The sequence below is a fragment of the Nothobranchius furzeri genome, chromosome 12, assembly GCF_043380555.1.
Source record: "Nothobranchius furzeri strain GRZ-AD chromosome 12, NfurGRZ-RIMD1, whole genome shotgun sequence".
Taxonomy (NCBI): domain Eukaryota; kingdom Metazoa; phylum Chordata; class Actinopteri; order Cyprinodontiformes; family Nothobranchiidae; genus Nothobranchius; species Nothobranchius furzeri.
Window position 1 is genome coordinate 23,810,044 of NC_091752.1, and position 139,504 is coordinate 23,949,547.

The 139,504-nt window shown below is 41.2% G+C and overlaps 13 protein-coding genes and 1 pseudogene across 22 annotated transcripts; 7 read left to right on the top strand and 7 right to left on the bottom strand.

Moving 5' to 3' along the window:
• Positions 1-5,866: 5,866 nt before the first annotated feature.
• Positions 5,867-11,994, bottom strand: LOC107375606 (sphingomyelin synthase-related protein 1). 4 transcript variants are annotated; one of them, XM_054750003.2, is made up of 7 exons: positions 11,717-11,852; positions 10,372-10,469; positions 8,985-9,611; positions 8,795-8,890; positions 8,598-8,715; positions 8,359-8,509; positions 5,867-7,067 (listed from the first exon to the last, which is right to left on the bottom strand). In XM_054750003.2, the coding sequence occupies exons 3-7, from the start codon at positions 9,602-9,604 to the stop codon at positions 6,763-6,765; spliced, it is 1,290 nt and encodes a 429-aa protein (XP_054605978.2). In that variant the 5' UTR covers positions 9,605-9,611; positions 10,372-10,469; positions 11,717-11,852; the 3' UTR covers positions 5,867-6,762. The 4 variants fall into 4 exon arrangements, with proteins under 4 accessions (XP_054605978.2, XP_054605977.2, XP_015799688.3 ...); XM_054750002.2 differs by lacking the exon at positions 11,717-11,852 and adding an exon at positions 11,320-11,710; XM_015944202.3 differs by lacking the exon at positions 10,372-10,469 and having other exon boundaries at positions 11,717-11,994.
• A 352-nt stretch (positions 11,995-12,346) lies between these two features.
• LOC129166750 (uncharacterized) lies at positions 12,347-14,554 on the top strand. Its single transcript, XM_054750004.2, has 3 exons — positions 12,347-13,526; positions 13,954-14,181; positions 14,252-14,554. The coding sequence occupies exons 1-3, from the start codon at positions 13,443-13,445 to the stop codon at positions 14,552-14,554; spliced, it is 615 nt and encodes a 204-aa protein (XP_054605979.1). The 5' UTR covers positions 12,347-13,442.
• A 5,404-nt stretch (positions 14,555-19,958) lies between these two features.
• Positions 19,959-20,861, top strand: LOC129166949 (dual specificity protein phosphatase 13A-like; annotated as a pseudogene).
• Positions 20,862-24,107: 3,246 nt separating this feature from the next.
• Positions 24,108-25,708, top strand: LOC107375605 (dual specificity protein phosphatase 13A). Its single transcript, XM_015944201.3, has 3 exons — positions 24,108-24,431; positions 24,652-24,869; positions 24,952-25,708. The coding sequence occupies exons 1-3, from the start codon at positions 24,307-24,309 to the stop codon at positions 25,161-25,163; spliced, it is 555 nt and encodes a 184-aa protein (XP_015799687.1). The 5' UTR covers positions 24,108-24,306; the 3' UTR covers positions 25,164-25,708.
• A 2,146-nt stretch (positions 25,709-27,854) lies between these two features.
• LOC107375604 (dual specificity phosphatase 29) lies at positions 27,855-31,157 on the bottom strand. The gene is made up of 3 exons (XM_015944199.3): positions 30,768-31,157; positions 30,462-30,685; positions 27,855-28,078 (listed from the first exon to the last, which is right to left on the bottom strand). Exons 1-3 carry the CDS (start codon positions 30,929-30,931, stop codon positions 27,855-27,857), a joined length of 612 nt encoding a protein of 203 aa, XP_015799685.3. The 5' UTR covers positions 30,932-31,157.
• A 1,211-nt stretch (positions 31,158-32,368) lies between these two features.
• LOC107375603 (dual specificity protein phosphatase 13B) lies at positions 32,369-33,537 on the bottom strand. The gene is made up of 4 exons (XM_015944198.3): positions 33,487-33,537; positions 33,234-33,379; positions 32,922-33,163; positions 32,369-32,817 (listed from the first exon to the last, which is right to left on the bottom strand). The coding sequence occupies exons 2-4, from the start codon at positions 33,356-33,358 to the stop codon at positions 32,597-32,599; spliced, it is 588 nt and encodes a 195-aa protein (XP_015799684.3). The 5' UTR covers positions 33,359-33,379; positions 33,487-33,537; the 3' UTR covers positions 32,369-32,596.
• A 2,691-nt stretch (positions 33,538-36,228) lies between these two features.
• adka (adenosine kinase a) lies at positions 36,229-43,281 on the bottom strand. Of its 2 annotated transcripts, none has more exons than XM_015944196.3 (11): positions 43,117-43,281; positions 41,269-41,343; positions 40,784-40,837; positions 38,006-38,084; positions 37,740-37,912; positions 37,555-37,663; positions 37,164-37,334; positions 37,050-37,085; positions 36,841-36,955; positions 36,669-36,755; positions 36,229-36,581 (listed from the first exon to the last, which is right to left on the bottom strand). In XM_015944196.3, exons 1-11 carry the CDS (start codon positions 43,212-43,214, stop codon positions 36,457-36,459), a joined length of 1,122 nt encoding a protein of 373 aa, XP_015799682.1. In that variant the 5' UTR covers positions 43,215-43,281; the 3' UTR covers positions 36,229-36,456. The 2 variants fall into 2 exon arrangements, with proteins under 2 accessions (XP_015799682.1, XP_015799683.1); XM_015944197.3 differs by lacking the exon at positions 43,117-43,281 and adding an exon at positions 42,380-42,646.
• A 650-nt stretch (positions 43,282-43,931) lies between these two features.
• ap3m1 (adaptor related protein complex 3 subunit mu 1) lies at positions 43,932-51,371 on the top strand. The gene is made up of 9 exons (XM_015944195.3): positions 43,932-44,060; positions 44,337-44,628; positions 45,213-45,384; positions 45,866-46,003; positions 46,091-46,176; positions 46,277-46,410; positions 47,573-47,780; positions 47,876-48,020; positions 50,651-51,371. The coding sequence occupies exons 2-9, from the start codon at positions 44,356-44,358 to the stop codon at positions 50,749-50,751; spliced, it is 1,257 nt and encodes a 418-aa protein (XP_015799681.3). The 5' UTR covers positions 43,932-44,060; positions 44,337-44,355; the 3' UTR covers positions 50,752-51,371.
• A 6,424-nt stretch (positions 51,372-57,795) lies between these two features.
• Positions 57,796-97,600, bottom strand: LOC107375598 (vinculin). 6 transcript variants are annotated; one of them, XM_015944188.3, is made up of 23 exons: positions 97,259-97,600; positions 87,689-87,759; positions 86,724-86,874; positions 85,950-86,058; positions 85,278-85,400; positions 83,526-83,686; positions 74,460-74,550; positions 74,238-74,385; positions 74,009-74,162; positions 73,234-73,409; positions 72,037-72,227; positions 71,772-71,798; positions 71,024-71,223; positions 70,734-70,862; positions 70,480-70,629; positions 70,285-70,393; positions 69,889-70,191; positions 69,689-69,813; positions 67,314-67,499; positions 64,933-65,109; positions 63,978-64,181; positions 59,673-59,777; positions 57,796-57,993 (listed from the first exon to the last, which is right to left on the bottom strand). In XM_015944188.3, the coding sequence occupies exons 1-23, from the start codon at positions 97,427-97,429 to the stop codon at positions 57,847-57,849; spliced, it is 3,408 nt and encodes a 1,135-aa protein (XP_015799674.3). In that variant the 5' UTR covers positions 97,430-97,600; the 3' UTR covers positions 57,796-57,846. The 6 variants fall into 6 exon arrangements, with proteins under 6 accessions (XP_015799674.3, XP_054605972.2, XP_054605973.2 ...); XM_054749997.2 differs by having other exon boundaries at positions 74,238-74,400; XM_054749998.2 differs by lacking the exon at positions 71,772-71,798 and having other exon boundaries at positions 74,238-74,400.
• Positions 80,336-81,824, bottom strand: LOC107375599 (piggyBac transposable element-derived protein 2-like). The gene is made up of 2 exons (XM_015944194.3): positions 81,525-81,824; positions 80,336-81,217 (listed from the first exon to the last, which is right to left on the bottom strand). Exons 1-2 carry the CDS (start codon positions 81,600-81,602, stop codon positions 80,567-80,569), a joined length of 729 nt encoding a protein of 242 aa, XP_015799680.2. The 5' UTR covers positions 81,603-81,824; the 3' UTR covers positions 80,336-80,566.
• Positions 97,601-100,825: 3,225 nt separating the features above from the next.
• Positions 100,826-105,004, bottom strand: plaua (plasminogen activator, urokinase a). The gene is made up of 11 exons (XM_015944185.3): positions 104,890-105,004; positions 104,265-104,358; positions 104,154-104,187; positions 103,928-104,069; positions 103,765-103,847; positions 103,623-103,679; positions 103,370-103,544; positions 103,137-103,282; positions 102,920-103,060; positions 101,667-101,815; positions 100,826-101,544 (listed from the first exon to the last, which is right to left on the bottom strand). The coding sequence occupies exons 2-11, from the start codon at positions 104,313-104,315 to the stop codon at positions 101,350-101,352; spliced, it is 1,173 nt and encodes a 390-aa protein (XP_015799671.3). The 5' UTR covers positions 104,316-104,358; positions 104,890-105,004; the 3' UTR covers positions 100,826-101,349.
• Positions 105,005-109,792: 4,788 nt separating this feature from the next.
• Positions 109,793-119,760, top strand: LOC107375593 (inhibitor of nuclear factor kappa-B kinase subunit alpha). Its single transcript, XM_054749995.2, has 22 exons — positions 109,793-110,019; positions 110,487-110,596; positions 110,670-110,764; positions 110,853-110,970; positions 111,042-111,111; positions 111,207-111,295; positions 111,395-111,484; positions 111,573-111,697; positions 112,946-113,053; positions 113,204-113,339; positions 113,456-113,656; positions 113,884-113,986; positions 115,142-115,265; positions 115,344-115,495; positions 115,580-115,641; positions 115,715-115,824; positions 116,053-116,102; positions 116,231-116,339; positions 116,423-116,570; positions 118,427-118,476; positions 118,597-118,696; positions 118,892-119,760. The coding sequence occupies exons 2-22, from the start codon at positions 110,492-110,494 to the stop codon at positions 118,943-118,945; spliced, it is 2,199 nt and encodes a 732-aa protein (XP_054605970.1). The 5' UTR covers positions 109,793-110,019; positions 110,487-110,491; the 3' UTR covers positions 118,946-119,760.
• Positions 119,761-119,950: 190 nt separating this feature from the next.
• On the top strand, positions 119,951-129,985 carry erlin1 (ER lipid raft associated 1). The gene is made up of 12 exons (XM_054749996.2): positions 119,951-120,027; positions 120,862-120,990; positions 122,738-122,819; positions 125,488-125,534; positions 125,623-125,684; positions 125,770-125,895; positions 125,997-126,070; positions 127,636-127,694; positions 127,789-127,880; positions 127,953-128,042; positions 128,128-128,207; positions 129,591-129,985. The coding sequence occupies exons 2-12, from the start codon at positions 120,872-120,874 to the stop codon at positions 129,768-129,770; spliced, it is 1,011 nt and encodes a 336-aa protein (XP_054605971.1). The 5' UTR covers positions 119,951-120,027; positions 120,862-120,871; the 3' UTR covers positions 129,771-129,985.
• A 2,259-nt stretch (positions 129,986-132,244) lies between these two features.
• Positions 132,245-135,063, top strand: LOC107375594 (zinc finger and SCAN domain-containing protein 20). The gene is made up of 4 exons (XM_015944182.3): positions 132,245-132,817; positions 132,951-133,355; positions 134,530-134,616; positions 134,714-135,063. Exons 1-4 carry the CDS (start codon positions 132,454-132,456, stop codon positions 134,914-134,916), a joined length of 1,059 nt encoding a protein of 352 aa, XP_015799668.1. The 5' UTR covers positions 132,245-132,453; the 3' UTR covers positions 134,917-135,063.
• The last annotated feature ends 4,441 nt before the right edge of the window (positions 135,064-139,504 follow it).

Sequence of the window (139,504 nt, forward strand, 5' to 3'; positions counted from 1 at the left end):
AGGTCCATCACAGAAAACCACTGTGATCCAGCGAGAGCAGAAAAGGACTCCTCCAAGTTAGGCAGGGCATATGCGTCGCGAATGGTTTGCAGATTAAGCTTTCTATAGTCTATACATAGACGTACCTCACCATTCTTTTTCCGAACTACCACTATTGGTGAGGCAAATGGAGACTCCGACTCTCTTATTATACCGGTTTCCAAGAGGGCTTCCAAATGTTTTCTCACGGCTTCATAATCATGTGGATGGATCGGCCGAGATTTCTGTTTGAATGGGGTCTCGTCTTTTAAGTTGATGTGATGTCTTATCTGTTGTGTATGACCAAAATCAAGATCGTGGTGCGAAAACACATCGGAGTAAGTGTTAAGTTTGTTGGTGATCCTCCCTTTCCATTCTTCGGACAAGGGCGAAGTACCGAAGTCAAAACTGAGAGGAGGGTTTGAAGGTGAAGTCTGTTGCTGCGAACTACACGCCGCAAGTACTTTCTGATCACTTTTGTCAGGTTCTGGATATGGCATAACACGATCGGCTTTAACTAACTCAGCGATCACACAGTTAGTGGGTAATGTGATGTCATGGTTAGTTTCGTTTCTTAGTACAACAGGTACTTTGTATGGACCATGTGAAGGTAAGGAAATGAGGCAACAGTCTACAATTATACCCCCTGGTAGAGAACCATTGGTGGGTTGTTCAATGAGTGCATAAGGCTCATGCTTGTTTTGGCTGGGTTGCATAAACCCTTCTAGTAACAGTTTTTTATTTGCAGGGAGAACTTCTTGGGTTCTCCCTCGAAGCTTCACCACACCAACTCGTCCATCTTTGCTTTGTTTTTTTCTGACTGCTAAGGCTTTTAGCACGTGTTGGTACCCATAAGAGAGTGCCTTGGAATCAGGTAAGTTATTGGCAGACAATTGCTCATACAAAGGATCGAGTGTGTTTGTGCCAATGAGTAGTGGTGTATCAGAGTTTGAGCTTATATCCGGAACCACTAACGCAAGGGTAGGTAACTCAAGTCCAGACTGATCGAGCTCTTTTGGAAATGTGACACTTATCTCTATGTATCCTAAATAAGGAACTGCTTGACCGTTTGCGCCCTCGACTTCTAACAGATTACTGATGGGTTTAATTGAGAGGTCAGGTAAGTGTTCTTGGTAAAAAGAATTGGCAATGGTGGTTACCTGGGACCCTGAATCCAGTAAACAATTACATTCAACACTGTTAACTGAGACTGTAGCTGTGCATCGCCCACCCACTAATCTTTTGGGAAGTTTTGGCACTGAATGAGCATGAACTGGCTTGCAAAAAAGTCTCTCTGTCCTTTCCTTAGAGGGACTTGGTTCTACTTTAGCACCTATCTGTCCCACGATAGGAGCTTCTACCGGTTTAAAGGAGGAGACTGAGCAATTGGCTTTGACATCTCCCACTCGCGCTGCTTCTGTCTAAGAGCAAGTCTTTTAGTTGCAACTAGTGCTGGATTTGGCTCGTTGCTACAGCTAGAAGCTATGTGCCCATCTTCTCCGCACTTAAAACAGTATCCAGGCTTTGGTCTGGGCACCACTGCTGTTATCTGCTGAATCTGTTTGGGCTCATCTGGAATTTTAGTCCCCACACGGGGTTTTGACTCTTTTTGAGTTTTCTTTGCCTTTTTATCTGTGTTGTTAACCTTAAGCTGTGCAATTTGGCTCCTGAGCTCAGCGATTTGTTTGCGTAAGTCATCACAGTTATCATCTATTTCCAGTTCACAAGTGTTTTTACTCTGAGAGCATGTTGTTTGCACATTTGAATACACTCTAGTTCGTTGTGCCCCTAAGTGTTGTTTCATGCGTGCTGCTTTAGTAGCCTGTTTGTCTTCTTCAGTGCGCAGTTTGAGGAGAAGTGCTGTAAAATGAGGCGGGTTGTCTTTCTTTTGTTCGAGTTGCAGGTTTGAAATCAGCGAGCTGTCCCAACAGCCTCTGCAAAACTGCTTGAGCAGCTGCTGGTCGGCGTCACTGGAGGAAATTCCATTCCTCTGAATAACTAGGTTTAACAAGGTGTATAACCTCTGAAAGTAATCGGAAGGTTTTTCACCACTGTCCTGGTTTGTGTTTAAGAAGCGAGCAAAGAGCTCGTCGCCGTCTTCGACAGCTGCGTAAGCTGAATCGAGATGTTCAAGGTACGTTTCCGGGTCGGATTTTGGACTAAGAGCTTTAACGATGCTCGCTGCTGGGGCTGACAGACTCTCCACGATTCTTCGTACAATTTGGGACTTGGTGAGTGAAGGATCATTTATGCATAACACTACACTACTACGCCAAGTATCATAGTCAGTTTCAAAAGAAGGGTGTGGAACTCGCCCTGAGAACGGTTTTAGTCTGTATTGTGAAGTAGGCGGAGGGATAACCTCACTGCTTTTAACAATGTGTTCCACAATAACTCGCTGAACCTCAGGTGTGTTTAAAAGATTTGGTGGAATGCAAGGGTTTTGTTTTCCAGTCTCTGTAGGTGGACAATTGTCCTTTGAGTTGTTCATATAGTTAACTTCTGGTGTTAAAGGCAGGGAATATGTAACTTGGTCACTATGGAGCATTGGCTCTGGTTCAGTGACTGGTTCAGATGCATGGGTATCCCTTCCTAAAGATTCCCCAATTTTTGCCAGTTCCTCCATTAGAAGGTCTTTAAATGATTGATTGCTACGCGCAGCTATGTCCCTGAGCTCTGACAGATAGGCATCAGTGGCAGATGTGCTAGTTTCTAGACTGTACGCGCTGGCTAGGTCTTGAATATGGAAGAAAACATCTGGGTTCCTAGTACAAGGTTTGTCATAGGGTAAACATTGTTTCTTTAATTCCTTAACAGTGGCTTCATGTTGAAACTCCACAATAATCTGATCACAGTTTGGTAACTTAATGCGCCTGTTAACTGGTCCGAATCCTTCCATAAACCCAAAGACTTCGTTATCAAGGTCTGTATCAGTTAACCCACTGATTAAAACAGCATTTGAAACTTTGACCTTTTCTGTTTTCACAACTTCCATTTTAAAACACTCAAAAGTACCAATAATGCCAAAATGGCAAACCACTGTGACCTCCAGGCACTCTTATGATGTCAGTCAATGGTTAGCTAAGGTAACAACTCTACAATTCTCCTGGCTGGCTCTCCAAGTTTTATGTAACCGGATTACAGGATACAATAAGATAATTAAAAGAAAAAATAAACAAATGGGCCAATAATTAGGTTCGGGGAGAATTGGAGGTTGTTTAAGAATGACTGGAGTCACGGGTATAGCCTGAAACGGTTTATATACTAAATTTTAATAATAATGGGAAATATAACACATAAAGATAACACACAAAAACAGATGAAAACAATCGACAATAGTAAAATGCTCGGTATGAGATTTGATCATATGAGTCACAAGTCAGCCGGCGTCAAGTCAAATCCCCACGCTTGGGGTGAAAGTCAGAGTCCGGTGGTGCGATTTTTTCCTACCGCACCGTTGAGATTGTTCACAGAAGAGAGCAGTCTGCTCTTCAGTTACTTGAGATGTCCTGGTTCGTTCAGTGGTTAAGGCTCGCCATCTCCCTCGTCAGGAAGAAATCCAGTTCTCGTTCCAAGTGAGTGATCATAGGAGTCGGGATCAAACCCAAGGAAAAAAAAAACCCCAGCCAACGCGCTCCAACGGTTCCCTCCTACAGAGGATTGGTTCACTCTGTCGTCTCCACACAAATCGCGTTGGTTCCAAGTTCCTAGCTCTTATTAGAAGGAGTCAAGTCCGCCTCTCCCTCTATCTATGCGGCACCCAAATCAGGGTTCTTCACGGCCTCGACCGTTGTTTTTTTCTCTCTCTCTCTCTCTCTCTAACCGCTCAGTCTTTGCTTTCTGTATCTGCGTGCTGCACAGCCGTTTGTCTCTCCTCTCGCTCAGCTGCGTCGCACGGTTTTATTTCGCGGAGGCGGGACTTATTTCTCTCAGCCAATGAAATTTCAGATTCCCACCTGGACCAATAGTATACAGCTTTCCTCTTCTGTTTCTGTTAGTGATGTTCAAGATTCTTGTTTTAACCGATGTTTAATATTAAACTCGTTATTTTAGTTATTCACCCTTCCAATAATTCATTATGAAATTATCTATTAGTTAATTAGATATCTATTAATTAGTATTGTTAATTTCCTTAATTTATATTTTATATTTTATCTAAATTGAGGATGGATCATATTAGTAAGCCAATTAGTTAATACCTCATTAAGGTTCTAGCTTCTGGGTTACAAACTTCTACAACCTATAAGCTAGATTATCATTAAATAAATGTTTGTTTATTGCTACTTATAATAATTATATCATGAAATGTTTCATTAATCTGTGCTCAATGATTGAAGTTTGAAGTGAATGTAATGTTATGATTACAGTGATTGAAATATGTTTCAGTATGTTTACATGACAAGGTCATCACCATTTGCACTCACACAAAGACAAACTAAGGTTAAGTTAAACACTTGACACATAAATAGTCCCTTACCCCAGATCAGAGCCTCCGGTATCAAAGAAGGTGTGTGTTTCTGAGATTCTTGGTAATATTCCTCAACTTGTCAACCTCTAGTTGGCTACACAAATCATAACATGAGAACATTAAAACCAGATTACTCTGGTGATTCCTCAGTTCTAGAGAAAGCTTCAGACCAGCCATCTGAAGCAAAACCCTCTTTAACCAAAAAAAAAAATCAAAACTTTTGACAAGTCGTCAAAATATATTTGCACCTGCAAAGCTGATAAAGCAAACAGTTCCTGCAGAACAAGCTGATATTGTTTAGACTCCTTCAGAGTCCCAGACGCGCGGTTCCATCCATCTGTCGTGACCAGAGACATCTCTGGACTGGAGAAGTTGGTGGTCAATCTACTGGACCTTCGGTGCCAGAGGTCATCCGACCTCTCTGACCTTCGAATCCACCAAGAGGGTCTCCAGAACGGGTGAAGTAGACACACAGATAGCGTCTGATGTGCTTTTGATAATAATCAGCTTCATAGCTTCTTTTACATCCAGAACTCAGCTCTCCTAGATCCGGAAGTTCAGACTAACATCGCATTCACACGTAGGTTTCAGACATCACATCTGGTTCCATCCATCACAGTAAATGCTTAGTTAACTTGTCATGTTTTAATTGTTGCTAAAATAAATTCTTACTTTTATAAACCCGACTGTTTTCTGAATCAAAACGAAGTGTTTACAATCCCCTAATAAAGAATCCTAGAATCTTCTGATTAAACACCGTAAAGACCAAGCAGGGTTGATATTCTATATTTAGAGTATCACAGCTTATTGGTCATAAGTAGAGGTAATATATATTGAGCTCTTAAAGTACTCAATTTACCAAACCCTACATTCCTACTATAGACCATCGCAAATGTCTTAAAAATGTGTGAAGGACCTGTTTAAATAAATTCAACAATACATTTATTAGTCCCTATATTCGTTTAAAATATGCATAAGATGTAATTTAAAATAAATTAATGTTAAAATTAAAAGTTACGTTTTAACTTTAACCCTCCCACTGTCTTTATGGGTGACCCCGCGAGGAAAGTTGGCCATTGAGCAGGATTGATGGTTTATCCATTGAGGTCTATGTGGCAGGGGTGAGGTGGTGCTCACTCCTCACCCCTGCCACATGGACCCAAGGGATAAACCATCAATCCTGCTCAATGGTCAACTTTCCTCGCGGGGTCACACCCATTAGGACAGTGGGAGGGTTAAGGGTTATTTGCCTGATCAGACACTAAAATTGTGATTTTAAAATTTTTGTTGTGTTTACAGTGTATTTATACAGACATGAACGTAATTCAAATCAAATACCTAGGTTTACATATAAACTCAGTAAAACAAATATAACCAGTCTACAAAAAGAACAACTTTATTAAAAATTCATGTTAACAATTACACCAAATACATAACCTCAAAGACTTGTGTGAGAAAATTCACCACTGGTGGTTAATATGAAGGTGAACAGCCCTGCAGATCTTTAATGATAATAATGTGTCAGATATTTATTTTTAAGGCGCAGAACAGGTGTATGGATTAAGCTGGATTTGCATTTTCAAGGCACAACTCTTTTGATGGAGTGGTTCACTTGGAATAAAGGCAACATGCTCCTCTTGTCTATTTAGACACATCAAAAATGTTTCAATTTGTAAACTTCCTAGCTGAAAAACCCGCAAAACCGACTAATAATAAGGCCAAAAATTAACGAATCATGTAAAAAATATATCATCTTGATCATCCATCATCCAAAGTAAACAATAAGTTTGTTCAAAAGAAGTAAACAAAATAATTTCCGATATGTTTTAAAAAATAGCTTGAATTAAAAACAAAGATGAATTGTTTGCTAAGCTTTTCGTGAAGCAGTAGCTGGATGGCTGGCTGCTGGAGTAAGAGAGAGAGAGAAAAAAAGAAAAAATCTGTAAACTGCAACCTCAAAAATCTCATCTGCGACACTTAAAAAAAAGAGACTGTAAATGGTTTTAAAATCAAAACCAAGAATTATATAATTACACAAATAAAGGCATAACCAACAAGAAAACATCTTATTCCTTTCTAGGAAACTTAAAACAACACTTATCTTTATTTTTTCTTTGGTAGAGTGCACATATATTAAAAGAGCTGTGGCATTATCAAACTGCTAATTTTAACCAGAAGGCAAACAAATAAAGACCCTTTACTTGATACAGATGAAGACAAATGCATTTAATAAGTTTAAAACATTTTTATGTTTGACTATTGCAGCCGTGTCTTTGTCATCCTATTAGGGTTTTCATGAAGGCGGGTTTGTTGAAAGGCCAGTGGTACTGGTTAGGGACAGGTCCGTTCACATTGCACTCAAAGAAGGAGAACATGGGGAACCAGATGCGGGCCCTGCGGCTGTGCTGGTAGGCACGAGTGTTGGCTAAAGTGTGGTAGTAGAGGAAGAGGCGGGTGGTGATGTAGAAGGCGATGAAGACGTCGATGGAGTAGTGCTCATGCGCTGCCAGGATGAAAAATATCCCAAAGAGGTTCAGCACCCAGGAGATGGTGTGAATCAGATTCCAGTTTCGAGGCGTGTCTGCCAAAGTAGGAAATTTTAAAAATAAATATTAAAGAACAAGTTTTTCTTTACTGCACATTTAAAGACAACTCATTTTGCAGTGGTCTCTAAAATAAATGAAGGTCTTGTGATATCTGTGGGACTAGAACTGAGCTGAAGACGGTCTTGTTTTGTGATATTTGAACAAATTGCCTCTGATTAGCTAACAGCAACGCGACTCTACTACCGACTCCGTTTGCTCTGCAACGTTGATGTATTATCTCCACAAATAACACAAGCCTGAAGGATTCTGCTTTGTTGTGGAGTTGCTAATGCTAACGGTTAGCTTCTACTAGCCAAGATATGCGCTGCTTTTCCCGCCACGATGGGTGAGTCCGTGAATGCTAATGTCTGACGAGGTACTGACTGGCTTTTCAAATTTGAACGTTTTTCTGTCTATTTTCTATCAGTGGCTAATGCAGGAGATAAGGCTTTGGGTTTTTCACGTTTTTTAAATCATTTTGACAGACCATATTTTTAAAAAATAACAAGTTATAAACAGTTTCTCACTTAACTTGGTGTTTAACTTTTATTAATTATCTCAATGTGGAGTTTACCTTAAATGTATTTAAATTTACAAGCTTTATGATTTGAATTTACTTTTTTTCCACTTTAAAATGATCAGCAAGTAAATATTTAGTTCATATTTTTGACTTACATTGGCTAAAACGTGCAGGAACCATTTTGAAAAACACAGAGGCTGTGTAAATAATTTAAACCACATACTTTAGTCAAACATTTGCATTATTTATAAATGCAAATCTAATGAAAATCTAGTGTTTTCAATGACTTCTTTCAAAATGTTCAAGACCAAGTTTCTGGGAAATGGAATAATATGCAAAACAAAAATGATTACGTATAAATGTTTATTGAATTTGGATCATCAACAAGTTTCTGAATAATTCTTGATATTTATTTTTTGGGGCTATATAGACAGAAATGCTAAAGTTAAGAAAATGTTACCAATTTTTAAACATTTTTATTTCCATAGACTTACATTTCTGCTAGAAATGCTTTAAAAAGGTAGAATATGTTAATATTTAGCATATTTTATTTATGCGATGATTATCTATTCTGAAAGATTAAAAAATATTTGATACATGGAGGGTGGAGCATTGTAGTAGGTGCCAATAAAGGCTAGCAATAGAAGATCATCCATCATTTTCACTTCTGGGATTCCTCAGATTTGTTCTTGAACCCTTAAATTATAGTTCTTTTAAAAAAGTCTGAATCGGCCCACATTTAGGGGAATAAAATAATTATTTCTCACATTCAGTCACAAAGAAGTTGAGCATCGTGATGACGACAGTGTGTCCACTGAACATGTAGTCCCCACAGGTTTGGACTCCTGTCAGCGTCATTCCAAAGCCACTCCATATCGTCAAAGCTCTCTGTATTTTCCCCCAGGAGTCCGCATAAGTCTGTAGGTACCCCCCCCCCAAAAAAAAACAACCTTAAAATAACTCAGTCATGTAGTGGTGGCAGCTAAAAGAGATATGCCCTTCCTACCTTGCTGGCACATTTCAGGTGCTGCCCAGGCACGGAGAGTGAGGTAGCAAACATGGTGCAGCAGCGAAGCAAAAACACTGTTCCCATCAACGAACACAGCCTTCTGAAGAGGATGGACCTGAATCACAGACGAAATGAGTAAACATGTTAGCTCTACTGCATTTGCTGCAAAAACGACTAAGGTGTAGCGAGACTACCTGTGTTTGTGAAGAAGCAGGATCAACAAAAACATGTAACATAGGATAAGGCCACAAGCCTCAGCCATTGCGAAAGCCCAAGGGATTCTGGGTACGCTATAAAAGAAGATAAAGACAACGTGTCGATTAGATATAGCAGCAGGAGAGTGACTCCTTTACTGATCATTTTAGAAGTTAAGCTGCTTGCCACCTGTCTAAGAATATATCAGGAAGCGGTGGGTATGTCCTCATGTCTGGGACACGTTCGTGGACGATGACCATAACAAAAGAGGTGAATCCAAACACAAGAAACACGTATAATGAGCTGATGATGGTCTTCCACACCTCCGGATCTAAGCGGCCAGCCAAAGGCTGATGACACTTCCCATTGGAGTGGGTTTGACACAACGACGCTCCAGGAACACATCCAGATCCATGATTGATCCGCAGCCGCGGCTCCGTCCCATTGCAATCACTTCTGTTGTATCGACTCTTGTCGGCTCTGTCGAAAGTCCACTCAGATCTTGATCTGCACGGCGAGAGTCCAGCAGGACGAGGGTCAGAAAGCCAGAGGCCTAGCTCCTCCAGCTGGGATTGGTTTTGGTTTTGGAGTCGGTGGAGGGCTACGGTCAGCCTTTTGATATCTCCCAGAATAGTGATGCTCAGCGGGGGGCAGCGTAGGTCAGCCTCAGTCAGAGCCAGCAGGCTGAGGCCATCAAGGCGGTGCTGTGTGCACATTTGCTCCACGTACTCCCCAAAACCCTCATGCCGCAGCCACCGAGCCACCTGATCACAGCTCCAGGAGCTCACACTGTCATCTGACTGTGCCATCCACCTGCTGCACACAACAGCACAGACAATATTAACTTGTGAAAGTTTAAACCACAAACATGTCACTAAATTTATAAAAGGAATCTATTCTGAGGAAAAACTTGGACTCTAAACCTATACACTGACTTTGCATTCAATTCTTTGCAAGCCAAAAACCAAAAGGACTTTTCTGCATGACTTCTCTCACTCAACTTGAACTAAACGGATCAGTTTTTAAAACAAACCCCCTGATTTGCATCGAGCACCCAAATTTCACCCTTTTTTAAATGATGAAAGAATTGATCAGTCCATTTGCAGTGGTCTCTAGTAGAAATGAATGCCATGTAAGTCGTGCTTGGGGGTGAAAAAACACTGGTGAACAATTTCTAGGATCTAGAAATGAGCCACATCAGAGCTGATTGATTATAAACAGAAATAAGATTTTTAAATGGGTTTTCAGGGTTCCACACCTTTAAAGAATAAATAAAGTGAGTGAAGATGTGGCAGAGTAGCTAATACTTAAGTTTACATCCTGTATACACACACAACACTGAGTCAAACAAAAACAAACTACTGGCCTCTACTTTCTGTAGGTGCTGCGTCATATTTGTGTGAAAATATGTTTCTGAAAAAGTTCGTTGAACTTCCAGAATTCACAGAAAAAGAACAGCTTTAAATCAACATTTCTCCTGCAAACAGACCCGATATCCTTGAATCACTTTTTCAATGAGGGTTTACCCCCACCCCACCCCATCATTTTTGCCCTTTGACCTTCCTGATAAGCTGACCTCGATATTGCTGAGCCTGAACTCCTCACTGCTCCAAAGGTCTGCGCACTCCAACAACATGACTGTAACACTGCTGACTTCTCCAGATTAGCAATGGCCTGAATTTGAAAAAAAAAAAAAACTTTTTTATCTTGAAGGTTCAATTAATTGGCAATTATCCAAAAACACATTTTTCTTAAACTAAATAATGTTATTTCATTTGTGTTGTGAATGAGCCATTCAAATGTCTTTATTGTTCAGGGAATGAAATTATGACCAACATTTATTTACAGCTGAGAAGTAAGCAGTAATTTTCAAAACGGATGTATTTTTTTTCTTTTTGGGAGGGGGCACTTTGTAATGTCATTTTTTAAACATCCTCATGTTTGACAAATGAAAGACCTGAAAAAAAGCTGCAAAAGTTAAAATATCTGAACTTAAAAGGGTCATTTGAAACTTTAAACCTAAAATACTGACAGACTGAATATCTTTATTGAAATTAAAAACCTGATTTAGGTTGAATCTGTTATTACGTTTTATAAAATGGCTTGAATTTCCATTATAGCGTTTTTTCTTTATAAATCACTTAATTTTATCTATAGTGTTTTTTTCTTTATAAATTACTTTATTTTAATTTGTGATTTTCTTTATAAATGACTTAATTTTATTTATAGTGTTTTTTTTATTTATAAATTACTTTCTATTAATTATAGCAGTTTTTAAAAAAAAATTCATTTTACTGCACTGATTTATTTTATACCTGGATCAACCAACGGAGTAAACAAAAGTATTACATGTTAGAATATGTTTTATTATTTACTCATTTGACAGCTCCACATGCTTATAAAAACACCCTTGTATCACTGATGCAAATGATACGAAAGCTGATCCAGTAAAAAATCCTCACAGTCTGCCACGCAGGTTGAGCAATAAGAAACATTTACATATTTCAACTATAAACTAACTCACCAGCTCAGCCGCTCCTCTCTTCCCATCAGAGAAACCAGTTATTTTTGTTTTAGCCTCTAGATTCGACTGGCTTCCTCACTGGCCGAGGCTTATTAGAGTGCCATGTCAGCTCTTCTGACCAGTGAGTCACACAGCTGAGAGACAGAAGGCTCGACTACGTTTACATGCAGCCAATATCCGGGTTATGATCGGGTTAAGGTCGGTATTCGGGTTTCTGAGTTGATCAGAATAACCCGTTTACAGCATAAATAGAAAGTTACCCCTAACTTGCAAAACCCGATTTAAATGCGGACGTTGGGGTAGCGTCAGGACGTATGGACTACGTCAAGACGCAATATGCGTCATATTTCGCTGTCTCTGTACTTTCGGCCGTCAACAAAAGACATAATGTTCATACTTTTCACCAGACCGATGAAGACAGGTTTCCTCGTCACTCCAAAAGTGTGGTGCTGTGCCGCGACTCGCCATGTTGCTCCCAACCTGTTGTTTACTTCCGGTGTTCTGGCGCATACAAGACGTCTCGCTACTCAAAAGACCGAGATTGCTTGCGAACAGAGCATGCGCAGAACACACACACTTTGATGGGGATATCCCGTGTGTGAGACAAAGGGCGTATAGAATCCCCACTGTTCTCAGGAACTGGATCTCATCTTCCCCTTCTCCGCCCTCAGCCATGCCTGTCAAGGAGCCTCCTCAGACTCTGGAAGCACTCTCTACCCCCTCACTCATCCACCCCTCTTCCTCGATGCACCCAGCAGTGCGGATGAGGGAGCGGACCGAGCTGCCGGTGATGAGAAAATAGCGCTTCTTTTTCAAAATGTTCGCAGACTGACACAAAATGACGCATGCTGGTGGAAAGGAACGCAAAAGTAGGGATGAGTTAATTCTGCAAACAGAATTCTTTAGTTTTGAGAAGCATGGATTTCTTTTAGTTCAGGGCTTAAGATTTCATTTTCTTCTGAATTTAATTTTTGCCGCTTGAGATTTTAATTAAATCCAATTTATAAAAACCTACTGCCATATATCAATAAAAACCCCACCATTCTGATTGCATTAATGTAACCCATCAGTAGATTTAGAATCACGTCCAACAAGCTCCTGAATCATTAGTTTTCATACAAAATTACGTACAAATAAATGATCAACCAGGTGATTCTGCGTTTTGTTTTAAATTTATATGTGCCTGACACCTAGTGGCCACGGGAAGAATCTAAGGCAACTTTGCACACAAATGGTATATCGTTTTGGCAAGCCGTTGGTGAATATATTAGTTATCCTCAAGGGCCATATTATGGTAGTAGTTTGTGATGTCACTGCAAAAGTTGACCATTAGATTCCACGCTAGTTAGAAAGCAAAATCACCTATGAAGAAGTCTGCCAACAAATGACACTTTTGTTCAAATATTAAAGGCACAATTCGTAAAATGACACCGTCAGGGTGAGGAGGAGGAGATTTTTAAATTCGAACGGCTGTTGCTCACTCCCCCGCCCTTCCTGAAAGAGCCGAAAGCCACACCTCATGTGCACGCGCAGGAAAAGCAGAGTCAACACCAGAGCAGCATGGGAGGCGAGAAACGACCGCGATCAGCGAAATTTGTCGCTGTCGCTTTTATTACCTGTCACCATGTCACACGGGAGGCGATCCGCGGCAGCGGCCAGCGGCAAAGCCGTCTACGCGTTCTGTTCCATTGCGAAATTGAAACTTCCGTTGTTTTGTTTGGCTGTGTCAGGTTGGAGGGAATTAAGGTTATTTAGTGGTTCAGAGTTAAAAAACGTGGTAGATATGATGTTTCACAAGGTGCTGCTAGAGTTATGTGAAATCTTACTTCTGATTTTACTATATAAAAAATAATAATAACAACTCAACTTCTCCATGTTTGCTTGGAGATGTGCGGAGCATCCTGTCCGCTCATTGGTCAGTGAATGAAACCTCCGTTGATTGGTCCTCGTCCGAGCTACAGCGATGAAAAGTTGAAAATGTTTCAACTTTCTGGGATCGCGTCGCTGGGTCGTACGTGCACGACACGTGCACGAGTGCAAACTTTCACACGCACGTTTTTCGCGTTTTGCTTAGTAGGAGAGAGACCCGCGATTATCGCTTTGTCGCGCATGTCTCATTGAAAATGAATGGAGGAGAGGCGATGTCGCCTCCCGTGTGTCGAGCCCATAATAGAGCTGAGCTAGTGTTAGCAATGGAGTTATCTGAGGTAAGAAAGTTGTTTTTAACCAGCACATTAAACACTTACTGTTTACAAAAGGCATTTTATAAAGAATATCTACAAATATATTTATACTTTAAAATACCAGTAACAGTTGACAATGTATATTGTAAATAAAATTAATCCTATCAAATTGTTAGCATTTATTACGAGTAATTAGCTTATTTTTAATTGCTTTGCCATTCAAGATGGGATGAATATATCAAAGCATATAAATAATTTATGTGGAAATCATGAATAAACACTGCATTCTGTGTAGTCCTCCTATAATCATGGTTGTTTTCATAGGGTTTCTGTTTATTGTTGGTTTAGCACAAATTTTGATTAGATGTAAACCTGATCTGTGTCAAAATTGATTAATATGCATGAGTACTTTTTATATTAGTATAATTTTTTTTATTCTAATACAATTTAGAGTTCAGTGATTGAGGAATCCTCTGAGGAAGAGTTTGAACCTCCCATTGCATCCTCAAGACGTGGTGCAAAAAGGAGATGCCCACCATCATCTCAAAGCCGTGGTGCATCCAGAGGCAGCGGTGCATCCAGAGGCCGAAGAAGTGCGAGACACTCAGCTGTGGACCTTGGAGATGAAGATCTCTCTCGAGTTCGGAATCTTCGTTCCGAGCGAATAGACTTTGAACGTGTAAGCATAAAAAAATTACACTAAATTATCCTAAAAACTGTTGCTGTAGCTTCTCTTTCCACTTTTGTAGCAACACATACAGAACCTGAACCCTCAGCAGGCTATTGACATCCTTACCATGGTGCTGGACAGAGACCCTGGTGTTCTCTTTGATGTACTTGCCCTCTCTGGTCCACCTGCCACAACACCTCCAACATCCAATCAACCTTCATGGTGTGTATGCTCCCACTGCAGGGATATGCCAACTGATTTGGAAAAGAAATGCTGCCAACAGCCTCCCCAGACATGTATTTCAACTGTACCACACATGGAGGAGTTTATTCCGCAAAATGGTGTTCTTCGCCTGGCCAGAACATTGTGGAATGAGTTTTGAGCGGTTTATGATGACCCGGACCCTGGTGAGGACAACAGACAGTTCCGCCATGCAGCTTACAGACAATTTGTAGCATGGCAGCATGGAAAACTTGGTGGAGGGCGCAGAGTAGTAATCCTAAGCTGTTGTCTGGAGGATAAGGGAAAAATTCCCTGACCCCAATGGAAACTACACTGGTTTTATTCCAAGACGATTGTAAATAAATGTATATATTTGATATTTTACATAAGTTTGTTTTTTATATATTTTTGTTTGATGCTCTAATAAAGTGTTCTAAAGCATAACTCTGTGTTATTTGTAAAAATACCATAAATTTTAAAACTCCTGCACAACAACAAAAGCTTATGTCTACCTCCAGCATTTTACATACATTTTTAAATTATTAGTCCTTATTTCCCCAAAATACATCTTTATTTAAAAATAAATAAATAAATAAAACAGAGGAAACAAAAATAAAGAAGGTTTTGGGTTTTCTCTTGCCTCCCCCAACACCTATGTCTGTGGCAAAGTTTTACCTGTAAATAAAAAATAAACTCAATTAGCAATAGACTATTGTGTGGAAGATGTAAGGCAGATAATGTTTTATTTTACCATCACCGCAAGTCCGTAGGTGTTGTAGAAGTTCCTCTGTTGATGGTGCAGGGGCTCTGGACAGCAAACCGTAACGCCTTGGATCCTCAAGCCTTAGCTTGTAGCGTCGAGGAAGACCTTTCTTGCTTGTCAAACGTTGGTTGACGATCATGGTTTGGATCTCTGGGATGTAGGAGTAGTCTTTTGCCACCTTCTCAGAATACAGCCTCCAGCATCTAGATTTTTTGTTGAATATTTTATGGTATCTGAAATGACACATGCCATAACTTGTAGTAGAGCCCTGCACTGTGTGTGACCTGCACTGAAGCCCTAGGCCCTCGGGTCGGCCCAGCTCTTCATCATCATCATCATCTGCCACAGAGGAAACCAGCGAAAGCTTCTCTGAGGGCTTCTCCGTGGTACTGAGGCCTCTGAAGGCGTTGGATGGAGGAGTAAATGATGACGATTTTAGTACTTCCTGTTGAGGTGCGAGGCTGAAAGCAGGTAAGTCTGCTGGCACTGACACCTAACAGGAAAGAAAAGACTTGTTAGTGCTGAAAATCTTAAAAGTGAAGCTTATTAGATATGTTAATTATATCAAAGTATTTTCAAAGCTGGAAATCTCAATATTGGGGTTGAGCATCGATTGGAACCGGTTCAAACTGTTTGTTTTTCCTGGAATCGTTCAAAGTTTTTTTTTCCGATTCCTGGTTTTGATTCCTAGAACGCCGACCAGAAGAGGAATCCGCAGCCGATCTCCGTGAAAAATAAATGTGATCTGCAAATTGTTATCAATGCTTTTCAGAGCTGATCACACCTGTCTGTGTACCCCCCACCCGGCGTGCAGCGGTCAAATATAAACAAACAAATTTTTAAAAATACCACAAACAGAAAAAATACATATCATCATCCCTTTTTTCCTTCTTCTCTGTCTGAAAAGGAGTAGGCTGAAGTGGAAACTTATATGTCCCTACCCCTTTATACAAGTAATTTTTACTTGTATAGTAAATCTAACACAAAACCTACATTAAAACAAACAAAATGGTACAAGTCACCAAAAACGCAATGAAAAAAAAACAGCCATAACTCGATGTGGAGCAAAAAGCCACTAGTTGTGATCAGTTTGTTTGGGTGCGGCTCACTGATTTGTTGCTAAGACTTGTAGTAATTTGGTGTGTGGTGTGAATCCACTTTGTGATAATTAGTGTTGTGGTGACAACAGTTTAGTTTGGTGTGGGTTGCCAGTTGCTACTTGGTGTTTGTGTTGTAGTGACTTTGGTTTGGTAATCCTTTAGTTTGTGACTGTTGTGCTCCATTTTGTGTAGGCCGCGTTACTGGGTCTTTGCAGCAGTTCTGTGTAGCCACCAGTTCACTTTTGTGTTAGTTATTACTAAGTTTTTTTTTTTTTTTTTTTTTTTTTTTGTGTGTAGCAACTTTGGAGTGATGATTCTTTGGTCTGTGGCTGTTGTATTTTGTATAGGGTACACATTACTGTTGAGTGTGTTGTGGCAGTTTATCTTTAAATTTTTTTTGTGTTGGTCCGGTAGTCTAGTTTTCGTGGCTTTATTTCTGCAAGGGTTAATTTTCCTGTTGGTTTAGGGTAGAGGGAGGCCACCAGATCCTACAGCCCTATGTGGGCTGGTCTAGGTGGTCTCTCCTTTTGTTCATTTTGGCCGGTCCATCACTTTTCTTTTGGAATTTTGGGTTGGGTGTTTGTATGTGGGCTGGCTTTTTTTCCCCCTCTGTTTTTGCAGGTTCTACAGGAGGATGATGACTGGACAGGAGCTGAAGATTGTGAGTTCCCGGAAGAACTCTTTTGAGAGGGGGAGTGTTACAACCATGGACGTCACTAGGATTGAGATATAGGGGGGGCTTAGCCCCAGGAGCTTGACCTTGAACATTTTTTTCACACCCTGCAAAAACTTTGTCAATTAATTCATTATCTGAAGAACATTTAACAAAACCTATTTTTTTTATCACTTTCTTTTCCTTTCCTACCTTTGTGCATTTTCTCTCCTCTTTTTATAAAAAACACTTAATCAGTTCATTAGTGGGGTCTATGTTGAAGAAAGATTTTATATAAGTCCATTAAAAATTAGATATTTTATATTTCCAAATAAAGCTATTCATTTCAGTCTACTGCACTTAACATGGGGAAATGTTGCAGTCATTTGTTTAATTTGTTTAATTACAACTTGCTTGATTATAAATGTTACTGAAATATGACAAAGAACAAATGAATAATTGTCAAACTTTTATTCTGCCAAATGAGTGTGCAGTTGACAGTTTTAATATATGAATAACACTGCTATGATATGGAATAAAGGAGTATGTAATTAACAATTACAAGACAAAATAAATGTATATATAAAAATTAGGGCTGGGACTTGATTAAAAATTTTAATCTAATTAATTAGAGGCTTTGTAATTAATTAATCTAAATTAATTGCATTTTAATCGTTCAGGAAAATGTGCTCTCAAAGCAAAACTTAATTAAAATTATGAGACAGAGAATTAAACATTAGACATAGTTATTACTGTAAAACTAAAGCTTTTAATTAAAAAATCTATTTTAATTAATCAAATGTCACTGTGTGATATGAAACAAGACCCAAATCAACTAAAATGTATAATTACAAATAGAAAACGCCTGCAAAGGGTTCCTGATCCTTTAAATAGTCTCTCTGTCTAGTTGAATTACTGAAATAAATTTGACTTTGCACCAGATTCTAATTTTTCCAGATTTACTTGTTTGTATAATTGGGAGTTTTTATTAGCATTTCTACTCATAATGTAGTAAAAACACATAAATAATAACCCTTCAAAATGACAGTAGAACAGGCACAAATATGATCTAGGAGAGGGGTGTCAAACTCATTTTAGCTCAGGGGCCACATTGAGGGAAATCTAAGTTGGCTGGACCGGTAAATTAAAAACAACTTCAGATTATTTTCTTTGTTTTAATACAATCAATATAAAACAAAGTTGGAGCCTGAGCACAATGTATCCAAAATAGTACAAGTACAACACCTGAAGTGTACTTGAAAATTTGAAAAATAAATAAAAATAAAAAACATTCCTTAGCGATTCAAAGAGCTTACAGATCACATGGCTAGATCAGTTTCATGCAGCACTTAAAGTATATTTGACTCATTTTACTTTACATCTTTATAGCTTTCACCAGCACATCAATATCAGAAGTCACATCCTGAGTGGCGGCCAACTTCAGGATATGATTCAAGTTCTTGTGTGAGCCTTGAGCGCAGCTTTGTTTTAGTTATACTCATTACAGAGAAAACTTGCTCACAAAGATAAGTTTACTTTCACTCTACATTGTAAAGTAGGAAAATAAAGTTTACACAACCATCTCGCGGGCCAGATCCGGCCCACGGGCCACATATTTGACACCCCTGGCTAGGACTTAAATGTGCTAACTTTTAACACCAGAGCAGGCATGACATATTCTGAGAATGATCAGGAACACTAACTGGTTCCAGTTGGATGACTGGAGGATGATGGGAAGATAAAAGATCATGGCGAGGAAATAATGATCTGACGAACAGGTGAGCGGACCTTCCTTACATGGGAAGTCCTTATGTCACATTAATACGGGGATACTGTAGACCCGCAGATTCACACCTGCAGCAGCGAATCTGGTGTGATCTCCAGCCTGACCACAACTTTCTCGTTGCCCCTGATACACGTAAGCATCCGCCCCTTAGCTGATGACAGCTTCAACACACCTGCTGCTTAATGATAGTAATGCATGCGATGATGTTTAGACAGAGACTCGTCTCAGAAACGTATAACTCCCCGACAGAATTGTTTAGAAAATCATCAGAAAAGTTTTAGAGTGTTTCTGTTTTAACTTAAACTTCTGTTTTCAACTTTAACTTTCACGTTGTCTGTGATTGTTTACAGAGTAGTGAGAACACGGAGCGTTCTCCCAGCGGCAGCCAGGTGCCTCTCGTTTGTCTTACTTTCGTAAACTACTGTTAGGGCACAGAATTATTCTGTCTGGTGTCTAAACATGTTTTAAAAAGAAACATATGACAAAAGTGGCACCTGCTCAGTAAAACCACCAACAGGGTGAAAAATATCAAAATATTGTAGGCAGAGACGGGCTATCTCCAGCAGTCAATGGGCAATCAGGTGGGGTACACCCTGGACAGAGAGCCAGTCCATCGCAGGGCAACACAGAGACACACAGGACAAATAAACACACACACACACACACACACACACACACACACACACACACACACACACACACACACACACATCTAAGGACAATTTAGACAGACCAATTAACCTGACAGTCATGTTTTCGGACTGTGGGAGGAAGCCGGAGAACCCGGAGAGAACCCACGCGTGCACAGGGAGAACATGCATGCAGAAAGATCCCAGGCCGGTAAGCAAACCCAGGACCTTCTCGCTGCAAGGCAACAGCTCTAACCACTGCCCCACTGCGCAGCCTAGATTTCTGATTTATTATAGAAAATTGCTTGATATTGCTTGCAACGCTGTAAGTTCATTTGATAAATATGGCTATGAACCAATATTTATGGTTATGACTCACTTTTCAATTACAAAGGGGTGGGTTTTGAAATGATTCTTACTCCATTTTCACTTGTGTACACTTAGCAATGTGAGAGTATGTGATTGGATTTATTAATGTAATTTGTTAAATTGAGTAAAATAAACTAATTGAAGTGAAGGAAAAAATTATTTTCTTTGTATAAATTTTAAACAGGCCAAATATGTGTGATTTAGTTTGGATTTATATCAAAGAAAGATAAATTAGCCGTCAAACTACTCATGTAACTGTAAACACATGTCCATGGTGCACCACCTGTCTGTGACTATCAAAGCAAAGAGGAAGTGTCAAAGCGTCAGACAGCAGGGTATTTGACCTGCACGATAAGTACAGAGTGGTACGAATACTTCAAACGTAGAAATGACAGGCAGAAGGACCTCACTCTGCAACAGTTACAGAAGACTTAAAGCAGACAAATGACACAAATACAAAAGAGGATACAAGGTGTCAGGTGAGAGCCCATCTCTGCAGGAGCTTGAGGAGGTCATGCATTCAGCTCCACGTTCATGTCGCCATGGGGATGAGGTTTGGCCAAACTTTTTTCTGTGAGACATGTGAGCATCTTGTCCTGTAGTTTGTTTAAAATTTGTGAACCTTTGACTTCCATTAGTGTTTTTCATTTTGCATTTTATTTATCAGGTTTATGTCTCACGACAAATTTGGACTCTGGCAGCTGGGTGTCACTCATGTCAGCTGGGTGTCACTCATGTGCTTAATGCCTCTCATGGTAAACTCTGCTGTAAAGGCAGCGATGACTTCTATGGAACCACCGTGAAATATTACGGAGTCCCGTCCAACGATCTGCAAACTTTTGAACTTTCACCTTTTTTCTTTCCTGCTGCAGAGTTTATTCACCAGGCTTTAACATCAGGAGGTACAGGTTTAAGAAATTACTCAGTTGGATTAAAAAGAATGTAGTTGAATTGTTTTCTTTTGCAGGAAGGGTTTTTGTGCACTGTGCTGTGGGCGTGAGCCGCTCAGCCGCACTGGTTCTGGCCGACTTGATGATTCATCATCACCTCAGTCTTCTCTCCTCCATACGCGATTTCTTCAACAGCTTTTAGAGCTAGACCAAAAACTGTGTGTGTGTGTGTGTGTGTGTGTGTGTGTGTGTGTGTGTGTGTGTGTGTGTGTGTATACATACAGAGAAGGATGCGTAAGTTTGGGCAGCCTTGTTAATCTTCATGATTTTCCTGTATAAATCGTCGGTTACGAGAAAAACTTTTAATCAAATATATCCTTTAGGAGACACACAGTGATATTTGATAAGTGAATCAACATTTATAGGATTTGCAGAATATGTGCAATAATTGTTTAAACAAAATTAGGTTGTTGCATAAATTTGTCAAGGTAAACTCATTACACAACCTTACATGTCCGAATCATAAAATAACCTCTTTAAGTACTCTTTCTCATAATTGGTCAAGGATCACTGAACTTACAAACAACTTTGATATATACTGTATATATGTATGTATGTATGTATGTATGAATAGATAGATAGATGATAGATAGATAGATAGATAGATAGATAGATAGATAGATAGATAGATAGATGATAGATAGATAGATAGATAGATGATAGATAGATAGATAGATAGATAGATAGATAGATAGATAGATAGATAGATAGATAGATAGATAGATAGATAGATAGATGATAGATAGATAGATAGATAGATAGATAGATAGATAGATAGATAGATAGATGATAGATAGATAGATGATAGATAGATAGATGATAGATAGATAGATAGATAGATGGATAGATAGATAGATAGATAGATAGATAGATAGATAGATAGATAGATAGATAGATAGATAGATAGATGATAGATAGATGATAGATAGATAGATAGATAGATAGATAGATAGATGATAGATAGATAGATAGATAGATAGATAGATAGATAGATAGATAGATAGATAGATAGATAGATAGATAGATAGATAGATAGATGATAGATAGATAGATAGATAGATAGATAGATAGATAGATAGATAGATAGATAGATAGATAGATAGATAGATAGATAGATAGATAGATAGATAGATAGATAGATAGATAGATAGATAGATAGATAGATAGATAGATAGATAGATAGATAGATAGATAGATAGATAGATAGATAGATAGATAGATAGATAGATAGATAGATAGATAGATAGATAGATAGATAGATAGATAGATAGATAGATAGATAGATAGATAGATAGATAGATAGATAGATGATAGATAGATGATAGATAGATAGATAGATAGATAGATAGATAGATAGATAGATAGATAGATAGATAGATAGATAGATAGATAGATAGATGATAGATAGATAGATGATAGATAGATGATAGATAGATAGATAGATAGATAGATAGATAGATAGATGATAGATAGATAGATAGATAGATAGATAGATAGATAGATAGATGATAGATAGATAGATAGATAGATAGATAGATAGATAGATAGATAGATAGATAGATAGATGATAGATAGATAGATAGATAGATAGATAGATAGATAGATAGATAGATAGATGATAGATAGATAGATAGATAGATGATAGATAGATAGATAGATGATAGATAGATAGATAGATAGATAGATAGATAGATGATAGATAGATAGATAGATAGATAGATAGATAGATAGATAGATAGATAGATAGATAGATAGATGATAGATAGATAGATAGATAGATAGATAGATAGATAGATAGATAGATAGATAGATAGATAGATAGATAGATAGATAGATAGATAGATAGATAGATAGATAGATAGATAGATAGATAGATAGATAGATAGATAGATAGATAGATAGATAGATGATAGATAGATAGATAGATAGATGATAGATAGATAGATGATAGATAGATGATAGATAGATAGATAGATAGATAGATGATAGATAGATAGATGATAGATAGATGATAGATAGATAGATAGATAGATAGATGATAGATAGATAGATAGATAGATAGATAGATAGATAGATAGATAGATAGATAGATAGATAGATGATAGATAGATAGATAGATAGATAGATAGATAGATAGATAGATAGATAGATGATAGATAGATAGATAGATAGATAGATAGATAGATAGATAGATAGATGATAGATAGATAGATAGATAGATAGATAGATAGATAGATAGATAGATGATAGATAGATAGATGATAGATAGATAGATAGATAGATGATAGATAGATAGATAGATAGATAGATAGATAGATAGAGATAGATAGATAGATAGATAGATAGATAGATAGATAGATAGATAGATAGATAGATAGATAGATAGATAGATAGATAGATAGATAGATAGATAGATAGATAGATAGATAGATAGATAGATAGATAGATGATAGATAGATAGATAGATAGATAGATAGATAGATAGATAGATAGATAGATAGATAGATAGATAGATAGATAGATAGATGATAGATAGATGATAGATAGATAGATAGATAGATAGATGATAGATAGATAGATAGATAGATAGATAGATAGATAGATAGATAGATGATAGATAGATGATAGATAGATAGATAGATAGATAGATAGATAGATAGATAGATAGATAGATAGATAGATAGATAATCATTGACATTTTAATTTACCTTTTCATAATCACTTAATACATTTGATTTTATATGTTTTTTTAAATACAGGAAGTGAACTTGATTCTTTAATTTACCTGTAAAGGACATTCCATAATCTTACACCATATACAGAAATATTACATTCCTTCATTTAGGTTCTGAATTTAGATTTTTTAAAGGCATCAATTCTGTTTAACATGTATCCACTCACTCTCTTGTGAAACATTTTCTGAATATTAGTTGGTAAAGTACTTGTTTCTGCCCTGTACATTATTTGCAATATTTTCCACTCTACCAGGTCAGGAAATTTCAGTATTTTATATCTAATGAATAATAGATTAGAGTGATCTCTGTAGTTACTCTATAGTTCTTAAGGTTTTGGAATCAATTAAATGACAAAAGTTCCTAAATTAATGCACCTGTCTAACAATATTGCACACTTTCTGTAAATCCTATAAACTTTGTTTCACTTCTCAAATATCACTGTGTGTGCCACCTATATGATGTAATATTTTATTGTAACAACCAACAATTTATACAGGAATATCAGGAAGATCAAACCTTTGCGTCCCACCGTACGCATAAGCGTTCTATTTGTATCGTTTGTAAACTAAAGTGTTGAGCAGTTTTCAGCCCCCTCTCTTGTTGCTCTTGTGATTAGAGAGAGAGAGAAAGAGAGAGAGAGGGAGACAGACAGACAGACAGACAGACAGAGAGAGAGAGAGAGAGAGAGAGAGAGAGAGAGAGAGAGAGAGAGAGAGAGAGAGAGAGATGGATAAACAGACCAATCAATCCAACAGCAACATTAGATAATCTGCATCCAGTCAAAAGGAAAAAACTGAACACACGCCAGGCTAATTTTGGAGTTGGACGCTTGAAAAACAGCCACCTGCTCGTGCCGCTCACTGCTGGCTGAAGATCCAGTGAAGAGTGTGACTGTAAGACTATAAGTTACACTCTGAGAACAGGGAAGATGTCAGGAAGCAGCCAGCAACAAAACCTGGTGCTCATTAAGGAGCTGGAGGTCATCTTGGATTCTTGTGTGCTGGAGCTCACACCTGTGGATGAAGTTTGGCCCAACTTGTTCATAGGAAATGTGTGAGTGCCTTTTGTTGTTATAGTCAGAAACAACTCGTCATAGTGGAAGTTTTTAAGGAGCATTGTAAAATGCAGAATGTGAAATAACCTTATTAGCACCTGTACTAGTCTTTTCTTTTACAATAATTGCAGACACATATTTTCTAATCACAGTAATTCATCAGCTTCCTGTAGGATTTATCCAGCCATTGACCTGTGTTCTCTCGTGCCTTTTGTTTAGGGCTGTGGCACAGAACAGAAAGACATTATGTAAGCTGGGCATCACTCATATCCTGAACGCAGCACACTCCAAGCAGGGCAGCATCGGCGACCAGAGCTTTTATGGAAACGCGTGTGTTTACTCTGGCATCGCAGCAGAAGACTCAGACCACTTTGACCTCAGCCAACACTTCCAACCTGCTGCAGACTTCATACACAAAGGCCTGAAGAGCAAAGATGGTAAAATAAAGCTGACTGTAAAAGTCTGCAGCTTTATCCAAATGTAATTTTCATAATTTCCATTTTCCGTCCTCCTCCTCAGGAAAGGTGCTTGTGCATTGCATCATGGGAGTGAGTCGATCTGCCACTTTGGTTCTGGTTTACCTGATGATGAAGAAGTGTCTCTCGCTGAAAGATGCTTTGAGGCACGTTGTACAAAAACGAGCCATTTATCCCAACAGGAACTTCTTATCGCTCCTCCTGAAGCTGGACGAACAGCTGACACAGAGACGGAGGTTGTGTCCTCTTCTCTGACTGCCGTCTTCTGCTTCCATTGGTTTCCACATCTTTGTGCGTCACACTTTGATCACTAATAAGTAACAGAGACTGTAAATAGTTTGATTGTGAATTGTTTTTTTATTGCTAAAGGTGTGTGGCTGAAATAATTCACATAATTTTACTCATGTTGTTTCTTTTCACCCCTAGATCTAGCTTTGCTTTTGTGAGATTTTCAAGCCCTTTACTGTAACACACTCCAAATAATTAGCAGACCAACATGTAGAGGATGACTGAGACAGCCATCTTAAAAAAATAAAATAAAATAAAAGCAATAAAAATAAATCACTTAAAAAAACTTAAACATTTAAAATGCAAATTTTTGTGTGCACACAAAATGATCTATATGATTATTCAGTGAAATTTACTCTACTAAATAAACCCTGGACCAAGAGTTAAGATTTTATAAATTTTATTTAAAATTTTCTGCTTGTTTTTAGATGAAATAAACATGTGAATTTTGTTTTTAATAGTGAGTCTGACGACCAAGAATTTAAAATAAAACCGATTCTTTGTTTAGTGTTTTTGGCGTTTTTTTTTTAATAAATAAAAAAACTCAATTTTTTTTTAAATTTATTTACAATTTCTGTTCAGGAAATCATAATCCAGTTCCTGACCTGTTTTCACTTTGGCTGTGGTCTGATAGTTACGCCTTAACTCTGACTCTCATCATCTAGATATTATAAAAGACCCCTAAACTCAAGGGATGAGCCAGAGTTTTTTTCTTTTTGCTGAATCAGTACAAAGTATCAAAACTTAGAGTTTTACACACAAGTCAGTATAATAACACCAACAGGTGACTTCTAAAGAAGTTACCCGAATGCTTGACGTGCATCAGTGTGTCATGATCCGCCCCGACCTCCCTGACTGTGGCCCTGTCCACACGTAGCCGGGGATCTGCCAAAACGTAGATATTTTTCTACGTTTTGGCCTGTCATCCACACGAAAACGTTTTTTCACACGAAAACGGATCTTTTTAAAAACTCTGGCCAAAGTGAAGATCTGTGTTTTCTCCGTTTTGGGTGTCTGCGTGTGGACGGACAAAACCGGAGTTTTAAGGTCCGCAACGTCACTTTCCGCGACAAAAAATGCTGACATCACGTGTGCGACCTGTGTTTACACTAGCCGGCATCATGGATGCCCTCAGAGCTGCGCTCTGTCACTACCCGATCCATCAATTGTCCAAGCGCTTTTTGCTTGTTTGTTTTTGCAAGCGGAATTACTGCTCCTTGCGGAAGACCACAGACGAAGGACGAGGTTAAGAACGGGAGAAGTACTGCCGCCTACAGGTCTGGCATGTCCTTAACAACGTATTTATCCGGGTACGTGTGGACAGAGTTTGTTTTTAAAACGCGGTGGTGTGGATGCAAGTTTTTGGAGGGGCGGATATTCGTTTTCAAAAAACCCCGGCAACGTGTGGACTAGGCCTGTGTCTCTCCTGCCTTGATTAACCTTATTGTTCTCACCTGTCCCTCATTACTCTGCCCATGTGTTCCTGATTTCCCTGTGTATTTATACCTCCCTCCTTGTTGCTGTCTTCGTCGTATCATTGTTGTTTGTTCATGCGCGTTTTGTCCCGTCGCTCCCGTTCCACCATTAAACCATTTTTATTTTTTCATCCATGCCTGCTCTTCTGCCTCCTGAACCCACCACCACACATGGTCTGCCATCTCCACCTTCACATCATGACACAGTGGATCATCTGAATGATGAATGATGAATTCAGAATTCAAAAATGAATTTTGCATTACTTAGGTACAAAATAAAGTGAATAAGTTACAAAGTCTTAAGAAAAAAACTTTGAACATCTCTCAGAAAACACGTAAAACTGTTATTCAAGACTTATTTGAGAGATTACAAAAGTGTTTGACTTTTTCTAAGTTTTATCAATACAAACTTTATTCATTAGCCTTTCTTAGAACTTGATGTTACACTTCATGAGGTTTTGCCAAAATGTACAAATATATACAAGCTGTGTTTTCTCATTTCACGCTTTTCTCCACAGAGCTGTTTAAAACTTTGACTGTATGTGCACAATTTTGATGGGCGGTAGCCGAAGGCAGGGAGGTTGGCGGTTTGATTCTTGGCTGCAGAAGCTTGTTCTCGGTACGTGGAATGTCACCTCTCTGGTATGGTGGGGAAATAGCCTGAGTTGGTGTGTGAGGTCATTGAGGTGGTGAAAAAGTTTCTCAGTGGCAAGGCTCTGCTCTGAGTTACTTATGGTTCTGGATGTTGTAGGGCTGTGTTGGTCGATGCAGATGGGGCAGTTCTACTGGATTGGAAGACTGGGGTGGTGGTCCCCGTATTTGAAAAGGGGGACTGCAGGGTGTGTTCCAACTACAGGGGGATCACACTGAACCTCCCTGGTATTCAGGGGTTCTAGAGAGGAGGGTCTGTCGAATTGTTGGAACTTTGATTCAGGTTGAGCAATGTATTTTTTGACATGGCTGTGGATCACAGCATCAGTTCTACACCATTGGGGGGGGGGGGGGGGGGGGGGGTCCTGGAGTTTGCACGACCAATCTACATATGTTTTTGTGGATTTGGAGAAGGTGCTCGACTTCACTCCTTGGGGTGCCCCGTGGAGCGTACCGCAACCCGACCCAGATAAGCTTATGAAAATGTATGCATATATGTGCACAACAGGGTAACCGTATGGCTTTATCTGAGTTATTGGTCATTTGTCTTTTGTTTCCCTCTATAAATTTCCTCATGCAATGAAATGTCCAGTGCTCTGAGTTGCCTTAGGAAGCCATGATTAGGCAGGATGCAGCGACGCTGCCTCACATGCTCAATAGCATCCACTACCGTTAAACCGTGTTTCGTCATCAGATATGCCAAGACCAGAGTTGCTGACCTGCTGCGACCCATCACACAGTGCACCAGCACCTTACCTGCAACAACAAAACAACTATTTAGATCATAGAATAGACTGGTATTTTCTTCAGAATACATATTATCTTAAAGAAAACAAGTAATGACTTTTTTAGAGTTATATTAGTTCAATGATCGATAAAATTAGGTTCTTTTCAGAAAATTCCTCTTCCATAAAGTTATTTCAGCGGTTTTATTTTTGTCACTTGTAGTACCTCCCAGACTGAGCAGTTTCAGGTTTCTGTCACTTAAAAAAATACAAGTAGGAGTTGACCACTCCCACCCTTCCCCCATGCTGCTATAGGCTGAGAAGCTCAGATATTTGGGAAGAGCTCTGAGTAGAGCCGCTGCTCCTCCAGCAACACCTCTCTCTTGTGTGTATAGAGTGCTCTTCTGGCACTTCGCTCTCTTATCTTTTTTTTCCCCAAGGCTCTTTGTCCTGTCTGCCCACAGAGAGCTTCTCTGGATCTCTTCTGAAAAACTTTTTTTTACTAACTATGGATCTGATAAACTGGTCATTCAATGCGATCGATAAGACTTTTTCTACAATGAGAACGGAGCAGGGGGCTCCCACATGTCCACAGGGGACACACCCAGTGGGATATATTTTGGATTCCTGGAAGGAGTGGAAGATCATATGCCTCTGCCAGCTGTCCATTGAGGACATCGAAGATGTGTGGATATTTGGTCTGATGATCACTGGATTTCTCCTGATTGGAGTGGGAGGATATCTAGTTTTCTGGAAATTTTGGAGGACGGGAGCGATTGGAGGGCGACCCGCACCCGCAGAAAGCACCGTCCGTGTGGAGACTTCTCAGACTGGGACGTTACTCGAGGTGAATCGTAAGCTGGACAATGTTATAGCTGCGATACCGGTATTAGTGCGCAAAATGGATGTCATCTCGGAGAGAGTCGCTGGACGGTAAGGACAAGTTTAAGCTTAAAACCCAAAATCGGCTTCACTGAAGGACTGGAAATGATCAGTTTAAAGACTGAAGGCAGAGAGGAAAATGATCTCAGCCTGACCCAAACAAATTCTTGTTATCTGAATCTGACGCCCTGGAAGCCTTGAGCTGCAAGCAACTAAAACCCCCACAAAGGAATGCAGACAGATGCTGTGAAAACCCGACCCCCCCCCCCCCCCCCTTCAGATTGGTGGACTTCAGCCTGGCGAGGTCATCAGCTGGAGGAGTCAATGTGCTCCTCGCTTCTCCCACGATCTCCCTCCCAACAGGGACCAAACAGGATCCCAGCTCCCCCCTGCCTTCCTATTGGAGTCTCAAGTTATGTTGTGTTGTCAGAAGTCTGTTGCATATCTGTTTGAGGTGTTTTTTTGCAGAGCAAAGCTGCCCTCCCGGTGGAGGATTACTCTGAAGTGCCTTTTTTTTTCCCTCCACCTGAACCAATCCTCACGTAACCCTCTCATCTCTATTATGGTAGCGCGATTCAGGTTGCGAATGACCACAGTCACCAATTCTTGTCATGTGTCTTGCCCATGTATGTCTGATCTCTGAATTGTGTGTGTACTGAGACTCTAATTTCCCTCTGGGATTAATAAAGTATTGATTGATTGATTGATTGATTGATTGATTGATTGAAAGGTGATTCTATTCTAATTTTTCCATTTGTGACATCACAAAAGGAGACTTTTGGAGGCAGCTTGTTTTAGGCTCGTAATTCCTTAAACTAAACAGAAAGAGGATGAAAAGGTTGTTTTTCGCGTTTGGAGTGTGTATAGAGGCAGCAGCTACCCAAATTGCAGTACAAAAGGATGCAAAAGGTACATTTTACAGAATTTGTCACTGATGTTTAGACCTCAGTATCCTAGCTGTCAAATCTCCCGTTTTGGCAGGGAAACTCCTGTATGTTACCCGTTTGCTACGTCTTCCCATATTTGTAATTTCAAGCAAACTTCCAGCATTATGTTCATGACATGGAGACTGCAAATTCCCTCCCCCCACCCCATGCATTTGCAGATGCTTTTATATCCAGACGTTACCCGATCTGTTCCATGTCTGTCTCTAGATATCACTCGTTTAATTTTTTTGAGGAGGGAATGGCGATGCTGTTGATGAATTTAAAGGAAGTGAAATCCTGACTACCGGTAATCACAGGAATACAGTGTCTGTCTCTGACTATTAAAAGGCATGTCTCTGTCACTCTCTGCGAGCCTGCTGCAGAGCCCTTGCGTTGACGCATCAGGGCGTTGCATGTCTCCATGTGCTCACAGACAGAGAAGTATAAATCAAGCTTAACATAATTTAATATGTGGTCAGCTGGCTTGACAACACAGTGTAGGGGAGGGGAAACAATTCACTTTTAGGGCAGTAATTTGAAACGGACACTATGGGATGTTAAAGCAAGGCAAAACTAGTGCAGTTAAAAACACAAACTATAACTCACTCTGTGGGTGGCTGAGGGCCTCGTGGATGAATTCTGCTGCAGGGAAGAAGTACTGTGAGATGAGGAATGTGGGTTTGTCATCAGCCTCTACACCGTAGTACTGGTTGTTCATGCGGCTGTAGTAATTAGCACCAGTGAACACATTATTCCACTTTCCCTCTGCTGCATTTAGGACGTGAGTGATGCCCAGATCCTTCAGCTCGGTGAGCTCCAGAGCTGTTTTCCTGTTTCCATAAATATGAAGATGTCTGCACAAACATATTCCATTGATGTTGGAGGATCTCTGGATTGTATGATTTCACTCACTCGTCACCAATGTAGATACGTGGCCACACCTGATTGACGTGTGCATATTGAGCTGTGGTACCGGTCCAGAAGAGCTGCTCCAGGTCCAATGTTCCTGGAGTGATGTAATCACTTTCTGGGTCCACCTTCACTGCTGTGTATGGATTCATGCTTCTGAACTTCATCAGATAGGAGGACACGGTTCACTTTTGTCATTCAGAAAATTCACACTCCACACTGCTAAAGGCATAGCTCTCATATGCACAAGGAAGCTGCTGAAGTTCAGAAGTTGTTTCATGTAAATGTGTGAGATATGTGAAGGTCAGATTCTGCAGCTCAGATTTTGGGTATGACCTTTGACCTGTGCTGTAGGTGGAGAAACCAAAGATGCTCATGGACCTGAAGGAGGCATCCTGCCATTTGTCACAGTCTATGATCCGCCTATATCACTGAAAAATTAACATAAAAAATCATTTAAAATATTGATGCAGTACTTGAAATATCACGATATCTGAATGTGTCAACATTCTTATTAAAAATATTTAATTTATTTAATGATTTAATAAGGTAAGGCAACTTTATCAATTTACTGTGAAAAACATGACAAAATGATGCTTGAATAAACTCACAAAAAGATAGATTCACTATTTTGGTGAGTTTTTGTTAAATTTGTCACCAATATATTTATGAAGTTGTTAATTTGTAGAAGTTAAGGATTCAACTTAAAGAGAACATCAACAAAAAAAAAGTACTCACCTAATTCAGATTTGTTTCCCGGCAAGAAGGGAACCTCGTTTCAGTCAGTGAACAGTGTGTGTGTGTGTGTGTGTGTGTGTGTGTGTGTCTTTGTACACAGAAAGCATAAAGACTGTACCATGGATCTGAAATGGTCTCACTGGTGATATTTTTAGGTAGGTGAGCTGGATAATATGACAGACGCATGGGCGCACGCACACACACACACACACACACACACACACACACACACACACACACACACACACACACACACACACACACACACACACACACACACACACACACACACACACACACACACACACACACACACTTTCTCATTGCCTTTTCAAGATAAATGCACATTAATCATGGTGAATTTCAAATTTTTGTCATGAAACAAGAGGTTTGTGATTCAGTTGTTTATTGTAGAAACTGGTGATCTGCTTCTCAAGATTCAAGATCATTTTTGTCATTGCACAGCCGTACAATGAAATTGACTGTGTGCTCATTAAAGCCAGCTCACGTAATCAGGTAGTAAAATGTCAGTAAAATAAAATAACAAGGCTAAAATAGATGTCACGCTCCATCCAGCAGATAAGAGCTCTGTTTTAACCATCATTTAACCACTATGCTGATGTTCGGTTTGCTCTGTTGATGAAGGCTCCGATCCAGCTGTCTGAGCTGCTCCAGAAATCCAGAGTTTGGTCCAATGTCTCGGCTCAGACGCACAGTGATGATGGCCTCCACGCCACTTTGATGTGGGCGTAAAAGCGCTGACCGGTGTTGACCTGCTGCAGCGTTCAGTATGTGAGTTACACCCAGAAATGACAGGGTTGCTTTATCTCGTGCAACAGACCTTAACACACAACCACAATGGTTTTTACTACACACGCGTCATCGCACTTCGTGGTGCCACTGCTTTACTCGCTCACTCATCTCCAATGTAGAGATTGGGCCAGACTTGATTAACAGGTGCAAGAAGCTTCCTGTTCATCCAGAGAATTTCCCTCAGCTCTGTCAGAGATGGCGTGTCCTCATTTCCACTGTAGCAGTCCAGACACTTGTGTGTGCTGGTGCATGTTTGGGTTCACACAAAAGTCTTGTGTCTGTTACAGTGACTGGGCCAGTCTCTTTCTTCTCCTCTCCTTCTCGAGGCTCATGTCGAGACTACGGAGCTGTTGCAAGAAGCCCGGGTTGGGACAGATGTCTCTGTGCTGCCTGACGGCAGCCGCCGCCTCCTGCAGCCTCAAACACTCGACGATCATCAGGAAGGCCAGCACTAAGGTGGCAGAGCGGCTCACACCCATCAGACAGTGCACAAACACCCGCCCTGGGACAGAAATGCAGCAACGTAAACACCCAGTAAAACAGTCCCATGGGGTTTCTGCACAACGGTATCACGGAAGTACTCTATAATATGAGGTGCTAACTTGCCTCCCATGCCCAGAGCTGCTCTGATGTACCGTGCTGTTGGATAGAAGAAAGGACTTAGGATGAAATCTATTGCATCATCAGCCTCCACCCCATAATAATCCACAGACATGTCTCTGTAGAAACGAGGGCCCGTGTTGACGTAAAAACGGGCTCCAGGGCCGGGGTTGAGGGGCCCATGAGCGGCATTTACAATGTGAGTAATGCCCAAACTGTGGAGAATGCCCTTATCACGAGCCGCCACCCTGAAACATGATCACTTGTTAAAGTTCTGCAGGACTTATGCATGTGCATGCTTGTTATGTGTGCACCTACTCGTTGCCAATGAACAGGTTTGGCCAGACTTGATTTACATGTCCAGTTGGTTGTCTGTTTGCAAGCAGGAAGTCCTGCAGGTCTGAGACAGAGGGAGGTTCATACGGAGGATCTCTAAGAGACATACTGATCCAAAAAAGAAGATTCTGTACAAATATATAACAAAACTATTAGACGTCACAATAAATCACAATTAAACCAGAAAGCCTGAGATGATACAAACCGAATCCACATGGTAAATCATACAACTCACCTCTTCTCCACAATCTGGTACTTCATCAACACAAAGATGTCTGCAGCCTGGTTCCTTTTATAACTCTGTAATCAAACACTCACTGGTAACACGCATGTGCATGCGCACACACACACACATCAGTTATCAGCAGCTGGGACACTTTTAAACACGTTTGAACTACATGCCTGAGATTCTGTGTGGCAAAGGTCCAGTGAACTTTAACATGAGCTTTTTCTTGTAATAACAGTTTATGCAACACGCCAGTGCTCTGAAAACACGTGTGCTCGAAGCTGTGCGTCACACATTTCAAGATGACTTGTATCTAAAGTTGTAACAGTTCATTGGTCAATACAAAACTTATTTACGGAGTTCTTGGCACAAAATCCCTCACGTGAAACAATTTCAATAGTTTTATTATTGAAAATGTCAGTATCTTCCACAATGAGCTGTTTCAAAACAAGCTGGAGCGGGCCATGCCCACCCATCCCACACCCAGGCTGCTATAGGCTGAGAAGCTCCAATATCAGGGAAGGCCTCGAAGAAGAGCCGCCGTTCCTCCAGCTGCAGCTCTCTTGTACACGAGAGGTGGCTTTATTCTAAAGCCCTTTTAACAAGACGCACTGTGCCAGCAAATCCGCATAATATTACCGCAACAGTGTGTTATAAACGTGGCGTTCAGCCTCGCTTGGTACTCATACTGCAGTAATTGTCTTGTCTTAAAAACGACGAGTATGCCTTGGCGCAACAGATGTGTGATCAGTGTCACGACCACACAGGGAGTCACTGTCGAGCTCTGGCTGGCCACTATATCAAAAATGAAAGTAAAAATGGGCCGTAAATTTAATTTCGCTTGCGTAAACAGAATCAGCTGAGATGATAATCTGCAGAGATGCTCCACGAGTCGTTCTCCGTTTGAGCTGCAGCTCAGATCACCAGAGACTGTGGGGGAAAGACACCTTAAGGTGCGGCTCGTTAAAAAAACGTATTGAGCACAGCTTCAATCGCTATACAAAGCCAGGGATGTCCAAGTTAAACAAGTCCAGGGTGTTTCAGAGACCGCCCCCAATATCCTCTTTATGCCGCCATTACCTAATCTTTTGTAAAAAGGACACGATTGCACCACATCACTGTCATGGTCTGACCACTTATACACGACCTAAAGCTCCCTGATGCTGATTCAGCATTTGCAGCCAATTGACCACCTTGTTTTGTAAAACGGCTTAATTTACCTATTTGTGACATCACAAACTGGGACTTTTTGAAACAGCTTGTTTTAGCCACATAATCCCTAAAAGCAATCACTGACAGAAAACAATTATCTGGAGTGTTTATGGAGGCAGTAGAGACCCACACGATACCACAGCGTTTTTGGTCATTTATTTAGCCGTTCGAAAAATAGCACAAATATAATTTTATTCAACATGTTTATTAATTTTGGAGTCTAATACTTAAGTTTTTGTTCTATGGTTCTTCAATATGAAAGAAAACAAAAAAAAATGAATAATCAGATTCAGTTTTACTTTGTTCCAGTTTTCCACCATGAAGGAAACTTTGAGGTCACGTAAGGCTTTTTGGTGCCTCTGGGCATACAAAGAAAAAGCCAATCAGATGTAGAAACAGATTTTTCAACACAAGCAGGTTAATCTTCAGTAAACCTCCTGAAACTTGTATGTGTTCACTGAAATTCTGACTCATGGTTGTTAGATTCAAGCATTCACAGTTGCACAAATCACACCGCAAACTCATGTAAGTAGATTCAAATGTTTGGCCCCAAAAATCTGAGTCATCCTGCTTCTTTTTCTAAATTTCTTTATGCCTTTGGGTTGGACTAGAGGCTGAACCTCTGACAACACATTTTACTAAAAGACATTTATATCCATCACAAATTCAGGGGTGAAAAATAAACAGTGATCTAATAATCATTTTAAAAATGTCATTGATGCATCTTACTGGTTCCCCTGCAAAAAATACTTGAGATCTACACTGTAAAGCAGGCTCAAGTAAAATTTTTTTTGGCTTTATAAGTTAATCAAAACAACACCAACACGGATCATAATGTTTATTAACAAGTCAGTGAGTTGAACCAGGCTTTTGGGCTATGAAGGTTTGCATTTATGATCTGGATCAGCAAATTTAGTTCCATTTTAGTTGCAAAACTGCCTATTTAAATAATTTATGAGATGGATATGATTGAGTCTTGTCCAATGTAGTTATGTAGATTTAGTCAGAAAAATGTTCCCGTTTCTCACTTAATATGTTTGATCTTCTGCTGGGAACGTCGCTGATGTCAACGCCTCTCAGAAAAGATGAAACAGAGCAGTTTCCAGAGAACACAGATAGGGCGTTCAGCTCAACGGATCCGAAACTGTTGTTTTTGCAGAAAAGAAAAGGCACGTTGCTCACCAGGACGAACTTCTAAATACTGTTAAGAGTGAAACGAGCATCAAGCCGCATCAGGAAGATTTGACACACATTTATAAAAAAAAAGTGTGCATTAAAATGAAAATGTATTTGGTTTCTTCATAAAAAATAAAAATAAAAACACTGAAATGTAAAATCACTGCTGCACGTTTCAGGGTTAAATCCTGAAATCGTCCTTCGCAGTCGTGCTTCATCCTTTAGTCACTTTCTGTGCCTCTAAGAGGCAGAAAGACTCAGACGTCCACACAAACGCTTACAGCTGAGTGTCATGTGATCAGAGCAGCCTGGCGGCATCTGGGAATAAACACAGATAGAAATAAAAACAAAAAAAAAATGTATTCATAAAAAACTAAATCAAAACTGGCTGGGCTGTGTGATCCTCTAGTGACCCCTTGAGGACAAAACAAACTCCCTATGGGTGTGAAAATGTGCTCCTGCTTTAAAAATACGTACAATGGGTGGTTGATTCAATAAAATAAGGTAAATTTAAAAAAATATATCTGGACTAAAATAGTGGAGGCAGTGTGAGTTTGAGGTTTCTGGCTGAAGAAAGTTTTCCCAGACGCTTCACTTAAAGTCAGGTTTCTCTGGGAAGGTGCAGCCTGCTCGTCTGATGATGACGTTGGCGGAGTAGTGTGCTGCCTTCACGCACTGATCCAAAGGTTTTTCTTGGACAAGCCCAGACAGGAAGCCTACAGGTACACACACACACACAAAACTCAATTACACAAACTTCAACAGATGACACAAACCCAAGAGAAAAATCTGGAAAGTCTTGCCTCCAACAAAAGCGTCGCCTGCACCATTAGTGTCAACAATGTCCTTTGGGTCGATCTTCAGCACAGGGAAAGTCTCAATCTTATCACCTGAGTAGAAAAGAGCAAAAACGACACGATAAAAACAGAACAGATCAATAAAAAACACAGAAACATGAATTAAAAGCAGTCTTACTTGAACCCATGACTGTATCATCCTTCCCCTGAGTAAACACCACGATCCTCTGCCTCTTTTTGTTGACTTTGGGTAAAGCCTGGGCTTTTTTTGCAATTTCCTGAATATCCTCCGTCTAACGCAACAACAAAATAACAAAAAGACACTTCAACGCTGATGCACAGAACACAGGAAAACTGCAGCTCTATGCACGTGAAAGACCTGCTCACCTCAAAGTCCTGCTCTTTAGCAAAAGCAGTAGCTTCCTGAATTTAAAGAAAACATGCAAACCATCAGCATTTCTGTCGCATGTGTGGAGGTCACTGGGACGAAACGTGGCTTACCGTCTCATTGCCAAAGAGCACGTCAATGTAGGGCATGACCTGCATGAGGCTGTCCTTGAAGAACTGACAGATGAAGGGTGCAGAAAGGTTCATGCAGAACAATTTGTTATTTTCAGAAGCGTGCTTGGCCACTTTTAGGATGGACTCTACAGAGACGGTCAGGAAAAAACCCTGGAAGGACAAAAATGACTGTCAGGACAGGGAACCCATGTAGAAATACATCTAACCTCCTTTAGACACATTCGTTCACTCATTACTGACGTGCTAATCAGTAATCCAGTTGGGGGTGAATAACCGATGAGCTGGGTTGTCCGGTGACTTAATGTTAAAATTTGTAGAAGAGTCAACAAATCAGGGTTTGGATGAGTCTGAATCAACGGTGAGGACTTACAGCGATATAGTAGACTCGAGCTTTTTCCACCAACTTCCAATTTTCCTCCAGATCTAAATGCTTTTCCTTCTTATAACAGTTAGCAGCAGCTAGGTTCGCTACCAGAGACCTGAAGGGCGTAAAGCACACGATCAGAGATACGATCAGAACTGATAGATGTACTGAATGACTGCTGCTTCTTTTACCGGTTGTCTCCTGTGATGCACGCAGCGCACGTCCCGGTGGGTTCCTCGTCCTGTTCGTAGTAGTGAGCATCAACGTGGGTCTCCTTGGCCTTCTGCTTGAGGATTTCTCCAAACTTATCTTTGCCGATGCAGCCGAAGAACGTTCCCACGTTATGAGGTTCCTGGATCATCCACTAGAAACCATCACAGCATCTTAAATGAGCAGCTCAGTAAATTCCTCTAACAAAGTAAAACACTGGTGGTTGATCTACGTTGCAGAAGCTGACCTGAGCGATCTTAATAGAGTTCTGAGTGGCTCCTCCGGCGTGGTACTCGACTTTAAACTTCTTTACAAGCTCGTCAAACCTGCACAAAGACCCAATCCTCAGATTATATTAATATAAAACAGAAGTTCTTAAACACAACCTGCTGTAATAAATGTGAAAACCTGTTGCTATAATAATGAAACTAAATAATTCCATCATCCACATTTCCCTGTTTTAACTACAAACACACGGATTCTGGATTTGAGAATGATACAGATTTCAGATCCAGGTCTGAATAATACCAAATTACTAGGGGTAAGCCTTTAATCCCAGACCAGTCCTTGGTTTTAACGTCAAGGTTTGTCTCATTTTCGGTACAGTGAGTGGAAAAAGTGAGAAGTAGTTTGTGTGTGTGTGTGTGTGTAAATGGATACAGCTTTGCTAATATTTAAAATAAAACTTTACTTGCAGGAAATTCTATGACAAAATATTCTCAGACAACCTAAAAATATCTCAGATCTACACTGCCCAGTCCCCCAAAAAGTCCCAAATTGGATTTAACTAAGCAAATAGGTACGAGCCTCCCATTGGATAATTACTGCATGGGGGGGGGGGGGGGGGGGGGATTATTTTTCACCTGGCAACAAGTGATTTAACCCCAGCTGGTGCAATGAGTTACTTCTCATTTCTCAAACAACCATGTGGAAAGTGGTTGTGGAAAAGATGTTAGTATGTTTGATAAGGGTCAGATCATTGGCATGCATCAAGCAGAGAAAACGTCTGAGGAGATCCTAGAAACGATTAAACTGGGTCAAGAACTGTCCAACACATTATTAAAAACCAGCTTGATGAGTCCAGATGGACCCTGTTCCAGAGTGATGGTGCATCAGGATACGAAGAGATGCCGATGAAGTGATGCACCCATCATGCCTAGTGCCTAATGTACAAGCCTGTGGGGGCAGTGTTATGATCTGGGGTTGCTGCAGTTGATCAGGTCTAGGTTCAGCAACAGAATGTGCTCCAAGAATGAGGTCAGCTGACTACCTGAATATACTGAATGACCAAGTTATTCCACCTTCCCTGATGGTACGGGCTTGTTCCAAGATGACAATGCCAGAATTGATCAGGCTCAGATAGTGAAAGAGTGGTTCCGGAAGCATAAGACATCATTTTCACACATGGATTGGCCGACACAGAATCCAGACCTTAACCCCATTGAAAATGTTTGGGATGTGCTGGAGAAGGCTTTGAACAGTGGTCAGACTCTACCATCATCAACGCAAGATGCATTAATGCAACACTGGATGGAAACACATCTTGTGACATTGCAGCTTACTGAAGCATCGTCTGGTGCATCGACCAGGTAAACCGGGTCTTTCGAAGGATGCCGCCCCTGAATGTGGACGCAGCAGCTGGTGTTGCTGGCTGAAGACTAAAATGTGCTGCAGTTACAAGTCCTTGTGGGAACTCGGTACGCGTCGGTGCCAAACCGAATGTTCCGTACCAAACCAATCCAAATACATGTCCCGTCACACCCCTACACATGACTGACTTTCTGAATATCTATGTGTGCTATAAAAACACAAACATGCATTTAAGAAGATTTTTTATAGCGTCATTTGACAGCAAACATTAATTTAGGTTGTATATTTTTTATATCCAGGAAGTGTCGAGTTTGGATCCCTTCTCCCTCTGGACTGTAAACACAAAACAGTCTCTCAGAGTAGCAAGTGGCAAGCTGAAACTTCACTGATGTGAAGAAGTGATTCCTTTCATATCTATCCTGCACTTTAAATAATGCCTTGAACGTGGAAAAGCATTTTTGGCTGCAACTCTGACCCTACTCGGTCTACTCAGAAAAGTTTAATGGGCAGCGATGGTTGGATTCTATCTTCAGGAGCTCTCAAAAACTGAGCCGGACTGTGACAGTGAATTCAGACTACTTGTTAAACCACAGCCAGTACCAGAGTACGTTTTCAGACAGGTTACTTCTTCAAACCGGCAGCATCCCAACATTAAAACCACCAATAGGAGCGCCAGGGCGCTGAGTAGAACCAAAACGCTAACCGCTAACTGAGCAGTCATGAAGTTTGGTGGGTGAGCGTCGGAGACGGACTGGGACAATAAACATTCAGACAGAGATAAGGTAGCTCCTTATCTCTGTCTGAATGGTGTGTGTGTGTGTGTGTGTGTGTGTCCATGCAAGTGTGTGTTAGCAACTTGTTAACAGCTTCTCTGACAAAGAATTGGGGGTTTGCTGGAGATCTGGGATTACATCATGAAATGGATGAAATTCCCACGGTGGAGGCGGGATTTCCTCAAATCCAAGCTTCTTCTTTCCGGGTTAATGAAGTGTCTCAAAAAAATAACGTAAATTTCAGAACAGATGGCATCTCCACAGAGCCAACGGTGACATTTTAATCATATCTGGGCTTGCTCTGAAAGCGTAACAGCAGACTAAACTCGTTTGAATGCAGAAACAACTGACTTTCTTATCTCCTGCTGTTAAATGTTTGCTCTTGTCTGAGTGGGACTGGGGAGGCTAAGTGTCCCGTTCTGTTATTGGACAAGACCGTCTCCCTGTGCTGCGTCGCCATTGGCTGTCCATGCAGGAGCAGAGGTCAACGGTGGCATTCTCTTGCGTGTGCCTGTCTCGACCGGCCCTCTCCAGAACAAAGAAGCACAAGCTCGGTGTGAATTCAGATGTGTTTTTTTCCTGGCTGTGAATACATCGTCTGAAGGTTACACGTGTCACGTCTCTGACTCTACAAGGAGCGCTGCGCTGTGGGAGATACTAACAGTGCTTTGTGCTTGTCCTCAGCCAGGATCTGGTCGTTGGGCTTCAGGGAATACCTGGGTATTATTAAAGAACAAAACAGGCGACATTAGGTTCATTATTAAAAACAGCAGCAATATGTAAAAACAAAAGCACACACCCTAAACGCTAACCCACTAATCAGATCATTGTTTCCTTAACTACAGTTTCAGCTATAACCCAGGAAACCCTATCTTGTGGACAGACCAGTCAGAACATGAAACGTATGTGTTCGTATTCCTGCTGAGGGGTGGAAAAAAGGATTATCCTCTCTTTTTTGTTGCTGACAATTAAGTTTCAAGCTACATAACAACAACAGATCTGCAAAAACCAGGAATATTAGGCTTCATTTTGACCTCAGGATCGTCTTTCCTCCTTTAAATCTCCCGGTGGCTGGTGCGAGCTCAGTGATAAATGTTTCCACATCTGATTGGATTCTTTTTTTTTTGTTTGTTCATTACAAACTTACTTATCCAGGAAGTCTTTATCTACAACAGCAGAGATGTCCAATAAGGGGTTTCCCATCCCAAAGAGAGAATTAGCACTGAAACAAAAGCAGATAATTACATCAACACATTTTTCTGATTTTATTTCACATACCAAAAAGAAATAAACCCTAAATGCGTTTGAAATGGACTGAAAGCGCTTACTGGTTTGTAAGATCACACCGTTTTCATGTGACTTCTATTACAGCGACTTAAGACTTTAAACCCAGATAGAAATGCAGAAAGAGAGCAAGCACAGCAGATGGTTACACCAATGTAACATTCATGACTCATCAACAAACAGTTAAAAACAAAGGTGACGAAAGTAAAAACGAAGGAGACGAAAGCCTTTCGTGGTGAGAATCTGGGCATCCAGGCGTGCAGTTATGTTATGACAGAGTGAGGCAACACGAGGACAGCAGAGCACCACGTGTGAGAGCGTTTCTGCTTTATGAGCACAAAGCCAACCGCAGGGTTGGACCGTTTTTGAGAGACATTTTTGATCTTGTGATGCCAACAAACAAGCAGCAAAAAGCCTCCATAGCACGACGAGACAAAGGGCGACAACTAAAAGCCAAGTCTGTGTTTTGTGTCATCACACAACGTTCCCTCTCAAAGCTATCTGGAACATCAGTAACCCATTACAGACGAAGAGTGGACAGCCTGTTCTGAGGACACACAACTAGGAAGCTGCATTAAACCCACATCTAGATTTGACTGATAAAGAATTCAGACGTGCCTTGTGTTGTTTTCACCCCTAAATAATTTGTGTTTGTGAGAAAACCCCAGATGGAAGAGACTAAGAGAGCCTTTGCACAAAACTCCAAACATATGTGCTGCCATGTTTCCCACAAAGCCTCTTATTTTATTTAAATAACAAAGGACGACCTGTTTTGAGAAAGCAATGAATGGACTATTTTTTAAAATGCACATATCCTGCAGAGGTTACACCCTCATCATTATCTCACTCAGCACATAACATCTGCCAGAATGCAGTCAGATGATTAATGAGCTTGTGCAGCCAATTACACAAACCCAGGACCCCCTGACTGCCTTCAGATCCTCCATCCAGGCTGAATGTCAGCGAGCTCTTACCTGGCAGCAGACATCCTGTTCCTTCTCTCTGTGCTAGACGATGACAGACCTGTTGAGCAACCTAAAACCAGCTCTGAAAAGGGCTTAACATTCAGAAAAAAAACCAACAATTTCTGCAAAGCGTGCAAGGAGGTCGATGCTTCTACTACAACCACAGCGCCCCCTACTGGAGACGGCGATAAGAGGCATCTGCAGGAGGACGGGCCACAGCGGTCTGCCTCTGTCTGCTGATTGGCTTGCTTATGCCGACTCCATCGGTTCAATCGCTCTGTTTGTTTGGAGCTTTGCTACAACCATGAGAAGCAGGTTTATGTGACGCAATCTGCCCTATGATCTGATTTCCACAAGGTGAAGGGAAAAAAAAACAATACTAAAAAATGCAGACCACGTGACTTAATTCATTGTTTTTGAGGCTGGTGCGGGATGTCTCTGCGTGCTCGCTGATTAATTCCAGCATGCTTGGATGTTAAATCTGAACTCAGATCAGATATCAGCACACCTACCTGAACGCCCTCTGCTGCAGTGCTAGATTACTAGATTTTTGCACTTGGTTTTAATTCTAAGCGTTCAGGGCTAGGAAGATCAACACACTTTTCATACGCACAACTGTTTCATGAAACTTTAAATTAACAAATCACTGTAATCATCAGACCTGCGAACTGATATGCACTCATTTGAGCAAGAGTCCAGTGTTACCGCTACAATTATTAGCATTTTTATAAAGAGTTTTCCGTCACCTCAGTTTGGCAGGAGACTTTTTGGTCGGAGACTCTCTCTTCTCATCTTCTGAAGCAGAAAGTTTAGGTTTCTTTGCTTTGGGTTCATCAGAAGCCATGGCTAACCGGACTATGCACGTTGAGCTCACCTTATGAAAATGCGGTCATGCTATCAACAAAACCCGGTCTTGGTTCCCTGAGTATTGACTCGCAGGCAGCTAGTTTGAAATTGCGCATTTTTATGCCTTGGGGTTATACTGATAACAGGGACTTAGCAACGTGAACTTGGTAAATTTATGATATATAATTTGAGGAATATTTAAAAAGTAAATTACAAGGAATAAAGTTACTTAAAATTTGAGTTTTAGAACAAGTACTTAGAATGCAATAGGTTCATGCTTCCCAAAAATATATTATGTTACGGAAAATGTAAAAAAGTAACACGATACAAATTATTCATCAGTGACTATGATTTAGGATAGTAAAAATCAAGTTTAGAGTTTCAAACAGACTTTAACAAGTAACTAATTTTGATAGTCTATTTGTAACGTGTTCTGTAATTACACAGTTTAATGATGAGTGTTACAAGAGATAAGATATTATTTATGATCATTTAAAAAATCTTGATCAAAGGGTGCTGAAGGACACCTGCAAGACAATCTTTTGGGCAACAAAACCCAAATGTCTATTCGCATCATGGAATTGTAGCTGCCTGCAAATGTTGCCTGTTTAAAAATATGAAAGTTTTGCTTTTAATCAATGGGTCTAACTAACACTGTATTTTAAACAGCCAAATATGTGTTTTCTAATAAAAATTAACGTATCAATGTATTTTTATCACGCTTTGAAGGCTTTTATTTATGTCGTTGTTGGGTTTACGTGGGCAAAGATCTGCTGGCGTCGTCGCAGTAACTCAGACCGATCTGTCACATAGACACTAACAATCTGGCAACTGGAGTTAGCAGGTAAAACTTGTAAAAGTTTCTTTTTATTCGTTTTTTAAAAGCTTTCAAAGAATGGCAAGACTTTAATTAGCGTAAATTTAGATAATGAGTTGGATGTTTTCACTGTTGGATTAATGACCAATGTAATGGTCAGTAATGTAGTTGTTTTAAAGTTTACCAGGACTTTACAAAAACCTTTTCAGTTGTTTTTTTACATCGCTTTAAGACGGTAATATATAAAGCAGGGGCTGTTTTTCACCCATTTCTTCTTTTTCTCGTTACAAACAACAACAACAGCTCCATTGTTACAGCTGAGATGATCCACAGCCTCTTCCTCATTAACCACACTGGAGACATCTTCCTGGAGAAACACTGGAAGAGTGTCATCAGCAGGAGTGTGTGCGATTACTTCTTCGAGGCCAAGGAGAAGGCAGAAGATCCAGAGAATGTGCCCCCTGTCCTATACACCCCACACCACTATCTCGTTTCTATCTATAGGGGCAAACTCTTCTTCCTCTCTGTAATCCAGACGGAAGTCTCCCCTCTCTTTGTCATTGAGTTCCTGCACAGAGTTGCTGATATATTCCAGGTGGGGTTTTTAAACTGAGGCCTGTACATTATAGGTGATTAGTTGTGGGATTTTCACTTATAAAGAAGTGTCACTTCTCTCCCCTTCAGGCACGAGTAGGGACTTTTCAATCTTCACCTTTTAGTAAAATCCCCCTTTTATGAACAGATTTGAAAAACAAATCATCGTTCATCTAATTGATCATAACTTGCAAGTATTTAATAATAAATATGACACATTCAATATGCACAAGCTGAGCAAAACAACAAATTTTTGCTTTTTTTGGGGTCACACGCTTAGGAAAATAAAAAATAAATTCCTGTACATTATTATAGTGTATAGTAGAGTATAAAATGCACAAAGATGCTTTTCTTTTGTAAAACCTTAATCCAGTGTTGCACTTTGATTGTTACATTGGACTAAATATTGGCTAGTTTTCCTAGTACACCATAATTATTCTGAATTGTAGTGCATAGTATTCAAGGTTTAGCATGCGTAACTCATGCAAAATGTCAACAGTTTTCTAAGAAAACTGATAAATGTGCGTTTTTTACTTTACCCAATCTTGTTTTGGCTTTTGTAAAAAATTACTTTTTTGCTCACAGGATTACTTTGGAGAATGTTCAGAAGCTGTGATAAAGGATAACGTAGTTATTGTTTACGCGCTGCTGGAGGAGATGCTGGACAACGGGTTTCCATTGGCAACAGAGTCCAACGTCCTGAAGGAGATGATAAGACCTCCCACCATTCTGCGGTCGGTTGTCAATACGCTCACAGGTAAACAGAGTTCTGCTGAGTGTTTGGGAACGTTTTATTTCTAAACCAAGCAAGTAAAGTTAGTGATGCTCCGATATAAAATTTTTGGGCCAATACCGATATCCGATTATATCACTGTTATGGCCGATACCGATATACTGGCATTGATGCTCCTAAAATCAGCAGATTTTGTATAGAATAAAAATTATTAAAGCTGAATTTCCATTATGTACGCACACCACACACATTTACACTTGTGAGATGATTACAACCACACATGACTAAACAAATACACACCACCCACATCACCCTCTGAAACAGATAAACGAATGGAAACAAGATGGAAAAATATTGCTTGTTAATACTGGCCCATTTTTATTTATCGAACCGATACGTAAAAAAATAAGACTAACATCGGCCGATACCAATTTAGATGCCGATATATTGTGCATCCCTAAGTAAAATCTTTGTTGTTGACTATGTTTTTTTGTGCGTTTTCTAGGAGGTAGTAATGTTGGAGATACGCTACCAGCGGGTCAGTTGTCTAACATTCCATGGAGGCGAGCTGGTGTAAAATACACTAATAATGAGGCCTATTTTGATGTGATAGAGGAAATTGATGCGATTGTGGACAAATCAGGTGCAAATGTATTTGATTACTATATAACAGTTCAGCTATTCTAATTTTCTTTATGGTGATCTAATTGAAATCAGTTTTTTTTTCCAGGTACAACAGTGTTTGCTGAGATCCAGGGTGTGATTGAAGCCTGTGTGAGGCTCACTGGGATGCCTGATCTCACTCTGTCTTTTATGGTGTGTTTTGTTAACTCAGTTTAGAAATCAGATATAATTTTTTGTTATTTAAGCATAAATTTCATTCAATTTTTTTGTTGTTGTTGATTTATATTAATAGAATCCTCGTCTTCTGGATGATGTGAGCTTCCATCCATGCGTGCGGTTCAAGCGCTGGGAGTCAGAGCGGGTTCTGTCTTTCATCCCACCAGACGGAAACTTCAGACTCATGTCGTATCATGTCAGCTCTCAAAAGTAAGCATGAGCATCGTTTTACTGTTTCATTTTACAGTTGTTGAGATTAGTTTACTCAAAAATAATCTGAATGTTGGATTTGGTAATTATTTTAAACATCTCCACTATTTTCTGTGTAAAGTAATATCTACATGAGGGGTTATATTTGCTGCTGTGACTCATTAAACACAATATTGTGACTTTGGTGCATAAAGGATTAATTTTACAGTCCTCAGCAGGCCTTTTGGTTATAAGACTGTACGTTTATTATTAATATTTTATTTATTTATAACGTATTATTATTTAATGTACACAAGTGGGGTCAAGTGAAACATTTTATTTAGAATTTGAATTTATATTGTGCGTTGTTGTGTCAGTGTTGAATGAAAGTTTTCATGGTTTTGTAATTGATTTATTGCATCATAACCATAAGTGCTATTGTTCTAATTATTGACATCATTTCTTTCAGTGTTTAGTTTTTTTCTGCCTTGGTTTTCTCATTTTCTGTTTTGGGTCTCAGCCAAGAATTTTCATTTTGGTGCATCCTTATTTTGAACACATTTTGACAAAAACAAAGTCATTTTCAACTTAATTACTTTTTGATTTTGATTGAGAAAAAGAGGTTTTCCAGTAGGGCTGCACACTACATCACAAATGTTTCGTCATCACAATATCAGCATGCGCATGAACAATGAATGGTCGGCTCAAATGTTTGCGACACAAAATGCATTTTGTCAATCAAACAGAAGCATGACAGTTATGACAATTCAAAAAGAGGCATTCACCCATTTAGCCAATCGGGTGGGTTCTTAGGTTAGATGCCCGCCATGTGGATGGCTAAAAAACACCTTAGTGAGCTTAATTCTGCCCTTTCTGCCCATTCTGCTTTTCCCAGCATCCCAGTGATTGCCTTTTCTTGTTCATTTCATTTTCCCTTTCCTCACATCTTTTGATCAAAATATTTCTCTTCCCATTTTTTATGTAAAAATCTTTTAGTTTTATATTTTTTGTTCTTGACTTAAGGATTTTTTTATTCATTGCATAAGTCATATTGTCATCACGTTATTAATCACTGTTGTCACAAGTTTCCTGATATCGTGCAGCCATATTTTCCGGTTGATTTTATTTCTCCAGGTCTTCTAGCCTTCACTGAGACTGTCTCTGTGTCTGTTCCTCATCCCAGTCTCGTAGCCATTCCAGTTTATGTGAAGCAGAACATCAGTTTCTTAGAGACAGGGGCTTGTGGTCGTCTGGACATCACAATCGGACCCAAACAGACCATGGGGAAGATGGTGGAGGGCTTGAAAGTCACTATCCACATGCCTAAAATGGTCCTCAGTGTCAATCTCACAGCCACTCAGGGAACCCACACGTATGACCTGACTGCAAAGGTAACCAAGCCAAGACCAGACTGTCCTTAGCAAGAAAACGTAGTGCTTTGTGTGTTTAGTTGTATTGTTCTCAATCTCACTACATGTTTTGGTAGGTGCTGGTTTGGGATGTTGGAAAACTCAACCCCCAGAAGCTCCCAAACCTGCGAGGTAGTCTGAGTATGCAGTCAGGAGCCCCAAAACCTGAGGACAACCCCTCAATCAACATGGATCTGAAGATACAGCAGCTGGCCATATCAGGTAACCCTCAAAGAACAGCTTTTATTACAATGAAGCTGGTCAACAAGTTTATATGTGTCATTTTTTTGTCTCAAAAAGGTGATAAATGCCTGCAGCACACAAATTAGATGGACAATCTGATGAGCAAAGAGGAGTTTAGTTGGTTGGAGAGTGAAACAAGCTCCTTCCGTTATTTATGCTTGTCAAATAAGCAAATGTGGAGGGTTGTATGTGGAAAAAAGTCAAACTTACATGATTGAAAAAACTTTGATTGCATAATTTCATTGAGCTCCATTGGCTACCGCTAGCAGCATGCATCAAATTCAAATAGCTAGCACTAGCATACAAAGTCCAGGATGGTACAGCTCCCATCTAACTGAATTCGCTTACGTCTCGGCCCGGCCACTCCCGTCATTGAAGGATCGTCGGCTTGCAGTGCCTACACCACGCTCAGGACAATCCAGACTATTTTCATGTGTTGTTCCACAGATATGGAATGACTTACCAAGCACTACTAGAACAGGGGCTTCCTTGTTGATTTTCAAGAAACTCCTGAAGACCCAACTCTTGAGAGAGCATCTTCTAAACTAGGATCCTCCCAGCACCCGTCCCCCCACTCTACTGGACACTCCACGTTCGCTTCCCTCCATAATTCACTATGCTGCTTCACTGCCACCTAGGATTGACTGAATAGTGTTATTTGTTAGCCTCAAGGGCAACCTGCTGGCTTGATTATCACCTGTAAGTTGTGTTGGACAAAAGCGTCTGCTAAACACATGAGCGCATAAACACACACATAATTTTCTCAAAATGTAGTTTAAAATGACAATTTATTAAGATTTCAAATGAGCAAAATGTATTTAATCTCATTATTATTGTTTTTGTTATGAATAGTAAGGTCAGCTCTGCCGAGGAAATGTACCGTCGAGTAGGGATGGACGATATATCCCATATTAACATATCGGTATCGGTCCGATAACTAAAATTGGGTCTATATTAACAATCAATATTTTTTTCCATCTTGTTTCCATAATGTAAATTCAGCTTTGTTTTCATTCTATATAAAATCTGCTGATTGTAGAAGCATTAATGCCAGTATATCGGTATCAGCAAAAATCTGTTATCGGCCATAACAGATATATTAATATCGGTATCAGCCCAATCACTTCATATCATTGAATTGCTACTGTCAAGTTATTTTCTTTCTGCCTGAACTCAAACAAGCATGACGCCCAACAGAGAAGGCTGTACAACTCCACTAATTTCACATTTTATTTTCCTTCTCCAGCATGAGTTATACCGTTGTTAACCTTCAACAGTGAAAAAGTAATTATATATAATAATTACAAATTATTCTAAGCAGAAGTTTGTGGTACAATCTTGCTACACGATGGCAGATTTATAATGAGCAAAGTGATAATACTGATCATGTAACAACTTAAAATAAAGGAAAGGAAGTTTAAGACTTTATGTTATGTTATGACTAGCTTTCATGGGAACAACATCTTCTGGCACGAAGCTGCAGGTGGCAGATGTTATGGTTTCTCCCAGACTCGCTGGCGTTCAGGTCTTAATCTGTGGGTGAAAGTTCTCAGCGACCCAGCTCTTGACCCAGCCGAGTCAAATGACCTTTGGCACAGAAAACCCATATTTCCTCAGGTTACATACCGTTGTTAACCTTCAACAGTGAAAAAGTAATTATATATAATAATTACAAATTATTCTAAGCAGAAGTTTGTGGTACAATCTTGCTACACGATGGCGGAAACATGGTCCAATGTTAGAGGAGCAATGGTTCCATCTACTAGATAACCAGACTGTGTTGGGAGCCATCCAGCGAGACAGCTATGGCAGTCAGACCTTCTTCGCTAACAGAGTTGGAGATACTCAGAAGAGCGGAACAGTGGAGAACTGGTGGTGGATTCCAGGTGCCCTAAACATCGCTGACACCTGGCAAACACTGCTGCACCGGTACTTGTAATTTGATATCAGCTGGTGTTCTAACAGAGGACCGTACACATCGGAGCAGCATACATGCAGTTGATGCGCATGCATCTAAACCTCTGCTAAGTTCTGAGGAGGCGCCAGTTCAGCATACAGATGGCAAAGTACGAGGAAAACATTTGCCGACTGTGTTCATGTTTCACCATCCACAAAAATGAAGTGATGAATGTGTTTCACAAATTTGTATTTTACCACCTTATATTTCTGAAATTTTTTTTAGAAAATAAAGCTTTAAAATATATTAAATTGACAGCTCAGGGTGTAATACAGTACTGTACAAAACTGTATAATGATCTAACGGCTAAAATGGCCCATCAGGGTATCACACAGCTTAAATATGTATGATGATATGACAGCATATGCCTGTCTGACAGACTTGTGCTGTCAAATTGGCATATGCTGTATTACGCGTATGCCAATCTGACATTGTATGGTGATTGGACAGAAGAACCCAGAAGTTATTTTTTGTACCCCTAAGAAACTATGACCGCTCTATACTGCCCTTGTGTGTGCAAATAAAATCAATACAATACGGCCAAATGAAATTTTGACATATAACACATATGACTAAGTGCTTTTTTACTTTTTAGTGTTTTCTTTGTGTGTGTATCTCACCATTATTAACTACCTTTCTCTCACTATTGCAGGTCTTAAAGTGAGTCGTCTGGACATGCACGGAGAAAAGTACAAACCTTTTAAAGGGGTCAAATACTTGACCAAAGCTGGGAAGTTCCAAGTGCGGACCTGAGTTTTGGTGACCGGTGATCTAATGTGCCGCACAGAACGTTATCACACAGCCAAGCTGGTTCTCCAAATATTCCTTATGAGTTATCTGTCACGTTATTATTAACAAACGCCTCTGCATTCTAACTGCTATTTGTTGTAACGGATGACTGAATAATTCTGTTAAGGGAAGCCTTAAAATGTGATCTTGCTGAAGTTCAGCTTGGTATGGATCACTTATTATTTGTTCCTAATAAAATTTATTTTGAATGTTTAATAAGAGGAATTTTTTGCTTTAAAAACAGAAACTCTTGCACAAAATCACTGTTTGACGTGGCCTTGTAAGAGCAGTTAAATGCTCACACACATACCACAGCACAAGCTGCATGTTTACTAGACAGGACAAAAGTATATTTTAAGGCCATATCATAATGAAGGGATGAGGTATAGCTACAAGTTAGGGAATCATGTTGATCTGTTGGCAACAGCAGGTTTTTTAGATCCTCACTTATCCTCAAATTCAACAACTTTACTCAGCACAGCTTTCTCACAATCAGATGTAAAAAAATAAGTAAGATAATTAAAGCTTTTGTATGAAGTTGAATCCGTATCTCTGTTATATGTCTTATAAAAGCTATAAAATCATGTGTGTTGTCTTATTTTTGTCCAAAACATCAAATTTCTGTATTTATTCAGATTATTTCTGTAGGGTTCCTCCTTCAGCAAGCTGACCTTGTTCCCTAAATCTTTTATTTCCAGGGGAGGGCTGAACCTGACACTTAACATTGGTATTTGCAGGGGCCGGTCATGAAATTAGCATATCATGACAAAGTTGATTAATATTAGTAATTCCATCAAAAAAAGTGAAACTTGTATATTAGATTAATACATCACACACAGACTAATATATTTCAAATGCTTATTTAATGTTGATGATTATCACTGACAATTAATGAAAATTTAAATTCAGTATCTCAGATTGCAACATCAGTTAAGACCAATGCAAAAAAAGGAATTTGAGAAATGTTGGCCAGCTGAAAGTATGAAGATGAAAAGTATGAGCATGTACAGCACTCAATATTTATTTGGGGCTCCTTTGGCCTGGATCACTGCAGCAGTGCAGCATGGCATGGAGTTGATCAGTCTGTGGCACTGCTCTGGTGTTATGAGAGCCTGTGTTGCTCTGACAGTGGCCTTCAGCTTTTCTGAATTGTTTTGGTCTGGCATGTTGCATCTTCTGATTCACAATACCACATAGATTTTCTATGGAGTTAAGCTCAGGCGAGTTTGCTGGCCAATTGAGAACAGGGATACCATGGTCCTTCAACTAGGTACTGGTAGCTTTGGCGCTGTGTGCAGGTGCCAAGTCCTGTTGGAAAATGAAATCTGCATCTCTATAAAGTTGGTCAGCAGCAGGAAGCATGGAGTACTCTGAAACTTCCTGGTTGATGGCTGCGTTCACCGTGGACCTCAGAAAACACAATGGACCAACATCAGCAGATGACCCCAAACCATCACTAACTGTGGAAACTTTACACTGGACCTCAAGCAATGTGGATTCTGTGTCTCTCCTCTATTCCTCCAGACTCTGGGACTGCGGCTTCCAAAGGAAATGCAAAATTTACTTTCATCAGAGACCATAACTTTGGACCATTCAGCAGCAGTCCAGTCCTCTTTGTTTTTAGCCTAGACAAGACGCTTCTGATGCTTTCTCTTGTTCAAGAGTAGATGCAACAGCTGAAACCCATGTCTTGCATATGAGGATGGTGCTTCTTGAAGCACTGACTCCAGCTGCAGTCCACTTTTTTTTAATCTCCCCCACATTTTTGGATGGGATTTTTTTCCCAATCCTCTCCAGGGTGTGGTTATCTCTATTGCTTGTACACATTTTCTACCATATCTTGTCCTTCCCTTCTACTCTCTATTAATAAGCTTGGACACAGAACTCTGTGAACAGCCAGCCTCTTTAGCAATGACCTTTTGTGTCTTGCCCTTCTTGTGCAAGGTGTCAATGAACATCTTTTGGACCACTGTTAAGTCAGACTGTGATTAATAAATTTTCTAAAGCATTAGCCTGCCAAGCCATCTTACATATATACATACAGTTGTAGGGTTTGAGAATTTGAGTGCTTGAAGAGCTCAATATATATTACCTCTCCCAACAAGCTGTGATACTCTATATAAATATAGAATATCGGTCTTTACTTTAATCAGAAGATTCTCGGATTCTTTGTTTATTAAGGGATTGTAAACACTTCGTTTTGATTCAGAAAAGAGTCGGGTTTATAAAAGTAAGAATTTATTTTCACAAACAAAACATGACAGGTTAACTAACATTTACTGTGATGGATGGAACTAGATGTGATATATGAAACCTATGTGTGAAGGTGATGTTATCAGAACGTCCGTATCTAGGAGAGCTGAGTTCTGGATGTAAAAGAACTTGTTTTGCGTTAAGCTATGAAGTTGATTATTATCAAAAGGCATTGCTTCACCCGTTCTCGGAGACCCTCTTCATGGATCCGAAGGTCAGAGAGGTCGGATGACTTCGGGCACCCAAGGTCCAGTAGATTGACATAGCACTGACTTCTCCAGTCCAGAGATGTCTCGGGTCACGACAGATGGATGGAACCGCACGTCTGGGACTCTTAAGGAGTCTAAACAATATCAGCTTGTTCTTCAGGAACTGTTTGCTGTATCAGCTTCGCAGGTGCAAAAAAATTTTTACGACGTGTCAAAAGCTTTGATGGTTAAAGAGGTTTGGCTTCAGATGGCCGGTCTGAAGCTTTTCTCAAGAACTGATGAATCACCCAAGTGATCCAGTCTAAATGATCTCATGTTATGATTTGTGTAGCCAACCAGAGGTTGACAAGTTGAGGAATATTACAAGGCAACTCAGAAACATGCCTTCTTTGATCCAGATTCTCTGATCTGGGGTAAAGGACTATCTACATGTCATGAGTTTAACTTAACTTTACTTTGTCCTTCTGTGAGTGCAAATGGTGATGACCTTGTCATGTAAACATGCTGAAACATATTTCAATCACTGTTATCATAACATAACATTCATTTCAAACTTCAATCATTGAGCACAGATTCATTATATTATAATTATTATAAGTGGCAATAAACAAATGCTTATTTAATGATTATTTAACTTATCAGTTTTAAAAGTTCATTTAATTTAAGAAATCATTCTTTGATTTAGCAACTAATCCGAGCTGTGAGTTTTCCTTATTCGGAGGCATGAAGAGTCCTGTAGGACGATAAGCAAAGCTTGGACCTTGAGGAGAGAACATCATTGTTGACAATACGTATCTGTGTTCAGAGCAGCAGAGAGGCTCTGAGCTCCAGCTGATGGGATGAAGGCAGGCTGATTTAAAGGGGACAGTCTCGTGTCTCCTTTTTGACCAGATGTTGAATGGTCAAACTGTACCTAAAAACTGACCATTGCTGGATGTTACACTATATAATCTGGCCAGGGGCCATTGAAATAATTGTTGTGGAGGGGCAGACTCTAGGTTGTCTTTCAAACTGTCTGAACATAATTGGACAGTACTAGGACCAATCAGAGCAACGAACAACCATGTGGCGTATTCATCTCTACAGAAAACAGACCACGGAGCAGTCTGTCATACACCGTAGATGAAGAGTAAGTAGAAAAACATTATTTTTTTTAAATAAATTAGTTAAGTACCTTCATCTGCTCATGTCTCCAAGAAAAGCCTAAGTCTAAATCCTCCAAAGTGAATACCAAAGCCGTTTCAAACGAGCACCGTTCCTGAGTTGTTTCCATCTTGGTCTTGGTCAGTTTATTTATTTGTTTGATTAACTTTGTGCAATAGGAAAGAATTATCCAGCAAAATATAAACAAAACAGTCTTAATGTCTCAGTCATATTGGAAGGAAGGTTACACTGTAACAGATTTTCTTCTCAGCTCGCTGGGCTATAGCCAGCTTTTTACCTTTTAAAAGGGCAGAAGAGGGATGTAGTCTTTGTTTACAACAGGGGGCCGAAGTCACGCCCATCTACTTCCGGACCATGGGACCCCGGAAGAACGAAAAAAATGAGTGCAAGTCAATGAAACTAAAAACACCATTTTCTAATTCCGCTTGTTTTGCGCCATGGATTTCACATATGATGTCCGTGAATTTTAAAGACACATTCTGATACCAAGACAGTGCTTCTTTTCGAACGGGGGGAAACACTATTTTAGGTTTTGTGTGGAAATAAGTCCAGGACTACAAATGCGCTTCACCAAAGTGACATCATCGAACCAGGCATGGAGAAAAACAGAGGGCAATGGCTGTAAGATCAGAAATCTTCAAATCCTTCCTTCAGGAGGAAAGATCCACCATGAATCTGGCCATGTGGTAAGTAGCAGCTAAGCTAGGGAGAGAGATGATGTGGTGACATCATATGTGCGAGGTGTCGATGTCTGGTTTGTAGTCGTGCTAATTACAAACTTTTACAGGCTGATAAATCTCAAAGTACGTGACAGGCGTGGTCAAAACACTCATCATTAGTTTTCATAAATTGCAGTACAACATATGTGCAATCCAGGGCATGAAGCTAAGCGGATTATTTCATTTTTTCATTCTTCCAAGGACCCATGAGCCGACCACAAAGGGAGGAGACATATGGGCCATTCCCATCTGTACCGGGTCGGCCCGGGCCGGGTAGCCCCAGTCGGCCCCAGCCTGGCCCGGTTGATTCCACACATCCTTGTCTTAAGCCCATGTGGGCTGATTCTACCCACCAATCAGAGGCTTGCTCTAATGGAAGGTGTGAATTTGCTGTCAGCAGTGGGTGTGTTGGCCCTGGTCGGCCTGAAGCAGACCCCCTCGAGAAGAGGGCTGAGAATGAGCCTTGGTTGGCCCGGAAAAATACCAGGCCACCCAGATATGTAAACAACCTACGCTACCCGGCCCGGGCCGACCCGGTACAGATGGGAATGGCCCATTAGATTCCCTATATGTGAGCCCGCGGGGTTGCCAAGTATGCACTTTTTGTAATTTGGCACCAGCTGGCAAAAAGCAGCAGCGTTTTGGAAAGAATGGTTACAGGAGTGACCCAGAAGTTTTTTCTTGTACCCTCAAGAATCCATGACATCCTTTTTGTTTCACTGAATTGAGTAAAGAAGGCTAGAGGTTGACATTGAGCTAACAATGCTAACAATGAATTGGAAAAAAATTGCAATTAAAATGTCTCAGTATTATAGAGAATACTCAACTTACTGTTTATGACTCCTCTTTGAAATGCTGCGAATCTAGTGCTGTTATTAATGCAACATTTTAGCATGTGGACAAGGTGGAAACGTCTAGATATCGACCATTAAAAAGGGCTTTAAAAAATCGGCAGTGTATGTCTGCCATCGGCTGATCATGACTTTTACTTATCAGTAACAGAAAAACCCAAATCGGTCGATCTCATCTGAGCAGTTAAAAATATACCTTTTGAGTTGTGAGCAGCTACCTCAAATAATAAAGCATATTTTTGTGTATTTGATACCAGTAGCCATATTTTTCTTTAGAAAGTGAGTTAAGAGGCCGACCCCAGTTTTTATCATAGTCTTTATTCTTTCAAGGCACAGCAGATGTGTTGGCAGGGCTAGAGACTATCAGAGAACATTCAGCGTGTAGTTAAACACGAAGCACGTACAGCTCTACAACCCGTCACTCCCAGTGAAGAGGCTGTGACCACTACATGCTCAGTAAACCCCCACATCCCACCCCACTTTCCTCCAAAATAAAAGCAACTTCCTGTGCTGTTAGTCAAAGCTTCATCCCTACATTTAACAGGGATTGCTCACTAATACCGTGTTAAGTAAAGAGACTACACACACACATACTCACCCAAGGTAATAAGAAAACAACAACAAAAAACAAACAAACAAAGGAATGAAAATATGCATTAGAAATATGTGACATCAGTGGCTTTAATTCTAAACACTCATAATAAAATCTTTGTTTGTTTAAACCTGAAAAACTATATATAAGTTCTTGATGTCACATAGAAATGTTCTTCTCAAACCACCGGGGTCTTAAAAAATTGCATCAGAGTGTTCAGGCTGGGTCTGCTGAGGAGAAAACATCTGGATGTTGATATAAATGTCTGAAAAAATCACAAACAGTTTAACTGTTACAGAACACAGGTTAAATAAAAATAAAGTTCACTCCTGTTTTTGCAAGAAAAAACTCAAACAGTATTACAAGGTCTCAGAAACTGTTCTACATTGTTGCTTACAATAACCTGATTTTTTTTAGTTAAGTAAACCAAATAAGATTTACAGTGAAGTAAAATAAATCCTTTGGCATCATTCACTGATAGAATAAAAAAAAATTAAAGTAAAGAAGTCAAAACACATTAAGCTAAGTTTGACTGACAGACCAGCACATTCTTTTATCCTTTAAGTTATACTTTTTCAGCAGTCAATGAGACGTTTTGAAAGCTTTTAATCCAGAAAATCTTTTTGTCACCCGAGTAAAACATCATAAATCTGCATCTAATTTATAGATCTGTGCTTGGTTCACACTGAATGTAAACAAGAGGATAATAGAGGTCTTCTGCTCACAAATGACTCTACGCTCTAGTGTCAAACTGAACAAATTAAGTTGAATATTGTCCGTAAAACCAATGATTTTTTTGTATATATATATATATATATATATATATATATATATATATATAAAAATATACATATACATATATATATATATATATATATATATATATATATATATATATATATATGATTAAGAAACTACTGAAAAAAACATTGCAAAGTAAATATCTTCTGAGAGTTAAATATCGCAGATTTAGAAAATAGAAAAAAAATCATGCAAAAATATATATTATAGACCTAGCATTTAGATAAATTCTTGTAACACAACATACCAAAAATATATAATAGAAACGGTCTCAGATCAGCATGTGCGAAGCTGAAGTTACGCCTATAAATCAAACCTGCTGATTTCTGCTGTTTTACACTCAAACAACAGCAGAGAATGGCTCCACATCCTCTCATTTCTCTTTAACTCTATAAGGACGCTCAAAGCTCTTCAGTCGAGGTTTGAGTAACTGATACCAGGAAGTTGACAGGATCAGCGGGTTGGGTTGTTCATTGGTACCACGGGGTCTTCCTCACCCAGCGGAGGGTGAATCCTGCATCCGTGCGAATCTTGATGGATGCTGCTTCTGCTTCTCTGACAGTCTCCTTCACTGACTGCATCAAATTTTGGGCATTGTGAACCAACATCTCTGTGGCCTAGTCAGGAAATCAGATGGAGGAGAAACAGCATAAACAGAGGTTAGATATCTAATTAGGAAAATCTAAATAGTGCTCATTTTTAGGTTTGTGACGGAGGTTTAGTATTAACGTTTTTTTTTTTTTTGTCTCATAATACATATTCTTTATTTTTGCTTTGGTTGTCACACACACACAAATCTAAAAAAGTAGCAGAGTAAAAATACTTAAAGGTGTGGTTGAATGAAAAACCTTTTTTGTTCTGATTATAATCGGTCATTCTAAGTTTTTCATGCAGGCTGAACAGGAAAATAATCTCCTACATTAGCTTCTGATAGAAAATCTAGGAATTGAAAATTCTCAGAGATCTACATCACACTGCAAATTAGCATTCGTGGACTCACAGATCTTGACTCACAGTGAGGAGGGCCGTTGCTGTTTTGGTGTCTCGGCCAGTTTAAGCTAACCGTTAGCATTAGTAACACCACTTCTCAACGGAAACTCCTCCGGTATCTTTTTTAACCCCTGAGGACAACTTACAAGGCATTCATTCCTAAATCTGCTGATATATTGGTTAAACAAGTCAATTACTCCTTTGAATTTGACTATCTGAAAAGGGATTTATCTTCTCTGTTTTGGAGCTGATTGGGAGTGATTAGCATAGCATTTAATAGTATTTGTCGTCGTCGTCTTCCTCCGCTTATCCGGGTCCGGGTCGCGGGGGCAGCACCCCAACTAGGGAGCTCAAGACCGTCCTCTCCCAGGCCATCTCCACCAGTTCCTCCGGCAGGACTCCAAGGCGTTCCCGGACCAGATTGGAGATGTAACCTCTCCCACGTGTCCTGGGTCGACCCGGGGGCCTCCTGCCGGCAGGACATGCCCAAAATACCTCCCCAGGGAGGCGTCCAGGAGGCATCCTGACCAGATGCCCAAACCACCTCAACTGACTCCTCTCGATCCAGAGGAGCAGCGGTTCTACCCCGAGTCCCTCCCGAATGTCCGAGCTCCTCACCCTATCTCTAAGGCTGAGCCCGGCCACCCTACGGAGGAAACTCATTTCGGCCGCTTGTATTCACGATCTCATTCTTTCGGTCATTACCCAAAGCTCATGACCATAGGTGAGGATTGGGACGTAGATCGACCGGTAAATCGAGAGCCTGGCCTTCTGGCTCAGCTCCCTCTTCACCACGACAGATCGGCTCAACGTCCGCATCACTGCAGATGCTGAACCAATCTGCCTGTCGATCTCCCGATCCATCCTACCCTCACTCATGAACAAGACCCCGAGTTACTTAAACTCCTCCACTTGAGGAGTATTCTACATTGGCAATCTGTTTTAGCCTGTTGTATCATTAGCATGGGTGTGCTTCAATCACAAATGATGGATTCCTGCCGGTTATAGGTCTTTCCCTGCTTTAACATGGCTGTTTTGATTAAAACGAGTGATTAGCAGCTCTAGCAGAACCTGATGAAGGCTGAGGAGGTACTTCAGCAGTTAGAATCAGGTGTGTCTAAGCAGGAACAAAACTGGCAGCCTCATACTCCTTCTCCTCCTCTTGTTGATGATGCTATGCTATGGACCCCAGCCTTAAAATCCTAAATTTTGAAAATCCTAAACTCTATTTGTACACTCAATAGACAGATGCTCCAGTAGAGAAAATAAGTTTGATTGTCTATTTCTAAAAGTTATGTGTGTTTACCTGCTCTGACTCCTCTTCACTGATGTTTGTTCTTCCCAACATGGTGGCTTTGACAGTAGAAAGGATCTTTAGCTGAGTGCTGATGGTGGGAATTCGTTCACAGACCTGCAGAAAAAGGACACAAAACAACAACCCAGTTGTTACAGTAGGCATATGCTTGATATTGCAATAAAGCTGTGGTCTCTGGTGTGCTTTGTGAGTCAATTTTTGTGGCAAAAACTCAGGTGCTCCTTTTCAGGAAGTAGAAGTCAGTCAGAGGAGTTGGGGGCAGAAAACAGCAGGATCTGGAGTCTAAGGGGCTCGACACACAGGAGGCGACAAACGACCGCGATCAGCGAAATTCGTCGCTGTCGCTTTTATTACCTGACACATGGAAGGCGACCAGCGGCAGCGGCAAAGCCGTCGCGATCTGTTCCATGGCGAAATTGAAACTTCCGTTGTTTTGTTTGGCTGGGTCAGGTTGGAGGGAATTAAGGTTATTTAAGCGGTTCAGAGTTAAAAAAGCGGCAGACATCATGTTTCACAAGGTACTGCTAGAGTTATGTATAATCTTACTTCTGATTTTACTATATAAAACATAATAATAATCAACTTCTCCTTCATGTTTGGATGCTCCGTACATCTCCGAGCAAACATGGAAAAGTTGATACTTGCTGTGACGGATTTCCCAGAATTATAGGCTACAATATTTCTACCAAAGAATATAGAGGTATTCACAAAAAGGCCGTGACATGAGAAATTGTTGGTGGCAGAATTAACATATCATGTCCCTCATTAAATGATGGTATTCTCCGTTTCTTTCTCTGGTTTGGACGAACCCATTCTTGTTTTTTTTTTTTTTTACATATATAGTAAAATCAGAAGTAAGATTTCACATAAATCAGGCAGCACCTTGTGAAACATCATATCTACCCCTTTTTTTAACTCTGAACTGCTTAAATAACCTTAACTCTTTGATGCATAATGGTCGCTACAGTGGACAGGTACTCAAAATTGTTATTTATTTGTTTTTGCTATTAAGCACAGCTGTTGAAGACTTTATTGCATTTGAGCCCCTCCATTTGGACTTCAGTTAGCCAAGCCAACATATTTCATGTTCAGAATGCACGCTGCCCACTGAAGTGGACATGTAATAAATTATTTGTACATTATAAAATTTTACAAAAAATATTTGTTGAAATTTGTTTCATTCACACCTAAAGATGAATGAAAAAAATTGTTAAAAAAAATCATGGTTGAAGATTTCATAATTCATGCATCAAAGGGTTAATTCTCCAACCTGACACAGCCAATCAAAACAACGGAAGATTCGATTTCGCCATGGAACAGAACGCGCCGATGGCTTTGCCGCTGGCCGCTGCTGCGGGTCACATCCCGTGTGTCAGGCAATAAAAGTGACAGCGACAAATTTCGCTGATCTCGGTCGTTTGTCGCCTCCCGTGTGTTGAGCCCAAAACATTTTAATGAGGAATGGGCTCGACACACGGGAGGCGACATCGCCTCTCCTCCATTCATTTTCAATGAGACATGCGCGACAAAGCGATTATAGCGAGTCTCCCTCCTACTAAGCGAAATGCGAAAAACGTTATTTAAGTGGTTCAGAGTTTAAAAAAGCGGTAGATATGATGTTTCACAAGGTGCTGCTAGAGTTATGTGAAATCTTACTTCTGATTTTACTGTATAAAACATAATAATAATCGACTTCTCCTCCATGTTTGCTCAGAGATGTAAGGAGCATCCTGTCCGCTCATTGGTCAGTGAATGAAACCTCCGTTGATTGGTCCTGGTCCGAGCGACAGCGATGAAAAGTAAAAAATATTTCAACTTTCTGGGATTGTGTCGCTGGGTCGCCTGTGCACGACACATGCACGAGCGCAAAATTTGACATGCACGTTTTTCACGTTTCGCTTAGTAGGAGGGAGACCCGCGATTATCGCTTTGTCACGCATGTCTCATTGAAAATGAATGGAGAGGCGATGTTGCCTCCCGTGTGTCGAGCCTGTCATGGTCTGCGTCTGCGTCTCCCCTCATATGTATCCTTGTGTTCTCCATCCCTCTCTAAGTTCTCCTTTTGTGTCGCATAGCGCCCTCATGTGTCCTTTGTCTGCATCTCATTATTGTGTCTCTTTGTGTTCTTCATGTGTCTCCTGGTTGCAGCCTCCAGATCATTCCTCCCAGGTCCTGTGTTCATTCAGTCATCCCCAGCCCCTCCAGGTGTTCCTTCACGTTCTGTGTCCTTGCAGCTCCAGCCTGTTTGTCCCCAGCTCCCTCCTGGTTTTCTTCGTGTCTCTTAGTCTCCCCACCTTAGTTTCTATAGGTCTTTTATTTCAGTTGTGTGTGTGTGTGTGTGTGTGTGTGTGTGTGTGTGTGTGTGTGTGTGTGTGTGTGTGTGTGTGTGTGTGTGTCCTTCCCCAGCTCGGTGAGTGTGTGTGTGTGTGTCCTTCCCCAGCTCGGTGTATGTGTGTGTGTCCTTCCCCAGTCTGGTCTGGTGTCCTCTCCTGCTCCTTTCTGCTCCTCCTCTCAATTATTGGTTTCACCTGTGCCCGTTCCCGACACACCTGCTTCTCGTCTCCTATCACTCCAGCCCCAGTGTATAAAACCCAGTCCTTGTTGTGTCGGTCCATTGTGGTATTCTGTCAGTCTTCTTGTGTCTCTAGTATTTTGGATCTCAGTCTTCTCGTGTCTCTAGTGTTTTGGATCTCTAGTTCAGTAATTGGACATTTTTGGATTTTTGGCTCCCAGCCTTTGGATTTATTTTATTTTCTTGGTTCATCCAAAATAAAGGATATTTCTTTTCTTCACTCCTGCCTCGTGTCATCCTGGGTATCTGCATTTTGGGTCCTAACCTCCTCCTTGCTCGCACCGTGACAGAGCCCCTTATTCATTAAAGTGTTATACCTCCTAGAAAAGCGGATTTAATGCGCTTTTGCCTGCAGTGTGAACGTAGAGCTTTAGTGTTGCTTTAATATTCATGATATGTGTACATCTGATTGGCTAACAGCAAGGACTCTTCTGCTGCCTTTGTTCACTCTTCTTTGGGTAAAAAAATGCAATGTTATCTCCAGAAATAACACAGAACCATATAAGTTCAGTTGTTTTGTGTAGTCGGCAATGCTAACAGTTAGTGTCTACTAGCCGAGAAGCTCTGGTGTCTCCTGGCTGCTAAATAAACAGAGCCTTTACTGGTCGTGAGCCAAGGTGGGTGACTCCATTAATGATAATTTTACAGTGTTACATATAGCAGTCTGGCTTCTTCTGACCTGAACCTTTCCCAGTCTGTTTTCTTTTGATAACTAATGCATAAAACAGGGTTTAAAGGAAGACTAGGCAGTTTTGGCTTTCTTTTAGCACCCCCTAGTGTCCGTTTAGTAGAACCAAAAGCAAAACCTAACTTCTCACCATTTCTTTTTAACACCTTAATCTAACTACTGAAATGTCTTCTTAGTCTCCATCGGTGTCTACAGGTGTGGTTCATCCCTACATTAAACAAAACAGTTGTGTTTTTGATCGAAACATGCAGGAAACATGCAGGAAGCCGACTGCAGCGCCAGATATGTCAGCTCATTTTTTTTGTAAGTTCAACAGACTGGACTGGCACTCTGAAGTTGCAAATGCGGTATTCTGGCCACAGAGGGCGGTGTGGGTCTGAGTGACATTTTATTAACCCTGTAAATGTCACGATCTGCCCCTGCCCGCCTGACTGTGTTCCTCTCCTGCCATGATTGCCCTTATTGTTCTCACCTGTCCCTCGTTTACCTGCCCATGTGTCCCTAATTAGCCCTCTGTACTTAAACCACCTGTTTTGCCCCTGTCCTTTGTCAGTTCATTGTTGCTGTTTGCTGGTGTTCCTGTTCATCCCATCCTGCCATTAAACCATTTTTACTTTACTGAAGCCTGCATTTTTTCCTCCTGCTCAGCTCAACCACACATGGTCCATCATCTCCACCTCCTACACCGTGACAGTAAATGGTGATTTTAGCACACGCTGGCTCAAGAAAATGAAAAATGAAAAAGTTGCCCATCTTCAAAGACCAGTTTCACATTCGGCATGCATGTGAAACTCAGCGTGACCAATCATATTTCAAAAAGAACAAGTATTACATGGTTTCTCAGTAAACCTTACATTTATTACCCATTTATGCCTTGTTCTATTCTGAGTCCAACTTTCCTCCTTTTTAACAGGAAGTCAGCAGAAAAGTTTCAAGCTGTGGAATGTGATATTTCTGACCCTCTTTAAAAAAAAATGAAAATTATAACCTTTTGGTATTAAAAGCACCCATAAAAGGGAAAAGCTTAAGAATTTACCTGCAGCAGGTTCGTTCTGATTCGTCTGTCAGTGCACTGCTTGGCCACTTCTTTAGCCAATCTCGTTACCTCATCTGAGGCCTTGGCGATGTCCTTTGCACACTGAATCAGCGCTCGTTTGTTCCCGCTTCCACCGCGCACCAGTCGAGACATTTCTGCCATCAGCAGAGCCATTCGCTTGGCCGCTGCTATGATGTCGTTACCCTAAGCAGAGAGATCATGAAGGTGAGGCAGTGAGAGCTGAGAACAAAATGAAAACTTTCTACACAAATCATGTTTTGTGCATTTTTGATTATACATTTGTAAACATTTATAGAAAGCTGGTGCTTTCAGGTGATAAATTGTATTTAAAATACTGGAAAAAGTGTGTTTAGCAGCCTGCTGCATGCAGTATCACAAGTTCTCACGTTCTTCCACTTATGAAGATATAATTCAGCAGTCAACAGCACAGTTAGCAGGAGATTAGTTGATGCACACTTGAGCTGAAGCAAGCGATCACAGGTGGTTAGAAGCTGCACCACCCAGGGGTCTTTAGGGAAACTGCCATCCTCCGGTTTTATAGGTTGGTGAGAAAAATCGGAGAACGTTGGCGCTCCCGTGGAAACGTTTCTTAATTAGGATAATAAAAAAGAGACTTGTGAAGCTATTGCCAGTTTGTGGTGCCACAATTCGTGTGTCAATTATCTCTTCAGTGAAAGTGCCGCTGAAACTGGGTGGTGAATTCCATAGTAGCAGTGGATGCAGAGCTCAATTTTCACAGAACTGCCGTCACTTCTGACAGAACCTCAGTTTCTTGTTCAGCACGGGCATGATGCATTCGTCTATTTGCATGCGAGGAAGTGCTAAATGTGTGTTTATGTAGGGTCAAACAGCAATGTTTGATTCTCCCAGATCTGCAACAATAACACTGTGACTCCATGTGTGCATACGCTCATGTGCATGTACGTGCACAGACCTTGCTTGACCACTTGCGGGCCTCCTGGTGGAGAGACTGGGCAGCCGCCAGAATGGGCTGATTGACAGGCTGGTTGGATGGCATCATCAGCAATTCTGGCTCATAGTCATCCTCGCCATCAGTAAACTCATCTTCATCATCTACCTCCCTCTCCTCTACTGCCTCCTCATCCTCAGGCTGGGCCGGGCAGGGGTAAGATGGGGACAGGGGGTTGTTGGAGGAGCAGGTATTGATTGGAGAAAGAGGACAAAAAAGGGGTGGAGGGTAAAGGAGGAAGAACGGGGAAGAAAAGGAGGAAGAGGGGTAGGGAGAAAGCCAGGGATGGCAGGTAAACAGGAAGCATGGGGAAAGGGGGCATTTATTACAGTATGAGAGTCACTGAATGGAAGAACATAGGACAGGAGATTTACAGGAAGGAGGAGAAGCAAAAATAAGTGTGAAGGAATAGGGATAGAGGATAGGGAGGTGAAACTGCCCACAAGCGGACAAACAGCTTTGATGAGCAAACAAAATAAAGGAGTAGGTTTGGGAAGGCAGTTGCATGATGTGCCTGAGGCGATGGCTGCTTTGACACATAGTGATGAACAAGCAAAATGAGGCCCAACTCCAGTTGGAGCCGTGAGCCGGTATTTCTCTGCTGGAGTTTGGACTGTCATGCCTCGGTTCCATTGAGTGGGCTGGGACGGGTTGAAGCAAATAATTGTGGGCTGGTACTGGTCAGCGATTTCAGGTGAGTGATTCAATCACCAGTTGGACTCTCACCTGGGAGGCGGAGTTTAACCTAAATGCATGCTGTTGAATCATACCAGTGTGGTGAAGAATGTTTGTAGTTCTGAAGCCGATCAAACCTTGCTACCACTTGATGGCATCTTCTCACATTCGTGTACAAATAATCATACAAACAACAACATTCTGGTGCTGTTTTTGCTTGCTGCAAGCAGTAACATTTTCCTGTTTAATCAATGTGCCGTGTTGTGTGACGCTGGCCGCTCCACCATTGTCATATCGCTCAGTTGTCCTATGGGCCAACAACTGAAGGGGGCCTGTGAATTGCGTGGATCGGTTGAATGGTACGGCCCGCTTTTACAGATCATTTATAGTAGCGCCCCAACCCGCTCTGACCCATTCCAACACCAGTCCCCATCAATGGAACCGAGGCAATATTATTCCTGTTATTGTTTTTAAAGACAAGTATACAACAAAAAAATTTAAATAACTGTAAGAAATAAACGACAAATGGGTTTTAGTCCTGGATAATCACCGACTTCCAGTAATGAGCTGGTTCTGCTCATCCGAACACCTGATCCTCTGCAAATTCAGTGGACCTGCTCTGAACTTAATTGTTGTGTTGAAAGTTGTGTTGTCTTGCATCGATGTGTGTGTGAGCCCAAAACAAACTTGAACTTGGACAGATGACAGTTTCCAGTTTTCCTCTGTGGAATCAAGTCACTGATGTCCACTTATCAGGATGTAAATTCTGATTTTCTGAGTACGAAGCACAAATCTTAATGCTGCTTTCCGGAGTTTTCCTCTTTCAGAAATAATGTATGATTTGTCAGAAATCCGTAAAAGTGATTATCTTATCATGTACTGTGATATAAGCAATACGTCTTTTTTTTTTTTTTGCTAAGCACGCCCCCTGCCCGGCAGAGCTCCGTGCAGTAGGAAACTGAGCGCTGACCAGAACTAAGCAATAGTGTTGGACTACCGCTCAGACGCTTCAAATTTAAGGAATACCTCGACTGATGCAGCACTGATGAACTTTTCAAGGACAAGAAAGTCTATAAAAATATAAATATATAAAAACACTGCATGACATGAGAATAATACTCATAAAACAATGTGTTTTAGCTCTGTTTGTCGGCTACAGAAGCACATTTATAAACAGAAACGTGAAGTTGCCATCTTAAAAAACAGCGGTTTTGTGTGATACGCTTGTCAGCCACTAGATGGTGACATTGGATAAGAAAAATTCTCCAGAAGAAGCTTTAAAGCTAACCGAAAAATAAAGTAATGTCATGCAAGGACGTAATTGGGGGGACATGTCCCCCCCACTTTTTCCAAAGTCAAGTTTTGACCCCTGCACTTTTTGCCATCCAAAAGCAACATTACGCTATATTAAATTGACACTGGTTGAGTTCTAGGACCAAGCAGAAAACAACTGTTTGTGTTGAAGCCTGTTTCCAATTAGAGCATACTGTAAAAATACCCCCCCCCCCTTCCCCTCCCGTGTCCCCCCACTTCTAAAGTGAAAATTACGTCCATGATGTCATGTGATTACAAACATAGAACAGTGCACTTTTTTTTTATTAATCTTGTAATATTACAAAATGTTTGTTTAAAAAGAGATTGTACTTGTGTGTGTGTTTGTTTTAACTGACCTTGCTCGACCACTTGCTTGCTTCGTCATGCAGCTGCCTGGCTGCTACCATCATGGGCTCGCTTAGCACCTCGCTGGCTTTCTGCTCCGGGAACTCCTCATCCTTTTCTTCTGGTGGTGGGGGCCGCGGAGGGGGCACCTCGCCCTCTGGTAAGGGAGGTTTTGGTGGTGCCTGTTCATCGTTAACCTGCAAGTTTAAAACACACAAAGCATCTGAAGCAGTGGCTGATTTAGCAATTTGGGGGCCCAAGGCAAACACAGACGTGGGGCCCCCTTACACAACATTTTTGACAATCTTATCTTTAACTGGATTTGCGAAATTCTCCCCTCTTCTGACATGAGTTATTTTCACTTTTTATTAGTCCTCCTCTTTTTTCCTGTCTTTCTCTTCCTTTGAGTGCCTTCTTCTCCCTGTCAGTGCTCCTGTGCTTTTGCCTTTCTTTTTTTTCTTCTATTTTCCATTTTGGTCTATATTGTCTTTCCTTTTCTGCTTCCTTTTGATGTTTACATAGAAAAACGATGTCACTTTTGGAAGTGAAGATAAAAGCTTTTTTAAAGCAAGCTGCTTCTTTCTCTTGTTGGAGCCACTAGGATAACTCCATTTCATGCTTAATGTTTTGACTACCGCTTTGAGGTATTTACGAACGCTCCCGCCTCTCTTCTTCTTTTTCTGCTTTCTCTTCATATTCTTATTTGTGGTCTTATGGCACTTGGCAAACATTAATTTGGTGCTTCCCACCAACTGGATTGGAGTGGAATGACTACCAATCACCTTCTGTTCGTGCATCGGCATCTGAAAGGAATAGTCCATTGTGGGACTAATAGAGGGGTGCCAGCGGTAAGTGCTAGGGCCCCCCCCCCCAACATAAGGGGGCCCCAGGCAGCTGCCGACCTATGCCTAATGGTAAAACCGCCACTAATCTGAAGTAGATAAACTCATTGTTTTACTTGATTTATTTCAAATCCAACAGCTTAGTCAACCCATCTTCAGTTTGATGTTAACAGATATTTACATTTTAACCCTCTGGAGGCGGGCGTTGCAGATTTGCAACGTTAAAACCTACCTACCTGGTTACTCCACATATGTATTTCATGAGCATTTTTTAACTCAGAAGTACCCCTGAAAGACTTAGTTGTTCGTCCTTTTATCAAAACTTATTTTGAGCCTGAGAGGGTTAATTAGGAGTGACGATTTAATGCATTATTACGATTAACTGATTAGAAGAAATAGTGCATTCAAGCAAAGCAGAACGTTTGCCATTGCATCATTTTCTGGTGCACCGATTACATGAATGCACAAAACAGAGCTATACTCACCTAAAGGAGAATTTAAAGAAAGCATATTGCTTGGACGGATACAGTGTTTGAGAAAACACCTCAGCCTCTTCTCCTAACTCATAAAAATAAAAAACCTCCTGAAAACCACAAACTGCTGACTGTCTGCTGACAATCTGCATGGAGTCTGTGACATGGACATTTTTTTCAATGATCCATCAGAGATGTCTCTGATCTCTGCTGAGCGCAGCAGGCAACGTTTTCTGTATTGATCTCCTCACCGCAGGCTTTATAGATGCTGTTCAAATGCAAGGTGAGCTAAATTCCTATTGTTAGAAAATCTCATAAATTTTTGTTATTGAATTATTTCAACAGATTATTGTTGCACTTAAAATATGAATAATACTTAAATATCAGAGGTCACTGCAAAACCCACTGTTAAATACTGTAGATACAAATCCGAAGCGCCTGCTTTGTCCAGCGTGGTTCAAAAATCTTTCATGTGAGACAATCCCATGTCCCATGTCTGCCTGTTTGGAAGGCACTGCTCAAAGGTTTTCATGAACAATGTATTTGTTTTGTTATTATTATTATTATTATTATTATTATTATTTAAAGGTAATTCCATTATCAAAATTTACTCAAAATAGCACTTAAACTTTAGATCTTTCCCATATATAAAAATAAATATATATATATATATATATATATATATATATATATATATATATATATATATTAGTTATTTTATTTTATTTTTTAACTGTTTGACTTGAAATATAAATTAAAAGCTTTTTTTTTCAGAAATTAAAAGAGCTTAAATTTACAATAATAATGTCCATGTCTATTGTTTGATTCCGTGTCTTACTAAGATTATTAAAACAAAAACAAAATTCATTTATGGGCGATTTTTCTTGAATATTTAAAATGTGATTAATTGTGATTAATTAAATACAAAGCCTATGATTAATCAGATAAATATTTTTAATCGAGTCCCACCTCTAAATTTAATTGAAAACGCTGGGGATTTTGAGCTTCTAATGCTCATCTAACCAGATTTATCTGAAATGTGTAGGTGTAATTCGTATTAAGTGTGCTTACGTGGAGTTGGTCCAAGTCAGGCGGAGGAGGAGGGAAGTCTGGTTCCTGAGGTTGAAAGGCTTCTCTAACTTTTCCCACGGCAGCCAGGATCCTCAAACACGAGTCAAGATAAGCTTTCTGTAGAGCTGTAGGCAAAACAGTTAATAATACCACAAGATAAGGTACAACATAAAGGTTAATCATTACAGTAACCTGTATACCTTTATCCTGGATGTTCCCAGCCACTGCCTTGGCATCCATCACCATGGGTGAGATGGTGTGAGAGAGGATGTCTGAGGCATGCTTCACTGTGTCTCTGAACCGGGGGTCTTCGGAGTTCTCAACTTCCTTCTTAGCCACCAACAGGACCCGGTTAGCTCGCCTTGCTATGCTTGTTGCCCCAGCAACTAGCATTTGGGGCTGAACATTTGCCATGGCAACTCGACACTTATCAATGTCCTTCTTTATAGCCTCTTCGGAAGCATCTAAAAGAGATTTGGTGTCGATGGCTTCATCAACCAGACCTGAAGGTGCACACATGAAACACACGTGAATCCCTTTGAGTGCCTCAGTGAAATAAAAGTGTTCGTTGCTTATAACTTTTAGAAAACCATCACCAGTCATTCTTTCCACGTTGTCAATCCACTGGTTCTTCATGGTGTCAAAGTGCTCGTATGCTGCTTTGTTACCGGGATTCTTCAGCAGGATCCGAGCTGCGGAGGTCACCTGGATGTACACACTCGCGTTCAGTGTGACATCCACATGCTTCATGTCATCATGCAAATCAGGTGGACCAAAGCAAACAGGAGCACCTGTGGTGTTAGCTCCCTGGCATGTTTCACAGCAGCATGGATGCCCTCCACTGTGCTTTTGTTGGCCGTTCCCACGGCAGCGGCTTTCTCAGCGGTCGCACCCAGCCGACCTGCGTGGGTCTCAAAGTTTCCTGCTCGCTCCTCGAAGACCTTAGTCAAACATTTATGTCAGTTTATCAAAGTGATAATAAATGCTTTAGATTTCAGGAGTAGTTGGGAGTTTTTTTTATTTTATTTTATTTTATAATGCAGACCTCCTCTCGGTTGGGGGCATCAGGAGGAGCAGTTGCAGCAACTGCCAGCAGCTTGATCGGTGTGGTGGTGTCGCTGAAAACATCTGACACCTCCTGGGTCATCACTTCCTGCATGTGCTGCCTTAGGTCCTGGGACAAGCAGAGAGGGCTGATTCTGTCCACTAGGTGGCGCTATGTGGCCATGCCTTTTACAAAAACCATCTAAAGTTGATTTTTCATCAAACTGAAGGTTTATGCGCCCTTCATAGCCAGACAACTTTATACTGTATGTGTCTGATGTACTGAGATACCTTGAGGGTGTCCTGCAGTTGTGCAGCTGTGGCTCGTGCGTGAGGAGCCTCAGCTTCTCCCCTGTTGGCCATGTCCGCCAAAGACGTCATCAGTGCTTCTGTCCGGTCACAACGACCAATCATATCCTGTCGGTACGGGCCTAACAAGCCTCCTGCCAACCTCTTCCCCTCGCCAACCATCCCTCTGATTGCCGCCTGACCTGCAAGAATTACATTTCAGACAACATCTAATAACTGAAACTTTGCTGACTGAAGATTTTTTCTTCAGAATTGGGGAATTGCTGCATTCTGGTCTTATCCACCTTATTCCCAGCCCCCCAAGATCCTTCTGCGTGAAAATGTGACTTACCTCCGGTCCAGCGTATATATTTACATTGCTACCAAAGATGGATGATACGATCCGCTGGCATCAATCCATTTTTTATGGTCTTTTTAGAGACGTGAACTATGTGGGAACATCAGTTGTCACAGCTGACGGATGCCGTTACAATTCCCCTACTGCAATAGAGGATCATGTGACAATCAGGCCAAAGGTAACGTACTGTAGCATTTTAGCTACCGAGAAACAAACCTCATCGTGCAAAACCAATAGCTTTGTGCTACTTCCGGTATCTCACCGGATGTTGCTTGCATCATCGTTTTCACATGAGAAGGTCCAGGAATAAGGTGCATAATTTTCCAGTAAGGACATTTTGTGAGCAATAGCTTTAGGTTATGTCTTTTAAGATGGCTCATAGTAAGCAGGTACCTGTGATCCACTGTAGCCTCTCACACTCTGCTCCCATGTGGAAGCATGAGAGAAGAGAGGAAACAAAAACAGCAAGGCATGAAACCAAAGCTTTCACTGAGCTGCTCAGTGATTCATGCACGAGATTCATCGCCGGGGGTTTTGTGGAAACCGCAGTCATTGATCATTTTCTGAATGGGATACTTTGTCATTCATCAGCTAAATGTAAAGTTTTAACAGCTTCCATCTCTCTCAGGATCACCTAAAAAGATGGTTCTTCGCCTACCTACGCCTCTATCATCCACCCCGGGGTTGTTCACCCAGCGGAGGGCCTGCTCCATCTTGCCCTCCAAAGTGACAGCAGGCTTTGCGGGTCTCATGTTGGCCACGGCCCGGTTGGTTTTGGACTGTAGGTTCAGTAGCGCCGCTCCAATCTGCTTTGCAAGTGCGCGGGCCTCTGGGCTGTCACCTTTACCCCTGAGACGGAAACAAAAGGTGGTAGAAAGGAAAAGGCAAAAAGCAATGATGGTAATGTAGTAAATGGCCTGTATTTGCATAGCGCCTTCTTAGGGTCCTACAATCCCCCAAGGCGCTTCACAACACAACCAATCATCCACTCATTCACACACACATTCACACACTGGTGATGATGAGCTACAATGTAGCTACAGCTGCCGTGAGGCGCACTGAGAGAGGCGAGGCCTGCTGTACACAGGCACCACCGGTCCCTCCGACCATGCACCATCAGCAGGCAAGTGTCTCGCCCAATGACACAACAGCAGCATCCTCTGGTAGGAGCCTGGACAAGCCGCTCTACCTCCTGAGCTACTGCTAGTAAAGACCCGTCACCTGGTTAATGTCTCGCTGCAGCCGTGTTAGATGACACTTTAAAAGTGAAATACCATCCTTGAAGGCTGAGAACAAAGCTCCTGTTCAAAACCTGTTTTAGAAATGTTATAATCATCCCCATTTAAAAAACACAATTATGACTTTATGTTAAAAAATCAAATACGTCTATACTTGTGTTTTGTGACCTTGTACAGCCAGTTCTTATAGAGTCACACAAAGTAAAATATCTCTGTGTTAAATATTGCACTGTCTGTTCCAGATTAGAGGATATTTGATAATCCCTTCCCTCGTGCAGACACAGATATTTTTTCCTCATCTTGTAAGGTGGTTAATTACGTAGTACTTCCCTCAAAATTATTCCCAGTTTTATTTCTGTGCTTATTTTTATTTATTTATTTATTTATTTATTTTTTACCAATCTCATACCCAACCCCAGCAAACCACACTGGAACATCTAGAAACCTAATCGTAGGAGTAATGCCCAAGGTTATTGAACAGCAACATATTTTCCAAACAGGCATAAAAAGCCACGTATTGGTGGCTTGTGGATGAAGCCTGAGCCTAAAAGAAAAGGGCCCAAGAATGACATATTCAGTGTTTAGTTGTTGACATGAGCATCAGAGAAGAAGCTTACTGTTTGCGTAGCTCCACAAGCCGGGCGGCAAGTCCTGCAATCTCGTTTATGGACCGGAGGATGTCATCCCTCTCTTTGGGGTCTTCACAAAGATCGGCGATGCGTTTAGCCTCTGCTAGAAGTGCTCTGATGTTCTCCTCTCCCTCAGCACCACCGTTAGGATCGGCCAGCCAGGCCTAAAGGTTTTTAAACAGCAAATTTACCTCTGAGTAATAATACGCTTTTCTTTTTAACTGAACAAAAAGGAGAATTGTACAACAGACCTAGATGGTGTGATTCATGGATTACTCCTGACCAAAGGTCACCTTCACCTTCAAGGTCACCAAAGGTTCTGACCAGGTCACCTTCCTGGTCTTTAAAGACCAAAGGTGACAGATCTTTTGCTGCTGTGAATCCCAGACTCTGGAACTCCCTCTCCCTGAGCCTGAGATCAGTGGACTCAGTGGTCTCCTTTAAAAAGCAGCTGAAGACTCACCTTTTCACGCTGGCTTTTGCGTGACCTTCATCACCACCCTCTCTTTCTTCTGTTCTTATTCCGCCTTTCCTGGGATCCATTGATTTCTCTCTTTCCTGTTCATTTTCTCTCTTCCTTTCCTGCCATTTTTTTCTTTTCTCCTTTTAAACATATTTTATTCATTTTTGAAATCCTTTGAAACTTACTTTTTTTTTTGTTTTTGTGAAGCACCTTATGATTTTTATCTTGAGAGGCGCTATATAAAAGATCATTTTCTTTCTTTTTCCTTTCTTTCTTTTCTGTACATTATTTTTCTCTGACCTGTGCAGCATCCAGTCTTCTAGCAATGGCCTGCTTGGCATTGATTAGAGCTTCCAGTCTGCGTGCGGCGCTGTCCACTTTGCCAAAAAGCAAATCTAAGCCCTGTGAGCACTGGCCCGCTCGCTGCACACATCCCGGTGTTGGGCCCTGGCCTCTGTCAGAAACAGTAAACGTAATCAGCTGAAGTAAAATCAACATGGCAATGAAGGCAAAAGTGCAAACACACTACCTGACTCGTAAATCTGCAATTTGGTCTGACATTTGTCCCAGAGCCTTAGTGGTTGCCAGTATGTCTTTCCTCTCTTTCCCAGCACACAGCTCTCCCACCTTACCAGCTTCATCCAGGATCACACGCAGTGCCACCTCACCAGGGTCTCCTAGAGGACAACACGCTACAAGCATGATGTAAACATGGAACAACACAAAGAGCTTTCTGGGGACAGAAAGCTACCTGGCTGTCCATGAGGGTCTTTCAGCCAGCTTTTAGCCTGTGCCATCTTCGACTCAATCAAAGCCAAAGATCTCTTCAAAGCCTCCATATCCTGAAATGATGAGAAAATAGAAAAAGTTTAGCCTCTTTTAGCAGCGGAGCATTTCATTTTCTGTTAAATTATGAACCATGAGTTACGTTTTGTCTCTTAACGAAAAACTGTTTTCAGAAGATTCTGTGCTCATTCAAAACTTCTGCTAAAGCACTGCTGAAATGTTATAAAATTAATATTATTATCGTCTCGTCTCGTCTCGTCTTCCTCCGCTTATCCGGGTCCGGGTCGCGGGGGCAGCAACCCAACTAGGGAGCTCCAGGCCGTCCTCTCCCCGGCCTTGTCCACCAGCTCCTCCGGCAGGACCCCTAGGCGTTCCCGGACCAGATTGGAGATGTAACCTCTCCAACGTGTCCTGGGTCGACCCGGGGGCCTTCTGCCGGCAGGACATGCCCGAAACACCTCCCCGGGGAGGCGTCCAGGAGGCATCCTGACCAGATGCCCAAACCACCTCAACTGGCTCCTTTCGATCCGGAGGAGCAGCGGTTCTACTCCGAGTCCCTCCCGAATGTCCGAGCTCCTCACCCTATCTCTAAGGCTGAGCCCGGCCACCCTACGGAGGAAACTCATTTCGGCCGCTTGTATCCGCGATCTCGTTCTTTCGGTCATTACCCAAAGCTCATGACCATAGGTGAGGATTGGGACGTAGATCGACCGGTAAATCGAGAGCCTGGCTTTCTGGCTCAGCTCCCTCTTCCCCACGACAGATCGGCTCAGCGTCCGCATCACTGCAGACGCCGAACCAATCCGCCTGTCGATCTCCCGATCCCTCCTACCCTCACTCGTGAACAAGACCCCGAGATACTTAAACTCCTCCACTTGAGGTAGGACCTCTCCCCCGACCCGGAGGTGGCAAGCCACCCTTTTCCGGTCGAGAACCATGGTCTCAGATTTGGAGGTGCTGATCCTCATCCCAGCCGCTTCACATTCGGCCGCGAACCTACCCAGCAAGAGCTGAAGGTCAGAGCTGAATGAAGCTAGGAGGACCACATCATCCGCAAAAAGCAGAGACGAGATTCTCCTGCCACCAAACTCGACACACTCCACACCACGGCTGCGTCTAGAAATTCTGTCCATAAAAGTGATGAACAGAACCGGTGACAAAGGGCAGCCCTGGCGGAGTCCAACCCTCACTGGGAACAGGTCCGACTTACTACCGGCAAACTCACGCTCCTCTGGTAAAGGGACTGAATGGCCCTTAACAGAAAGCCACCCACCCCATACTCCTGGAGCGTCCCCCACAGGGTGCCCCTGGGGACACGGTCATAAGCCTTCTCCAAATCCACAAAGCACATGTGGATTGGTCGGGCAAACTCCCATGCCCCCTCCATCACCCTTGCAAGGGTATAGAGCTGGTCCACAGTTCCACGGCCAGGACGAAAACCACATTGCTCCTCCTCTATCTGAGATTCAACTATCGATCGGACCCTCCTCTCCAGTACCTTGGAGTAGACCTTTCCAGGGAGGCTGAGGAGTGTGATCCCCCTAAAGTTGGAACACACCCTCAGGTCACCCTTCTTAAAGATGGGGACCACCACCCCGGTCTGCCACTCCCTAGGAACTGCCCCCGATGACCACGCAATGTTGTAGAGACGTGTCAACCATGACAGCCCTACAACATCCATAGCCTTGAGATACCCAGGACGAACCTCATCCGCCCCCGGGGCTCCGCCGCTGTGTAGTTGTTTGACTACCTCAGCAACTTCTGCCCCCGAGATCGGACAGTCCATCCCCAGGCCTCCCAGCTCTGGTTCCTCCTCGGAATGCGCATTGGTGGGATTGAGGAGCTCCTCAAAGTATTCCTTCCACCGTCCGACTATAGCCTCAGTTGACGTCAGCAGCTCCCCATACCCACTGTAAACAGTGTGAGCGAGTTGCTGCCTTCCTCTCCTGAGGCGCCGGACAGTTTGCCAGAACCTCTTTGGAGCCGATCGATAGTCTTTCTCCATGGCCTCACCAAACTCCTCCCACGCCCGAGATTTTGCCTCGGCAACTGCCACTGCTGCACCCCGCTTGGCTATCCGGTACCTGTCTGCTGCCTCCGGAGACCCACTGCCCAGCCACGCCCTGTAGGCCTCCTTCTTCAGCTTGACGGCTCCCCGAACCTCTGGTGTCCACCAGCGGGTACGGGGGTTGCCACCACGACTGGCACCGGCCACCTTACGACCACAGCTAGCAACAGCCGCCTCGACAATCGCAGAGTGGAACAAGGCCCACTCGGACTCAATGTCCCCCACTGCTCTCGGGACGTGGTCAAAGCTCTGCCGGAGGTGGGAGTTGAAGACCGTCTTGACAGGTTCTTCTGCCAGGCGTTCCCAGCAGACCCTCACTATGCGTTTGGGTCTGCCAGGTCTACGCGGCATGTTCCCTTGCCATCTGATCCAACTCACCACCAGGTGGTGATCAGTTGACAGCTCCGCCCCTCTCTTCACTCGGGTGTCCAAAACATACGGCCGCAGGTCAGATGATACGACTACAAAATCTATCATCGACCTGTGACCTAGGCTGCCCTGGTACCAAGTGTACCGGTGGGCAACCTTATGTTCGAACATGGTGTTCGTTATGGCCAAACTGCGGCTTGCACAGAAGTCCAATAACAAAACACCGCTCGAGTTCAGATTAGGTGGGCCGTTCCTCCCAATCACACCCCTCCAGGTCAAGCTGTCATTGCCCACGTGAGCATTGAAGTCCCCCAGCAGGACAATGGAGTCCCCTGATGGAGCACTATCTAGCACTCGTCCCAGGGACTCCAAAAAGGGTGGGTACTCTGAACTGATATTTGGCCCATAAGCACAAACAACAGTCAGGACCCGTTCCCTGACCCGAAGGCGCAAGGAAGCTACCCTCTCTTCCCCCGGGGTAAACCCCAACACACAGGCAGAGAGTCTCGGGGCTAACAAAAAGCCAACCCCAGCCCTCCGCCTCTCACCCGGAGCAACTCCAGCAAAGTAGAGTGTCCAACCCCTCTCCAGGTCTCGGGTTCCAGAGCCAATGCAATGTGTCGAGGTGAGTCCGACTATATCTAGCCGGTACCGCTCAACCTCTGCCACAAGCTCCGGCTCCTTCCCCGCCAGCGAGGTGACGCTCCATGTCCCAAAAACTAGTTTTCTTGTCCGGGGATTGGACCGCCAAGGCTCCCGCTTTGGTCTGCCACCCGATTCACATTGCACCGGACCCTTCATGTTCCTCCTGCGGGTGGTGGGTCCACAGTTGGACGAGCCCATGTATCCGGTTCGGGCTGGGCCCGGCCGGGCCCCATGGGCGAAAGCCCGGCCATCAGGCGCTCGCTCACGGGCCCCAACCCCAGGCCTGGCTCCAGGGTGGGACCCCGGTAACCCTCCGGGCCGGGTACTCCGACTCTTCGTTTTAACCGCCATGAAAGATCCTTCGAACCGTTCTTTGTCTCACCCTTCACCTAAGACCAATTTGTCATGGGAGACCCTACCAGGGGCACTAAGTGCCCCAGACAACATAGCTCCTAGGATCATTAGGGCACTCAAACTCCTCCACCACGATAAGGTGACGGTTCAAACCCATTTTTCTTGGGTTTGGTTTTTCTTGGAAATCCGTGAAAAAAGGATAGTCGTACCCCGTAATGTGATATAATAGGCAATATGTCATTCTTTTGCAGAGCTCGCCATCGTCCCATAGAGCCCCATGCAAGTTTAATTGACCACCACACAGCATTAGCCAATAGCATTCAACATCCACTGGTGCAGATGTCAATCACAGAGCGTGCCCATGCACTTTAAAGTCCCATTAGACATCATGAGACACCGATGAAATTACATCTCTGCATTTGACCCACCCCCGTGGAGAATGCTGAGCTGCAGCAGTGGCTGTGCTAGGGAACTATTTGGTGGTTTAACCCCCCAATCCAACCCCTTAAAGCTGAGTGTCAAGCAGGGAGGCATTGGATCCCATTTTTAAAGTCTTTGGTATAACCCGACCGGATTTGAACCCCGATTTCCCGGTCCCAGGACGGACATGTGACCACTAGGCTACCGAGAAAGAGTAGTGGTTTCAAGCTGTTTACTAAGATGTGCAGACACCACGACTCATAGAGCAGCTACAACCACCTCCGCAGCCACAAACAAAATGGATTTCATGAATGCTTGCTTCTACTCGAAGACAGACAGAAGTAAAGAAACAGCCCACGGAGTAAATTTACCCAAAAGCACCTCAAAGACAGAATTTACCTCGGAAAAATCTCTGCGGATTCAACTTGGATGCAGAGTTGACAAGATTTCTTATAGACAAATGTTTAGGAATGCATGAGCAAATACAAAATGTTGGAACGATAATTGTAAAATTATGTGTTTTAGCTGTTGGTCAGCTGGAGGTGCTCGTTCATGAAGGAGCCGGTGCTTACAGCTGTCTCACAGAAGCCGAGAGGGACTCTAGCCCTCTGATGCATGAATTATGAAAGCCTTGGTGAAGATTTTATTCTGAAGTGCTTTTATTCTTCTCAGGACATGAAAAAAAAGGTTCAACAGTTATTTTCCAAAAAAAATGTTTTTTTATGAAGTTATAGACATGTCCAATCCAGTGTACCACATGCGCCTGAGCACTCAACATTAAACACTGTACTTACTGTAAAAATGATGTACCTTGTGTTCTATTGTAAATATACAAACACTTGTTTGCTTGTATGCTTTGAAAAACATTTCTGCATTATTTTGAGCTTTCATCTCTATACAGCCCCAATGTTTAGGCGTAACTAACAAAACAAATGAACAGTCCTAGCTGTGAATCCTACATCTGAATATACCAAACGATCTCCAACAGGAGAAACTTTTTAGAGTCCACACAACTCTATAACGATGCAGGACAGTATTACCAACTCCTTACATTAGTATGTTAGAAGAGAGACAAACTGGCAACTTAGTCTCTGTATCTACGAACACTAACATGTTCATCACACCTAGGCTGTGTGAAAGTTTGCAAAGCATCCAGGGCACAATGGCACGGAGCATTGCATGCAGATGTATTTGGTCTTCCGTGTGCACGCAGCATCATAGCATCTGTTTGCATTTTTCACCTCGGTCAGTAGGAGCCAGTGATATCCTGTGGCGAACCTGACCTCACGTGCTACTTTGGTGACTGCTCTCCGTTTTACGGGTTGTGGGGTCCCACTGGGTCTTCCTCTTTTGCATCGCTGGAGGGTGCCACTATTTATCAGTGCACAAGCCACAGATGCTTTGAAGAGGAGGAGTCTCATTTCTTCCAAACCAGACATTTGGTAGAGACGCCAGGCGATTACAATGGTCACAACAAAAAAATGAAAAAAAAAAAAACCCCACCCGGATGTACCATCTCTTGTTTCGACGTCTATGGGGGTACATTGCCAGACATTGGTCAACAAGATCAACCCCACCCATGTGTTGATTGTAAAGGGCCACAGAGAAGGGCTTTTGGACCATCATCATCTTTTTTTCCTTCTTGACCCATCTGTTGGCAACAGACCATGTGAATGACAGAACTGTCGAGCCAACGTGTGACAGTGATGTTTGCAGTATTGCTGACAACAGAACAAGCTCCTCTGCCCAGTTCCTTCGGTTGTTTTTCACTCTTGAGTTTGTGATCTGCTCCCTTCAGCCTGTTTGCTCTGCCTGTGCCTGTGCCATAGATGCCTTGGTCTTTTAAGGCCTCGGTGAGTGGAATGCTGCAGAAGAAGTTATCAAAAGAAACTTGTGATTTTTGTGCTTTATGTCTTCACAAAGACGCATCACCACATCTCCAGCCATTCCCAATTCACTTATGCGACCACTACTTGCAGAACCTCGGTACACTTCAAATCTATTCATATAGCCTGAGGTTCCTGCTCTCACCCATACCTTCACTCCCCAGGGTTTGGGCTTCTTTGATATGTATTGCTTGATGGACAGAAGGCCTTTAAAAGGAATTATCTGCTCATCAACTGACTGAAATTCCTCAGGGTCTGCTGCTGCCTTAAATGTCTGCTAAGTGCACATAGGATTGGTCTTGTTTTGAAGAGCCTATCTGTGTTTGCTGGCTAGTAAGTCAAGTTATCCACAAAGTGCAGGTATCTCAGGATTTGCTCATATCTGTTTACAGACATGGCATTAGCAATTATTCCAAGACGAAGACTGTCCTCACTAGACCAGTACATTCGTGTCCTTGAATACCGAATGTATCCCATGATCAGGTTGATCCCTAAGAATACCTGCATCTCTTCTCCTGTTACTGACAGATTTTCTTTCCCTTTCTGAAGAGCATACAAGTTGGTGTTGTATGTTATATTATCAATGAGATCTTCTGGAAACAGATGTCTGAAGAAATCAATGGGATCCTTTCCCTCCACATTGAAATTCCACTCTCCTAGGAAACAAGGCAAGTCTCCATCAAAGACATTGCCTTGGACTTTCCAAATAATTGTGCGGGCTTGAGTATGGTCAGGTGCCATGTGCCCATCTCCCACAGCTCCCTGATCATGCTGACCGTCCTCTTCATCCTGCCCCTCATCACTCTCACTTTGTGTATCCTGTCTGGCTGTGTCTTCATCATCCGTAGTTCCTATGTCTCTGTTCTTCTCTGGCAGCCACTCATCATCACTGGACTTATCACTGAAATCATCATCACTGGAGCTGGAGGGAATTTCCTGGACTATTCTGTATGCTGCCTTATTCTTTGCTGCATTTGAAGTCTACAAAATATGATAAAAATAATTATTGTAGTAACTCAAACTACAGCTAATCTACACAAAAATATATATTTTTAATGAGTAGCTTATAAATGTAACAATTATAGTCTTACTTATAACCAAAACAGATCCAAGAAAGAGTGAAGCAATTTATTACTTTTGTTAAAAAATATACTGGGTAATGCATGACGTCCACTTCATTGGACACATGGTTAATTGTAGTTTTCTACAAATTAGAAATAAAAATTTCTTATTCCAAATAGATAATATCCTTCCCTAGATGTTACTGCATATCATCATATTTTTTAACCTGGTGGGCTCTTCCAGAATAGAAGGATTGACAGGATATTCCAGCACTGGTTGGTAGGGGTGGCAGTTTCTCCGCCATCTTGGATTCAGAGGAAATTTACTTGCAGATGCACTGACTGAACACTGAATTGACCTCAATGGAGTATGGCAGTAGAGAGCACTCTAGAAGCTAATATGCAATTCCACCATAGAAACCAATGCATTAAAGAGATAAGCACGTTCTAGAAGCTGTCCACTGCAGTGACCACTATGCATCAGAGGGCTAGGTGGTGCCCTCTGAGAAAAAACTCTTAATTTCTGATTTAAAGAGCAAATCACCCCCCACCAGAGTCTTACAACCATAGACATGAATACATAGACACGCGCTGGGCACTGGAGAGCGTAACGAGTCACTGCCATGATAGATGGGTTCCTCACTCTTCAAACCCAACTGGAGTCAATGCAGAATGAGCATTATGCCTGTTTTTAAGGCAGTCTACGGTTGTAACAAATGGCATACTATTGAAAACAGATTACGTGTGATTACTATTGACTTTTCTAGCCTACCTGCAATGTTGCAATGCCATATTGAAACTATTCTCATTTATTATATATTTTATTGAATCAACAGGATATTTTAACTATCATGTAGTACATGTCTGATTTTTTGAAAAAGCATTATAAATGTGTATTTTTAGTTTGGTAAACACATTCCATAGTATCCAATGGTGGCGAATGGAGATCCATTCAAGATGGCGGCCAGCCACTACGGCAGCTCCAAAAGGCAGCGCCAGTCCACGTCACATCTACGTATTTGATGCTTGTGCTTACTCCACCCAGACTTTCTGGATGAAAAATGCACGAGGGCGGCACCCCGTCCACCACCTAGGTGTAAACTATCGCTAAATCTCAGCAAAGTTCAAGCAACAACCAGGGATCAAAGACTATGATGAAGTGAGCAACACCTGGTATCTGAAGTTGTGGCACTTGACCGTTCAATAAGTGTGTGTAAGGCTGAAAAGGAAAAGCAACAACAGAAAAAAATTGCATTGTAAACTTAAGGGAAAATGAGGAACTGAGAATAAAAATGAGGCAGTTAAATATTTATTAGAGTCCTTATAAAAACAAAAAAATCCCCAACATTCTCCAGCTGAGAGGAAAGTCAGCCGCTTAAGTGGAATCGTTCAATACAGCCTATATTATGGGTTCCCTCTCACACTGACAGTAAGTGCTTATCACAGCTCACATAATGACTATGCAGCATTTGTACAGCACACACATACGCACGCACACCCACACACCCATCAATATCTAAGGAAGCTGTGTGCAGAGAAACATGCAGCGTTACAGGTTAGGCAAGTGGAGCTGATCTTAACCTTAAAATAAATCATCTGTCTGTCTGCAGTTTAAACTGACATCTAAATCTGAGCTCCCAAAAACAGATATTCAGCTCATAAACAGGATGTTATTTATTCCACTGCTAGCTCTGTTGCACAGTGAGCTTCACAAAAAACTTCCAAATCATCCCGCCATCTCTTTCAGGCCATTTCACTCAAACGAGCACCTAGAGACGAATAGATGCACATAAAACTAAACACAGTAGTGATGAAGGATGTGCGTGGCACATCGTCGCATCAGCTAACAGACTACAACACACCACACACTTACAGCTGGAGACCTGAGAGACGGATACACAGGATGTAAGTATGAGGACGTTTTTCCTAATCAACCACGCATACAAGCTGGCATGCTGGCAACGACAGAGGGGAGAGAAACAGGCTTACCTTCTACAGGGAGGAAAAGAATGGAGGAGGAAGGTAAAGAAAAAGAAGGGAAAAGAAAAACCTGGAGTTATAATGCCGATCAAAAGCAAAAGGGAGAGAAAACAGAGTGAACTTTTCAGAGCTCGGTGGGAGAGTCTGTGTCTGCCGTTTGTGTGTGAAAAGGTGAAACTAAAGGAAACAAAGTTTTTTCAGTTTTCACCAAACCCACTCTGGATCTTTCTGCACAGCTGGTGTTTTACCTTATTGGCCCAAGTATCTTCATCCCATGTGGTGAGCTGTAAGACTCTAATGATCTCGTGCATTTCAGCGCTAATCTTTTCAAAGGTGAACTTTCGGTTCCTCTCTGCCTCCTCGACACCGGCTCCTCGGCTGCTCTTTGTTGCAACAAAAATCTTTATAGCTGTGGGCAGAAATTTGTCTGATTACAGTTACGGTCTCACAGAAGATGGAACTATTCATTAAACACTCTTAAAACATAAATGCTGTCCTCTTTAGGCCATGTTTGAGCAGAGGGAATTCTGCAACAACTGTAAGGAATAAATAAAATTTAATTCAGCAGATTTCAGAAATGAATTCGTTACTTTGCATTAGGGATGCACAATACATTGGCATCAATATCAGTAGATGTTAGTCATTTTTTGACATATCGTATCGGTCCGATAAAAAAACCTGGGCCGATTATTAACAGCCGATATTTTTTCCATCTTGTTTCCATTTGTTTCAGAGGGTAAGGGGGGTGATGTGTGTTTGTTTAGTCATGTGACAGTGATTGTAATAATCTCAGAAGCATAAATGTATGTGGTGTGTGTACATAATAATGTAAATTCAGCTTTAATAATTTTCATTCTATACAAAATCTGCTGATTTTAGAAGCATTAATGTCAGTATATCGGTATCGGCAAATATCGATTATCGGCCATAATGGTGGTATTGATATCGGCCCAAAAATTTCATATCATATCTAAATTTTTCTGAACACAGGAGTGGTTCTAAGAGTGGGAGTCCAGGGTGGACCATTGCCACCCTGACCATAAGCATGTTCCCTCAAGCTCATTACGGTCGGCTGACCAGAAATTGCTTATTATCCCTCGCACCCGAAGACTCGTGGTGATCGGTCTTTTCAAGTCCTTGCACCCTCTCTCTGGAACCAGCTCCCACTCACAACCAAACAGTCCCCATCACTGGCAGACTTTAAGAGCAGGTTGAAGACTAATTTTTATAGGATGGCTTTCTCCTAAAGCTTTTAGTTTCTGGTTTACATTTTTTGTTCTTAGCTTTCTGCAAACTAATTAATTTAAAATTTCTTTTATCTAAATTTTATCTCATTGGCGTTTTATTGTTCTCACAAATGTTTATGTTCTTATTTTGTTTTTGATGTTTTTATGACTTGCTACTTTTGTCTTTGTTACTTTTCTTGTCCAGCACCTTGGGCCCATTTTGAGGGTGGTGGAAAGCGCTATATAAATAAAACTGGATTGATTGATTGATTGATTGATCGATTGATTGGTTGATTGATTGATTGATTGATTGATTGATTGATTGGTTGATTGATTGATTGATTGATAAATGTGCCTCATTAACAGAGCCCGGACCCCACCACCTCTTAGTCGGGGGGCCCAGCCTGGCCCCCTTCTAATATTATTCTAGAAGCTCCCCTGCTTGTTCAAACTTATTTGTTCATCTGTTGAATTGCAGCTAAAGCACAAAGAAACCATATTTATTAAATCTAATTTAAAAGATTTAATGAACGTGTGACTCCTTGTTAGAAAAATATATTTTTTAATGGGGAAACTAAAAAACTTTTACATGTTTGTATGTTTAAATGCACAGCTTCTCAAAGCTAAAGCTCAACTGGTGCAGAGCTGCAAGTGGACACTATACTGTTAGTCTCACATGCCCGGCAGCTAATTATTATCAGTGTAACCATAGCAACCGCTGGATGCTCAATGACCTACACTCATCTTTGCCCACACAAATTCTCACTTATGTACCTGAGATGAGGACAGGCAGTAGCTCTTTGACCGTGTTCATGGAGTTGATGAGCATCTGTCTGTGCTCCTGGTGCGTCAACTCCTGCTGCCTCTCCTCAATCATCTTTGACATTTTGGTCATCCCTGGAGAAAATGGAGACAAATAAGACAAAGTGCAAGAAATTGAAGTGACTTTGGTTCTGACCTGGCTGTGACTACGTGCATTTACCAGCATATTTAGGGCATTGTTGCTCCGTGAACTACTGAGCTCTACAAGGACTGCAGGAAACCTTTGCGTCAGAGCGGCTTATTAAGTCACAGAGCTCTGAAAATGTAATTAACCCGATGCCTCTGATGATAAATAGACTGTTTACTGGTCCTACTGCCAGCTGAAGACTCACTCACAGCATCTCAGAGTCAAAGAAGCAGTCAGTGGTTAATTTGTTTCTGTGTCATAACAGATGGAGCCTTAACCTAAAGACTAAATGCTAATCCGTGATGCTTTTATTAAAAAAAAAGGTCTGACATTGAATGTTATAATTTCACATGAAAGAAAAGTTAGAAGGGTTATTTTTAAAACTTGGATCTTGTGATTCTTATTTTTGGTCAAGCAGAGTTAAATTTAACTCCAATCGTAACAGAAACAAAGAGGGTTTTGTTTTGTTTGGTCTTGAAGAAAACGTGCCTGCTGACCTGGTCCGAGGTTCTTGGTGTACGTGATGAGGTCCTCCATGGTTTCCACCACCTCAGCTACTGTCAGATACTCTAAGATGCCTTTACACACTCGGATGATCTTACGCACCTAGGAGACAACACGAAGAGACACAAGAAAAAAATGGTGCAAAACTTTAAGTAAAAGGGAAAATTTCACAATGTGGATGAACTGTTTTCACATTTTTATACAAAGGAGTTACTTAGTGTGTGTGTGTGTGTGTGTGTGTGTGTGTGTGTGTTGTCTTGTGATTTTAATCTTGTGACAGAGAAAATCAGCTCTTTTGAAAATGAGGCTGTTGATGAGCTTAAGCACGTGCTCAATGCGATTCTACTTATGGAGCTGCCACCGAACCTTTGTGCAATCACACACACACACACACACACACACACACACACACACACACACACACACACACGCACGCACACACGCGCGCACACACACACACACACACACACACACACACGCACGCACGCACGCACACACATGCGCGCGCACGCACACACACACACACGCATGCATGCACGCGCGCACACACGCACGCACACACACACACACACACACATCCTGGGTTACGATGAAGAAGGGTCATTTGATCTCAGTGATTAAATCTAGCTGCATTTGAGTCTCCATTACAGCTCCAAGAGTTCTTCCTTCCTGCTAAATTAAGCTTGATTTCCCTGAAAGATGCTGAAGCAAACCTTAAGCGAGAATTTTAAGACACGCTCAGGGATGTAAGAAAGGAAAGTGCACACCTCTGCTTCATCAAAGGTAAGGAGCAGGTCGGACGTCCCAGACAGTATCCCCCTGGATCCATCGATCAGGTAATCCCTTGCAGGAACGGAGTACGGATCTGCTTTGAGCATTTGAGCTGCCTGGACAAGCTTGGAGGATGAGTTCTCCACCCTGAAAACACACAGCTGTTTCAGGAATCCTCACACAACGTACACACAGACTGGTAGCTGCAATTAATCAACCTGCAAATCACATTTCAAAGAAAAACCTTGAGGCTAAAATGTGTTTATTAGGTCCAAGAAATTTGGAATAAAAACATTACATAGAAAAAACTTTTTCCCGTTGTTTTCTAATTTGATGAAGAGGATTTAATAATGTCAAATTCCTCTTCTTTCTGACCCCACTGGTCAGGGTATCAATGGCTGATGGTTTGTCTATATTTAGGTGCTTCACATTCCCACATGCCCCCTCCTAAGCCAAGCTAGTGAGATTTATGGAGTAGTAGTCCGTGTGTGAGCGGAGCAGCAGAGAGGTGAATAGACTAAACTCAGATATGGATCACTTCTGTGAAACAGTTTGGACTCTGATAAACAAACGAACAGATAAGCCAGGATGACAGCAAACCAGAAACAGATGAAGTTTCAGTAAAATCTGAGTTAAAAACAGTAAAACAGCCTGGAGTCTGAAACCTAGATCTGCTGAGTAGTAGCTCTCAAGGTGAGTTCATGTCAGCTCTCCGGAAACAAGCTGGGAAATAAGTAACAGTGTCTGTTTCAATGCTGAGGCCGAATGTGCACCCGGAGTCTGACTCAAAAGCCTCTTTGTCGTCGCTGGGAATGAAGCCACGTTTCCTCGTATTAAATCGCCTCTTTTGTTATTTAATTCTCTGAAATAAATTTTAAAGAGTTGCAACTGTAAACGAGAGAAACAGCAGCAGTCAGATGTTTGTTAATCATGATAAACAGCCAACCACAGACAGACTCACTTAATAAAAGCAGGAGGCATGTCTCTCTTCATCAGCTGGTCTTCTGTGGTTTGAACTGTTTCCTTCCCCACCTGCAACACACACACACACACACACACACACACACACACACACACACACACACACACACACACACACACACACACACACACACACACACACACACAAATGCACACACAGATGTACTTTGTTATCATTAGCTGCAGCACTAACAGAAGCTCTATTAATAGGCTGATGGGTGCACGAGTATCAATTTACACCTATTGCAACCATGCGTGCGTGACATATCTATTGAGCTGACGAAAGTGACTTAAATCCTCTGGTTCATTGTTCTGTTTATTAAAGGAAGAGGGGTGCTTTAAATTTCTAGATGTATGAATTAAAACTCTACATTTCACAACATCACCATAAAAATTAAATAATTGAATAAGAGTGCTTTTTGGTCATCACATCTGTAAGAAAAGCTGTCTTTAGACATTCATTCGTCTAGGCCACGCACACACACAAACACAAACCCTACTGACCCGGAGCATGTTATACCAAACTTTTCCATCACAACAGAATTCCAACTCTAATCTTAATCAGAGTTTAAATCTGAAACCAAGTGGAGATCATCAATGAACCAAATACACTTGTGTGGTCCAGCGTTTTGGTCCCCACAAAGCGGCACAAGTACACCAAGCTTTTGGTTTCAAGACCACAAAATGTAAAACACACACAGAAATACACTAACAAGCTTGAGATGCAATTATAGCAAGTTGATGACATCCGTTTCTCGCTGCTGTGTCTGTTAAACTCGGTTAATGGACTTTCTGACCCCGGAGAATAGGAAAACAGCATCACTCCAAACAGTTTTACTTCACACAAGACTTTGTTTTGCTTTAACTGATGCATCTGCTTTTTATCCCCTTTCTTGGCCACATGCATTCATTTGATAAGAATTTACTCTGTTACATAAGTACTCAAAAGTATATATATATATATATATATATATATATATATATATATATATATATATATATATATATATATATATATATGTAAATATATGAATATCTTTAAATATCTGCCTTAAATAGATCTGTCTGTTTAACCAAAATCTGCAAAAATGAGAAAAGGTCAAACTTCAGGAGGCAACCAAACCACATAAAGAGGAATTATAGAAAAAGATGACCACGTCCCTCTGAGGGTCCTGTGGGGGTACTTTGGGAGTATGAGACCCTCTGATATGGGCTGTTAGGTCTCTGGTATCAGAGCTTGGTCCACATCACCTGCAGTAAGTTGGGCTTGTTCCCGGTGAGAGTTGGACTCTGCCAAGGCTTCCCTTTGTCACTGATTCCTTCCCCACCTGCAACACACACGGTGACGGTGGCACAGGAGTTAAGTGCTCGCCCCGTAATCGGAAGGTTGCAGGTTCGAGCCCCGTTCAGTCTGTCGCTGTCGTTGTGTCCTTGGGCAAGACACTTAACCCACCTTGCCTGCTGGTGGTGGTCGGAGGGACCGGTGGCGCCAGTGCTCGGCAGCCTCGCCTCTGTCAGTGCGCCCCAGGGCAGCTGTGGCTACATCGTAGCTCATCCCCACCAGTGTATGAAAGTGTGTGTGAATGGGTGAATGACTGATTGTGTTGTAAAGCGCCTTGGGGGGCTCCAGGACTCTAGAAGGCGCTATATCAAATACAGGCCATTTACCATTTACTGATTCTGTTCATAACTTTTATGGACAGGATTTCTAGGGCCAGACAAGCAGTTGAGGGGATCCATTTTGGTGGTCTAAGGATCAGGTCTCTGCTTTTTGCAGATGATGTGGTCTTGTTGGCTTCATCAGACAGTGATCTCTGGCTTTTGCTGGAGCGGTTTGCAGCCAAGTGTGAAGCAGCTGTGATGAGAATCAGCTCCTCTAAATCCCAGACCATGGTCTTATGTCAAAAAAGGTAGAATGCCTTCTCCAGGTCAGGAACGAGGTCCTGCCCCAAGTGGAGGAGTTTAAGCATCTCAGGGTCTTGTTCACTAGTGAAGGAAAGATAGAGCACACAATTGGTAGGCGGATTGGTGCTGCATCTGATGCGGTCATTGTACCGGTCTGTCATGGTGAAGAGACCCAGAAGGCGAAGCTCTCGATTTACCAGTTGGGCCGAGCACCTGGTTATGATGCCTCTTGGACACTTCCCTCGTGAGGTTTTTCAGGCACTTCCAGCCGGTAGAAGACCTTAAGGAAGACCCAATACACACTAAGGATTTCCCCAAAGAGCTAACCCAAGAGGCTGGGGAGAGGGAAGCCTGAGCCCTGCCCCCACGACTCCAGATAAGCGGACGATAATGGATGGATGGATGAACCACCTTGTCTGCTGCCATAATTAATAGAAATAAATCATTAGTTTCTATGAAGAAACTGAAATAACATCTGAAATAAATTATGCAATAAATGTGCACAGAAAGGTTTCAAACAAAACTCAACACACACTGATGCGCAGAAATAACTTTGTCTAAAAGTCAGTTTAAGACAACTCTGTGTTCTGAATGTAAATGAAGTTGGTTTGTGCAGTATTTAGCATGTTGCATGACATTTTTTGTCATACATTTTAATTTATGTTGTAGATATTCTACAGAGTGAAAAAATAAAGTTTCCAAATGTGAGGAATGCAGTTTTACAAGTGAACTCACCTTGAACACCCCCTTATGAAAAACTCACTTTCCTGTAAGCAGCAACACTTATTGATTATTCACTACATTATTAATGTTTTGTAAAGTGGTTTGTGAGATTCAGAGACGTGTGATGTGTGTGTCAAAATGAGTGAGAGCACCATGAGCAGACAGACGGTGAGATGTTATTCACAGAAAATGACACACACTCTAAAAAGTTGTTTTTAACAGAACATTGCATCATCAGTCATCACACACTAGTGAAAATACCTCTCTGCATTTGACCCGTTCCTGTGGGGACAATGCATCTGTGGTTGCGCTCAGGAAGCATATTTATTTAATGTTTTAGGTTTTTTGTCAAATTTCACACAGTTTGACTTCATTTTTATTAGTGTGTAAAAGCTTAGTTGAGCCTTTTTAGCAAGGATAGGATGGGAATGTTCGATATAGGATTTTTTACTGGTATCTAATTTACCGATATAGTCTAACTCTTAATTTTGGATAACATGAATCAAAAATAAATATGTAACGGAATGGAATGACTGTGTTTTTTCCCTTCTTTGCTCAAGACTAGTCTGCATGAGAAATAGTCAAGGTCTCATGCATTCCTTCTAACCTGATTATTTTCAGCTCAACAAAAGAATGAAGAATGAACTCTTTTCTTTTAATTAATCAAAGAACTCTATTTTAATAAAGCTAATCCATCAAAGTGTTAGTCAATAAATAAGATGTGACCGATCTGTGAAATCAAAATATGAATTACCTTATTATAATCCTATAGAATATAATAAGTAATATGACTTTAAATGATCCAACAGGACTCATTTCACGTAGCGTCAAGAAGACATAACACATTACTTTCACTGATCCAATCAGAATCTTACAGATCTGACGGAGGCGTGGTTTTGATGGTGTTTGGTAATTTTTCATTCAACAATAAACCATAACATCCGAAGTACAACTATGCCACGTCAGCTCTAACGCCAGTTCAAAGCGTTCCAGAGAAAGTGATGGAGTGGCCAATCCTGATCTAAACTCTTTAACCGAACGAACCAACAAAAGCTGAAAAGAAAAATTCGTTGTAATACCAACCGCGGCAACAGTTCCTTTCAGAACAAAAGCGGAACCATCCAGACCCAGGCCTGGGTCTCACCAGACGCCAACAACTTGTCGTGTACCCGGAAGTAACTCAAAGATTGGTCTGGTCGGAACCGCTGCTTTTCCTACCGGCTCGGTTCCAGAGAGGGTCAAGCTAAGACCTCGACATTCCGGATCTACAGAGGACTTCCACCAAGGGTAGGTAGACCGGCATGATGGTGTCTCATGTGTTTCTGAACTTCCGAACCAAAGCTTAATGCGAAAACAACACCTTCAGTTACCGTCAGAACAATCGCTTCTTTGGATTTACTGGTTCTGATTTAACATCACACGTCATCCATCCACCGTCTCATCCATTTTAGTTACGCTATACATTTAGTTTTGAAGTCAGTCTAGTTTAATTTGTTAGTAATAAAATTCTTAACTTTTAAACTTGACTCTCTCTATTCTGTTGTCTCTGAGTGAATACGGAGCGGTTATCTAATCCCTGCAATAAAAAGATCCAATCTTCTGGTTTAAATAACTCACAGATCCGTAAGGTGGATTTCATATTTCCTATGGAATCCCACGCCTTATGACTCATTAAATAACACATAATCTAATTCATTACAAATATATAACCCCCATAAATAGGAAAACTTAAACTTTAAACATCATCTGTGCAAAATCTTGATAACTTCCACTTAAGTTGGGCCAGTTGGGCCAAACAAACAATTACATCTCAAACAAGACACCTCAAATATGTCATATTTTGACACAATAGGTCTGTGTCCACCATTGGAGCATCCGGGTGATTTTCCAGGACTTTCATGGCAAGCGCATGTCTCATTTTCACCAAACCAATCCAAAAGGACTATTTTCCGGGCCATTTCAGGAACCAATGGAGTACCTGAACTGGGCTATGTACTCAAAAAGGCTTGGTAGAGTCGCTGGGCGGGACTTCTGCTCAAAGCCCGGATCTCACTCTGCGTTTTGGCTGTCACACAGGACTGCTCAGGTCACTCAGTTAAAACTCAAGAGAGGTGGAATACTGTACAGCACTAGATTTCAGCGAGCCTAACTGCCCGACGTCTCATTCAAGCCCACCCCCAAAAAGTAGACGCTACTAATAGCAGACAGCTCACCAAAACGCTGAATGCTAACATTTCTTTTATTAGACTCTGAACACAAACTCCAAAAAGGAGTGGTCCGAATGTTTCTGCGTGTAGCTTCCAGTGTTGCTAATTCTACTCTCGTATTTTACTCTCGTCACTAGTTGTTCGCGTGACTCCCCGGCTGTATTTCCATTGGTCGATTGCAGATGGGAGTTAAGTTTTCAAGCAGTGCTTTTCAAGCAGAGGCTGACTTTGGTCGTGAGATGGGTCAGTAAGCTGTCACTGAGCCGGTCACACTGGACGGCCACAGACTTGCAAATCACCATCATGTTCACCATTTTTTGTCACAATTCTGTTCACGACGAGGGATTTGTCTAGAAGGGCCAAAAATGCAGTGTGGTTCAGGCTTAACTCAGGAAATTACATCAGATCATTACATTACATCATCAAATCCAAACTCAAAACTCACCTGTTCAAACTGTCTTACACTCTCTAGTCCACAAACTCTCCACTAATTTATAGTATATTCTTTGTAATGCTATTGTTTAAATGATCTTATTCTTATTTTTGTGTAAGTTTTAGCATGTTTTGTGAGGTGACCTAGGGTTTTGAAAGGCGCCTATAAATAAAATGCATTATTATTATTATTATTATTAATAAACTATTGGTGGGCTGCGTGGTGGTCCAGTTGTTAGCAAGGTTGCCTCGCAGCAAGAAGGTTGCAGGTTCGAAACTCGGCTGCGGCCTTTCTGCGTGGAGTTGCGTGTTCTCCCCATGCATGCGTGGGTTTCCTCCGGGTACTCCGGTTTCCCCCACAGATCACAACATGCCCTATAGGTTATAAATTGTAAGTCGCTTTGGATAAAAGCGTCTGCCAAATGAATAAACATAAATAAAGTATTAACAACTGCTCAACCATATTATGTAATGGTTGGCTGCTAAATGAATAAACATAAACATGTAATGCATTACTAAGCAGACGCCCCCACCCCTTCATCCTAACCTTAAGGGCACTTAATAGTTAACAATAACAGTAACATTAATAAAGGGACATTTTGTTTATTAATTTATTCACTGCCATTGATGATTAAAGTCGTCATTTTAAATGCAACCGATTGCTGTCATCAACGACTAAAGTCATCAATTGTGTTTTTTAACAGGGTGAGCTAGGGAACGAGCTTGCGCACCTTGAGAGTAAACATCACGACTCGAACGTTGATTTGCATCCGTGTGTGTCACATGTCACGAGATCATGAAGCAGACAATCTGTGTATTAGGAGATCGTTTTGGGACGCCGCTATGCAAAAGGCTGCGGCGCAAACCAGAAGAGCTTCTGCAGCTTAAATGTTAAATGGCCTGTATTTGATATAGCGCCTTCTAGAGTCCTGGAACCCCCAAGGCGCTTTACAACACAATCAGTCATTCACCAATTCACACACACAATCATACCCTGGTGAGGATGAGCTACGACGTAGCCACGGCTGCCCTGGGGCGCACTGACAGAGGCGAGTCTGCTGAGCACTGACGCCACTGGTCCCTCCGACCACCATCAGCTCACACTTCTGACAACAAATTGTGAAAGAACGGAAAAAGCTAGAAACACGCTGATTCCTCCTGATGTAGAGTGTCTACTCTTTCTTCTGGTAGTTTGGTTTCCACATGGTCATAGAGCACAATATTCAGTAAAAATGCTTAACAACGCTGGCAGCCAGGTGCTTTCTGTTCAGAAAACAGCTGGCAGTGAATGAGTTCATGCTTAAATATGCACTAAGGACCCATATTGTAAAGTGTTACAAGCATTTGTAATTTTGGAAGAGTTTCTGATAAAGCACAATGGAAGTAAAATTAACAGCATTGACACTGCTTGAAATTTTCTAAGAAAAGTGATGTGACCCTGACGCATATTTACTTGAAAAAATGCTGATGCTAAACTTGTTTAGTTCACAATAAAATATGACACACACTCTTTAGGTTACACACACTCATCTATTTTTTTTAGAACAAATGCTGATTTTCATCGGAGCTTAAAAGAAAAATAAATACACACTGAAGTAGGCTGGAGACACTGTGTGAGACATGTGTCCCTCCTTGTATGGCGTTGCTCTTTCAAATAAAAATTGCTAAAAAAAAGTTTTATCGTCTTCATCACTCCTTGTGTTTCACCCCTCACATGCCTCTTCTCCCTCTCTGCTCTGTACACTTAATGTTAAATCTATTTATTCCTCCTCCCCCTCCCCGTGAAGACATGCTCGGGGTCCATGTTGACTCGTTTGGGAGCAGACGCTTCACTTACACCACTGAGGCAGAAAGCTCGCACTTTTAAACCAAACGCAACAGCGGCACGTGTCACAGCTTTAGCTGAATTTGCATCAGCCTACACAAACTCTGAAAGGATCAAGACTGACACCATCTTGAGTGTCTGAGTGACTCAGTGACCCAGATCTCAAGTGCCCCCCACCCTCCCAGTTAGCCCACCATGCATGCCGTGGACTGTGTAATTGTATCGGTGGGACTCTTGGTGATTGTGGCACGTTGCTCTACAGTATACTGTGTTGACTTCAAATGAATCACCTTTCTAAAACAGAGCATGTGTGCTCAGAACTGCATCGGTTTTAGCTTTTAGTGGGTTTTTTTTACATCCCTTTAGGCGCATCTACCCAGCAACCAGCTAGGAAGTGTTACAAGCTCCTCTTTTTTCCAACAACATCTTGTCACTCACTCCTTCACTCTGTCAGCAAACATGTCTTTCCTCTTCTGCCTGTAGAGTTTCTGTTAGGAGTGTTTAAGCAGGAGGACTTGAACCACTTCACATATCAGTGACCCTCAAAGCCCAAGAGAAAAAAGTGCGTTCTTGTGAGTGCATCTTTATTCGGACGTGGCCTGACCTCTTTAGGCACTTTCTCTGACTAACACTTTTCTTGATCTCTCTTTGCAACCTCGTGACCTGATGCCAAGCGACAAGCCCGAGGCTAGCCTCCTTCTGCTGCCTGACTGAATGGAGTGAATCCTATCTGGACAGACAAAGACAGCAGGCCAACAGACATGAAGGAGTCACAGGAGAAATCTTTTCTCCCCTTATTATAGGAGTGGTTGTGTTTCCCCATGAGTGAAGCCCCGTCCATGGGTCAATGACCGGGATCAGCATCAATGATGTGGTCCCTACTGATTTTTCCAGCCAGAGCACATGGAGGAGACATCAATATCTGACTGAATCTGGGCTGTTTCAGCTCAGGCTGACCCATTAGACTGAAATTATTGAACAAGTGGAATAGAGAAACATCCTGTAAAGCAGTACACAACCTTGTAACTTCAAGCCAAGGACCTCCCCCCCCCCCCCCCCAACCCCACAGCACCATAAAGACACAATGTGTAGTTATTACCAATATTCATCAAAACGTTGTTGAAAATGAATACAATTATGTCTAGTTGTTGAAAAATATTGGTGGCTTTGTACCACATAGCTATAAAAATTGGGTCTAAACTACATAGGGTCTAGACTAGAGTCTCTGGGCAACGCCATATTAGACGCCATGTTTCCTTCTAGCCGGCTCGGGGTCCTGCACTTGTCGATGGCATCACACTAGATGATAGGCTGGACGAATGACTTACGGACGTTACGTTACCATGTTCAAATCATTTATGTAGTAAGAAACACAAATTCAAAAACAAAACTGCTAAACTCTTTCCAAAATCTCTGTGAAAGAACAGAATTGAAAAAGAGATGCAATAGAATAGAATAGAATAGAATAGAATAGACTACTGATGCCACAGTAGGGAAATTCACTTGTTATATATATTATGGCTGAGCGGTATTGCCGTAGTATGATGATGTCATCGGCAGGTGCAGGGTCCCGAGCAGATCCAAACTACAGTGCCATAAAACTACAATCGGCATTGCTTTCAGAATTTACTGAAGGACCATCAAAGTCTGAGGAGTCATGTTGAGGTTGCATGCTTTCTGCTCCACAGGTAACATTTACAGTAATGTTTTTTAAACTAGTGACAGTCACAGTGATGTGGTGTAAAACTACCCTGAAATGTATATACTGCCCCCTAGTGCCAGGAAACTACACACTGTCACTTTAAAAGTGTTTAAATAAATACTTTCCTCTCTTTTTCTGAGTTGGTTATATTGTTGGGTGTGTTATTGGGATTTTATGAATTACATTTTTACAAATGTAATCTTGGTAACTCCAATTGCGAGGAGGACCCCAGCCATCTCTAGTAGTACACTTGGGGGGTTGTGGACCTCAGATTGGAAACCACTGATAAAGAACACAAAGCTGAGTGTAGAAAACAATCATTAGAGAAGATAATGGTTGAGTTTAGTCTGTGGAGGCTGAAACCAGCTCTTCTATGTGGAAGCTGAATCCTGTTAATTCAGTCAGCTCTTGTGTTTTCCGCTAATTTACTGAACTCCTCTCTTTCTGGGTAAAGTTTGATTTGCGCACTGGTGGAAAAACGCAAAACCCACAACAGCATGGTAAGGGGCAGGGGGTTGGGGTGGGAGAGTGGGGGCTCGACAGCTTTATGATCTCTTTCTTCTTTATTTGTATCATCAATAAACCATAAAGGGCGGCTGTCATTGATCCTTTACACACACACACACACACACACACACACACACACACACACACACACACACACACACACACACACACACACACACACACACACACACACACACACACACACACACACACACACACACACACTGGGTTCAATAACTCTGAACTCACGCGGACAAGGTTGCTGACAGCCGCCTGCACAGCGGCCACCGGCACCGACAGATCCGGGATGGCTTTGCCGTCCACCTCCCCCTCCTCGTGCATGATGACCAGGTGGGAGATCTGCTGGGCCACCGGCTCCAGGATGCTCTCTATGGTCTTGGTGTGAAACACCGGCATCATGAACGACTTTCACTGCAGCCCCGATAGAAGAACAACAAAAAAGGCAGCTCCAGCAGCGCTGATGTATCCCTCTCCTCCTCCTCCTCCTCCACCTCCTCCTCCTCAACGAGACAGGCGGACAAATACCGAGTCTTGAAGAGTCCCTCTCCTCCCGGTGGCCACCGTCTCCTCTCTTCGGTGCCTAAATGGGCTCAAGCCGGTGTCCTCCGGTGGGAGCGACCCAAATCGTGACAGAAGGAATCACCGCCCTCCGCCCAATCACAGTCAAGGAATACAGCTGCCAAGCTGGTTGGTGCGCGCACTGACGCTGCACACTCAGAGCGCTTCCCAAATGACGTCATGCATGCCAGTGGCACCCAAAAGGAAAGTGTTGGGGTAACTTAATGACCTATAATGGGAGATGATTGTAATTCCAACATATGAGCCTGGATCTTGGAGGAGGTGAAGCATCCCCAGGTTATCAGCGCCTGACCGTGATGTGATCCCTGTAGCCTCTTAAAGGTGAGACTGAGGAGAAGATGAGAAAACGTGTGGTGTTTATGAAGCCCTAAACCTCCATCCGACACACAAGCTGTGTTCATTAAAAGGTGGGTCAGGAGTTCACCAGGCCTCAATGTGCAGCTCTAAATAAAGACCAAGGATTCAACTTGCTGCATGGCTTAAACTGAGGGGAGTTTCTAAGATTGCAGCAAAGGTTCCCACTTCACTCCCAAACCTTTGACCATAGCTGTCAGGTGTTTCAATGCCTACACTCGATCCTGTCTCTCAAAAAAGTAATCTGAGTGTGTGTGATGGCTCATCCCTGCTCCTGAAACCTGAGCTTATTTTGGGGAAACCAGAGACCCCCCAAACAGCTTTATACCCCTGAGACCCCATGGTGACCCAAGAACTCGTGGCCAAGTGAGCCCCGTGTGTTTATCTGAGCGGTGTAAGCTGAGAGAAAGCTGCTGTCCTGCACCAGACAATCTGGTCCTAGATCCAACAGCTCCAGCATCTCTCATCAGGACCTCTTGTTAGGAATTACCCTTAAACAGGAGTGAAGAGTCGCCCTCGCTGCATCTTAAACCCATATATGGGTCGAGGCACAGCAAGAGAAGCAGTAAAGTAAACTGGTGTCTGTGGGTGATTGAAAGGGTGCAAAAAGGACTCTGATTGGCTCATGTAGTCCTCCTGGGAACTATCTGTGTATGTGGACATGTCTAAACAGAATGTGAGAGAAAACAGTGCTGCAGGATGCTTATTGATGTTCCTTAGCTGGATGGTGTTTGGAAGTGTTTATGCATACGGCACATTTAATTTGTTTGTCACGGTTGGAGAAGTGATGCAGCCTCTCTGAGAGATGTTTCTTATACTGGGTGGGGAGTGAGAGGTATGGGGTATCAGACAGAACCGTGAGTCATAGGCTGTGAGAAGATGTGATGCTCAGCTTGCTCCTGGGGAGAAGCTCTGCATGGACATGCCCTTTGTTTTCACAGTTCTGCACAGGAATACACACTTTCTTCTAAGAAAAACATTAAGTTATTTCAAATATTATAGAAATTTTGAGGATGTCTGATGTTTTAGCACTAAACTTGCAACAAAAATGTGTAAAACACAATTAAAGCATGCACTGATCTCAGACTGTTTGGACAAGGAGAAACATGCTATGTGCTCACATTCTGAGGCTTTGAGATTGCATCAGTTCATCACGATAATGATCAATGCAATAACAACCTGCAGAGGGAGAAGAGCTGCTCTAAAAAGTCTTCCATAAAAGGCTATGGTTTTAAAAAGTAAAGTCCAACTCAGCAATTATTCTGAAAAAATTAACATTTTATTTGTGTGCCTGGGTTAGCTCAGCTATAGAGCTCTCAGGTGAGAGTCAATACAAGTGTTTACACAAATATTTAAACATCTTTGCCCATGCTTCTTAATGTTCTAACATAGTATAGTAATAGATATGTTGCTGAAAGAAAAGATAAAAAATTTAATTTGTCTATACCTCTGCCAACAACACCTTTTGGACCAAAAAGCAGCTACTGGGCCATCCGGATGTCGGGTCTCTCACCTGCACTTCCATTCATAACCAGGGGCTGGTCCAGGCAGGGGGTCTGGGGCTTTTCTAAGGCTAGCCACCTCCGGTGCCCCCCAAAACTGAGACAGTAAAACACGTGTATTATATAAACAACCAAACCACAAAATCTAAAACATGTACAATGCAACATGAAATGTAGGATGACGTTTTCAAAGTGAAACATTGCAATGATTCTGACACAGTGATATGAGAGCTCAGCTATGAGCTCTCAGGCAAGACTCAATACAAATATTTATATATTTTAATGTTTGCTACTTATTAATTTAATGGCTTTTTTTTACCTTGCATAAGAGCACAGATGACAACAAGGGTGGGTCATTGGGCGCAAAAACCACCCCTGTTAATTATTTTAAAATGATTTATTATTATTATTATTTTTTTTTTTTATATTATTATGAGACCAAGGCATAATAAAACTCCTGAAATACGTTCATGATTTTTAGCTTTGACCCCTTCTGTGGAAACTTCTGCTTTATTTGTTAAACTTGACTGATTCATCTCCATCACTTTTCTCCTATAAAACACTTGTCCGCTGAACGTTTATCATCTTTACACAACAGCGCCCTCTCATGTTGGATTTATGCACACAAAGCATCTTCCAACAAGACTCAAGTTTTCATTTTGTTTTAAATAAATCAGCATTTACAGTTAAAATACATTTGTTATCGCATGTTTTAATTCATGTGTGTGTGTGTGTGTGTGTGTGTGTGTGTGTGTGTGTGTGTGTGTGTGTGTGTGTGTGTGTGTGTGTGTGTGTGTGTGTGTGTTCTTGCACTTACTACCTACTGAGGACCATTTTAACAATTTTCCCTACAATGTGAGGACATTTTTCTGGTCCTCACTTTTTTTAAAGCTTACCAGTTGGTTTTAGAGGTTTAGTAAATATTAAGTTTTAGTTAAGGTTAGGGTTAGGAGTAGATCAGCATTAGTTAGGGTTAGGGTTACGGTATGGGCATGGGTATGGGTTAGGCAAAGTGGAGTTACAAAAATGAATGGAAGTCAATGGATGGTCCTCATTATGATAAAACTACAAACGTGTGTGTGTGTGCGTGCGTGCGTGTGTCTGTGTGTGTGTGTGTGTGTGTGTGTGTAAAACAGTTTTACAGAAAATTACAGAATTCTTAAAGCAAAGTTTAAACATTTTATACTAACATACATTCTTTTTCATTTTTTAAAGTTTTCATACTTGTTAAAATGTATTGGATTTATTTGACTGTGCTGTATTTGAAATGCATGCATTTTTAAAACTCAGATTTAAGAAAGCACTCTACAAGATGTTGTGTTTGCAAGAATGGCTGTTAAAGGAAACACACAAAAACGTCTTCATACAAAAATCTTTATTTTATTATAAAATTAAATTAAGCAACAGCAAGACCAGCCTTTCAGATGATGAAAGTGCTCAATAAAGTGACATAAATATAGAATTGCTCCAAAACACATTGTTCTTATGAAAAATGTGTTTCCTGTGTGGCAAAAATTGCATTGTTAAACTTTTTACGAAAACAGATATTTAGAAAAATTCAGTCAATACTGATTTTTTTTACAATCAACCATTTAAATAAAAACAGTCATTCAGCTGCTCACAAAAAGCAACCAGAGCTTTACGTTTGATGGTATGATTTACTGACAGACAAATATGCTTATTTTAACTGTTTCCCTGAGTTAGTATGTACAAGTAAGAATCCTATTTCAACCAAGGTAAATTTGATCAATGGCCATCAATGTTAACTTTAGACTGAATCAAAGTTTGTTCAACTCAGAAACATCAGAAAACAATTGAACGCTTACTAAAAGGCTGCCAACCTTTCCTTTCCTTTTTGCAACGCAGAAAAAACATCACACTGTTTCACTTTTGAGGATACATGAGTCCTTTTGTGTATTGTGTGAGCCCCGTCTTTTCTGCAATCCATCTGTTGTAGTTGGTAACCTGCGTGTAAACACCTGGTTTGTTTACACTGGCACAACCATCGCCCCAACTCACCACCCCAAACAGAAAGAAACGGCCTGACGTTTCACACACCAGCGGACCCCCGGAGTCACCCTGCAAAGAAAGGCGTGAGAGATCTTTTGGTTTGTTGCATCTTTCAGAGCTGTGAGTCATTCGACTTCTGTTTTTTGACTCACTTTGGTTTCAAATGCTCTAATTCTAGACTAAATGCTTACTTTGCAGGCATCTGTGGTCCAGTCGGGGCTTGCAGCGCAGAACATGTTCTCAGAGACGTAATCTTTGTAAGGCGCTTCCCGTTTGCACTCGGCCTTGGAGAGCAAATTCACTTCAGCCTGCTTCAGAAGCTGCGAGTACTCCCACGAATCTGCAGGCAACAACATCAATCATAAGAATTCCTGAAGCATCTGAGTGAGTCACACTCTATGGAGTGTTGAATCCAAGTGTGTCAACTGGATCCACTAAACCCAGTTGCTTAAAGCTCTCATTCAGATTTAAAAAAATCTGATGTGGTCTGCAAATGAATGCTTTGTGAGTCGTTCTCTGTGAAAAAAAAGCTCTGGCATTCCTGTTTCAGGAAGTAAAAGTTAGCTTTACCCCTTCATATTAATGATAGTTGGACATCACACCTCTGATTGGCTAAAAGCAGCACAACTCTTCCACTGCCTTCTGTGATGTTGATGTTTTCTCTCCATAAATAGCTCATGTTTGCAGGAGTTAGCTGTGCTGTGGAGTTGCTAATGCTAATGGTTAGTTTTTGCTAGCTGAGAGGTGCTCTACTCTCTCTCGGAAGCTAAATCTATCACAGCCTTCCCCAGTTACGGGTCAAGATGGGTGAGTCCAAGAATGCTAATTTACAGTGTGGCCTTTTCGGACCCCACCAATTTTCAGTCAGTGCAGGAAATATGGGTAGAAACCATCTTTCACATCCAGCATAAGTGATTTAAGAAAGAACAAATAAAAAACAGTGTCTCAGTGAACCTGCTCTTTAAAGAGGGAACGCACACCATCCGAAAATGTAACTCTACCCATAGTTAAGATTTGAAAAATGCTTTGAGCGTGGGCGTTTCCATGAGAAATGGAGTGGCATGGCCACGTGTGGGGAATTTCCATCCCGGGAGGGAGGGGGAGTGGGAGGAGACTGTACCGATGACTTGATATTGTACCAGCCCCAGTCAATCACAAATTTAATATGCAGTAGCCAGTTCAACCCACAGGGGACAGCACTAAGACATTTTTAGACCTAGATTCTAGATTTAATCAAGTTTACACAAACATTTCAAAAATGTACAGAAACAGAAAGATTGTATTTGTAAAGACCCAATGATGCAGTTTGAGCAAAAAAAAAAAGTTATTTTGGGGTTTAGTTACTCTTTAAACAAGTAAATTAATGGAAACAGTTGACCTAACTTGGTTAAGTAGATTCAACATTTCATTTCTTAGACTGCGTGAGTCATTTTTTTGTACTTACTAAATGTTTGCTTCCCAAATCCTGCAATGCTGCACGTGAATCCAGCAGGAAGGTGAGTGTGAAGAGGAGGAAGGCAAACCGTCCTCACAGAAGGCGTCTTCGCTGCATATCCTCCATTTACATTTCTGATCTTCAGCAGCGCTGAAATCAAAACACAGGTTTAGATTCTGCACACAATGTCCATGTTTCTGCAGCAAACATCAACGCTTTTGCGCACCAATGTCATTGTTGTAGCTGGACTCGTTGTATGCTTCATGGTTGATGAGTTTTTCCACGGTGAAGTTCTGTTCCCTTTTTGCGTCTGTCTCGTTGATGGCTGTCTTTCCCAGGAACACGGACAGATGTTGGCGTTTGATTCTGTCTCTGAGCAGACGGCAAACACACAAACGTTCTTATACGCTGGAATATTCTAACTACAGTAGAAAAGGTGATGATGGTGTGTTTTCTCACCCGCCAACAAAGCAATGTGCAGCGGTGAGGACCCAGCCGGGTGAGATAAGGGAGCCACCACAAAGGAAAGTTCCCTTCAGATAGATTGCGGCGACCCAAGGGTGAGACTCCACGCGAGTGAACGAGCCGCCGACAATTTTATTCCGTCTCTCAGACCGTTCGCCACAAGTCCGCTCTGTAGAGATATGGAGAGAGAAAAGGTGAGTGTCGAAGAAGGACATTCAGCTGGGGGAATCTACAGACCTGAGTCTACCTGTGTCTGCTGAAGGAGGAGAACTCGTCGGCAGCGGCTTTGTAGTTGGTTTACAACCTGCGTTGGAGCAAAAATCAGAGGTGATTAGAGGAATTTAAACCAAATTGTTATAATAATTTAATCAACAAAGTTGTGCGCTCACATCTTGGAACGTCACAATATTCTCTCTTTACAATCCCTCTTTTTAGAACGTAACACCAAGGCATCAAGTTCTGGTCAGGATTCCTAATGGTAGAAAAAAAACAATCATTTTAAAAGTGTGATTCTTCTCCTAAACACTTCTAGGTGTCATGATTAAAATGTACCTGCAGTAATGATGGTTGCCAATTCCCTTTGAAAGACCCCACTGGTGTGTAACGGAGGTCCATCTGAGACACTTGCGTCCGTTTGCAGACTTTGAAAGAGACCCTCTGTAGCTGCTCCCATCTCCAGATCGACACGAGTCATCTGATGGTGAAACATTCAAGAACACGTCTCAGTAAACCCCAAGTGGTGCAGGGTTAGGGTTTATCATCCACACAGGTGACTTACCCCTTTTGTTTTTATTGAAACATCTTGAATTGGCCTGAAAGGAGGAAACAAATGTTTTACAACCTGTTGTGCTCATTTTTAAACTCAATGACATCGCCACTTGTTGCTCACCACGTGGATGACAAGCACCAAAAGGATGGAGAGGATCACGAGTAGATTCATCCTCACTTCTGGTTTCACTTCTGCTTTTCGTGAATATTTTTATCTGAGAATGGTTTGAAAAGAAAAAAAAACAGAAATGGGATTATGTGACGGAGGAAAGGGTGTGCAGACCTTATATGGAGTGTTTTATGAAGCATTTGACACAAAGCAAATGTGCGTGCGAATATGTCTTAGGGGAGGACGACACACACACACCTTTCACTTTACATTCATGCATCTGCATTAATTATGTGTATTTATTTAAGAATTAAATAAAAACATGCAAAGTTAACATTTTATTCAGATATCGACCGTTAGCGGATGTTCACTGTGCCTTCTCTGTGCTACTAAGATAGTTTCTATCTGTACAATGAGTGCAACATAAATCTAGGTTAGTAGATTACAAAGTGGCTCGTGCACGCTATCACATTAACAAGTTCAGCAATATCAAATATTTAAACTATTTTGGATATGCACTGTTTACTATGAAGTGATTAAAAATGTACCATAATAAAGGTGTTACTAGGTTCACTCACTACTTTGTAGCAGCACAGAATCCAGTGATTTAAAAGAAATATTTGATAGATTTGCTTACCTTTCTGTGGTCGTTGTTGCTCCTGTCGCAGACGGCCCCTCTCTGTTTTCTGTGATGTGCAGTTGTGATGACCCAAACACACTCTGGTGGCTTGTTCTGTTGTTGCACCACTGGTTACGCCCTAGGCTGCTTTCTGTTTAAATACACAGCTGTTACAAGTAGGAGGTCTTTCTCGAGGGAACATTACATAAATCCAGTTACTAACAAAACCACACAGTTTGTCATGTCCTGTGACACATTTAGTAAAAAATCAGACAGGGCAAGTATCAACTTTTCCTTTATGTTAGCCCTGAGACGCATCCTGTCCGCTCATTGGTCAGTCATTAATGGTCAGTCGGTGGGCGACGGTGGCACAAGAGTTAAGTGCTCACCCCATGATCGGAAAGTTGCAGGTTCGAGCCCCACTCAGTTGGTCACTGTCGTTGTGTCCTTGGGCAAGACACTTAACCCTTCTTGCCCCGATGGCACTGATAGCGCCTGTGCTCAGCAGCCTCGCCTCCATCAGTGCGCCCCAGGGCAGCTGTAGTTACATTTTAGCTCATCACCACCACCGTGTGAATGTGTGTGTGAATGGGTGAATGACTGATTGTGTTGTAAAGCACCTTGGGGGGTTCCAGGACTCTAGAAGGCGCTATATCAAATACAGGCCATTTTATTTCTTTTTAATAAAACCTCCGCTGGTTGATCCTTGTTCGAGCGACAGCGAGGAAAATTAGAAACTTTTCAACTGTCTGGGATCACGTCGCTGGCTCGTCTGTGCACGACACATGCACGAGCGCAAAATTTCACATACAAAATTTTCGTGTCTGGCTTACCACGAGGGAGACCAGCGATTATCGCTTTGTCGTGCATGTCTCATTGAAATGAATGGGGGCGAGGCGATGTCGCCTCTCGTGTGTCGAGGTTTAGCTCATAAACCGTCGACAGTCATTAACATGCTGGACTGGGAACTTTCTTTTTACATAAAATCACCCCAAACATTACCTCATCTGTAATGTTTAACATTTTTAATGATTTATAAGAAAGTTTAAAAAAAGCCAGTTTTTTTTTTACATTTTATCACATTTTTAGTCTAAAAAGAAAAAAAAATATTTTCTAGAAAATAACATTAATTAAGGTAAATAAAAAAATTGGCAAATGGGATGAAAAAAAGTTGCATTGTTAGAATTCCTAAAACTAGATAATAAATGTAAAATTAGATTATTTTGCTAGTTTTATGATTTCTAGCCAAGCAACTTTTTGCCCACCCCATTGGCTGGGTTTTAAATTGACCTTATTTTAAGTACTGCTAGTTTTCTAAGAAGAATTTATTTTCTTTTTAGACTAAAAATAAAATAAAATGTCTAAAAATGAGGATTTTTTTCACTGTGTTAGAAATCACTTTTTGCAGTGTAGTTCCAGTATTAACGCCTGCATTATTCAATAGCTACAAAAGGGTAATGAAAATCCTGGACAAAAAGCCAATGTTGTATCATCACTGTCCGATTCTGGATAAATATTCTCTACAGAGTTTCCAAGATTTTAAACATTTCAAATCTGCTTGCCTGGTCTATAAAGTTATTCATGATCTAGCCCATCCACCACTGAATGATTTTATTATTCAAAAATCACACATGAACTCTTCCAGAGTAACTCGAGCTACAGTCAGAGGTGACTGTGAGCTCCCTCTTATAGGCAAACAACATTTTCTCAAAATGTTCTGTCATTCCAGGGCTCGACTTTTTGGAACAGCATTCCTACTCAAGTGAGAGAAAGCTCAAGTTTTGTTAGTTTCAAAAGACAATTGAAACTGTGTCTACAGGAAACTCAAAGATGCAATCATAGATGACACTTTTATTTGTTTTTACTCTTGTCTGTTTAGTAAAATATGTTCCTGTTTTTTTTCTAAATGTATATTGTTGTCTGTCTTATCTCTTTTAACATTAACCTGCCAGAGGACTGCAGATGGAAATTAGCCTAAGGCTATAATCTGGCACATTTACAGTTGTATTGCTGTTCATAAATATGCATTGTCCTCTCTTTAAATAAAGTAAGTAAATAAGAATTATTCATATTTCCTATTCTTTATCTGTTTTTTTTTTGTTTGGACTTGAGCTTTTTGGGATCAGTAAAGACATGATTCCAGCTTCTAGATAAACTGTGGGCCATTCAGCTGTTTAGTTTCACAAGTCGGGAAAACCCAGCTGTAATTTGAAGTGTTTAATTTGGTCATTTTGATGAAAGACTCTGGATTCCCCCAAACGTAAACCACCAATTCATCATTTCATGAATAAACAATTAAAAATGCTCTCTTGGTCACCTGGCGCTACCTCCAGATTTGTAACTTCGTCATGTTAAGTTGCTCTGAGGCAGTGAGTGGTGGCATGTTCCTGGAACAAATGATGTTTGTGGTTTTAAGCACAAAAATGGTCAAACAGGTAGAATAAAACCTAAAGTTAAACCTACAAAGGACATATATATATAAGCTGGCCAGCATTTTGCAGCTGCTCTATTTTTACTTCTAGCAACCACAAACAGGGTAAAGAAACAGGAAACGTGAGAGGACTGACGATAAGGTGGACGAAAATAATGTATTCTGACAGAAAGGTGTGAATGTGAAAGAAAACATCCCCAAAACACTTCTTTATCTTGATGAAAGCATACTCTGAAATAGAAAATTGACACAGAGTGAGAATGTGTGTGTGCATGGGTGAATGACTGTGTTATAAAGTGTCTTGTGTGTGTGTGTGTGTGTGTGGGGGGGGGGGGGGGTTACTAGAAGGCCCTATATCAAATACAAGCCATTTATCATTACCCAGAATTAGTTCATTTGTTGACTTTTACATTTTTAAGCATCGTGTTTCCGTTTTTTAACTATTTGAAACATGTAATGGGCCATTCCCATCTGTACCGGGTCGGCCAGGGCCGGGTAGCCCCAGTCGGCCCCAGCCTGGCCCGGTTGATTCCACACATCCTTGTCTTAAGCCCATGTGGGCTGATTCTACCCACCAATCAGAGGCTTGCTCTAATGGAAGGTGTGAATTTGCTGTCAGCAGTGGGTGTGTTGGCCCTGGTCGGCCTGAAGCAGACCCCCTCGAGAAGAGGGCTGAGAATGAGCCTTGGCTGGCCCGGAAAAATACCAGGCCACCCAGATATGTAAACAACCTACGCTACCCGGCCCGGGCCGACCCGGTACAGATGGGAATGGCCCATAAGCTATAGCTGTGGTAAAAAAAAAAAAAAGAGTCAGTAACCACAATGATGAGAAAAACTGTCAAACCATATGCCTCCATCTTTTTTATTCAGTCTCAAAAAACCTGCTTCTCTTTTCATTTACTCAGAAAGAATTTTTAAATGAAAGCAAAGCTTAAAAAAAGGAACCAAAAGCAATTGGAAAATTTAAAAAAGGTTGTATAGTTCCCCAGATTCATGAAACATTTGTTAATCTGTTTTTCCTGTGTAGTCCCACGTTACTGTTTTATCCTGGTTTTCATTATTAAAGCCTTTTTGAGTTCACCTGCCTGCCTCCATGGGGCCTCCACCTGCACTCTGCACCTTCACCAGCCCAATGTCAACCAAAGACCTGACAAATGATTTCCTTAATTTAATTAATTTTTCTTTTTTTATTTCTTTGATGACATATAGCCTGGCAATCCATTTGTAAATGTATAAAAAGCTGCACAGCAAAATTTCTACTGATACGGCCTGTCTAGATTATGATCTAGGCTGTCTAGGCTATGATCATGGTTGAATTCGGTTCTTTAACAAAAGGTTCGTTGTTTGAATTTAAGGGCCATTTTTTTAGCTGAAGGACTCACTCGTCAGCATTAAGAAGTAAAGTAGACTAAAATAACACAAAACTGATTTCCCCGGGAGAGAAAATGCAGCAACATTTCAGAATATCTAAAATAGGCCATAAGAACAATAATCACTAGATCATCGAACACTGAACCAACAAATTTTTTTTACATTAAATTTATTGAAATTCTGAGACCTTGTTGACTACAAAATACTTCAGTTAATGTTCATAATCAAACAACAATTACCAGCCAGTATCCAAAGGCTTTTTAAACTCAGAGAGAGAGGAGAGGAACAAGCATTTTCATAAAGCCAGCCATATGAACTAATGCTAAACTATACTGTATTTCAACAAGAGGAGTCCAGTTATGGAACGATGATATAAAACAATGTCAAAATATTGGAATTTTTAAAATGAAGAAAAACCCCATCTAATTAAAGCATATAATGAAATTAATTATATGAATTTCTGTATTGAGTTCATCATAATTTAAGTGTGTTGTATTGGTAAACATGTATGTGTGTATGCATGTATAATATGTTTCACTTTTGTAGACTGCTGTGAACATTCAGCATTTAATTTAACCTACTTGTTGAATTAATGGGCTAAAGAGTGTTGGGCAAGTTAACAAATACATTTTTATTCGAAGATTTTCAAATATTGGAAGCTATTGATATATATTTTTTATTTTTTTAAAGGGGGCGAAGATTAACAAGAGATTTTCGCTTCTTTCTGTTCCTTTTCATTCTTAATGGTTTATTTGTTTGTTTGTGTTTGTTATTTATTTATTTTTGTGTTTGTATACTTAAATTAAATAAAGGTTTAGAAAAAAAACTGCCTGAAGTGGCTTCACCTTCGCCAACGTGTGGTGATCTAAATTGAGTGTTTCCCGCCCTCTAGTGACCAAATGGGTGAAGTGTGTAGAAGCGTCCAGGGATTTTCCCAGCTTTTATGGTAATTATGAATCACGTGGAGGCAAACTCACTTTTATTTTTCAATTTCAACTTTTAAAACGTTTATTTCGTTGGTTTATGATTAAGTCAGCGAGAAAACGGTTTAAATAAATGATTAAATTAATAAATAAACAACTTTAGCGTGACACTCGAAGCGTAGCCTTTGTGATGCGCATGCGCCCTTTTCTGTGTACTTCCACTTTGTCTTTCAGACACTACAGATTTTTACCTTCAACTAGAACAAAATAAAGTGATGTAAAGCCACGATCATCGACTACAGGTTTACTTTAGTTATGTCTTTATACCCGGACCACCCGCTAACAGCATGGTTTGTTTACTGTGTGTAGCATCTATATGGTATGACTAGTACGATGTCATCCTGTTGACTCTCCAGGACAGGTGAGTTCATGGTCCCTGGAGACCAAACTTGTTATGTTGTAGGCAGTTTGACTGGGAGTCGACGTGTTTTTCTGTATGTCTTCTTTTCTTTTAAGTTAAATGGGACTTTGGTATTGTTAGTCTTACAGAAAGTGACTAAAGAAGCTAGTTTAGTTAGCATTAGTCAGAAAAAGGCCAGTGTGTGTGTGTGTGTGTGTGTGTGTGTGTGTGTGTGTGTGTGTGTGTGTGTGTGTGTGTGTGTGTGTGTGTGTGATTAAAGTGTTCCAACACCAATGAATGGCAAATGAAGTTGTATTAGCGTTGCTATTTAAACTAAACTAAAGAAAACAGATTATTGAATATTTTACATCAGAACTACCTGACAGATCAGGTTATAGATCCTTTCAGGCAAAAGCAAACTAACATTAAAGGAAAAACATTTTAAAGTCTCAATCTTTTTGGACATAATAAAGATTTGTTTTTCGTAGACACGATGGAGAGGCCTGCACCAAAACAGAACGAGCTGTGTGGCAGCTGGGAGATGAAGGAAAAACTTGGAATGGGAGGTTTCGGGAATGTCTACCTTTACCAGCATCTTGTACGTTCTGCATCAACCCCAAACCCGCCTGCATCCTGCCTTGTTTGACCTCTTATCTGTTTCTCTGGAGCAGCACACGAGTGAGAAGATTGCTCTGAAACTTTGCCGTCTGGAGCTGAGCCAAAAGAATAAAGATAGATGGAGCAGAGAAATTCATATCATGAAGAAGTGAGAGTTACCCTTTTGAATCACTAAATATTTAGTACTTCTCAGGTCAGTGATGCACTTATTCCACTGTTTTTGTTTGTTCTTACAGGCTGAACAATGTGAACGTTGTTCAAGCCAGAGAAGTTCCAGAAGACTTAGCCTCCATTGCTTTAAACGACCTACCACTGCTGGCCATGGAGTACTGCACAAGAGGAGACTTACGCAAGGTACCTAATGAGTAATGTTTTAAAAACCTTAATTGCCTGTTATGTTACTATAACACATATTATTTATTTAGATGCTGAATAAACCTGAGAATTGTTGTGGACTGAAGGAGAGTGAAGTCCTCGCCCTGCTCAGCGACATTGGTAATCTTCTCACCAGCTTTTAGCCTGATTAAAGCTTTTAAAATCAAAACTTTAGGCACGATTGATGTTTTATTTTATTTTTATTTTTTTAAAAGGTTCTGGTGTCCAGTATCTCCATGAAAATAAAATAATCCACAGAGACCTAAAGCCTGAGAACATTGTCCTGCAAGAAGTTGATGGGAAGGTGAATTCAAATCCATGCAGGAATACTTGTTACTTATGTAATCTGCACGTCTTTATTTTCAGTTTTTCTGGTCATTGGTTAAAAATATTATCTCTCCAGCTTGTTCATAAAATCATCGACTTAGGATATGCAAAGGATCTGGATCAGGGCAGCCTTTGTTCGTCTTTTGTTGGAACTCTTCAGTATTTGGTAAGTAAATGTGGATTACTATTTTTTATTTTACAGTTTATCAAGTGTCATGATTTCTTATTGAAAACCTTTTTTGTGTGTGTGGCAGGCTCCGGAGCTGTTTGAGAGTAAACCCTACACTGCAACTATGGACTACTGGAGCTTTGGGACGGTGATTTTTGAATGCATTTGTGGCTTTCGGCCATTTCTGCACCACATGCAGCCAGTGCAATGGTGAGCTAATGATTAAGTTTTCATTTGCAGTGTGAATGTCTGCCAAGGACAAAAAACCTGACACATAATACATGAAATTAAGTATTGGATTTAAAAAGATGTTAAAAAAATAAGCTGTACTTAAACTTCTTTAAAGACCAAGTTCACTGAGCAACCTGAGGCAGTGGAAGAGTTGCATTGCTGTTAGCCAATCAGAAGCAAGATGTCTCAATATCATGAATATTAATGAGTAACAATTCAAATCCTGCCGTTTTCTGCCCCCCCACTCCCCCGGCTAACTTCTACTTCCTGAAACAGGAGCGCCAGAGCTTTTTCTCTACTGAGAACGGCTACCAAGGCATTCACTTATACTAGAGACCACAGCAGACGTATAGGGCTTCCACACTAGCAACGGCTCTTCTCCACCTAGATGGGCTAGGAAGTGTTCACACCTGCATAGCCTGGATTTATTCCTTGCTCAACCGGTCATTTTTTCAGCCCTCTTCCCAAGGCGGTCTGCTTCGGACTGAAGTCGTCCAAGGCGCCCACTGCTGACTGATTGGCCAGCTCAAATTCATGCCTACCATTAGGGGGAGCCGTCTAAAGTTTCTCTCTGAGGAGCACGCACACACACACACACACACACACACACACACACACACACACACACACACACACACACACACACACACACACACACACACACACACACACACACACACACACACACACACACACAGCGCTGCTGGACTTGAGCTGCGCCAGAACAGATACAGCAGAGCAGAATACAATATCAAAGTCAGTCTCCAAAAGCAACACTGCTCATGTCTGTCTTTGTTTTGTTTAAGGGAGACACAGCGGACTTCTCAGCGTGTCTTTTGCCCCGCCCATGTGCTCAGTGATGCGCTCATGACATCACTGATATCTTTGCTCCAATTTTGGAGACTGCCTATATGCTCGGTCATATCCGCATTCCTAAGGATGTGTGGAAGGGTGTGTATATTTAACCTGGCCAGGCTGAGGCGGGCTGGGGCAGTCAGCCCCAGCCCGCCTCAGCATGGAGTGGAGCTGGCTTTCATGTGGAAGGGGCTTTATTGAAATAACGAGTGAATGAGAGCTTTAACATAACCACCTTTAGCTTTGATGCAGGCTGTGCACACTCTTTGCACAGCTGGCAGAGCTGATGAACATCCATTTGGTCATAAAAGCATTTGTAATCTTTAAATTAGTAATTTTTTTTCTCCACATGACTGAAATACTACTTTGCAGGATAAGTAAAGTAAAAAACAAGGGTCCTAAAGACATCATGGCAATAGAAGACATGAATGGTGAAGTTCGATTCTCAACGCAACTGCCGTATCCTAACAATCTCAGCAAGTAAAGCCAACAAGTCACCAGAAAAGCTTCACACTAGTGTGCCACCTGTTTGTGCTGATGTGTGTGTGTGTGTGTGTGTGTGTGTGTGTGTGTGTGTGTGTGTGTGTGTGTGTGTGTGTGTGTGTGTGTGTGTGTGTGTGTGTTTTATAGACCTCTGCTGGAACTTGTTGAGTGTCTTCTTCAGATGTTGCTGCTATGGGATCCTGCTTTACGTGGTGGAGGTCTTGATCCAGAAACTAACAAGCCACACTGCTTCACCGCTATGCACAGTATTCTCAATATGAAGGTCAGTTATACAAGTCCTGTTTGTGTCATTTAAACCAAATTGTTGGGAATGTTTTAGCACTAAGATAAGAGACCCGCATGCAAGGCCAACCTCTCATTTTGCATGTGATTTTCTAGGTTATGCATGTCTTGGACATGACTTCTGCCCAGCTGCACTCCATGATTTTGGGAACAGAGGAGAGTTTGCATTCCCTGCAGATTCGTCTGGAGACTCAAACCCAGGCACACATCCCACCACCGAGTCAGGAGCTTCTGCAGGAGTCGGGAATGTCACTGGATCCACGCTGGCCACCAGCTCAGTGTCTGCCAGATGGTTTAGTATGTAGAAAACAAAACAGACAAAAACATGACCTAAACCATCTGATTTGATGTATTTGCTCTTAAATTAGAAGTAACTAATATAAGAGCATTATAATTATTCACTTGTTCAAATACTTATCAGCGTAATAAATGAAATTTTAGTTTTAATTGTTTCATGAACCTTTGTTATAAACACATTTAAGTAACTGCAGTGATAATTCTGTTTATGTATCTTGTTATGTTAGTGTGGATGGGACAGCTTCATAGTCTTCCTGTTTGATAAGAGCCTTACCAAGTACTCTGGACCACTGACTGCCAGGCGTCTTCCAGACAGTGTTAACTTTATAGGTGAGACTTTTAACGCTAAACTGAGTTTCTAATTAAATTAACACTTCATACGATTCCCGCTTCTCCCCTACTGGTTGAAAGCAGAATTACAACAGTTGTAAACATCCCTGCTGCAGCCTTTCCAGATAACGATGTTGTATTTTGCTTGTTTTTATAAATACATGATTATTAGCAGTTTGGAAACAGAGAAAAAAATAGGGCTTTGCTACTTTTTTTAGATGGTTTTAAACCGAAACCAACTAGTGTAGGCCGTGTCGATGGTCACTTTAGTTTTAGCACTTTGCTTGGCCTCCAAAGAAATTTTTTTCTTTGACTTTCAGGCTCTCTAACTTCTCATTCTTCTTGCTAGTTTTTTTATGGTCAACGACCAACTGCAAAAGCTAATTGCTTGCCTTTATGTGAGCTGCCGGCACAGTAAAGCAGGAAGATACCTCCCACTAGTGTTCCCACCTGAACCACCAACGTGGTTTATTGCAGTTTCTGTAACCACTGAAACCAGTTTGAAAGCAATAGCTTGAGATGTTAAAGGTGTGAATCACCAAAAACATTTTTAATTATTATTTCTGATTATAATCAGTCACTATGAGTTTTTCATGCAGACTGAACATGAAAATAGTCTCCTACACCTATCTGCTGCATTAGCTTCTGATAGAAAAAAGGCAGTGAAACTCTAGGATTTAAAAAACCTGACAGATCTCTGTCACACTGTCACTTAACATTCATGGACTCACCCATCTTGACTCGTTATGGGAAAGGCTGTTTGTTTAGCATCCAGGAAACAGCACAGAAGGTCCCGACTAGTAGAAGCTAACCGTTAGCATTAGCAACTCCTCCACACATTAGAACTCCTTCAGACTTGTGTTATTTGTGAAGATTAAACATCAACGTTACAAAGCAAATACCGAGTCAAGTTGCTGCTATCCAATCCGAGATGTCTAAATATCAGGAAATAAGAGTCCAAACCCGGCCGTGTGAAGCTACTTTCCTCTCCAGCTGACTTGTACCTTTTTTTTTGGCCTTAAAAGATGTGGATGACAGGATGTCGTCCGATTTTAAGAAGTTTGGCTTAACTGATGAATTATATTAATTTATTGTAAGTTACTTGGTTGTAGTATCCAAATAAATATAACATAATTGATCTTTTGTTTTTCTCAGTCAGGGAAACAAAGACACAGCTGCCTCTGTCTGCTCTCAGGAAGGTCTGGGGGGAAGCAGTCAGCTACATACGTGGTTTGAAGGAGGACTACCTGCGCCTGTACCAGGGCCAGAGGGCTGCCATGTAAGTGCAATAAAATCACATGAAAAGAAGTACACTAGCATGTGGAAACATCTGTAACCTGTGCTTATGTCTGCGTAGACTCAGCCTGCTACGTTACAACAGCAACCTGACCCGATATAAGAGCGTGCTGCTCTCCCAGTCGCAGCAGCTCCGAGCCAAACTGGCCATCTTCAAAACCAGCATCCAGCATGATCTGGAGCAGTACACCAAGCAGACTGACACTGGCATCTGTGCGTGCATTTTACTCTACCTCTAGGAATTTCTTAAGGTATTTGAAACTCTAAATAAACCTCTTGTTGCTGTTTCATGTGAAGCTTCTGAAAAGATGCTGAAGACATGGCAAGAAAACGAAAAGAAGGTGGATGAGTTTATGGAGGTAGGAAACATATCTTTAAACTAATGTTTGTTTGTTTTTAAATGGTTGTATTACATGGTTGTTGTTGTTTTAGGTTGCAGATGTGAGTCGTCTCGATGATGAGATTGTGGCGCTTCATTCTGAGATTGTGGAGCTGCAGAGAAGCCCTTTTGCCAGGAGACAAGGGGACGTGATGGAACAGCTGTCTGTTACTTTCATTTATTGCCTTGGTTTGCGTTTTGCAGGTTTTGTTAAATAGTTGAAAATTACTTTATTATCTCCTAAATGGCCCTTCAGATGAATTCCAAACCCAGTTTTTATTTCAGATACGTTTAAGAAAGTATTATTGAAAAGAGCTGGATTAAGAGAGATGTCTTATTTGTTAAAAACAACCACAGGAAGCACATATTAATTCTGCTTTTTCCCGCCCAGTGAAAACAAAGCTATTGAACTCTACAAGCAACTGAAGGCAAAATGCAAAAGTGTGTATAAAACGTTATTTTACAGGAGCTTTGCTTTTTGGTCTTTTCAAAATTTTCCAGCACTTGTGCTGCTTGTTGTAGTGACTGAATATTCTACATGGATCATTCTGAAAGTGTATTTTCTGCAGGCCCTGACCCTCCACATGGCTACAGCGACAGCTCAGATATGGTGGGGACTATAGTCCAGATGGTTCAGAACCAGGACAGAGTGCTAAAAGACCTCTACACACATCTGAGGTAACTTATCTCCACCCTGAGCTCGGATACTCTCGGGCATGTGAAATTCTGCGCCACAAGACTGTGTTCTTTTATGTCTGCAGTAAAATCCTGATATGTAAGCGGCGCATCGTGGACTTGTTCCCCGAAGTGGAAGGGGCGATCGTGAAAATAAAAGCTTCAAATGCTGAAGTGATGCAGATGCAGCTGAAGAGACAGAAGGAGTTCTGGTTCCTTCTAAAGATTGCTTGTGTAAGTGCACACTAACGGCAGGATTTTCTCCCTGCAGTTGAGTTACTGTTGCTTAGTGAGTGAAAGGGGTTGTGCGAACTGATGAGAAGGGGAGGGGCACGTACCGTTCAAGAGTTGGGGTTGTTAAGACGCTGCCTAGCCGAATCTTGCCGTTGCTTTAGCAACCCCACGCCACATTCTGGTGCTGCCCATTCCTAACGGCACTAGATACAACATTTTAACTTAAAGAACAAACCAGTCTTAACTCCGCTCCTATTTCCTGTTTGAAAAATACACCACAAGGAGGTGTTGCCTGGCAGACCGAGAGGGCAAACCGTTAATAAATTCACACACACACACACACACACACACACACACACACACACACACACACACACACACACACACACGCACACACAACATTGTAACATCATATGGAACCAGCTAACATCAAAGGGTACATCTTAGCCAATAGCATTTGCAGATTTCAATTCAAATGTCGTGCAGAGTTTTTGGTTTTTACCTGTAGAGAGGGCAACACTGACAGCTTTCTGTCTGCTTAGTAATGCATTACGTAATATGGTGAAGCAGTTGTTAATACTTCATTAAATACTTTATTAATTCTTAATAATGCACCAAGTAACATTAATAAAGGGGCCCTTAGTGTTACCCAAAAGAAATACAGTATATAATAGAGTTTTTAAAGTTGAGGTCCTCAGAGAAATTTATGTTCCTTTTTAAATTCCATCGGTCCACATTTGTGCTGAACATGAAAATGGTCTTTAACCCTGATCGCCCACATTAGCCACCAAAATAAAATAAGTGGAGCATGCCCTGGTTGGAAAAAGCCACACAGACCTATGTCACACTGTAAATTTGCATTCTTGGACACCTTAGCTCACAACCTGGAAGGCTGATGTTGATTTTTGCAGCCATGAGAGAGCAGAGCGTATTTCTGCTTGTAGAAGCTAACTGTTAGCATTAGCAACTCTACAACACGGCAGAACTTCTTCAGGCTTGTGTTATTTGTGGAGATAAAACATCAATGTTACAGAACAAATGGAGTCAGTGGTAGAGTTGTGTTGCTAATAGCCAATCAGAGAAGAGATGTCAAAAATCCTGAACCCCCGTTCAGCTCATGGGTCCCCAGAGCAAAGAAAACATTAATGGAAGTGAACAGGGCTATAAAAGGTATTTTCTGGCCCGCTTTTACACACGCTCTGAACTGCACATTTGTTGTACTTCAATTTAAATAAAAATTCTTGATGTGTGATTCAAATTTCTCACATGATTAGAGATTTCTTAGCTTTTGGAAATTCGTATTTAAAATGACGACAAATCAGACGTTGCATTTATGATCACCACAGGATCTCTTCTCCCCCATCATAGCTGATGCTTTCCACATGGCCAGATTTATAGTTCTCCACATTTAATGCTGTTTCTGTCGTCCTGGATAGAGATTCTAAGCTTGCTAAACTCAACGCCATTTTCTTCTCCTCTTCTTTGTGTCTGGTTTCTATGACGTCAATTTGGTGAGACAAGCATTAGTTGTCTGCTATGTCTTTTCACACAAAACCTGAAACAACCTTTCACCTGTCAAAATAAGTGCTTTCTTGGCATCAAATTGTTTCTTTAAAATTCATGGACATCATGGCACATAGTAACTTTTATCAGCTCATAGACTCTCATTTATGTATTTATTTATTGCAGAAGGACAGGACCCATGGTCCAGAAGTACACTCCCTATAGAGATCCCACTCTCAGGGCTCATACAACAGCACATTTTTTAAAATGCCCTCTTTAAAGCTATAAGCTAAGCAGTATTAATTGTAATCAGGTTATTCGGGAGCTAACACAGTGTGTTGCTTTGTTCTTAGGCTCAAAGGGATTCTTTATCTCCGTCATTTACACAACAATCCACTGACAGGTAAGATCTGTTCAAGACTTGCGTCACTGTCTCAAGTATAAAAGTAGTACAGTAAAATGGTAGTGTGGAGTAAATGGTCCCATCAAAGAGTTCTGTTCTTTTTTTTCTTTCTGTTTTTAGTGAAACTGTTTCTCAGTTGCTTGATGACAATCAGCGTTATATGGCTCAACTTACGTCGCTGCTTCAGGATGCCACCCAGGAGATGGAGCACAGTGTTATGGTACTGTATTCAGTTACAAATCGGTGTGCTAATTACTAGTTTAAATGCAGATCTAAGAATTACTAATAAATGCACTTTTAATCTGAAATATAAGGAATTATGGTTAATTTTTATTTGAAAGAGTTAATTGCTTATCTAGGTTTCAGAATGGTATGTTTACTACTGCTGTAACAGAGACGTTTTCTGTCTCTCCAGGATCAGGATTGGAGCTGGATTCAGTTTGGAGCAGTGAAAGTAGACTCCCAGTAGCGGAGAGTTTTTATACAGCTGATACTTTAACAAGTGCCTGTTTAAAATCTGAAAGCGTTTGTTTCCAGATTGTGTCATTTATAAGGTTGCATTGCTGTAAGGCAGTTCTGGATGAAACAGCATCACAAACTCAGCTATGCATGGTTTAAATTAAACACATTTGCAAAATGTTCAAAGGTTTATCTGGCAATAGTAATAATAATATTTATTTTTTGTAGTATTGATTTAAGTTGAACTGTGCTAATGATAAATTGTGCATGTGAATAAATTTGTACAACTGTATGGAACATTTACAGTGCTTTGACTCTCATAATATATATTTTAGTGCAACACAGTTGAACATATTTATTTTTTATCTCATTTAATTCAAAAGCAAAACAGATGAAATTGGCTGCTCATATTTAAAATTTTAAGTGGGTAAAAAACAAATTCTGAGAAAATGTATAAAAGACTTTGGTGAAGAGACAGCTGCAGGTGAAGATTAAAACAAACTCAGTTGGGCAATTTGCATTAACTGAAATGCTGATTGAATAATAAAAAAACAAAGACATTTTGATTATTTCAAATGTCCAGTTTGACCAGGAAGAGAAAAAATATTGATCTTTCCCTCAATTCTATTCATATTCTCTCTCTCTTTCATGGCATTTTTAGTCAATATTTATTTTCATGTGAAACATGGTTTTGTCTTTTTTTTTATCTTTTTCAAAAATAATTTTTTTTAGTTTTAGTTTTTGTGAACGCCACATGATTACTGTCTTGAGAGGTGCTGTATAAAAGATTGTTTTCTTTCTTTCTTAATAAATGTCAAAACAGTGTTTTTTGTTTAGTTTTGTTATTTTTACACCGGGGAATTTTGTAGTAGACATTTTCACATATTTTGTATTAGAATTTTTTTTCATTTTGACTAAGATAAATATTTTTGGACTAGTCAGGTTATTTTATGTTACAACGGCTTTCCCTAAGTTTGACACGCTCCCACTTACGGCAGTCTTGAAACCTGAGGGAGGGGGAGGAGTCGGGCCGTGGGCGGGGCATGGGTCACTGAATGATAAGATCAGAAGTGGAGACGGCTCGATACTGTGGTAAATTTATGTCAACATTCAGCAGTTTATTTTAACGCTCAAATGGCTACGAGTGTATTTGAGAACACTAAACATGTCGAGATTTATTTGCTTTGTTCTAGCAGCCACGCAAGCTACTGTTAACTTTAAGCTACAAGATGCTAACGGATTGACTGACTTCCGAGTCCACCCGATACACACAGCTAGCTGGCTAGTTAGCTAAGCCTGCCAAATTCGCATACCAAAGGAATAAGTGTCCGGCTTTTGAATTTAATTGGTGATTCTGCCGATTGAAATTAATCTATTCTGCGCACATGATGCAATGTTACTTGACAAAATTATTGAAAATATTTTCCTTTAAATATCTTGAAGCAAATCATGTTAGCGTTAGCCCAGACTACTGTTTACTCGTGTTTCAGTCAGTGAGGTGCTTCTCCGACTTGAAAGCACCTGTTTGAGCAAATCAGGATATATTAAATTGAGAGGAGAGCAGAAATAAATAATACAGTGGACTAAACGTGGTGGTGAACATGATTAGTGGCATATTTCATTTAAACTTAAGTGTTACTTTGAAAAAAGTAAAGTGGAATGCTGTTTTATACCAGATAACGTTCAGTGCATTGATTTTTGTTTGACTATTATTATTAAAATATATAAAACTTTTTAAGACTTCATTATGTTCAGCATGGAAACAGACTGCAGCAGCAGTAGGTTATTACTTAAAAATAAACATTGGTTTTTATGTTTTTGTTGCTCACAGTTAACAGCATATTTATCTGACCAGAGCCATCGTGCCTCTCCCAGTAGAGAATGTTGTGACAACATTTCAGTGTTTGCTTCACTCTTTGCCTGCAGGTGAGGTCAAATGAGGATGACGATGCCGCACGTGGGGGCAGTGTTTGCAACAATAGCAGGAGTGATGGCCATCATGTTGCACTCCTCTATTCACAAGATCGAGGAAGGACACCTTGCTGTTTACTACAGGTATCTCAAAGGCAAATTTATGGGCCATTCCCATCCGTACCGGGTCGGCCCGGGCCGGGTAGCGTAGGTTGTTTACATATCTGGGTGGCCTGGTATTTTTCTGGGCCAACCAAGGCTCATTCTCAGCCCTCTTCTCGAGGGGGTCTGCTTCAGGCCGACCAGGGCCAACACACCCACTGCTGACAGCAAATTCACACCTTCCATTAGAGCAAGCCTCTGCTTGGTGGGTAGAATCAGCCCACATGGGCTTAAGGCAAGGATATGTGGAATCAACCGGGCCAGGCTGGGGCCGGCTGGGGCTACCCGGCCTGGGCCGACCCGGTACAGATGGGAATGGCCCACTAGAATCCCTCGTCGTTCACATCATTCTTCCACGAAATAAGACATTACATGTTCTCATGGTCTCTTCTTTTTTTCATATTTGAACAACTTTGTTCAAATATGTTCAAAAATTCATCATGTGTACAGATGTTTGTTTTTATGATTTATGCTGTGTTGATTGATTGATTTGATATTGTTTGTGATCATCTAATAGTGTATTCTACAGTTGAGTGCTGCTGGGTGTTAATGCTAGACAAACCATGTATTTGCAAGTACATGGACATCGATAAAAACAGCCTGACAGACATCATATTCAAACGTTTACGCTCAAATAGTTAATCATGACTCACAGTGCTCAAGTAACATTTTCTTTAAGGTCTTATTTTTACTGTTAGGTTATTTGTGTCACTATTTTTTGCTTACTATCCACCTCTGGCAAAAAAGCAGTTTTTGTCCATATCTGAATGCTGTTTGGATGAGACCGTCTCCTGGATAACTCCACATCAATTCAATTCAAGTTTATTTATATAGCACCAAATCACGACAAGAGTTGTTTCAAGGCTTTTCACATAATAAAATATTCCAATACAGGTCAGTTCATTAAGCCAATCAGAAAAAAGTTTCCTATATAAGGAACCCAGCAAATTGCATCAAGTTACTTACAGGTGTCAGTGACTTTACAGCAATCCTCATACTAAGCAAGCATTTAGCGACAGTGGAGAGGAAAACTCCCTTTTAACAGGAAGAAACCTCCAGAGGATCCGGCCTCAGTATAAGCAGCCATCCTCCATGACTCACTGGGGTCTGAGAGCGTTGCTAGTGTCAGTTCAGACATAGGACCATACTCACCGGCTAAATGTGTGGAACTAATATATACGTGAACCCTTTGATCTATTCCACATCATGACAATCTGCTCTCCAAAAAATAAAAACTTCCACTGCTTTGCTATTTCTGTCTTTAGCCCGGTACCCTTTCGAGGTTTTTCATGTTGTCACAGATTTTATGTGGCTTTATAAAAAGGGTAAAAAATGTCCCCTTCGACATCCAGTCTGGGTATCAAGAGTCCGATTAGCACCTGCCCTAACGTCAGAGCTTAGTTCCGTTCTGTTTGAAGGTATTTGTGATGGAAATACATATTTAAGCAGAGCGCCTCAGACCCATAGGCACCAATGTAAAATACATGCTTGTTCTTTGGCTACATCACATAATGTCAATGTTAAGTCACAGTCTACTGTAGAATACGCTATTCTACATTTATTTTACATTTTAAGTTCATGCCTTCTGTTATATATATATATATATATATATATATATATATATATATATATATATATATATATATACATTTATACATTTATTTAGGATAAAATTGCAACACCATAGCACCCTTAGACCTTAGATAAGCCTTTTTTGTATTTGTTTCAGAGGTGGCGCATTGCTGACATCTCCAAACGGTCCAGGATATCACATTATGCTGCCTTTCATTACCACCTACAGAGCTGTGCAGGTAAATTCAGACTTCAGATTTTCCTTTCATTTCTGTCGCACACGGATTAGCAACATTCCACAAACAGGCTGGGGAGCTACAACTGAAGTAGTTCTGTTTTACTCAGACGAGGCACTATTTTTGTCTGTTATAGAATGAAAATTAGAACAAAAGTTAAATAAAAATAACTGTTCGATAAAACTTTATTTAGCAGATACATTTCAGAGATTTAACATAAGAGGGTGTTATTATAGAAATATATGGATCCACTATCATTAGTGGTGCAACGTATAAAAACAACTCACTAGAGTTGGGCATCGTTTGATTTTGAACGATTCCGATTCCAATTCCTCGTTTCGATTCCCGATTCCGATTCTTTCAAGACATGACATGCTTTACATGAGCCAGCTAACCACAGGTCCTACTTGATGAAATAATCTTAACTTCAACGTGAATTGTAACGCTATGAACAACAACATCACTTTCATTTAGACTAAAACATGTTTTGGAGAAAAAAAGAAAAAGACTTGCAGCACAATCAGTGTGTTTGTTTCTGACCACAACCAAAGTAAGAGTAAGATTTGGCCTCTGGGATGAGAGGCTAAATGTCTCCAACATATCCAGAAACGTCCGGCTGTTTTCAGCTAAAACTCTCAGGATGATCATGTCCAGGATGACTGACCCCGGGTTTCCACAGGAGCCGTCAGCAGCACGTTATTGCAGCAGCACGTCGCGTAAGCTGCTGCTTGGCCCTTCCCACGAGACGCGAAGCAGCAGGGGAGCAGCTGTCACCGACCGAGCACGAAGTCACACGAGTGACTTCGTCAGTAAACACAACAACAAGCAGGAGAAAACTACAACATGGCTCCAAAATGTTTGTGTTTTTATGTTCTGTCCGTTTTATAATCGCCAATACGGACCTGAAAAACAAAGGAGACCGCTAGCAAGGTGATAACTTCTCATGGGGCCGCACAGTTAGTAACTTTTTTAAAAGTAAAGCAACCGGAAGGCAGTACGTTCTTTATTCTGAAAATCTCGGTAGCTTCTCTCCATTTCCGCGTCCGATTTCCTGTCTTTCCTTCCCCAAAAATGTCGAACTTGACCCGTTTCAGAGGCGTCGCGCGTAGAAAATAGAACCGGCGCGTAAAGGCCGCGACATGCTGCTCCTGAGACGCGGCCGACTTGCGCTGCTGACGGCTACGGTGGAAAAGGTTCTGTTGACCACAGCGGTTCCTATCAGCAGCTATGACGTGCTGCTGCAGTAACGTGCTGCTGACGGCTCCGGTGGAAAGCCGGGGTGAGAACTACACCTCCATGCTGCAGCAGCATTCAGTCAGAACAGGAAGTGAAACTTAAATGTAGCTGCTGTAGGTAACAATCTAACAGATTTTAAACATTAAAACTCTCAGCTGAAATAGTTCAGAAAGGAAATTAAAATGTTCACAACTTTGTGTGTGATTTATTATTATTATTATTATTATTATTATTATTATTATTTATTGTGGCAGAAGCTGGTGTGGTCCACCACAGAGAAGCTGCTCTAGCATTATGACTTTAATTATTCTACAGGTTGTTGTTCAGCCTTCTGACACACACACACACACAGACACACACACAAGTGTTGGTGAGCAGCTGCGTCTGACTGCTGACGCTCCGTGTGTGTTTTTATTTCTGCAGTGAGACAAACTCACCTCACACCGTCCAGTTTTTTTTTAAAGCTTCTATTAAATCCACCGTTTGATGTATTTTAACAAGTTTCCTCTACACTGCAGAAGTTAAAGTTTACATTACGGAGTAAAAGTTCAGCAGACACGTTTGTTTATACTTGGCCGCTGCGCGTCGGGGGAAGGGAGGGGGACTCGGTGCTGCACACAGACAGCTGGTGTGATCAGCTCTGAAAAGCGTTGATCACAATTTGCAGATCACGTTTATTTTTCACGGAGATCGGCCGCGGATTCCTCTTCTGTCGGCACACTAGGAATCGAAATAAAAAACTTTGCCAGATTGTGGGAAAAACTAACAGTTGGTCCCAGTTCCAATCGATGCTCAGTGCTCGATGCCCAACCCTAAAACTCGGTTCAGATCAGATCACTGTTTTCAGTCGGACCATTTTTCCATTGTCAAAGAAAAGACAAACAGCATTCTTCTGTCATTTTTGGTTATACGTGTCATGCAACATTTTTCTGCTAAATTGGTAACGTGCTATTAAAATAAGAATTAGAGGTCTGATTGCTGATTAAATGATAAAATGGCTTGCCGAAGCCCAGCTCGCTTCCTGCGTGTCCTGTTTTCACTTATGTCCTTGCTTTTCTGAAGAGTTGTTTATTTTTCTTTCCTCCTCTTTTACAGATTTGCCCCCAACCACTTTAATGTAGTACTTGTCCCAGGCACCACCTCCCTCCATTCACAGTGATCTGAGTTAGGTGTGCGCGGTGCTGTGCCGTCAGACAGGAGTGTGTGTTTATTTTTGCTGTTTGCATCATCCTCCATGACCACCGACCGCTGTGCTTTCCTTGTGACCTCGGCCCTTCACACGATCGATCCACGGATCGTGCGTGTTGAACCGTAGAGAGAGATCCGTGTGGATCAAAGATGATCCCTTGCACCCCTATAAACTGCTAGCATGCATTAAAAATGCAATAACATTTTATTTATTTATGATTGTTTGATCGTTTTTGACGTGTTTCAGACGACACTCCAGACTGATGAGATCAAGAATGTGCCTTGTGGAACGAGGTACGACCAGGTTTACCGAGCTGGCTGTTGGGAACCATTCCCCTGTTTGAAACCGGTTAAACATCTGTTCCTTTGTCTTTCTTCTCAGCGGTGGTGTGATGATTTATTTCGACAGGATAGAAGTTGTGAATATGCTGGTCCCCTCAGCAGGTGCACCCATTTTAAATATTCTGTTTATTATTTTCTCCACCTAACAAGCCTTGCAGTGTTACTACAACTGCTGCTTTGCTTGCAGTGGTGGACATTGTGAGAAACTACACTGCAGATTATGACAAAACACTCATTTTCAACAAAATCCACCATGAACTGAACCAGTTCTGCAGCGTGCACACTCTGCAAGAGGTCTACATCGAGCTGTTTGGTGAGGAATTGGTTTTATTTTAGACTTATTCCTACATCTCCTGAAATGAGATGCTTGTCATCAAGTAAATTGAAGGATTTAGCTAATTTGTGTCATTTCAGATATTATTGATGAGAACCTAAAGACTGCTTTGCAGAAAGATCTGAACGCAATGGCTCCCGGATTAACGATACAGGTATTTAAACACACAACTGCAGTCATCTGGGACACTATTCTAAAGTTTTATTTGAAAGCAGACGGACTTTTCTGGTTCGCCCCTCTTTCAAGATATTTCTTTAGCACTAAAACTTGGTTTGGGAGTAGCATGTGAACACACTCATATGCAGTGCCTGAAAGCCAAATTTTTGCCTCAGTCTGACTGAAGTCTAACTTTTTGAAAGCATGTATCCACATCAGGACTGGGCAATATATCGATATTTTTAAAACATCGTCATGATTTCAAATAAGATGACTCTAACATTATATCGATATTAATATGCAACCAGTGACTTTCTGAAGCTAGCAGGCGCAGCTACCGCTGGTGTCTATTGGCCAGACACCATCAGCAGTGGTGAACTTTGTTAGAAAATAAATCAGCTGCCCGCAGAAGAAGAAACATCGATGGGCATGAATAAGGCACAACTTATGAGAACTAATGGGCGGTATTACTAGACAAGCTCTAGCCCACAGGGAAAATGGGCTGTTTCTCATTACTCAAGTACGCTATTGCGTCTTTGTGTACTTGACGAGTATGTTCTTGGCTCAGCCCACTTGCTCAGTTGCGCTTGTTTCTATGGTTAAAAAAGTGACCTGACGTAATAATAAAAGTCTAGTTTGTTCCTTAATACGTATTTTTTGTATAATATTTGTTGAACATTTGATCAAAACTGGTAAAATACCAGCTTTTCCTGCTGTCTATTGAAGAAAAAGTTCATTCTTCATCAAAACAGCTATTTAAGGCAACACTGCTTTTATTTTGATAGTGGGTTAGCTAGTTAGCATTTTGAGGCATTGTGAAGAGTCTGAAAAACAATACCCAAACACGTCACACACAGCAAATTTTACAGGTTGCACAGAATAATTTCAGTCCCCTCTCTACCAGTCCCTGCTCTCTTAGCACTAGCCATCTCTTTCTACAGCTCTGGCTAGTGCCAAGCAGCCGGATAGCTTACCCATAACCAGTTAAAGCCATCTGCGAACAAAAAGCATAAGAGGAACATGTCTGGTAGAACTTGATGTGTAAATCCTCAGTGTAGTATTAATCTGTGTATTGTTTTATTTTAGTAATGGTGTGGATGAATAAAGTATGGTGGTGCGGTGTAAACCCCTCTGTCAAGTTTCTCCCAAGGGAGACTAATAAACCAGCTGAAGAAGCCCTTGGTTGAGAGGTGAAATGTCTACAAAATAACCGAAGAAGTCCAGTTTTTTTTTTCAATTAAAATGTCACGCGTGTGATTTTTATTTAATCACAGCTGAAGTTTTACACATTTCCTCTGGAAACAGCTCGTTTCTCCTAAGTCAGTTACACAGAGAGCCACATGTAGTCCATAGTTTCTGTCAGAACTGAATGTAGGTTGAGAGCTTCACAAATGAATAAAGATTCAAACTTTAGTTTTTCCTATAATCAAGTTGGTAGCATGGGATTAAAGTTAGAAAGGATAATCTTAGATCCTCAATAGATGCTGATAGTTGATTTACAAAAAGAAATGTTTTGTTAGCAACTGGTCAAGGAATCTTTTTCTTTTGTCGTGTTTCCTGAAGGCCGTCCGTGTCACCAAGCCAAAGATCCCCGAGTCTATCCGGAGGAACTTTGAACTCATGTGAGTTTATAAACTTTTACTCAGTGTTGATTCAGTTTTAGCCTGTAAGTACGGTCAAATGTGTTCTTTTATCCGTGCTGGTGTGTACGCTCAGGGAAGCGGAGAAGACTCGTCTCCTGATAACAGCTCAGACTCAGAAGGTTGTAGAAAAAGAGGCTGAGACTGAAAGAAAGAAAGCCATCATTGGTAAAGCCCTTAAACAACCAATTTAACTTCAGCCGCCTTCTGCTGTGATCAGAATCATTTTCTGTCCCACAGAGGCTCAGAAGGTCGCTCAAGTTGCAGAGATCCATTTCAAACAGAAGGTGATGGAGAAAGAGACGGAGAAGAAGATCTCTGAAATCGAGGGTTGGTGTTGCTGGTTTGATTTTTGAATACCACCCGTCTCTCTGTGTGATTCATCACATGTCTCCTTACTGTTTCTTTGTTTTAGATGCTGCTTTTCTGGCCAGAGAGAAGGCGAAGGCAGATGCAGAGTACTACACTGCTGCTAAGTCCGCTGAGGCAAACCAGGTAAAAAAACACAGAAATAACACAGTCTGACCCAATCATGCTGAAATATTACAGAAATGCATGTTATTCTTTATTTTTTAACCATAATAGAAATAAATACATATAAAATGAGCTCTAGCTTCCTACAAGTCAACAGATCTGCTGAATGAGTCAGCTCAGTCCTTTTGATATAAACAGAATAATATTTAAAATTCATGCAAAACCAAATTAATTAACAAGGCCAGCTGGTGAGCTTTAGATGACGGTTATTTCCGCCACATCACCTCCTACCTGTGACTTATTCCAGAAACACTTTGATGAGAAATATTCCGCTCAGTTGATTCAGATCCTGAAACTATCATCTTCTACCCTCTTGGAGTCGTTTTGGGCATGTACACATGTAGGCGGCTTTTTGTAAAACCGAGTACCCTCTGCTCCTCGTCGAGAGGAGCCAGTTGAGGTGGCTCAGGCATCTGGTCAGGATGCCTCCTGGATGCCTCCCTGGTGAGGTTTTCCAGGCATGTCTAACTGGGAGGAGACCCAGGACACGCTGGAGGACTATGCAAGTCTGGGCGTCTTGGCTTAGGCTGCTGCCCCTGCGACCCGACTCTGAATAAGCGGTTGAAAATGGATGGATGGATGGACGGACGGACGGACGGACGAATAACCCCACCCCGCCCACCCAACTTGGGTCCTCACCACCTCGTTTCCATCAAAATCCAGTTTGAAGCACCTTCATAGGCATGCAAAGCCTGTAGGTGGCAGGAGTTCCCCAAATCGTCTGCAAAATTCCCGAAAAAAAACATTTCTCGGGCTAGGCGGTATGGCTTAAAATTTATACTGCGGTATATTGAAGAGTTTACCACGATAACGATAAATGGACGATAACTACATTTAAGCGCAAAACCAAAAGTGGTCCACTAAATGGAGCTGTCGGTCACATAGTCATGTGACTCGAGGTGATGCAGCTTAAAGAGACATAAACGCCGCCAACCTGCACACATCTTTTCATTTTTTATGACCAAATTTATTGACATTGGGAAAATATCGGTTAGTTAGAATTTTCCGTAACGATAAATATTCGATTTATCGCACAGCCATCATTATACCTTGGGCATTGAATAACTAAGTAAATGGCAATAACCATCGCCCTTCACCTGTGGTCTTCCACATAGTGCAGTCATTGAGCTTGTAAAAGCAAGCGAGTGTAAGCAGAGGTCACATGTGATGTCAGAGCATTTTTTTGTGGAAAGTGACGTTGCGAAATCTAAAACCTCGGTTATTTGGACTTTTGTGTCAATGACGGGCCAAATCGTAGAAAAATATCTTCATTCTGATACCCGGCTATGTGTGCACATACCAGTTAGGCTAGCTAAAGCATTAACCTCTCCTGAATCTTTGCAGCTGAAGCTAACGCCGGAGTACCTGGAGCTGATGAAGTACCAGGCCATAGCGGCGAACAGCAAGATCTACTTCGGCCAGGACATTCCTAACATGTTCGTGGAGGGAAACAACATTCCCTCTAAGCCTCTTCCTTCTCCTGACTTGCCTAACACGGAATCAGACTCGTTCAAAAGAAAATGAGCGCTGAGCTCTAACTCCACACAAAACGGAACGACTGGATCAAAGCTGGTCTCATCACTGAAGATGGTGGAGGGGGTAGGAGAGAATGATGCATTAAAGTCTTACACTAAATGGCTCAAAGGAAGAGAAAATGTGTGAAAGATGAGTGGAAAGTGGTAAGAATGATGCCATAGTTAAAAATCAAAGCTGCTTTTTTTTTTTTTTGCCTGGGAAGGTGACATAAAGTCGTCGCCCCCTTTTCATGTGCTTTATTAGTGCTGTGTTTAACTCTTGCTTTGATTGTTTTTATTTCAGGGGAATGATTTATGAGAATTAACTTTTGTTGCACTAAAATCAAACAGGAGACACTAATTAAAACCTGGACGGACGACATTGATGTAAAAGTGATATAAATCATCTCTGTGCCACCTTTTTCCTTTAGAAGGTCTGTTGGATCCGTTTGATGACACCTAAAATGCTGCTCATGGTGGATTTTGACAGGTTGAAAAATGTTCCAGCAGGATTTCAAAGCTCATCTTCATTTTTGGACAAAAAGTTAAACACGAGTTTTAAATGGGTTTCCGTGTAAGATGTAAAAACATTGGGGCGGTGAATGAAAGACGTAAGAATGTTCTTTAGGTTGTTGTTTGGTGTTTTCGGTATTAAGTTGTTTATCTGCTGACCTTCGGTGGCATTACTGTGGAGTGAGGGAGGCAAAAAAGGAAATAGCATCAGATCTCTTGTCTTCAAAATAGCAAATTTCTTCCATTTTTGTGATATTTGCTCTCCACTTGAAAGCTAAAATCACACTTTGGTCTGCATGTTTCTTTATTTTCGGCTGGTTTGATTGGCGGAGCTATGCATGTGCAAGTCGATTTGCTTTATTCAGATGATTAACCGTGCTTTTTCTCTTCATTCACAGCCTGTTTCAGATGTAGTCTCAGGAAATGTTTTATTTTAAAGACAGCTGCTCAAAAATCACTTAAGGTGTCAAATGCAGAGATGAGCAATGCTTGGCTTTTTCTCGACTGATTAAAATAAGCCATCCTGGTCATGATTTTGATAAGGACATAAGGTTTTTCAGGTGGAGTATTAACGATCTTTTCCACTCTGCTACTTGAGAATTGGAGACTGTTCCGGCATTTGCTATTTTCAGTAATCGTGGTGGTGTAATGGGTTTACTATTGGCAACAAGCATTTCTAAATAATTAGAAATCATAATTTTGGTTTCATGTAAGCCCGTTTTCCAGCTCTTCACTGGGACTGCTGTTCTTCTAGAGATGATGGTTGCTTGGGTTTAAAGAATGGTACAAGTTGGTGCTCGGTTTTAGTAATTTGTATAAAAATGTTTTTTTTTTTTTTTTTTACCTTTTCAGCTTTGCGCTCCACTTTTCAATATGCACGCCTTAAATAATAAAGGGTTGTTCCAGAATATCCGAATGAAAGTCAACTTAAAGGCTCGTTTTTGGATTCTAGCTGGCAATGTGCGGTACTAGTGTTTGAAGACATCGTGCTGTTTACGTGACCTCTCCGTGTCGGTTTAAGGCTGAACTCTGCAAAGCTTTTGGTGACTGCTTCCAATAAAGATGCAACAGAAGGTTTTTTTGGATTCAGTTAATTATATATTTGTTTGTCAATGTTTTTTACATTCTGTGAAATGTAAACATCGTCTTCTTGTTTTAAAAGGTTTATATGCAAAAAGATTTTCTAGGTTTTGACAATGTCCTGTAAAATAAAACCTATTTTGGTACCTCTCCTCGTGTGTTCATAGTGTAGTACTGCTGAGTGTCAGCAGGGGGCGAGCTAAGACCCAAGTGTAAAACGGTGAAGTGATGCAAAAATATCTGATAAGATCTAAACCAGATAATGACAAATATAAATTCACTCAGTAATTTATTTAGTAGTATTTTTTGTTACTACCAGGATTTAGTAGTAAAACAGGTTTGGTTTAAGGTAGCTCTAAAATGGGAAATTGATGGTTCATTTCAGCAGATTAGAAACTACAAGTTCAAGGAAAGGTGGCAGAAACGCGGGCAACTCAGATTTGGACGCTAGATTGAACAGTTTAGAATATTAAAACTGGAAAAGACAGAACAAGTTACGGTTTATTATCAGAAATATAAAAAAGGCGCACTCAAATGAGACACTGATATGTTGAGGGGAATAAAACGGTTGACGACTTTTATTGTAGTTTCTCCGGTGTACTGGCTTATTCAGTTTCTCTCGTAGATGTTGGAATCCTCGTTCATACTCCCAATCAGACCTTCTCTATTTAAGGCTTTGCTCCTAACCAGTAGGTGGCAGTAATGCCCCGTTCAGTTGTTTGATAACCACTAATAATGCCAAGAGAAGAAGAGACGGGAAGAAGAGGAAAAAGAACACACACCGCCGCCATTACGGCCTTTTCCACTAGTACCTACTCAGTTCGGCTCGAGTCAGCTCGGCGCAGTTTTGAGCCTTTATCGCTAACAGGTATCACGTTATCGCACGTTTTTGCAACCAGTTTTGGTTTCTGGACCGATTTGTTACAGATTTGATACCAAACGTACCGAGCTGTGCCAAAAATGCAAGTTCGGAAGACTCTCGGTTACTGATTGGCTAAGGGGTGGAGTCGCTGTTTGCATCATTACCAAACTCTGACCCGCCATTTTTAAAAAGCGACTACACATTTTAACATATGTACAGTCTATGATTTTAACCGACAATGGCTAACCTGAAAGTCCCGTGGTCCAACGATGAGGTACAAACTTTTTTGTGCTTGATGTCCAATGAGAGGATCCAAAGGCAGCTAGATGGAGCCACTCGTAACGAAAGAATTTTTAGAGAGATTTCTGAGCTGATGGCATGTCATGGATTCCAGCGCACAGGTAAACAATGCCGTGAAAAGTTAAAAAAGATGAAGAGCGATTACCGCTCTATTAAGGACCTCCGCAATAAGGGTGAAGCCCACAGAAAGTGGAAGTGGTTTGATCAAATGGATGCAATTTACGGGCACAGACCTGCAAGCAACGAGAGGGAGAAAGGCATGGACACAGTCACTGCTATTTTGGATAACTTGATGGATGACGGTACGTATTTTGTGACTTATATTTGAACTTAGTCGCCCCAAGAAAAACTGATGCCGATCCCCCCAGGAGGACAAATGCTAACAGTTCTCTGTTGTAGTTTCCACTCATTGCTCTGTTGTTTGTTTCTTGGCAGGTATAAAAAGGGAGGACTGGACCGACGAGGAGACCCAGTGTTTTTTAGCTTTGTGGTCATCATCAGACGTTCAGAAGAAATTTGAGGGGGCAACTCAAACAAAGCTAATGTTCGAGTATCTACAGAGGGAGATGTCTGTTGCAGGATATCACAAAAGTGTTGACCAGCTCACAAACAAGTTAAAAAACCTACAAAAGGAGTTCAGAGACCATAAGCGGGAGTTGGGCCGAATTGGGCACTGGAGTCCCCAACAAAACACTTACTTTGAGATATTAAACTCTGTCATGGGGGATGAACCAGAGGACCAAAGTGTTGAGGCCCTGAATTCCAACACAGCAGCGAACATCCTCCTGGCCATGGTGGACGAGCCAGAAGAGGAGGAGGAAAGGAACGCCTCAGAATCTGGTTTGTGAGGCTGATATCCCATTATTGTTGTGTGAAGAGGAATTTACTGTCTCCATGTTTTATGTTGTTCATGTAAATATTTCAAACTACACATGCTAAAGCGTTCTAGCGAGCTAACAAAAGCAAACAAATGTGCCACGTGAAACGTTTGTGTAAAATCTATCAAAGTAACAAAGAAATTGACCCTATAAAGTAACATATTTGATAAGTACATTAAGAAAAAGTAAACAAAAATTTGATATACTGTGCAATATTATTAAGCATTAATAAACAAAGGATCCCATTATTAATGTTCCCGATATTAACTATCAAGCGTCCTCAAGTTTAGGACCATATTAACATCAATTTAAGCAGTTGTTAATACTTTATTAATTAGTTTATGAATGCTTAATAGTGCTCTAGTATTCTTGTTACATTTTAATTTGTGCTAATTATATTAGGCTTTATTTAAGTTACTATTCTGTATCACTTTAATCTAACATGTAAACAAAATTCTTACGTACTTTAGCAACAATAATTTCCTCCAGACGACCATTCTGATACAGTTAAGAATTACAAATGGTTTCTGGTTGTTTGAAGTATGAGTAAAATGATTTTAGTAGCAAACAGTTCCTCTTGTACAGTAGTGGTGAATATAAACATCTGTACTCTTTTACTCTCCTGTATGAACTTTATTTGAAAAATCAATCAGATTAAAGTTATGTGTAAAGGATGCATTTTAATAATTTTTCACAAAGAAAATTAAAGTTTCACCAGTCACTAACTGTGGTTTAAAAATCCTGCTGTTAGTGTGGTGTAGAGTCTAGGTGTTGTAGTTGTTTAACCCTCCCACTGTTCTAACGGGTGTGACCCTGCGAGGAAAGTGGACCATTGAGCAGGGTTGATGGTTTATCCCTTGGGTCCACGTGGCAGGGGTGAGGAGTGAGCACCACCTCACCCCTGCCACGTGGACCTCAAGGGATGAACCATCAACCCTGCTCAATGGTCCACTTTCCTCGCAGGGTCACACCCGTTAGAACAGTGGGAGGGTTAACTAGAGCAAACAAAAAATGCTCAGGGAGTCAGAAGAATTAGTCAGAATTGCCTTTTACCAAATTTTAGATTTGAGACAATAAAACGAGAACCAACTGTGTTGTGCAATTTAAAATTATGCATTTTTTTTATCCATTCACAGACCCGACGTGGAAAGAGGACGATGAAGCGGTTAGACCAGTGGCCTGCAGCTCTTCAGTACCAGATGCTCAGTTCTCTAGCGGACTGGGTACGGAATATTTCACACCATGACCTGCTGATTATTACAGTTACCTTTACAGAATTTATTTTATGTTGATTGATGTGTTTTTGTCATTTTGACATAGGTAAACGGAAGCGCGGCGCTAACTCAGAGCTGATCAAATATCTGCAGAGGTCAGAGAAACGGCTAGAGGAGGAGCGTCGGCGAGAAGAACGGCTGACATCAGTTTTTGTTTCTAGTCTAAAGAAGATGGAAGAAAACAGCAGCGCAGTAATAGGGCTGCTAGGTCGAATGGTGTCCATCATGGAGAGGGCTGCACCAAAGTAATTTTTTTTGTTTGGGCGCATCACTTTTTCAAAAGTTGTTTTATTTTGTTAAGTGCTTTTAGAAAAAATTCTCTGTAAATATTTTTTCCCACATATCTTTATCGAGTTTATCACACTTATCTTAATAAAAGCCGCTGTGATGAAGAAGTGTTATTATTTCAAATGATCTGTTCTAATGCACACTGGAATAGTAGGAAGATACATTTATATGTGAATACATGTTATATTTGCACGCTCAGGAGTGTACTATAGACCTGGACAAAAATGTTTGTACCTTCGGTCAATGAAAGAAAAACCCAAAATGGTCAGAAATAACTTGAATCTGACAAAAGTAATAATAAATACATTTTATGAAATTCAACCAATGAAATTCAGCCACTGCTTTTCAACCATGCTTCAGTGGAATAAAAAAATAAACTCATGAAACAGGGCTGGACAAAAACGATGGTAACCCCAAAATTAACATTTTGTTGCACAACCTTTTGAGGCAGTCCTGTGACTGTCCGTGAGACTTCGGCACATCTCAGCAGGTATTTTGGCCCATTCCTCATGAGCAAACTGCTCCAGTTTTCTCAGTTTAGAAGGGTGCATTTACCAGACGACGATATTTCAGCTTCTCCTCAAGATGCTCAATAGGACTGAGGTCAGGGCTAATAGAAGGCCTTGGTAAATGGCTTATATTTCATTTGTACCTGCATACAAACAACTTCTAACAAGACCCATGGTGCTCAAGGAACATCAGTGTCAGATCGCACCATCTGTCATCGTTTGAGCCAAAGTGGACTTCATGGCAGACGACCGAGGAGGACACTTTTGCTAAAAACACATAAAAAAGCCTGACTGAAATATGCCGAACTACATGGTGACAAGCCACGAAGCTTCTGGGAGAATGCATTACTAGAATTCTGCTCCAGCTTAGCTTGAAGAAAATATGTAGCTGTTTATGCTTTCAGTGATGATCTATTATGTTCAGTAGAATACATTTTACAATCAGTACTTTATATTTTTATGTGAAGACAGTACATGCGTCTATAACCCCGTTTATCCGGCTTCTATAGCCTGACTAATAGCAACAAATTAAAATGAAAATTTCAATAAAACTTTATGGTCCATAACAGTAGATAAAAAGGTGTGTTTTAATTGTGAAAAAATGAATGCCATTGTACAACATGTATAATAGCATTTTTAATAAAGCATTTTACCAACATTATGTTTAGTCATTACATATGCACAAATAAGCTGAATTTTGAGCAATGCACTTAAGACCTAATGAAACTCTTGAATAACTTTATTTTGATCATTATTAAAATAAAATTTGTCAGTGGGTTAAAATTTGAAATTACAAATTTTAGGGTTGGATAAAATTTTAAAATGTAATTTTACATCTCTATATTTTTTTAGTTCGATATTTCTGTATGTACAAAAATAGTATTTTCATAATGCCTTTATAGGTTGATTATCTTGTTGGCTGCGCTGCATATGGATGTAGCAATCGGTCTGAGGGAGGAATCAGAGTGTATGGCTTCCCCAAAGACGCAGAGAGAAGAAGAAAATGGTTGGCTCAAGTCAGCAGGAGCAACTTCACCATGACCAGAGATCACAAGAACAAAAAGCTGTGTGCAGTGAGTTTAACATGCACTCTCAAATGTTTTCTGTCAAGGCTCTACATGTTTTGCTCTCAACTACACAAGGCTGCAATAAAACTGTTAAATGTGGCAGAAAATAAACTAATATACTACTCTACAGGCACATTTTGAGGAGGGACAGTTTACTAAGACTAGGCAAGGCAAGGTGTGACTCAGGGCTGATGCTGTTCCAACCCTGCTTGTTCCTCGCCCTGAACCAAGGAGGAGGAAGGATCCCGCAGTGAGAAGTACAGCAGAACCGCTGCATGTTGATCCACTGACCAGTGACCACACCTGTTGTACTCAAGTAAACTGTGGTACGATTCTTTTGAAATATTAGACATTTGTATTTGTTTTATTTAAAAATAATTCTTTATTCTAACAGTGCCATTATGATTTCAGAGAATGAGGAAAGCAGCAGCGGCAGTGAGGCAAATGATGAGGGAAAGTGAGGGGGGCATGAGATGGTAGGAGAGATGGACATTCCAGGAAGCCATGAGGAGCCAGCGTCAGGGCCAGGAGGAGAAAATAACAAGCTATGCAACCAGGAAACCCAGCTGGAAAACCTAAGGGAGCAAACAGAAAGTCAAAAAGGCATGAAAAACACAAGAGGCATTAAATGGAGTAAACAGACAATCAAAACGGCCGTACAGCTCGTTTTTTCAGTGGGTTCAACAGGCTGCAGGTTTCTCAATAGGACTGAGGTCAGGCCATGGTAAATAGCTTATATTTCATTTGTACCTGCATAGGGATCTACAACCCCCCAAGGCACTTCACAACACAGTCATTCACTCATGTAGACACACATTCACAGGCTGGGGATGATGAGCTACAATGTAGCCACAGTTGACCTGGGGTGCACTGACGGAAGCAAGACTGTCGAACACTGGGGCCTTCGGTTTCTCCGACCACAAGCAGCAGGCAAGGCAGGTTCTTGCCCAAGGACACAACATCAACATTTTCCCTGGGGACTGAACCTGCAACCTTCAGATTGCTGGACAACCCATTCTACTTCCTGAGCTACTTCTGCAGAAGTACCACCTTAGAATAGTCCAATCGTTCTTGGGTGTATTTAGCTGTGTTTTGTGTCACTGTCCTGTTGTTAGACCCATGACCTGCAACCGAGACCAAGCGTTCTGACACTGGCCAGCACATTCTTCTCTAGAATCACTGATAGTCTTGAGATTTCATTGTACCCTGCACAGATTCAACACACCATGTGCCAGATGCAGCAAAGCAGCCCCAGAATATAACAGAGCCTCCTCTGTGTTTCACAGTAGGGGACAGTGTTCTCTTCTTGGTATGCTTCATTTTTCTGTCTGTGAACATAGAGCTGATGTGTCTTGGCAAAAAGTTCCATTTTTGTCTCATCTGTCCATAGGACATTCTCCCAGAAGCTTTGTGGCTTGTCACCATGTAGTTCGGCATATTTCAGTCAGGCTTTTTTTTTTATGTGTTTTTAGCAAAAGTGTCCTCCTTGGTCGTCTCCCATGAAGTCCACTTTGGCTCAAACAATGACAGATGGTGTGATCTGACACTGATGTTCCTTGAGCATCATGGGTCTCATTAGAAGTTGTTTGTGTTTGGGTTATCCGTCTCTTTGATTTGTCATCAATTTTCCTCCTGTTGCCACATCCAGGGAGGTTAGCTACAGTCCCATTGATCTAAATTTCTGAATAATATGTGCAGCTGTGGCCACAGGAACATCTAGCTGCTTGGAGATGGTCTTATAGCCTTTAACTTTTTCTTTCTAATCTGAGATGACTCTTTTCTTTGCTTCCTCTGGTTCATGTTGAATGTGGTACACACCATGTCACCAAACATAACAGTAGTGACTACCTGATTACAAGATTGTAGACATGTATGATGCTAATTAGTGGACACACTTAGAATTAACATGTCTCTTTGGTCTCGTTATCTAGTTTTCTTGGGTTGCCATCATTTTTGTCCAGGCCTGTTCCAGGAGTTTATTTTTCCAAATAATTCAGCTGAAGCATGGTTGAGAAGACTGGTTAAATTTCATAGACATTTTTTATTGTTAGTTTAGTCAGATTTAAGTTATTTCTGTGAGTACTGAGGGTGGTTCTTTCATTGACAAAAGGGTTGCAACAATTTTATCCACGTCTGTAAGTATATGTCTGCATGTGCAAATACAGTACATATAAGCAGTGCAGCATGAGTATATACTGTGCATATTTGCATTAGCACATTCATGCATACATGCACAAGTATGCATAGTGCACAATACACATACGTTTAAAGATGCAGTGCGTTTGTACAAACTACAGGGAACAAGGCTGAATGCTTTATTACTACTAATGATGAGTAGGCGGAGTGATTTTGCAGGAGTACTGCAAAATTACAGTAGTTGGTCACCTTCCACTTAGTTATTGAGTTTTTTGGACCAGTTCTTGGCATCAGAAACCATTATCGGATTTGATGGTAGAATTACGAAAATCCAGTGATGCAGCAAACGACCAGGTCCCTATTAGTGGAAATGTGACCTATTCTTTGTTTCTTCTAAGCTAGCATTCAGCTTTTGTTTGACTCCAGTTAGATATTTCCTGATATGAAACCATTCATCTATTTTTGTCCGTTTATCCAGAGTCGGGTCAAGGAGGCAGCAGCCTAAGCAGAGAGGCCCAGAATTCCCTCTCTCCAGCCACTTGGACTAGCTCCTCTGGGGGAATCCCAAAGCTTTCCCTGAGAGACAAAGTCCCTTCAGTGTTTCCTGGGTCTCCTCCTGGTTGGACGTGCCCGGAAAACCACACCAGGGAGGTGTCCAGGAGGCATCCTGACCAGATGCCCGAGCCACCTAAACTGGCTCCTCTCAATATTGAGGAGCAGCAAATCTACTCCGAGCCCATCCTGGATGATTGAGCCTCTTACCGTATCTCTAATGGAGAGCCTAGCCACCCTGTGGCGTAAACTCATTTCAGCTGCTTGTATCCACAATCTCGTTCT

Bases quoted from the DNA above. Each gene is read 5' to 3' on its own strand.
- LOC107375606 (XM_015944202.3), bottom strand. From the start codon at position 11,994: ATGGCTGAGGGCGGAGAAGGGGAAGATGAGATCCAGTTCCTGAGAACA. The intron at 8,510-8,597 runs GTAGGAAGGGCA...GGGTACCTACAG, and splicing joins ACCTGAAATGTGCCAGCAAG to ACTTATGCGGACTCCTGGGG. The intron at 7,068-8,358 runs GTGAGAAATAAT...CTACTTTGGCAG, and splicing joins CAACTTCTTTGTGACTGAAT to ACACGCCTCGAAACTGGAAT.
- LOC129166750 (XM_054750004.2), top strand. From the start codon at position 13,443: ATGAATGGAGGAGAGGCGATGTCGCCTCCCGTGTGTCGAGCCCATAAT. The intron at 13,527-13,953 runs GTAAGAAAGTTG...AATACAATTTAG, and splicing joins TAGCAATGGAGTTATCTGAG to AGTTCAGTGATTGAGGAATC. The intron at 14,182-14,251 runs GTAAGCATAAAA...CCACTTTTGTAG, and splicing joins AGCGAATAGACTTTGAACGT to CAACACATACAGAACCTGAA.
- LOC107375605 (XM_015944201.3), top strand. From the start codon at position 24,307: ATGTCAGGAAGCAGCCAGCAACAAAACCTGGTGCTCATTAAGGAGCTG. The intron at 24,432-24,651 runs GTGAGTGCCTTT...CCTTTTGTTTAG, and splicing joins AACTTGTTCATAGGAAATGT to GGCTGTGGCACAGAACAGAA. The intron at 24,870-24,951 runs GTAAAATAAAGC...CCTCCTCCTCAG, and splicing joins AGGCCTGAAGAGCAAAGATG to GAAAGGTGCTTGTGCATTGC.
- LOC107375604 (XM_015944199.3), bottom strand. From the start codon at position 30,931: ATGAAGTTCAGAAGCATGAATCCATACACAGCAGTGAAGGTGGACCCA. The intron at 30,686-30,767 runs GTGAGTGAAATC...TTATGGAAACAG, and splicing joins CGTATCTACATTGGTGACGA to GAAAACAGCTCTGGAGCTCA. The intron at 28,079-30,461 runs GTGAGTTATAGT...TTGTTGTTGCAG, and splicing joins GGCCCTCAGCCACCCACAGA to GTAAGGTGCTGGTGCACTGT.
- LOC107375603 (XM_015944198.3), bottom strand. From the start codon at position 33,358: ATGTCTCTTAGAGATCCTCCGTATGAACCTCCCTCTGTCTCAGACCTG. The intron at 33,164-33,233 runs GTAGGTGCACAC...ATCATGTTTCAG, and splicing joins AACCTGTTCATTGGCAACGA to GGTGGCGGCTCGTGATAAGG. The intron at 32,818-32,921 runs GCAAGTTAGCAC...TTTCTGTCCCAG, and splicing joins AGCAGCTCTGGGCATGGGAG to GGCGGGTGTTTGTGCACTGT.
- adka (XM_015944196.3), bottom strand. From the start codon at position 43,214: ATGGCTTCTGATGAACCCAAAGCAAAGAAACCTAAACTTTCTGCTTCA. The intron at 37,664-37,739 runs GTAAAAGAAGCA...TACGCCCTTCAG, and splicing joins TGCATCACAGGAGACAACCG to GTCTCTGGTAGCGAACCTAG. The intron at 36,956-37,049 runs GTGAGCAGGTCT...TTGTTGCGTTAG, and splicing joins CTAAAGAGCAGGACTTTGAG to ACGGAGGATATTCAGGAAAT.
- ap3m1 (XM_015944195.3), top strand. From the start codon at position 44,356: ATGATCCACAGCCTCTTCCTCATTAACCACACTGGAGACATCTTCCTG. The intron at 44,629-45,212 runs GTGGGGTTTTTA...TTTTGCTCACAG, and splicing joins GAGTTGCTGATATATTCCAG to GATTACTTTGGAGAATGTTC. The intron at 46,177-46,276 runs GTGTGTTTTGTT...TTATATTAATAG, and splicing joins ATCTCACTCTGTCTTTTATG to AATCCTCGTCTTCTGGATGA.
- LOC107375599 (XM_015944194.3), bottom strand. From the start codon at position 81,602: ATGGCGGAGAAACTGCCACCCCTACCAACCAGTGCTGGAATATCCTGT. The intron at 81,218-81,524 runs GTTAAAAAATAT...CATATTTTGTAG, and splicing joins ATTCTGGAAGAGCCCACCAG to ACTTCAAATGCAGCAAAGAA.
- LOC107375598 (XM_054749997.2), bottom strand. From the start codon at position 97,429: ATGATGCCGGTGTTTCACACCAAGACCATAGAGAGCATCCTGGAGCCG. The intron at 74,551-83,525 runs GTAAAACACCAG...TCATCATTTCAG, and splicing joins AAGATACTTGGGCCAATAAG to GATATGGAGGCTTTGAAGAG. The intron at 71,224-71,771 runs GTACCTGCTTAC...TAATTCTTGCAG, and splicing joins GAGGCTACAGTGGATCACAG to GTCAGGCGGCAATCAGAGGG.
- plaua (XM_015944185.3), bottom strand. From the start codon at position 104,315: ATGAATCTACTCGTGATCCTCTCCATCCTTTTGGTGCTTGTCATCCAC. The intron at 103,283-103,369 runs GTGAGAAAACAC...CCGTCTGCTCAG, and splicing joins GCACATTGCTTTGTTGGCGG to AGACAGAATCAAACGCCAAC. The intron at 101,545-101,666 runs GTAAGCATTTAG...CTTTCTTTGCAG, and splicing joins GGACCACAGATGCCTGCAAA to GGTGACTCCGGGGGTCCGCT.
- LOC107375593 (XM_054749995.2), top strand. From the start codon at position 110,492: ATGGAGAGGCCTGCACCAAAACAGAACGAGCTGTGTGGCAGCTGGGAG. The intron at 111,485-111,572 runs GTAAGTAAATGT...TGTGTGTGGCAG, and splicing joins TTGGAACTCTTCAGTATTTG to GCTCCGGAGCTGTTTGAGAG. The intron at 116,103-116,230 runs GTGTGTATAAAA...TATTTTCTGCAG, and splicing joins ACTGAAGGCAAAATGCAAAA to GCCCTGACCCTCCACATGGC.
- erlin1 (XM_054749996.2), top strand. From the start codon at position 120,872: ATGAGGATGACGATGCCGCACGTGGGGGCAGTGTTTGCAACAATAGCA. The intron at 125,896-125,996 runs GTGAGGAATTGG...GTGTCATTTCAG, and splicing joins GGTCTACATCGAGCTGTTTG to ATATTATTGATGAGAACCTA. The intron at 128,043-128,127 runs GTTGGTGTTGCT...TCTTTGTTTTAG, and splicing joins GAAGATCTCTGAAATCGAGG to ATGCTGCTTTTCTGGCCAGA.
- LOC107375594 (XM_015944182.3), top strand. From the start codon at position 132,454: ATGGCTAACCTGAAAGTCCCGTGGTCCAACGATGAGGTACAAACTTTT. The intron at 132,818-132,950 runs GTACGTATTTTG...GTTTCTTGGCAG, and splicing joins GGATAACTTGATGGATGACG to GTATAAAAAGGGAGGACTGG. The intron at 133,356-134,529 runs GTTTGTGAGGCT...ATCCATTCACAG, and splicing joins AAGGAACGCCTCAGAATCTG to ACCCGACGTGGAAAGAGGAC.